The sequence below is a fragment of the Corythoichthys intestinalis genome, chromosome 19 (genome assembly GCF_030265065.1).
Source record: "Corythoichthys intestinalis isolate RoL2023-P3 chromosome 19, ASM3026506v1, whole genome shotgun sequence".
NCBI lineage: Eukaryota > Metazoa > Chordata > Actinopteri > Syngnathiformes > Syngnathidae > Corythoichthys > Corythoichthys intestinalis.
In genome coordinates, this window is record NC_080413.1 from 31,587,988 (window position 1) to 31,710,715 (window position 122,728).

A 122,728-nucleotide genomic window follows, 5' to 3' on the forward strand; every position below is an offset into this window, starting at 1 on the left:
ACTCCTTTGCGCATTGCGCGAGACGGCAACAGTCACCGGTCATATGCTGATGTTGTGCAGTAATGTGCAGAAGTGACTTTTGCGGCACACGTTAACTTTTTTAATGCTCCAACAACACTCGCACACTTCACACAGGATATCATCAAATAGTAACCTAGATGTGCTACGTTAGATCTCCCCCAAGTCCCATGCCATTGGCTGCGTGAGCCCAGGGTGATCATGGGACACATAGTCCATTTACTACGGACCCGAGTCTGTTCAGCCTCGCGCACCAGCTCCCCACAGACTAACATACAGTCAGTGAGTTTTCCCATTGGCAGTGTATCAAAATACTTGTTCTCCCCACTGTATATCCCTGATTTCCTAAGACCTTCTCTCTCCTCAGCTCAACGTGAGCAGCATGTCGTGTCATACCGCAGCTTAACGGGCTACAAGCGGCCAGTGACAGATGCGAATCGGGCTTTGGTCACTGTGATCGCGAATGTAAACGTTCAGTGTTAGCGGCTGTTGTTCATTTATTTGCAGAAAAAGAAAAAATATACATATATATTTGAAATATTTAATATGTTAAAGTTTTTAAGTATATATCGAGTAGAACATAATATTTAATGAGACAATGATTTGAATAAAAAAGAAATGTGGAATGTAAAGTAAAATAAATTAAGGGGGATTCAGGGGCCCCTATGGTCCTGAGTTGCCCCCCGCTGTTGACGGGCTTGGTTGTGTACACACTTGCCACATGGGTAATTCAAAACCCCTGCAAATGGTTCCTGAGCCTTTATAAAGTCTAATATATAAAATAAAATTATAGATAGTACCCCAAAATGGTTACCCCACACAGAACCACTCTTCTTCCGTGCCTCCGTTTTTAAGTTATTTGGGGAAAATTCATGTTTAATTCATCTTTACAAGTGTGAAGTTGCCCAACTCGTTTCTAATGAGGCTTAAATTTGAATTATGTAAGGCAAGCACATTAGTTAACTCCTATGCTAATAGGTGGATATAAAAATTAAAATATATATTTTTTGCATTTAAAAAGAAATGCCACCTACCTCAAGTTTACTATTGACAGCATGCGATTAAAAATTCATCGTTTGACCCCCTAAATTAGAGTGTGTTGAAACTGACTGACGCTTTGCACATAATACTACGGTACAGTGCTGCCTGTGACGTGTTCCGTGGGAGCCTGCCCAGTTTTTAAGACTTTTATTATGATCAATGCGTATATAATAAAATGCTCATGTACCCAAAAGATTAATTAACTCGAAAACACCTTTATTCTACCCTGGATACTAATTTGCACATGTGTGCGTAGTCACAGACTTGCTTTATCATTACCTGTCATTTCTCATTCACAAACAAAGCTTCATCCTGACAGGTGCTCACAGGCTAACGGTATATACTCTTGGTAAACTTACTTTACGGCAACTTTTGGCTTCTGTCGGAGCTTTGCGCCGGTGTGTTCTGTAAAATCCCGTTTGGTGTCGCATCGTTGCGCTGCCGATAATTGTAAATTTTTATAGCAATGTTTGTTTTTGCCTCGGCTACCGATGCTCGGGTAGCTGTCAGTGAGAGTTAAGCCGCGCTAGGCGTTATGGGAAATGTAGTTTTGAACAGCTGTGTTTGGAAACATGCTGGTTGAATTGTTTGTCAGTGTATTTTGGTTGTTTGCGTGCAATCTAGAACATTCAATGAGAATAACAATTGAGTGGGAATAACAATTTGTAAACGACAATTGGCGTGATAGTAATTTATAAAAATGTTAGAGTTTGCACGTAGCCTACTGTGTCTGTTTATTGACTGGACTACATGTCCATGGGTCTGCATTATATTATTAATATTTGTCAATATTTAATTCGTTTTTGTTTTGTTTTTTTTGTTTGTTTGTTTGTTTGTTTTTTGCGTTTTTATTGTTTATTTTTAAGGAATAATAAAGCCAATTGAGTGACCTCTGAAAATTTGAATTTTGTCTTTGGGAATATACCATATGGCTACATACATATTTTATAGGGCTGTCAAACAATTAAATTTTTTAATCAAGTTAATCACAGCTTAAAAATTAATCGTAATTAATCGCAATTCAAACCCTCTCTAAAATGTGCCATATTTTTCTGTAAATTATTATTGGAATGGAAATATAAGACACAAGATGGATATATACATACAACATACTGTACATAAGTATAATTTATTATAACAATAAATCCACAAGATGGCATTAACATTATTAACATTATTTCTGTTGAAGGGATCCACGGCTAGAAACTCTTGTAGTTCTTAAAAGATAAATGTTATAGTTACAAGTTATAGTAATTTTATATTAAAACCCCTCGTAACGTTTTCGTTTTATTAAAATTTGTAAAAATTTCAATCAAAACTAGGGTTAATATAATAATAATAAGAATAAAAATAACAATAATAAGAATAGAGTGACCAATGTCTGAGTAAGTTTTATGTGTATTTTGCAACGCTATTTTGATTGGGAATGCCAGTTCTCTTTGCATAGTTGTTTAACTGTGTGAGAATAGGGCCTCATTAATACAGATTGAACTGCTTTTCTTTTTGTGAACATTTTTTTTTTTTTTTGAGAGAGAGAGATAGGAATATTATTTTTGTTGTGCTTTCACTAAATGATACTTATGTTTGTTGCGAAGGAGTTGCCAAAGCTTATGCCAATAAACAGCGCGGTCCAATGAACGCCTGTGTCCACTCGCCTTTATAACATATATATATATCTGTACATATCTTACTCAAAATACAACAAGAGGCACATATATGCACTAAAAGAAAGTAAACTTACAGAAATATGTGTGGAGCACAATGCAACAGCATAAATGTCTCACAACTACTAATTCTCCCACTATTAGGAGGAATAACATTAGTATGGAAGGGCGCTGCCCCTAAGCGGCCGGTGGCATTCTCTTCACTCTCAATGTGCATAAACGGCGTCATTGTAATCTGTTCGAGGCAATGCGTGAGCAGGTCACTGCGTCCATGCGTTAATTGCGTCAAATATTTTAACGTGATCAATTTTAAAAATTCATTACCGCCCGTTAACACGATAAATTTGACAGCCCTAATATTTTTTTTTTATTTTTATGAATATATATATATATTTAAATTATTATTTAAAAATACGGCAAAGGTATGTTAATTTTTTTTCTGTTATTAATTTCCAATAAAGTTAACTTCTTTTTTCAAGCTCTATCAGTTTAATTCTGTTTAAAATGTGTCCTATAATGGACCCTGGTTGTCCGCGTCGCAGCCGTATACCTGCGACAATTCTGCATATGTTTTAATTATATACCTCCCTCAATGAGTATTGGAGACACATATGTACAGGTAGTCCCTGGATTATGAACGAGTTCCGTTCTTAAACTGGTGACGTAACCCGAATTTCAGCATAAATCGGAATTAACCCTTTAAATATCCCCCAAATTTCAAAATAACTGTCCAAAAACATGTACAGTGCTACCTCCATCGCTTCGACACACGATCTTTTCGACATCCGACGTAAAATTTAACTCGCCATTTGTTTCTACATCCGACGACATGCTCGAAATACAATGATTTATGACAGCACCGCAGGTTCTTCTGTTTTCCCGCAAGACGGACCCATAGCGGATTTTCTTGTGAGAGAAATCAACGTGGGTTCCAAGAAGGTTAGTGCATGTGGTGAAAAAAGGAAAAAGGTGACTTACCATTGAAATGAAGATGGAAATAATAGGAAAATATGAGCGCGGTGTGCGCATCCGTGAACTGGCTCGACAATATGGCCATAGAATGTCTACGATCTTGACGGTGCTCCTTCAACCTCCGTTCGCCAGTCTTTATAAGTTGAGGTGACAATTATTATTGTGGTAACATCGCCAGCTTTGTCAGGTTTTAAATCATTTGTTTCAGAACTTGTGCAACACAACACGCCTACTGTCCACCGCAGTTGACGCCAACAACAAAACACGGTCCTGGAACGAATTAACTTCGTATGTAGAGGTACCACTGTGGATTTTAGGTGGCATAAATACAATATGGTCGTGCTTTACAGTCCCAGAAAATATGGACAGACAACCAAATTGTTTGTAACTATCTACCCATGCATCAATACTTGGCAATGACAACATAAAACCAAAAAATGCATATTTAAAAATACAGCAATATTAAGCATTACAGAACATTCACTTGGCCTGGGCTGACTCTCTTTACCGATCTGATGATATGGTTCCATGCCAAGTGTTCATTTCTATTTACACTGCCATGCAAGATGTTTAAACTTGCATTTGATAGCCAAAATATTGAACTCTGCCACCAAAAAATGAAATGTAAATCCATCAAAGTGTGCATGTTAAACTAAACTCAAAAGACATTGTGACTACATTCTTTTTTTTTCTGATGTTGGCCTCATTCGGAGGCGCTACAAGTTGATTTCTGATGAGGCAGGCCAACCAGCGCTTTGGTGAAGTGTTGCTCTCTTTGCTCTGAGTGGGTGGCACCGAAAGTCTATCGATCTCTGGGGATGAGCTTTTGACCTGTGGGCTGAGCTCCAAGCAAACAATGGCAGTCTGCTTTTTTAGTTTTGTAGAAAAGTAACCTAGCAATGTGCATGTATGCGTGTCTGTGCAAGGGTGTGTCGGCGTTCATTTAAAACATTTAAACATGGATTTGAATGTCTTATGCAAAAAAAGCATGCAGAACAATGCCTTCTTCGGTAAATAGGTGCTTTCACTATAAGTATAGTATGTAACCGCACGTGTGCTGTGCCCTAGAAGATTAATCATTGATTTTTATTTTTGAAGAGGCACAAAAGTCATTTTCCAATATTTTAAACTGTGTCATGCATGCATGCTGAAATGGAAGTATACACTGGTTGAAAAGTTTTATGTGTGTTGGTTTTTTTTTGACTGGAATTGTGTTTGCAGGTTAAATCGTTCTGCACACGGTATGTTTTGTAATTGGTCACGGTGTGATGTCACTTATTATGAAAGTACCTTTTCGCTCTTCCTCTATGCCCACTAATTTTAGGAGCGCTGAACACTGAGAAATCTGTCTGGAGATTATTACTTCCTGGTTCTAAAATGTACTGCGCTAAGCATACAATATATAAATAAAGCAATATGTAAATCCATACATGTGCATTTCCTGTGATTTAGTGCAAAATTTTGCTACACGAGCAGTTCTTCTGTCACTTTTTTCCGTCCTTTTCTAGGCTTGTGCTCCAGCAAGTTTGGCCTCCTCGCCTGGTCCATGGACATCAACATTATTGATGGGTCAGCTCGGCCATGGACTGCACAACTCCTTTAAGCAGGGGGCCGCCCACATCAGGATGAGCTATTCACAAACACGCCCGCAGCGAACTAACGCTCGATTTCAGTTCAAAAACTACGAAAGCTGTACCAAATACAAACAGGAAGGATTGCCTCAGGAGTGATTTGTTCGAGGATTCAAGGAAATATTTTTTAATACATTTTATAAAATAATATAATATAATATAGAGGTGTGCATCGGCACTGCCCTCACGATTCGATTCGATTATGATTCGGAGGGCCACGATTCGATTCGATTCAGAGGGTCATGATTCGATTCGGTTCGATTCAGCAATGCATCGCGATGCCTTAAAGCATGGGATGCATTAAAATTCTAAAGCAAAGCATATTTTTCGTGAATCAAGAGGCAACACAAGCGGTCAGACATTAAACAACTTTTTATTGGCTCTTGTGTCACTCCTGGTTGAAGTCAAATAAAAATACTTTCAGATATACAGTATGTATTAAAAAAAAAAAAAAAAAAAGATCACAGCATTTAATTTGTGCTTTGAAAGAGACCAGGGCTTTCTCTTTTTTTTTTTACACACAGTAGCAGCCTTTCACACAGTGCAACATCTGAACTCCCGTGCAAAATCAGTAATCACAGTCACTGTATTTTAGTCACAATGACCCATCAATAAAAATATTCAAGTAAATATTAAAACGACAAAGAAAATATTGTAGTGCAGCAGCATCTTTATAGCAGTATCAATCCAGGGATCAGTTCAGTTGCAAACAAAACATCAACTAAATTGCAATGTAGAACAAAAGTAAAATGTAGGCCTAGCCCACTATATATGTGCAATCAACTTTGAAATGCAATCAGTAACTACCACATAACAATAAAAAATAATGAATTAAAATGAAGTGCAGCAGCATTTTAGCAGCCATAACAATCTGTTTCAACATGAGGAAATATCAGTTTTTTGCAATCGAGAGAGCAGAGAGATAGTAGAGGTTAGATCGGGCCTAAAAAATCCAGCCCGACCCGAAAAAAAGCTCTTTGTTGTGGACTTGTGGTAAGGCGGCGCCACAGTGAACTTAAAGACGAGCCGCACATTAAACATATTTTCTTATAATAAATGCTATCTGCATGTTTTTTTGTTTTTTTTTTGCTTTTCAGCAAGAATAGAGACTTTTACATCCATATCTATAAAGAATTCAGGGATCTAAGCATTTATTCACAAGATTTTCAACGTAAAAAGCTCCACTCGGTCACCTTTGACGCCCTCGCCAACAATGCAGGCCCCCTATTTATCGGCCCCGTGTCCCGTCAATTACATTATGATGTTCATGCCTGGTCCTTGAAGGACTTTTTTTCCCTTCTATCTCCTGTTCTTTGCCTCCAGACAACTACAAGACGATGATGACTTGTAGCCTTGACACACCGCGTGAGTGTGTTGGCGTCAAGTGAATGAATATTTTTAAATTAATAAAGAAATATCTAAGCATTTTGGAATAAGGAAGTCGATAGGGGAAAAAAAAAAAAAACTGGTCTTGCGAGCAGAGGTGGGTAGAGTAGCCAAAATTTTACTCAAGTAAGAGTAGCGTCACTTCAAAATAATATTACTCAAGTAGAAGTAAAAATAATCGTACAAAAAATGTACTTAAGTACAAGTAAAAAAGTATTTGGTGAAAAGAATACTCCAGTAATAAGTAACATTGTGAGTAACCGCTTATATTTTTGTTGGATTTTTATTCTTTTTTTAAACAATGGTATTTTTTTTCCTGAGCTCAAAGTTATCTATATGGACTAATGTTATAATGATATAGTTGAATAACCTATTACATAACCATATTTAGCCAAAGAAATACAAAAAAAAAAAACATTGAATTGCAGTTGATGTGGCAGTCTAGTGCACTGGGGTTCTTTTTATACACACCTGAGAGTTAATTGATCCATTATTGGTCATAGGTGAAGCTCTAATCTAGGATTATTTGCATCATTTGACAAGGCGACAAGAGTTGTGGTCAAAAGTTTACATACACTTGTGAAGAACATAATGTCATGGCTCTGACAGCGGTGATAGCTTGCGTTTTCTTCCTGATCGTGGCAGTGACAAAACAGTGCCATGCACGTTATACTTAAAAAAAATTGTTTGCACTGTTGCTCTTGAGACCTGGAGCTGCTTTGAAATGGCTCCAAGTGACTTTCCTGACTTGTTCAAGTCAATGATTCGCTTTTTCAGATCCATGTATGTATATTTTTGACCCAGCAGATTTGATCACTTTTTCTGTTAACCCATAATAAAGTCATAAAAGAACCAAACTTCATGAATGTTTTTTGTGACAAAGAAATATCTGTTCCAATCACTCTATCGGAGAAAAATCTGAATTGTAGAAATAACTGAAAACTCAAGAGAGCCATGACATTATGTTCTTCACAAGTGTATGTAAACTTTTTACCACAACTGTATGTCTTTGCAAAAAATGACTCAATGGGCTTTACCAAGCTGTAAACATCAGAACACTTTTCAGCAGTTTTGTTTGGCACCGAAATGTTATTCCAAAACCTGTTAGGATTGAAATGATCCATTTCTTGTAAGAAAATATTGATTAAAAATATATTACAGGGACACTTCAGGTCCATGTGTATGCAAGCGACAAGTGACTTTTGTCAGGTACTGTAGAGCGCTGCCTTCAACATGACTCGAAAGCCCGGATTTTAACCTCTTGACCAAGGAAACCCAGAGATATGATTCTTTTAGTTTCATAATAGGAAATACGTTTTCTCCACTAGAGGGCACTCATAATCATTGGATGAATAATGCTTCATTTCTGTAGATGTTTTTCTCTCGCCAGAATTCAATGATGATTTTGTACTTCTTCGGCTTAATATGGTTAAGTTATACGTAGAGATGTCCCAATTGATCGGTCCGATCGCGTCATTTTCAAAGTATCGGAATCAGCAAAAAAAATATCGGCCATGACTTCTTTTAATTTTTATTTATTTATTTATTTTTATTAAATCATTTTCTAATTGCATTTAACGTTACAGACATAATATGTTACACTCATCCAGAGTCTTTAGTTTAGGCTTAAGTTAGGGTTATCAAATTTATCCCGATAACGACGGTAATTTTTTTTTTTTTTAATGCATCACGTTAAAATATTTAAGGCAATTAATGCATGCGTTGCACGACCCACGCATTGTCGCGCTAAATCTGTAATGGCGCCGTTTTACCTATATAGAGAGATAAAAGGCAGCATAAAATGAGTAGAGTGAATTTTGGCTGCCTTTGGAGCCTTTTTTTAATTGGCTAAAGCCTTACAATCCCTCTCCCTACGATTAGAAATATCATGGGAAGCAATGTGGGGAAGCAAGGTAGCAATTGATCTTTTTCTTAACATCTTATGTTATTTCCCAACGCAGAGAAGATATATCAATTGGTAGCACTACGCACAGTCATGGTTCCACTTCCCATCATGCATTTGGGCATGGCTACAGTATCATTTACTGAAAGCTCAACAAATACACTAGATGGCAATATTTAGTCACAATGGACAAAGTCACAAGTCTTTCTATCCATGGATCCCTCTCACAGAAAGAATGTTAATAATGTAAATGCCATCTTGAGGATTTATTGTCATGATAAACAAATACAGTACTTATGTACTGTATGTTGAATGTATATATTCGTCCGAGTTTTATTCATTTTTTTCTTGATGCATTGCCAAAATGTATATGATCGGGAAAAATTATCAGGAATGATTGGAATTGAATCGGGAGCAAAAAAAAAGCAATCGGATCGGGAAATATCGGGATCGGCAGATACTCAAACTAAAACGATCGGGATCGGATCGGGAGCAAAAAAACATGATCGGAACAACCCTAGTTGTAGGTTATACTACAGTATAATAATAACAGTTCATATAGATAACTTATGAGAAAAAAATTGACATTGTCTGAAAAAATAAATAAAATCTAACATCATAAGCAGTTACTCATAATGTTACTCATTACTTGAGTATTCTTTTCACCAAATACTTTTTTACTTATACTCCAGTACATTTTCTGGATGACTACTTTTACATATACTTGAGTAATATCATTTTGAAGTAACGCTACTCTTGAGTAAAATTTTTGGTTACTCTACCAACCTCTGCTAGTACTACTCGTGACAAATTCTACGGCTTAACATCCAAAAGGATGAGTCGCACATGATGTGAATTTCTGCACAGTTTTACTAGTAAGTTCCTCTACTAGTGTGCCTTGCTTATTCTGCTAATGCCAACTAGTCTGTTACCTTAACCTGCCAAATGTCATGCGGGCAGTAGTGAAGAAACATCACTTGGACATTCGCTTTATTAGGGCACCCTGGTCTTGTGAGCACCCTACTCAATCTACTAGTGCGCTAAATTGTCTTACTTGTAGGACAAAGAGCGTAATAGTACAATGAAAATTCTTCACATGCAATTGGGATATTGGATAAATCATTCATCGTCTTCCCGTATCAGTATACGGTTATTTGTGATACTAATTATGTACGGCAAGTACTAAAACAATTTGGATCAATTACATTTTAAAGACTTAAATCATACTTATATCATAAAAAGCCTATCATTTATCATATGGTATTTTAAGAGGAGAGGTGGTGAGCCAGAGAATGAAATATCACAGTGTTCATTAAGTTTGATCAGATTAATCTCATCAAGTCTGTGCAGTTCATAGTTAGACATCAGGTAAAATGGAATTCTCAGCCGTCCATGAGCGTGACTGGGGTAGCTGTTTGTTTGATGGTGCAGTGTCACCATGTGGGGAAACTGAAAACAACAAGCATTCGACCTAAATTAGAATAGTAAAAAATCACAGGTAGGTATGCGTTGATTAAAAAGCTTGATCCTTTTTGTACCGTGTATAGTATCTAGTTCAGGAGAAGTAAAAACCTCAAAATCTACAGATACAGTTGATAGTGCAATTGCTAATTATTAGAGCAAGCAAATCTGTGTAATTATCAGGATAACTGTGATGATAAACATCTGTTGGCAGTGAGACAGCCAAACAGTCATTAAATGTTATCTTGAGGGAAAATGTGTGACACAGATACAGAAGAGTCATCCCCAATCCCCCGTGCCTGATTTGGCCTGTCGAAATGGTACATTTTAATAAGGAGGGTGTACCGCTGGGTAATTCAAAGGCTCATTTGAGGCACAATGAGGCAGCAGTAGAGCAGGATCCACAGCAACAGGAGCATTTCCAACTCTAATGGGTTTATGTCACAAGAGAAAGCCGAAAATTGAAGAAAGAATCCTCCTTTTCTGTTGGAGAAACACACACGTGTTGGTTTCAGGCTGAGAAATAGAAAATGCAAAAAGTCAATAATAGCAAGTATGGAATAAAAACGAAGATACAGTCCCTAACAAAAGTCTTGACGCTTATCCATTTTATAGAAACAATTGCTAATACCCTGAGTTTTAATTATTCAATTGGTTTCAGAAATGGCTCACATGAAAGCTAAGACCTTCCCAAATGATGTTGAATGTACAAAAATATATTTGTTTCACTGAAAAAAGATTTATCATTTAATGAAGACATTAAGGTCAAATTTGGGCAAGACAAAAGTTTTGTCACCTACAGAAAGTAGTGTGAAAACTGAACAAAAAATGTACTTCAAATACAAAAATATGTTACATAAGCGAATTAAGTAGTGGTGCTGAGAGATCCAAATTTAATAGTTTGTATGACTTCCATGGGCTTGAAGGACTGCATCCATGCGGTTTGGCAAGGATTCATACAATTTTTTGATCAAGTCATAACGAACATCAAAGAAAGCAGTCTTGCATGCCTCCCAGAGTTCATCAACATTCTTGGGTTTCGTCTTCCATGCTTCCTCTTTCATCCTACCCCAGACATGCTCAATGATGTTCATGTCTGATGATGACTGGGCTGGCCAGTCCGGGAGGACCTTGATCGTCTTTGCCTTGAGGAACTTTGAGGTAGAGATTGAAGTATGCGATGAGGCACCATCCTGCTGCAGAGTTTGTCCCTTTTTATGGTTAGGAATGTAAGAGGCAGCTAAGATTTGTTAATATTTCAGACTATATATGTTGCTTTCCACCCTGCAGATCTCTCGCACACCCCCATACTGCATACATGCAGGCTCCAGTAGGTGCCCTGCAATATTTGCGGCGACTGTGGTGTAATTCAATGGAAGATCAATCTGAAAAATCCACCTTTTGCCACTTTTCCAGCGTCCATCCTTTTGACTGGCTGTGGGCCTTGGCAAATGCCACACTGTTTTTTTAATTGTCAGCACCTGAGAGATCTGCAGGGTGGAAGGCAACATAAATAGTCCTAAATATCAACTAATCTTGCTGCCTTTTACATTCCTAACCATAAAAAGGGACAAATTCTGCAGCAGTGTGGTGCTCCATCGCATACTTCAATCTCTACGTCAAAGTTCCTCAAGGCAAAGAAGATCAAGATCCTCCAGGACTGGCCAACCCAGTCAACAGACATGAACATCATTGAGCATGTCTGGGGTAGGATGAGAGGAAGCATGGAAGACGAAACCCAAGAATGTTGATGAACTCTGGGAGGTTTTTGTGCGTTTACTATTGTTTTGACTATTTAATCATCATATAACACCGCCCTAAAATTAATGCTATGCTAACTCTGATGCAGGTCTGACTTTTAGTAACAAAATTAGTGGTGTTTCCCCCACCTCCTCAACAATGACGTATTTTTACCTTACTTACAGTGGCTTGTGCTGGCCCATAAAAACTTATATCTCTCCTCTTCGAAGGGGCTGGAGGAGGTGGCACGTTGTATTTCTGTTGTGTAAATGTGCGTGTGCATCTGTGTTGCGGGAGGAGGAGGCGGTCATCAACCAATGAAACATGGGTTTGGGGGGGGGGGGGGGCGGCACATTCAGCAATTGAAAAGGGATAAATGTAAGTCTGAACATAATAAAAATATTTAACTTAATAATGATAGGGTCTATTCTATCCTTACAACATCAGGGAAGACAGTCTACATTACCCATATAACTGAAGTCATTATATAATGCAAACGAGGTGCCTCAAAAGTTGGTGGGGACAATTTGAGCATCCTGAAAAGTTGGTAGTGTTACTGTTACTGTACCCCTATCCAGCTTGTTTTCCATGTCTCCCTCCTTTAACACACCTGAATCAAATGATCAGATTATCAGCAAGTTCTGCAAGAGCCTGATAACAATCCTGATTATTTAATTCAGGTTTGTTGGAGGACGTGGAAAAGAAGTTGGATAGGGGCTCTCAAGGACCAGACTGGGGCACCCCAAGTGTACACCCTTGAACTCCTATTCAGTGAACCTAATGTTCATAATTTTAGATGATATTAGGGAAGATCAGAATGTCTCACTATGTTTATTCTAAAATAATTACGTACCTGAAACATGAGCTTTTAAGGCCTCCACTGTTGTCATCTTTTAATTTAGCGGTTTCCATTTTATGTTTCTCTTTTGCTTCTTCACTGTAATTGGTCACTTCATTATTTAGTCCTATAAGTCTTTCCAATTCACTATCATGAGCTAAAGACACCAGGAAATCAGAAGCTTTCAGATGTTTGCACTTCTCTCCATCCGGGATTATTATTGTTTCCTCTTCAACTCTTGGCTCTCCTTTTCTGAGCTCTGTGTATGGAAGAAAAACGTCAATGCTCAAGTCTATCATGTAACTGTAGTCATCCTCCTCTTCTGAGTCCGGTGCTGACAAGCTATAAATCCCTTCCTCAGAGCTCATGGAGAAATGACTCTCTTCTACCCGGGTTTTGCTGCATCCATGATCCTTGGAGCCTTTTTCCATCCATGATCGGATCTCCTGATTGATGCCTCCTGCTTCCAGCAAATACTGGGGCTGTAAATTCAGTCGGACTTTCTTTCCGATTAATTGCGAGGCTTCCTGTGGTGGGCGTTTGTCGACATTACAGCCGTGACATGATGAGACTGCGGAGATGTCAGAAGCCGCTCTGTTGGAAGAGTGATTACAAATGGCTTCCTGAAGATTTCCGGGCCCAACGTCTCCAAAGTTCCTGCTCACTGTTCTTTTCGAGACATTCAAACAAACTTTGGGCTGCAGGATCCATGGTCCTGCCAAAGGTGGATGACTTAAATGATCCAAAATTTGGGATCTGAGGAACACTTTCATCAATTGGTGAAATTTGATCCTGTCAAAAATAAATAAATATGGAACGCTATGCAGCACTGAATTTAGACAGATTTTGGTTTGTAATATAGCCAAAGGTGCCTTAACTCTTGTGTGGTTTCATTATTTTTTTTAAATAGAAAATACGCACAGGTAGTCCCCACTCCCCAGGTTACGAATGAGTTCGACAACATAACCCGAATTTCCGCGTAAATCAGAATTAACCTTTTAAATACCCCCTAAATCTCTATCCAAAAACATGTATTATACGTCCTTGTACTGTCCTCGCCAAAACGTTGGTGCTTAGTCCAAGCTAGCGAGCTAAACTGTTATTTTTCCCCATTTCTCGCTCACTCCGCTGCGCGACTTCTTCGTGGGAGCTAATGCGCTCTTCCTGATGTGTAGTGTTGTCACAGATTACTTGAAAAAGTAACTTAATTACTGATTACGACTCAAAAAAGTAAACTAGTTACTTTACTGATCATTTTATTGCCAAAGTAACTAAGTTACTTTAAAATTAATTTATCTGTTACTTTTTACCAATTTTTCTCCCGTTGCCACCTGAAATTAAGAATGACGACAGAAAAATGTCATCTCATGTAATTGACTTTCTGATAATTGAATTTAATGGGGTAGATCAGAATTTTTCACGAGTTAGCAGAGGTTTAATTAGTCAATGGAGTTGATTTCAACCACCATTGACTCACGCTAGCTTAGCCACTCCGGAGCCCTGAAACCAACAAATAACTGACAAACCGCATGGAATTGGTTGAAATCTACTCCACCGACTAATTAAACCCCTTAACTTGAAGATTAAGCCTAATGTCAAAAATTCTGAACTTCGGAGTAGGGTTTAGGGGTTAACAGCATATCAGTAATGTAAAACAATGCAAATTGACGACACAATAATCAACAACACACAAATGAATTGCACAGTGCAATAAACACAAAGGTGGGGGCGGGCACAGATGCGCGTGCACATCCCGAAAGCACACCGTACACACACGCAGTCAATTTGGCCACAAAACGTGGTGGAGATGCTAGAGGGACACGTGACCTCTCAGCATAAATGTGCAACACGAATATGATGTAAACAATGGTCGCTGAGCAAAGCTATGAAACGGCCATGCATGTAGCGGCTCCAACCTATCCCTGGAACCCTCCAGCATGAATGAAAAACACTCACATTCATTCATGTACGCACACAGACCAACATTCTCTCACACATCCCAACCGGTAGCCCATAGACTTCACTATCAGTTGACGGGACACAGCGCTCGGGGCCGATTCGTAGGGGGCCTATTTTCAAAAACATAAAAGTCAAATATTTTCAAAACCAAAGCCGCTAGCGACCTAAAACCAAAACAGGCACCTCCCTAAGGCATATCTGAGTCTCCATGAGCAGCGACATAAAAAAAGAGATCATAGTAAAATCTAATAAAATCCCGATTATCTTTCTCTATAAGTATAACAAATAATAAAATGGCTAAAAAAATCTCAAATTTTATGCTAGAGGCACACAAATCCCCAAATGCAGAGATAATCACCTATATTTTCAGGATCAATAGCAATATTAAACATAAAAGGTTTTGCATAAAATAGCAACTTAATTTTTTTTTTCAAATACTTATTTTCCACTCTAATTTGGAAAGAAATTCTTTAAAGGGTATTACAACACCTAGGGAAATGCTAATATTCCATCATTTATCCATAAACACATGCCTTTTGGATTCATATCATGCCACTTCGTGTAATTACACACATCACAACACCAAGAAAATGATAGAAATTTGGATCGATTGTCAAGCTAAAACGACCGGCGCCCGAGATCCCGGAAATCAACATATTGTGTGCTTGACGTCACAGCAAGGAAACAACCAGCTCAGTGGTTAGTATTGAATGGCGGCGATGATGGCGGACAATTTTGTTTCTAGTTGCAGCGACGAATCCGACGTAATGAACGTTCTTCTAGCGGTGACGAGGAGAGTTATGAACCTTTCTTTGGTGTTTTGGGTTATCAATTTGAGCCCAAACGAAAGCCAATACAGCCTAATGAAAGGATCATTGAGGGGAGCAATCACACTGATGAAACACCGGCAACAGATCGTGTGGGAAACACCGAATGGTTTGTTTTGCATTTCTTTTTGTGAAGCTGATACACCGTGACCGCAAAATAATGTATAGAATAATTAGCATTTATTGTGCTATCATGGGTTTTCGCTCTGCCAACAGACACAAATATGAATGGGATTAGAGGATTTGTTCTATATATTTTACGAGCGATAGTTTATACATGTGTCCAGTCCTATATCTAATGCGTGATATGTTTTTTTATTATAAAAGAGGACTCACTCTGGCCATTTCGAGCTTGCCTGCTCCGCTCCTTTGGTTAGCCTGGGGTGGTGGGGTGGTCTCATCAGAGCCAATCATCGTCCTCTTTCTTGATATCTCAGGACATTTAGGTGGCTGCGCGTGTATGGTGGGCACCGCATCTGCTTTCAGCAGCAATTTCTGAGCAAAACCTGATTTCATTTGTCTATAGTTCGAATAGCTTTCAGGTATAAAATGCGCACCACACAAAACCGTGCCGGAGGCTGGGTCTGCAAAATTAGCCCTCTTAGCACGGACAAACTTTACTCATTGTCTGCGTAGTACAGCTGTTTTGCTCAATTTCTCGTGTTCGGGAACTCATGGATACTACATTGCGACAAATGGCTATTTGTACACCACATAGCATGACAGGTTTAAACCGTTTTAACGATTTTTTGACAAAACACGAACGCAACTCTCTCGTCGATAAACAACGATGGCACCTGCCTCGACCTTTTGTTTCCTTGTTGTGACGTCTCCGCCCCATTCGGCAGTTTCCGGAATACTTTCGGAAATGTTCGTAATTTTCGATCTATTTTCGATAATTGCTCATGAATGTGATTTATTTTTTTGTTAACTTTATTAATATTTGTTATCTTACCACATAACGGTTCTATTGATATCTCACAGCCCCTTAGTATTATAATACCCTTTAAGAATCAAACAATGTGATTTTCTGTTTTTTTTTCCCACATTCTGTCTCTCATGGTTGAGGTTTACCCATGTTGACAATTACAGGCCTCTAATCTTTTCAAGTAGGAGAACTTGCACAATTGGTGGTTGACTAAATACTTATTTGCCCCACTAATAAGTACAATGTGTTAATATTGAGTTACAGGTGGTACCAGGTTAGCTGAACCCTCATTTTCCCTGACTTTTTGGCCCTGTGCTTTACCGAAATGGACAGTTATACTTGTAATAGTTCCATCTATATTTGATATATTTTGCACAAATACAAACCTTAACTATGTCTGAATAATGACCCATGAACATGGACACATAGGTGATAATGGACTGCTCATCTGGGGATATGCATGCCAGATCAATAGGAGAAAGGACATTTGATGTTAATCCAATGCTGGCTTCTGAGAAGTAAACAATGCCTAAACAAGAAATTATGACAAATAACTGGTGCTGTATACAATTGAGATGACAAGCATAAAGGATGTCACATTATCTGATGCTGTCGCTCATGCTGAACACAAAAATTGACAAATGCATGCAGATTTATTGTGCTAGAGAAATTACCAGTCTCCATTTAATGATTGAGTGGTTGACTGGACAATTTTAGTAGGAACAGTGACAGTCTCACAAAATACTAATACTGGACCATATTGGACTATTCTCTGTTTTTCAGCTCAGGTTTAAGTGTTTAAAGTATTGTTTTAGCGCCATCTAGCGGAATTTTTATTTTGGTATTAGGTTCAATTTATTAAAATCGGTTTTTTCTGCCTTCAGGCTGTCCTGTTTTGTTGTTGGTCCTTGAATACACCTTGTTTGCCATCAAAAAGAGAAATTTGTTCATTCCCCAACATGTATTCTTGTTTGTGAATGCCAAAAGTTGAGTTTAATGACTTTCTATTGTTTGTGTGGTGGGCTTTTGTATTTTTCTTATAGAATAGAATAGAAGAGAATAGAATAGAATATCTATTGTTTGTGTGGTGGGCTTTTGTATTTTTCTTATACAATAGAATAGAATGGAATAGTTTATTGTCACTATAAACATTGTTGGTTTCATCCATATTTGAGCTATACAGCTTGACTTTTCTAAATATACATTTATTTTCAAGTAGTTTTATCATTTTAATCTGGGCATACCATAATTTTCAGACTATAAACTGCTACTTTTGAATTTTCAATCCTGCGGGTTGTAGTCCAGTGCTGCTTATTTGTTGATTTATTTCGGTTGACAGGTAACACTTTGACAGCGGTGTCATAAAACTGTCATAATTATGACATGACACTGTCATGGGCATTAATGAATGCTTATGTCAAATGTCATTAAGTGTCATCCGGCAAATTATGTAACTCCATTTGTGTCCAGCTCGGACCTTTTACATCCATTCAAAAGTGAGATCATTTGGCACAAAATGACATCTATCATACGCATTCATTAATGCTCATGGCAGTTGAAGAGGATAGTTCCCTTTCTCGCAGACACCGTATAACTGTTTACATTTGTCCAACACATTCATTATAGTAAAGTATTAAGGAGACGTTACTCCATGCCATTTGACACAGTAAAGTTGACCGGCTTATCAGCCCTCGCCTGATAAGCAAAGGAAAGGACGTCAGCATCTTTTCGGTGGGGTCGGAGAGCCCTTGCCCTGCCAGGGCAACAATTTGATAGCGCGGCGCCTTAGATGTCAAGACATGCCTCAGTTGCCGTGGCAACCACATCCCAGCCACGAAAGATGACACACGAACTTGACCGCTCAAACCTGCCACAGAAGGATTATCCCAAGACAACACCCAGGCACGCCTTCCGCCCAGCCACTCAGTGACGCCACCACGGGGTGGCCAGGGGTGGCCACAGCCACCCCTATAAATTGCTTGGCCACCCCACTGGCCACCCCGCTTGCCAGTATATCGTTAGATTGTTGTAGCATCAGTTATGCATTTCATCCCAAATGAATGCATTTATTTTGTTTTGTTAAATGTATGGCTGTCAAATTTATCGCGTTAATGGGCGGTAATGAAATTTTTTTAATTAATCACGTGAAAATATTTATCACAATTAACGCATTCGCAGTACGACTCATTCACGCATTGCCGCAAACAGCCTACAACGGCGCCATTTTACTTATATACAGAAATAAGAGGCAGAGTGGAGTAGATACAAGCATTCATTGGGGCCATGCTTTTAATTGGCAAAATCTTTGTCATCTCTCCTACAGCAATTATAAATATTGTGGGAAGCGACGTGGGGAAGAATGACAGTTGATCTTTTTCTTATCACCCTGTAGTGTACCCAACGCAGAGAAGATATAGCATTTGAAGCCACCACACACAGTAATGCACCACTTCCCATCATGCATTTGGGCAGAACCGTTAAGTCGCTACAGTATCATTTACTGAAAACTCAACAAATACACTACATGGCAATATTTAGTCACAATATACAAACTCACATTTATCCTTTAAGAATTACAAGCCTTTCTATCCGTGGATCCCTTTCATCGAAAGAATGTTAATAATGTTGATGCCATCTTGTAGATTTATTGTTATAAAAAACAAATACAGTACTTATGTACAGTATGTTGAATGTATATATCCGTCTTGTCTTATCTTTCCATTCCAACAATAATTTACAGAAAAATATGGCATATTTTAGAGATGGTTTGAATTGCGATTAATTACGATTAATTCATTTATAAGCTGTGATTAACTCGATTAAAAATTTTAATCGTTTGACAGCCCTAGTTAAATGTACGCCTTGTGCTAAATATATACATAGCACAATAAAAGAGAATTGTTGTGCAACTCAAAATGTTGACTGGACAGTTATGGACCATGCACATTAAATCATTAGTAACATCAAATATTACACAATACACCAAAGTATATCAGTAGCCGTGTCCTTAAGTCTTTCTGATAGTTTACCCCTGACCTTTTTACTGCAATAATATAATGAAAACCTGAAATTATGGCTTTTAGTTTTGGCCACCCCAAGATTTTAAGTGGCCCCTCCTATGAAAAATTTCTGGAGGCGCCAATGAGCCCACTCCACCGCAGCTTTCAAAAGACTGAACATTTTAGCTAACAACGGTTGCTTCTCGGGAACAGTCCGATGTATCCGTTGTTTGGCGGACCACGGATCTAGCATTGCCTCTCCGTCGTCTGTTTTTGCCTCATTTTTGATCACTGTCGACGAATAAATTGTCAACTTGTTCCAGGTGTGCTTTCTTTAAACCGATCAAAATGGAGTCAGTACAAAGGGTTAGCGCCGGAGTGAACGCGCAGGATTTGGTCTTCGCGGCCGACTTGCTGGAGCTGCGCCAGCGGGACGCCTACGTGTTCGGCTGTCGCTGTTCTGGCGGCTTGGCCGGGAGGCCGAATTCCTTCACAGTGTCATGTCATGATCATAATGGTCTTATCACAGTCCTATGGTGCCTCTGTCAAATAAAGTGTTACCAAATAGCATAACTAATAAATAATGAAACAACTGGAACAGTAACTGAATAATTAGAGCAGAACATCAATTTTGATTGTTATTTACATCTGTAGCGCTACAATGCATGCTAGGAGGCATATTGGACGACAACAGTGTTTAAAGCAGGTGGCAGCAGAGGTTGGCTATCTCCCCCAAGGGAGTAGTGATGGTCAAATGAAGTTTTTTGAAGCAATGAAGCTTTGCAGCCATGATGGTTCATTTGGTTTTATGACAGTTTTATTATGCCGATGTCAAATAAAGTGTTGCCGGTTCATATCTTTTTGTGTAAAAATATCCCATAACACAATGAGCACCGCTGCGGCGTATACTCTGGTGCAGTTAATCTATGAACAAATGCCAGTTTGGTGTCAAATTTGGTGGGTGGCGGCTTATAGTAAGGGGCACCTTAAAGACTGAAAATTACGATAATTTATTTGATTCCGTGTACACTGTCAGCATTCATTTTTTTATAAACTCAAACACATGGTAAAAGTTTGGGGTTGGTGCCTTTTAGATGTACATACTTTTCTACCATTTATGCCTTGTGCCATTTACAGACAATTTCAACAGACCTTTTTGGGGATGGGATGTTGCCCCTTGGTCAGAATTCCCCACAGGTATGACATTTAGACTGATGACCATTGTGTTAATGCTGCCTGTTGATTGAAATGTCACCTCCCCAATGATTGCAGTAACACTGATAAGAAATCACTGTACAGTCTGATCATGCATTAAAGCAATACAGAGTAGTGGAAAAATATGACAGACTGAACCGGAAGATTTTAAAATGTCAGCAGAAGCTTTTGTTTGGTTACCCTGTTGAAGATTAGCTATTTTACATAAGGATTAGAGACACTCTTTACCTTGAGGGTCAAGTAAAGATGGTATATTTAAATGGTCAGATGCTAATGAAAAAGCCTGCTGAAGGCACTCAAATGGCTGCATGGATAGACTCTCCTTCAGGTTAAGCAAAGTTGGGTTTATGGACTTTATTAAAAGCTAAGAAGTCCACTTCTCCAACTCTTCCCAAAATTCTGCACCTCGACCCCATATCTGTCAGTGTACAAAAGCATATCAGAAAAGTTCCAATTGGGTGTTTTGCACGTGGATGAATTATCATGATACATATTGGAAATCTGACTCACTTTGAGGTGCATCTTTGTACCCAAAGCAAGACTGATTTGATTGCTTTTCTCTTGTACTTTGGGTCTTCAAAAGTGGTTCCATATTTTCCTGGAAGAGTGTCGCTAGATGTCATCGTCATTTAAACAGGGTGAAAGGGGTAATTGCTAGCAGATATTGAAGATCGGTTCAGGGACAAATCCCTCTGGAGTCCTGCCGACAACTGTTTAACCTACAGTGAAGAAAATTAAGTATTTAAACATCTTGCTATTTTGTAAGTTCTCCCACTTAGAAATCATGGAGAAGTTAGAATACACAATATTCTAATTTCCTGACTGTCTCAGGAAATTAGAATATTGTGTATTCTAATTTCCTGAGACAGTCCTGTATATATACACAGGACTGTCTCAAAAAATGAGAATATTGTGTATTCTAATTTCCTGAGACAGTCCAGTATATGTAATTTTTATTTATTTTTTTTTTTTTTTTCAAACTGCATTTTTCCATCCAGAGTGAGGGGCACACTTTAAATATATTAAAGTGATATAGGCATCTTTGAGTGAACTTGAGTAAAATTCAAGTATCTTGAGGCCGGGCTGAGTGTCCTCTTTTTTGGAAATCAAAATATGGTCACCCTAAGTTAGGCAATACTGTATAAATCGACTCTTACATCACAACTCAGCAAAATTCAAAGAACCTGGTTAAGGCACATTTCCCGAAAAAGAAAGCAAACAGATGTGCTTGTTTGTGTGATTTAATTTCACAGTTGATTGGTCAGCAGCACTCCAGAGACCAAACAGTTTATTGACAAGCAATTAAACTCACCTTCAAATTGCGCAGTTTAGTTGTTAACTGCAAGGCAGTATACCACAATAAACCAGCAGACTCACATCAAATGAGACATTACACATCTATCTTGACCTATAGATATGACAATTTACAGCTACAATATCATTCACTTAGTAAGTTGTTGACAAAGAATTGAGTCAGTCATGCACAATACATCTGTATGCTGAAATGTTAAAAACACATGGAGACAGAGTGCCGCATGTCATGCGTACCTTGAAGATGATGCACATCTTTAATCCCACAAGGCTGGTTTCCTGTTGTCCTTGTCCTGCATTCTCATTAAATGAAGGTTCAGCAGTACAACGGGATCCATCGTGATGATAAGAATAAAGAACCCTTCAAATACTAGGCGCAAGTTGGAGAAAGGTGTGTTTGAAAAGTTGATGAAGACAAAGAAGAGGCAGGAAATCTTGCCCGTGCTTGCCTTCAGAAATATTTATCAAATATTGCACCACACTTTCAAAACTACACAATACAAATCATGTAGCCGGTCGGTTGGTGATAACCTTCTTGATGTTTGTGTGGTTGAATGATTTAAAAAATAAAAAAAATTTTTTTAAAAAGGTTATGATGATTGATTGAAATGTTTTGATTGAAATGATTATAAGTATGATTAATAACAAATATATTTTTTTAAAACTATTAAAAATAGGGGTGTCAAACGATTAAAATTTTTAATCGAGTTAATTACAGCTTAAAAATTAATTAATCGTACTTAATCACAATTAATCGCAATTCAAACCATCTGTAAAATATGCCATATTTTTCTGTAAATTATTGTTGGAATGGAAAGATAAGACACAATATGGATATATACATTCAACATATGGTACATAAGTACTGTATTTCTTTATTATAACAATAAATCAACAAGATGGCATTACCATTATTAACATTCTGTTAAAGCGATCCATGGATAGAAAGACTTGTAGTCCTTAAAAGACAAGTTATAGAAATTTTATATCAAAACCCCTCTTCATGTTTTCGTTTTAATAAAATTTGTAAAATTTTCAATCAAAAAATAAACTAGTAGCCCGCCATTGTTGATGTCAATAATTACTTACACACTGCTCATGGGTGCTGAAGCCTATAAAATCAGTCGCACCCAAGCGTCAGCAGAGGGCGGCAAAACTCAGAAAAACACAACAAGTACACCTCTCACTGTGGTCTCATTTTAATCTGTTTGAGCGGGCCTTAATTGCGTCAAATATTTTAACAGGATTAATTAAAAAAATTAATTACTGCTCGTTAACGCGATAGTTTTGACAGCAGCCCTAATTAAAAAGTGAACCAATGGTCATTCCAAGACTAATTGTAACATTAGTTTAGTGAGCTTGATATGGACTTTAAAAAATAATAATTAGCATTACCTTGGGTTGGTCAACAAACAAAACTCAATGTTGATTAACATTTAGCACTGTGACTACATTTCAAACTTACAAGTTGAGCCCTAGAGAAGGATAAAGCACTTTCAACTGTTATAGCCATACTGTTACGAAGTCATATGTTGTTGTTTAGCCACAACTCGAGTCATTACTTTATTACTATTCATCCTTCATACAGCCGCTGGAAATAGAAATGTCGTTCAATCCATTTGCCGGTGACCGGGAGACTGATTTTTGATTGGTCATTTTACGACACTGTGTGGGTAAGCGCTGATCCTCATGGGAAACACAGTCTTCCTTAAGGCAAAAGACTACCGCTTTTGTCCACCAGGGTTGCTAAAATCGACCAAAACTGAAAAGTTACATAATGTTGCTTTAAGACAGGGGTCGGGAACCTATGGCTCACGAGCCAGATGTGGCTCTTTTGACGGCTGCACCTGGCTTGCAGAAAAATCTTTAATTATTTACCAAAAAAAATGTTTCATTAGACATCATTGCGCATGCGCGAACCGACGACAGTCACCAGTGACTAGAAAGCCGGTTCGCAGCAATTTTGGTGTGAAACTGGCAAACATACATGTCGTTGTGCCTATCTATCTATCGCATAGGTGACACAGATGAGGCAGTGACACTGTTCAAGTGGGGTTGCCGTATTTTTCTGTCGAAAATAGCGGCCGATGTGCGCATGTGTGTGAGATCAGGACGTAACTTCCCTCGTTTTAATCACGTTGTCAGCTAATTTTAGAAACCGTTTTGAGAAGATGGCTAAAAGAAAAAAAAAGACAAGGCGTATCAAACTTTTCAGCAGGAATGGACAGAGGAATTCGCCTTTGTGTAGACAGCAGGTTCTGCAGTGTGTCTAATATGCAGTGATAAAGTTGCATCTATGAAAAGTTCAAATATAAAGCAGCACTTCGATACCTGCCATACTACATTTGCATCGAAATATCCAGCAAGGGACAGCAACTACGTGTTTGGACCCAACAAGGTGACTGGAATTCAGCTTGCTTTGCTGGCGCTTTAGAAATTGTGAGAAATGGAAAGCCATTCACAGATGGGGAGTATGCCAAAGCATTCATACTTGATCGTGCCAACTTTGTGACGACCTTTCGGATAAAGACAAGATAATTAAACGGATAAAAGACATGCCTCTGTCGGCAAGAACTGTTCACGATTGTCCCATCATGATGTCAAATCAAATTGAGGCAACGCAAGTGAAGGAAATAAATGCGGCACCGTTGTTTGCTCTCGATTTGGATGAGTCAACAGACATAAGCAATTTATCCCAGTTCAGCGTGATTGCAAGGTATGTTGTCCGTGACACACTACATGAGGAAAGTCTTGCAGTTTTGAATATGAAAGGGACAACAATAAGGGAGGATTTATTCAAGTCTCCGTGCATGATAGGGGAAAAACAGTGGTTTAACGGATGGAAGTCTCAACACCAGCATGAAGCTTAACTTCACCAAGTATCAACCAGACTACAAGCCATCAGCAAAACCATGCAACACCAGGAGTCGCATTAATGTTAAAAAAAAATACTCATCATTGATTAGCAACAGCATAACAATGATATTAAAAAGAATTCAGACTTATTGTACTTTAAAAGTGTTAAAATTACATAAAATGCACATATTACTTGTATTTTTAGTTTCAAACATATTGTGTGGCTCTTATAGAATTACATTTAAAAATATGTGGTGTTTATGGCTCTCTCAGCCAAGAAGGTTCCCGACCTCTGCTTTACCTTTTCTGTTTACCTGCTCAAGGTCTTGCAGTGAGGCCACTTGCTCATGTCCACACTTCAAAAATTCCCGTTTTTTTCAACAGCGGTCATCAGCACAGTTCAAGAATGCATTTGTACAGTAGTACCCCTTCTAAAGCACGATTTTGAGGGAAAAAAAAAAGAAAATCCCATAATTGTATTTTTTTAAATAGCATTTTTAAGGTTTCATTTACTGGGAATTAATGTTTTTCTTCCATCAGTCTTTGTGTTTTATTGGAGTGCTTACTTTAAAAAAAAATTAAATGAGGTTAAATGAAGACACTAACTTGCCCATAGGTGTGTGTGAAAATGTGTAGTATGCCATGTCTCCCCTCCCTTTTTTCCTAACACCCCATTTCAATGTCACATACTGCGAATAAAACCAGATGTTCCATTATTCATGAGTTGGATAGAAAAAAAAAATTCCACCGCAATAGCGCAACATTAATTTATTTTCATAAGAAGCACGTTCCCATTTCATCTGCCGCCAATACCTTTTGGGATAATTCTGCTCAAAGGCACAGCTGTGAAGAACTCAATGAACAATTCAGATGGTCTTCTTCCGACTGCATTTGCTTCAACTGCATTCATATCTGTGACAACCAGTAGTGTCAAACAGGTAGTGCTTCACCTGATTTTGACAATATCTGGCTGCCAATGTTTTTTTCTCTACCTGCCTCAAGAAAGGTGATGTGCACAGAATAGCAATCACCGCCGTGGGAAGCAGGAGTTTTGTGCAAAGAACATCGCACGTGATGCTTCTGAGCCTCCAGAAGTCACGCCTTTTTACTCTTTGAGTTGCTGTTTGCAACCTTGTTGTGTTCCACTAGCAACAGACATATGCAAGGGACTATGTCACAAGGCTGCTGAAGGTCACACTGTGACTGGAAAGCAGTCTGAGCATTTGACATCATGTCAAGGTCATGTACTACTCTTTGTCCTCAAAAATAAGACAATCAAGGAAAGATTTTCCATAGCTGTGTTGAGAGGAGACTTTTGGATTTTCGCTGACAATTTGCATTTGTTAAGACACTAATGAGGCAAAACTGTGCACTACTTGACTACTTGCTGCATGATACTAGTACTAGATGCCAACATTTTAGGGCTGCAGCTATCAATTATTTTAGAAGAACCTTGCAAAAGTATTCGGCCCCCTTGAATCTTGCAACCTTTCGCCACATTTCAGGCTTCAAACACAAAGATATGAAATTTAATTTTTTTGTCAAGAATCAACAACAAGTGGGACACAATCGTGAAGTGGAACAACATTTATTGGATAATTTAAACTTTTCTAACAAATAGAAAACTGAAAAGTGGGGCGTGCAATATTATTCAGCCCCTTTACTTTCAGTGCAGCAAACTCACTCCAGAAGTTCAGTGAGGATCTCTGAATGATCCAATGTTGTCCTAAATGACCGATGATAAATAGAATCCACCTGTGTGTAATCAAGTCTCCGTATAAATTCACCTGCTCTGTGATAGTCTCAGGGTTCTGTTTAAAGTGCAGAGAGCATTATGAAAACCAAGGAACACACCAGGCAGGTCCGAGATACTGTTGTGGAGAAGTTTAAAGCCGGATTTGGATACAAAAAGATTTCCCAAGCTTTAAACATCTCAAGGAGCACTGTGCAAGCCATCATATTGAAATGGAAGGAGCATCAGACCACTGCAAATCTACCAAGACCCGGCCGTCCTTCCAAACTTTCTTCTCAAACAAGGAGAAAACTGATCAGAGATGCAGCCAAGAGGCCCATGATTACTCTGGATGAACTGCAGAGATCTACAGCTGAGGTGGGAGAGTCTGTCCATAGGACAACAATCAGTCGTACACTGCACAAATCTGGCCTTTATGGAAGAGTGGCAAGAAGAAAGCCATTTCTCAAAGATATCCATAAAAAGTCTCGTTTAAAGTTTGCCACAAGCCACCTGGGAGACACACCAAACATGTGGAAGAAGGTGCTCTGGTCAGATGAAACCAAAATTGAACTTTTTGGCCGCAATGCAAAACGATATGTTTGGCGTAAAAGCAACACAGCTCATCACCCTGAACACACCATCCCCACTGTCAAACATGGTGGTGGCAGCATCATGGTTTGGGCCTGCTTTTCTTCAGCAGGGACAGGGAAGATGGTTAAAATTGACGGGAAGATGGATGCAGCCAAATACAGGAACATTCTGGAAGAAAACCTGTTGGTATCTGCACAAGACCTGAGACTTGGGACGGAGATTTATCTTCCAACAGGACAGTGATCCAAAACATAAAGCCAAATCTACAATGGAATGGTTAAAAAATAAACGTATCCAGGTGTTAGAATGGCCAAGTCAAAGTCCAGACCTGAATCCAATCGAAAATCTGTGGAAAGAGCTGAAGACTGCTGTTCACAAACACTCTCCATCCAACCTCACTGAGCTCGAGCTGTTTTGCAAGGAAGAATGGGCAAGAATGTCAGTCTCTTGATGTGCAAAACTGATAGAAACATACCCCAAGCGACTTGCAGCTGTAATTGGAGCAAAAGGTGGCGCTACAAAGTATTAACGCAAGGGGCCCGAATAATATTGCACGCCCCACTTTTCAGTTTTTTGTTAAAAAAGTTTAAATTATCCAATAAATTTTGTTCCACTTCACGATTGTGTCCCACTTGTTGTTGATTCTTGACATAAAAATTAAAATTTTATATCTTTATGTTTGAAGCCTGAAATGTGGCGAAAGGTTGCAAGGTTCAAGGGGGTCGAATACTTTTGCAAGGCACTGTAGTTAGTTCGAATAATCAAGTAATCGGAACATTAATAATTAAAACACTTTAGTTAAGCCTCAAACGGTATTTAAAAAATGAGGATCGAAGTACGACAAAAGAACAATTAGCTAACTTACATTGCAATAGTCCACTATCTTAAATGCTATAAAATGCAAAAAAAAAAAAAAATATTTACAATGTTCTTAATAAATGTTCAAACACATATTCCCACAATAAAACTAAAACTAAATTACGAATGCATTAAAAAAAAAAAAAACTGGCTCAAACAAAAACTTATCTTAAGTTGGTCTTAACAGGGAGCAGCTGAATTCAACCATACGCAATGTGTGATGTCATATTAACTGCTGCCACTAGAAGGCAGTGTATCCACTCAAATCAATAAAACTAAATGCAAACAATTTCAAAACAAACCATTACAACGCCATTTTAATTAAACGAATACCCGAAGCGGCAAAATTGAATTGGAATCTTATTTTCTAATCGACTTACTCGAGTTAATCGATTAATTGGTGCAGCACTACAACATTTGGATTTTCTAAGTAATATAAGGCATGCAGTTGCCAAGATTTACTTTATAAGTAATTAGTAATAGTTGTCCTGCGGTAGTTTACAAGTTACTACGATTGAAGACCAAAAGCGTACATGAACATGAAAACTCGATGTCAAGGATATTGTTTCAAACTGCTTTTAAAGGGGATTTGGGGAAAAAAACTACTTAACACTGTGAATTACCTTTTTTTTCTTCTTTTTTTTTTTTTTTTATTAACAAAATTTACAAATGAGAGTGAAACTGATTATTTTCATAACTCAAGAGTGCATATGAGATTTCTTGACACAATGCAAAGCTAACGTCTGCACTATGAAAAGGGTCATCACTAGCTTTATGGCTAGTTAATCACGCAGAGTAGTCAAAACTTGCTTTTTAAAAAATATGTGACCAGTCATATTTTCTAGAGGTCCATATCCACTCCTTCGTTAGCCAAAAACGGCAACGAATAGTTTCCAATAAGTGTCCGTTGCAAAAGGGACTACTTTTTCCCCATAATGAAGCTAGGAACCTCAGCATCATCTTCAGCTTCTTTTTCCACCTCCTCGTTCTTCTTTTCGTCCTCACTGCTGTCTGTGCTTTTCTCTGCATCACTATTTTTTTGGTCTTGTTTGGATTTCTTTGCCAAAAGTTTCTTCTGCTTGAGTTTTTCCCGCTTCTTCCTCCGCTTTGCCGTCCTCTCTTCTGCCTCGCGTTGGTTTTGTTCCACTTTATCCAAATAGGCCTGCTCCTTGGTTTGCTTTACAGCCATTTTGTCCAGAAAGTCTTGTCTCTGGTATTCTCGGCGTCGAAGGTGCCGATAGACGTGGAACTCACCGCTGCCTGCGCCAGCGCTGGAACCCATCACGTCTCGGACGAACTCCGGCGGAGCCCGGGGGTTCCACTCTTTTGGTCGATCCGGGATTGCAGCGGGTTTATCGGGGTTCCGCATCAGTCTCTCCAATTTAAGGCGTTGTTCTTCCGCGGGAGACTTGGCAATTACCAGCGGCTGGTCGCCTTTTCGTCCTGGTTTCGCCGCTTTGTTGTTTTTTGTGTCGTGCGCCGCCATCTTGGTCAACAACATGCGCGGGTTAAAATGCTTCCGCTATGCTAAGGGCGACCCGGAAGTTGTTTATATTTCTGTGTGGGAGGGTTGAGTCTTTAGACAGTTTTCATTAGTAGTTTTTGTTTAATTTATTGTCCAGTGAATTTTCTATTCAAGATTCAACATAAGTGTAGGCTCTGTAAAATAATATGTTTAAAAGTAACGCCTTGGCTGTTGTTGTTAGTCGATGGTTTTCAGCCTCACTGGAGAGCTCGTAAACTTGAGGGGTTTTTTGTTTTTTTTGCATGTTTGTAATTTTATTTTATTTATTTATTTACATAATTTCATTTGTCGTATTACACATGCAATATGTTATGTGGTTAAATAAAATAACGACTTCGATCGATAAATATCGCGTATACAATATGATGCTAGATGTACAAAGCGCGCTGTTGGCCAACGGTGACCAGCGTCGTCCCTTGTCGGCCATTTTAAATTGGTCCCGTTGATATCATTTACTGTATTCAATGATGCGTGTACTTTGAAATAGATATCGATTGCTCAATTTTTAACCGTTTTTTGAAATGGTTTGGTTTGTCATAAACGTCAGAAATGCAATAATTATATTGCATACTTAAAATTTTTTATATAAATTTCTCAAAATCCAGCATATATCAATGTCATATTAATTCGGTTAGTTATAAATTAAGCACTAGGTAAATCAATCAAGAATTCAAGCGAGTTAAGAATATTTTGGTGGAGAAAATCACTAACCTTACTTCCGCGACATTGGAGCCTGTCAGAAGATAATGACACCCCCGTCACGATCGGGTAATGACAATCTTTCTCACTTTCACAATGAAACGGTGTGCCACATAAATCTGTTGGAAAAAAAAAAAAAAAAAATCAAAGAATAGGAAAGCAGAAAAAAAAAAGATATTTGTGCACTTTTTTGTGCTATTTTGTTGCTTGTTCATTCTTTTTTTCTTCTCTAATGTGCAATGTTTGGTATGTTTATACTCCCTGGCATATTTGTGTTGGTATTCTTTTGTTTTTTTGGTTTGTATAATTATTTTTTTGTTTATTTTTGTGTTTGTATTGTTTATTCTGTCGTGTTGTTGTTGTTAATAATAAAAAAAATAAAAAATCGGGTAATGACACGCAAGATGGCGGTTAGTTACGTTTAGACACCCACCCTTTTGTATGTGATATCTACTCTTCCGTCGTGTGCTTCCGCTTTACCGGGATGAACCGGAAATTTTTATTTCTTTTTTTAGTCACTGTAGTTTAACGCGATTGGATTTTCTATCTAACTTAAATCACGTATATTTTTAACTATTATTTCCAACTGAATATTTTGTCAACGCTGTAAACATCGATATTGTAGTAAGGTCTTATGTATTGTGTCATAAATACGATTGACGTATCTCTCAACCAATAACATACTCGATTACATTTTAGTTAGGTGCCGCTGACCAATGGGCATTAGGTTCCGCCTATCCGTAACATGCTTGAGGTTTCAGTTTTTTTTTTTAGAGTGGCTAAACTCTACTGTAGTGTAGAAGCTAGGTGCGCACACAGGAAGTTTTCGTCTAAAGAACTAAGCAGCATGAATAGCTTAATAAGAAACACTTCTAGGTGTCTGAGGCTAGGAGCGGCTTGCTCTCTACCCCGACAAGCCGAAGGACGCGTGTGGGTCGCCTCTACCCGGCGTTTCTGCGCTGCGTCGGACCTCCAAAAAGACCTTGGCGACATGGTGAAGAAGGACAAGGTGGTGGTTTTTATGAAAGGGACACCGGCTCAGCCCATGTGTGGTTTTAGTAACGCCGTGGTCCAGATTCTACGAATGCACGGGGTGGACGATTACGCAGCGTACAACGTCTTGGCGGACGAGGCGCTCAGAGAAGGTCAGCAAATTAAGACAACAGGAGCAACAAGTTGTCACCTGATGTAAAATTGATTACTTTGCCACGAATCAATCAGCTAATGACTCAGCGTTATTTTATAGTGTTGTTTCCTGTTCCACTGTAGTGTAAAAACGACGCGTCGACATCATAAACGTTCCAGGCTAGCTTAACCCAGTGTCACTTTATCAGTTTTTTGCAGATGCACAGTAGGGTGTGGTGCTTCGAACCAGCCTTTCCAGAGGATTTAGTAAAGTCCACATTCTAGTATTTGCTTACGTACATCTGGCCTGGCGTTACGTGTAGAAATGATTAGAACATTCAGAACTCATGATGATGATCATGGTCTCAGCAACAGCTATTTGACCAGAGCAGCATGACTCAGGTGGCAAGAGTGTTTACCCATACACTTCGAGGGGTTTTAGGTCAAGATAAATTTAGCATTTATCTTTATTTTTAAAATATTTATGTATCATTATTAGGTATGTGCCAGTATGATAACCTTAAGCCAAAATATCACGGTTTCACAGCATTGCAATTACAGCTCTAAATGTGTTAGAGATAGTATCTGGGTTAAAAAAAAAAAATCCATTGAACAGGATTTTCATTTTTCAAACCTTATTATCAAATTGGAACATAAGTATAATGTTAAGTTAAAATAAATTACAATACATTAGGGTTGTGACAAAATATCGAAATGGTGATATATCGTGATACGTTGTATCCCAAAAGGTTATCGATATGCTCCTGTCCAGAATCGAGATATCGTTTTAAAAAGGTGTCAATTTTTTAGCTGCCATTGACGGTGCTCGACGCCCAATCCATTTAGACTGGGACAATTCGTTCATTCAAAACCAGAGCATTCACAGTCATTCGGTCCGATTTTCAGGGCATTTACAGGTCACTTTCTGTTGAGTTTGAGTCATTCCCTATTCATTTGGGGGATTCCCAGGTCACTTCCTGTTCTGTAACGCAAAATAAACAGGAAGTGACCCATAAAATACCCCAAAATCAACAGGAAGTAACTGAAATTCAACAGATAATGACCTTAAATGGCCCAGAATTACCTCATTGTCTGGCATTGGCTGCCACTCACGGCCATAGACGTTCAATCCGTTTGAACTGGGAGGGAGGCAGCGAATGAACGTGTTCATTCGCTGCCTCCCTCCCAGTTCAAATGGATTGGACGTCTACTAGTGATAAACTCATTCCAATTCACAGCAGAGGCTTGTTTTCCTGTTTATCAATTTATTGTAGAATATCCTAGAATGATTTCTTGACCAATGTATCAATAATCGTTGTATCGTCAGATCATCGTTATCGTGAGCTTTGTATCGCAAATCGTATTGTATCGTGAGGTACCAAGAGGTTTCCACCTCTAATATATTTATATATATATATATATATATATATATATATATATATATATATATATATATATGTTAGCCCACGGTTCGGTTTGAACCTCAGTTTTGGGATAACTGTTTCAGTTCGGTTTCGATTTGTGTTTTGCTTTTTTTTTTTTTTTAAACTGCCTTTATTTTCCTTTTTAAAAAAAAAAATGAAATAAACACTTAAAATGTAAACATTTTCGACTGTTAAAATGCCTCTTAGCTCTTTGGCTAGTGTAGTGACTGACTACTGAAATACACACACAGTAGTAAAAAAGTTACTTGGAAAAGGGGTGATACCTTTCATGTTTTTTGTTTTTCATTAAAAAAAAAAAAAAAATAGTAACCTATGCTATGTTTGGAGGTCATTTAATGTTGTGAATCAACCATTAAAGTTGATAAAATTGCTCCCGTTTTTGCATTAGTTCCCTTGTCTACTTTCGACATGTGAAAATTTTATAACTGTTTCATCCTTTAAAGATAGACTCAAGTCAAGATTTTGCCGATTTAGGAGTATTTTAGATAAAAAGTTGCTTAGGTTTGCTCGTAAGGTTTACTACAACAGAGCCTTTCTGAGAAGTTTACTGCTCTAAAATGGCGGCTGTTTACTAACGCTACTGAGTGTCATTTCAAAAGCATGTAGTTCCATATGCATGAGACATCTAGGCGTAGATTGTATGTTGTCGGCTAAGTCAGGTAATATTGGAGCCACCTAGCCTAGCATCGCGTTTGCTACAGCGTCTCAACAAACACTCTTCCCTCTCCGAGTCTCTGACTTTTCTCGCGTCATTCAAGCAACTCATTGTCTCGTTGCAGAAACGGTGACCGAATCCGAACGGATTAAAAAAAAGCGTAATGCACGAAAAACGTGCAGATTTTGAACGTAATGTACGGCGTACACATTCAAAAATGAGTGCTCACTTGTACAAATTACGACGAGACCGTACAATTTGACAGGTATGAATTATAGTGGACTGTCACAGTTAGGTAGTAGCACTCTGTAGCACGGGACGTCCAACTTCCAACTATCAGTGGTCAGGGCGAAACTATGTGCTTTAGCGAAATCATCTTCAATGGCTTTGCGTGCCATTTCATAAATGTCGGGGATTATGTTGTTGGAGAAATATGTCCGCGAGGGAACAAAGTAACGCGGGTCAAGCGTTGATCTGTGGGTGATGCTGGCTGAGGTGCCGGAGTCATGTTATAAAAGTGTTGCCATTAGCATGGGGAACAAGCGCTGAGCAATGCTTGCAATTTTTTTTTCTATATTTTCTCTCCCTCCGTATTGTAATCCACGGGGAAACCAAAATGTTGCCACACGGCAGATTTGAAAGAAGCCGGTGCTTCCTCAAAATTCTGTCTCTCCAATCCTCCGCTCGCCATAGCTATTTGTTTTCTTTCTTGTTTCACTTTCACTTCGCTCGTAAGCGAGAGAGGGCGTTACTCGGCTTCTGTTACACAGGTGCTTGACAGCGATCCGACATTTACTTGCGGGGCGGGAATTTCTCCACAGCGATGCTTCACGTCACACACAGGCACACAGAGCTCGATGAATTCATTCCATAAGCGTTCGGAATACATTAATTGCAAAACCGAAAAGGCGCGGTTCATAAAGGCGTATTGAACCGTGCAGGGCGAACCGAACGGTTCGGCTTTGAACCGCAAACCGTTGCACCGCTAATATATACACATAGTATATATATTATGCAGTCCTTTAGGTGAGCCTAAACCCACAGTCACAGCCCAACATTATTACCCTCAGAACAAAAATTATTATTTTCCATAAAAAGCATGCGTGTATGACTCGTATCATGTTTACATTGTACACACTCTTTCTCAACACAGACAGTTGCCATAGAGGGAAAAAATGTTTTACCACCGCTAGACACACTAAACACACTGGAGTTAACTCTCGTAGCTGGTGGGAAAATTTCTTGAGTGTTTACTAACCTTTAATTTTGTATAAATGCGAAATCATCTAGGCCTGCACAATATATCATTTGAACATCACCATCGCAATGTGCACATGCGCAATAGTCCTATTGCAAGACATGCAATTGTTTTCAGTTGTTTTTTTTTTTGTGCTTCATAAAAGCAGCAAGTGTGCAAAGACGTGGCCTCCTGGAGCTGGGTAGAGTAGCAAAACAATTGTACTGAAGCAGGAGTAGTGTTACTTCAAAACCTAAACCTTCAAACCTTCAAAAAACCTATTTCTCAAGTAGTCGTCATCATCCAAAAAATGTACTCAAGTACAAGTAAAAAAAAAAAAAAAAAGTATTTGATGAAAATATTACTTAAGTAATGAGTAACATTGGGAATAACTGCTTACAATGTTTGATTTATTTATTTATTATTATTATTATTTTTTTTTTTGTTAGTATGGTATTTTTTTTTCTCAGCACATTCAGCAAATAATTTTTTACGGTGCTTTAAAGACGTGATTGAACAGGCTGGCGTGGAAGAAGTACAGCAAGCTTGAGTCTGATTGGTAAAACGGGGTCATGTGATTATTGTTGCGACATCTCATTGGTGAAACTGGTGGAGCTACTGTTGTTATCGCTGAAAAAAAAAAAGTCAATTTAGAATGAAGAGGAAAAATGTAATGACTAGTGTAGCTCTAAGTAGCAGAGTAAGAGTAGTGTTTATTCTTCACGAATCTACTCAAGTAAAAAGTACATTTTTCTCAAAAAGTTACTCAAGTAAATGTAACGGAGTAAATATAACGCGTTACACCCTACCTCTGCCTTTTGTATACAGCAATCTTTATCATTAAAAAATTAACCCCCTTAGCCTGGAATAAACAATATTATATGAATACAATGTGGTCATGGTGAGTCAACCAAAATACATACTTAGCCAAATTCTTCTAGTTTTAATATCGCAGTATATATTGCACCATATCGCAAACCCCAAAAAAGTCGCAATGTCAGTTTTTTCCAGTATTGTTCAGCCTTAATTGGAGGTATTGCCTCCTCGCCAGCCACCCTCCACCAACATGTTTTACATGTCGGTTGGCCCCCCTACTTTAAGCTAGGGCCATCTAACTTTTGTGTAGCAGGAGTAGTTCCGTACCAGCAATTTCGTTTTCTTCGATGGGGGGGAAAAGTTCAGGAGTTTCATCTCCTCCAGCCATCGTGTAGCACAGCTAACTCACTGAGACTGAGCAACAACTGGTGAGGGAGGGTTGAGCCTTGCAGCTGCAAGCGATGGATTTCTCCATGCATTTTTGGGACACAAAAAAATAGCTAATACCTTTGGGACCGAATGACAGAAAATTTTTGCAGTTTTGAAACCTTAACGTTTTCTTAGCACAGTATACCTTGAAACCGGTAATCGGCACATGTCTAATCATTTATTGACAACTTATTTATTTAATATTTTAATCAGTGTTGTTTTTGGCAGCCCTATTAATTTTCATCTTAGTCTTTTGGACGATAATGCTTATTAGTCTTAGTCATATATTAGCCATCTCAAAATCTGTCTTAGTCTAGTTTTTGTTGACGAAAACTCTAGACTGATTTCGTCTAGTTTTAGTCGACGTTCACTAAAAATGTTTTGGTCAAAAAAAAAACAAATAAAGCTTTCCAACTAAGTCTGTGGCTATTGATTATTTAAGTAATCAACCAATCAATTGATCAGTTAGTTGGAATAATCGAGTAATCAGACTATGTACATTTAATGCGTTGCAGAATAAATTTTAGGAAATGTAAAACAAGTGTTTATGCTTGCAATAATATTTTGGCTTGCTAAGATTACTTTCAAACGAGCATTAAATGCAAATACAAAATGAACAAACTATGCAGAATTTCACTTCATTTCACAAGAGCAATAAAAGAATTTAAAACTCAATTAAAATACCTTAGCCTAGCCTCAAATGGTATAAAAAAGGAAATTAAAATCTAAGTACAACAAAAGAACAATTGGCTAACTTGCATAGCAAAAGTCCGCTAGCTTAAAAAAAGTTAGCACTTTATAGCATTTAACAAAGCTCTTAGAAAATAGATCATTTTCCCACAAAAAAAAAACAAAACTGCTAAATGTACTCCTAAATAAAGAATGCATAAAAAAAAAAAAAAACATTAAATCAAACAAAAACTTACCTTAAGTTGGTCTTAACAGGGAGCAGCTGGACTCAGCCATGTAAAATGATTTAGGTCATATTCACTGTTGCCACTAGAGGGCAGTATATCCAGCCAAATCAATAAAACTAAATGCCAACGCTTTCCAAACAAGCCATTACAACGCCACTAATTAAACAAACCCTCAAAGCAGCAAAATTTGATTTGAAGCTTTTTCCCCAATCGAATTACTTGAGTTAATTAATAGTTTGCAGCACTATTTCGAATGAACATTGACAGACAAGCTCATATATTAGCGTCTACAAGCAAAACGCCAACTAGGTGCTGAGACACACTCAACAGAAAAACGGTACATTATTTTCCAATTAATTACACCCACAATGTCAATATTGTGGCCTACATGTTGCAAAATTTCATGTCCAAGTATGTTGACGCCAGGTAATAATAATAATAATAAGTGATTTATTTTTTATTTTTTAATATCGTTTATTTTACCAATTTTATACATAAAAAAAACAAACTTGGTTATGGCTCCCAATAAGGCTAAAGTTAATAACTAAGAACATTTTCAAATTCCTTTTTAAAAAAAAAAAAAAAAAAAAAGGTACGAATTTGATTTTTTTTCCCCTTTCAGTTTAAGCTAGTTTAAAGAATACTTGTCCCCATTTTTTTAATGTTAAAAATGTAAAAACAAAGCTTAAAATAAAAATAAGATATTTACAATTTTGAGTGCCTTATTAAGTGTTAGAAATGCAAATACTAATTTAAACCCTCAATAGTAAAATACCTTAATCTCAACCAGCATCTTTTGCTTGTCACAGGAGTGAAGGTGTTCTCCAACTGGCCGACGATCCCTCAGGTGTACTTCAACGGAGAGTTTGTGGGCGGCTGCGACATCCTCCTCCAGATGCACCAGAATGGGGATCTTGTGGAGGAGTTAAAGAAGCTGGGTGTCCAGTCTGCACTACTGGACGATGAGAAAGACTCCAAGTAGACAGGATGAAGATGAACTTCAATATGCTTAAAAAAAAAAAACAGGACACATTTACTCGGTTGCATTTTACACGTTGCACTCTCTAGACAAAATTGACTCTTCTGCCAATGTAGATGTGATCAAGGGCCGCAAGTACGAGCAGTTTAGGAGACAGCGCAATGCACTAACGTCTGAGCTTTCCTGACGTCAGACCTGGATTTATATTTTTTTTCCAAAAGAAAAGAGCACATGACATCAGTTTCCTGAGAGTCATCTACACTGTGCGATTCTCCTCTGCCATTGTAGCTGTAATACTTAAATGACTCCTCAGGATGACTTCACACTTTTCAAGTTGGACCAGAATGCAATGTTATTGCAGTAAACAACATCCATATACACCTGTAGAAGGCTCAATTCTGTCTTGAATTGTTGTATTAAATAAAGTCCATATGGCTAAGTAGGTTTTACAATGTCAGTGCTTGGGACAATGTTGATGTGACCTAAGTCTTGTGTTTTTTTTCTTGTTTTTTTATACACATGAAATGGGCAGTTTTTAAAGTGGGGGCGCTGAAATGCATTTTTTAAAAATACAATCCATAGTATAATCTTTGAACACATTCAGTGCCATTGACGGCAATAGACGTCCATTTTAACTGAGGGAGTAGCAGCAATCCAGATCGGACATCTATTGCCTTTAATAGAAGCCATTGAGTTAATAATTTGGGGTATTTTCAAACATTGATGTTTGTCAGCTAAATGCTTAGAATTTGTCGACTGTCAATCACTGTAGCTTATTTTCTGCCCAACACCTGTATTATCACAGCAAATGTACATTGTAATATATTGTACATTCATAAAAATGAATAAATGTATTTTAGTTGCATGCTCACTGAGTGACAAATAAAATATCAAGTGACAAAATTGGATCTTTTTTTTTTTACAAGAATTGCATAACAGAACACAAGCTTATAAAAAAAGCTACCTTTAATACAAAATACTATTTTACAAAATGGTCTTTCTTTTACTGCAAATTTCCAGTGTCACATCAAAGAGCAACAGTTCAGATTTTCTGCAAAAAGCGCAGCACCAGATCTCGCAATGTCGTGCGCAGTGGCTCATTGTTGTCACACACGATATGTGTGCCGTCCTCCTCCAGCTGAATTAGCGTGTCCTCCGCTTGCAGGTGTAGGATGTGTCCGTCTGCAGTCTCCTCCACTTTTACTTCTGTGATTCCATGCTGTAAATTACAAGTGCCCAAATCATTTTATATCTGTACATAGAGTAACACCATTAAACTCTAGCATTCCTACGGCAAATAAGGTAAATCAAAAATTAAAATCTGACCTTCTGTAGAGTGATAAGAAAAGCTTCTAGGGGTACGGCTCCACTGAGCAGGGGTTTGGGCGCTTGACCTGCTGGGGGCTCCTCCATCACTCGTTTTCTTTTCTTGGTCGGAGGGGCTGGAGGAGGCTTGGGAACAGACTGGTAGTACAAATGAGGAAAATATTCCCCTTAAACATAATGCTCACACAAGGGCGTAGGTTTGGTCTCAAAATTGGTAGGGACAATATAACAGCAAAACCTGCATATACACTTTTTACTGGGGACGGGACATAAGACCAAACATTGGGTGAACGGGGGTCAGGGCTACATTTCTCACGAATATAAATCTAATTCATTTATAGGCTAAATGATCAATGCAAAATAAATGTATTTACTTTTACACAATGAAAATTTATTATGTTACGGCAATCTGATCATTTTTCTTAAAAGTAGTCGAATAATTTTTGTCCATCTTGTTTTGAGTGTTAAACAGATCAATACATCAGATTATTACACTTAAGTAAATAATATTATTTGTTCTTATTAAGCCCATACATCTAAAAAGTTGTCATTTTTCACCAAAATCCAGAAAAAAAAATGCTTTCAAATAGTGTTTTGAACAATATCTATCTTGAATTAAGAACATTTCAGACAAACAACCTTTTTTTTTTTTTTTTTAGATTAAATATACTAACTTTTTGCTTAAAATAAGTCAAACTTATTTTCAGCTAGCCATTTTTTTATTTCAAGAGATCTGACAAAATTTACTTGAAGCACTGGCAGATCATGTCACTTATTTCTAGATTTACACTGAAAACAAAGGAATTTAACAAGTTTTAAGGCGGTGTGTTTTTTGCAGTGCATACAGTATGTGTTGGTTCAGGTGATACACCGTTCGATTCAAACCTTTGTTTTCAAAAACTACTAAAACATTTTGAAAACTTCCAGAATAAATGTCTGGATTTTATGAGCAAATTTAAATATTAATATCAATATTTGAACATAAATTTCATTAACATACACAATAAATACAAGCCTGTTAATAATCTCTGAACTATCCAGGAATGCAAAAAAAACCAAAAAACATTTGTCTTATGACCACTCAACATTGTCTAAATAAATAAAGTAAACATACTGGTAACTGAAAAAACATCTTAGCGTATAACAAAAATAAAAATGGGGCCTTCCATCAGGTAAAAACATTACTGCTTTTGTCCACAAGCACAGCCAAACTTAACAAAAAACATGAAAGCTTCTTTAGTCTGCTAAGACCACATAAATAAAATAAAAATGAAAATATAGGAGAAGGGGGTAAACCTCAGTTCACTACATTTCTCACAGTTTAATTAACGCTAACAGTAGAAAACACATACAGGAGGATATTTGTCTCAAAGCAGCTTCCTACTTGAGTTCAGGAAATTCAGACAGATTAATGTTATGCTAACCCTGTTGCTGGTCGGACTTGCAGCAGCAATATAGTGGTGGTCTCCAGCTCAACAAAAACATCAACAGTCTTTTTACATTACTTACAGTAGCTGGTGCTAGCAGAAAAAAACTTCTAATATTCCTCATTTTCGAAGGGGGCAGCATGTTGTATTTGTGTTTTTTGGACTAGCACATTCAGCAAGTGAAAAGGGGTCAGTGTAAGTCCAAACATAATTAAAGTAATTCACTTAATAGTCGGGTCAATTCTATCCTTACAACATGGGAAGACAATCTAAATTACCTATATAACTGAAGTCATTATATAATGCAAATAAGGTTGCTTAAAAGTTGGTGGGGACAATTTGAGCATCCTGAAAAGTTGGGAGTGTTATGCCCCTACAGTCCCTATGCCCTTGTGCTTACATATTTTATTAAATATGGCTTTATTAGTTTTTCTAACTAAACAACATAAAATGGTCAACATATTAGTATTTGGACATCATAGCATTGCTAGAACATCAAATTTAGTAGTATACTCACCGACAGTGTGTGCTTGTTGTCTTTGGATTGCAAAATGGCGGAGACAGTCGCCACGGAGATGCCAGGTTTGACCTCAGAAGGCACCAGGGAGTTGGCCAGCTGACATGATGTTAAAATATTAAAACTTCCCACTTGTATATTGACAGGACTTTTAATACAGTGAATCTATAATGGTATGTTGACTTTTACCAGAACTAAAAGGTAATGACTAAGAAATTTGTAATCACATTCTACACCTGAATAAAAGGTTCAGTTGGAGAAGTAGCCTTGCTCACCTCAGGCATAATATAGACACGCTCGAAACGTCTTCTGAAGGGAAGGCTGAGCACGGAGCACCGTCTGTATGGCATGGGAGGAGGCTGCAGCTCCAACATCAGGTCAGAGCGATGAGACTGGGTCATTGGAGGCTGGGTGTACTGCTCGGGACATACCACATGGACAGGCTGCGGGGAGATTGGGATGTATAGTTATTAACCAGCAGGCCAGTAAAGAAGAAAGGATTTTTCCTGCATACAAAATTTGGAGGGAGTCATGTTTGGGCTCTTGGGTCAAGAAAACATTATCCAACCTGTATTTTCAACAGCAATTGCAGTCCAGTGTTAAATGTACTACCGGCTATATTGAATTTATAGTGCTTCCTGCCCATAATTAGCCAGGATAGGCTCCAGCACCCCACAAACCTCATGAAGATAAGCAGGTTCTTGTCTTTCATTTCAAGATATAGTTTCCATATAGAGTGTAGGAATACATTTTCGATCAATAAAAAGACACAACTGAACCGTCAAATGTCCGTTTGACTGTCAGCCACTTTACCCATACGTTTGTAAAATATTGTGTATAGCATTATTTGCACGTGTCCATACATTTGAAATAACATATCCACATTACCAGTTGATTTGCACTGTAAATACTACACATATTGCTGCAAGTTATGTTTGAACTGCAATGTGTCATTTTTATATCACTCTGAACTGTAAGAATTTTTTTTTTTTTTTTTTTTTTAAACATTGCTGAACTAAACTTCTGTTGAAAGCATCTTAAAACAAAATTGTCATTTTCAGTAAATCTTTATTTATTTATTTTTAAATAGTGCAGTACTAGCAAAGTCTGTTTACAATTTGCATTATGTTACCTGGACCTCCTTGAGCAGCTTTGACACTTGGTGGAAGTTAAGACGTGTGTCAATAGGACAGTAAACACACTTCATGGCCAGCGGCTGATAGGGAGCCAAAGCATCCAAGTAGGAGAAGTCTGGTTCTGTCAGCACAAAAGAATGAAAATTTGAATGACTTTTTTCTGCTTACACTAATGGCTTTTGTATTTTCAAGCTTTAACTAGTTTCGGACCAGTGAAGATGATGGTGTTCAGGCTGGATTTGCCCCACAGCTCCATGAAGTGGACGACGTCCCCAAAACGTAGTGAGGGGTGGCCTGTGAACACCACACACGGTTGGCGGAAGTCACTGCTGAAGTCACCGTGAATGCTGGGGTAGTGCTTCAGCTTATTGCTTTGGATCAACTGAAACAATAGAGCAGGACGTACACATCAGCCAACAACCAACTGTTAGAGACCAGTTTTGTCCATTTTGACTCATGGTCAATCCCCACATGAGTCTGTCATTTTAATTGTTTTTGTTGATTGGTTCATACATAACATAAGTCAAAATGCTTTTGAGACCTAATTGATGTTTGTCACTTGATATTTGATTGCAATCGCTTTTATAAGTCAAACCGCTCTGCAAACGAGCAGATTTCAAATCGGTCACTGTGTAACATTGCACCACGTCTTATTATGTATGTTTCCTAAGCATCCACTCGCCCGTTGCCATGTGAGGTCTTAATATACTGGTAAAGAACTTGCTTGAGTTTAAATGTAAATATCAAATATTACAATTCAAGTCATTCAGCTACATAAGTAAAGCAGAAAGGGATAACTGAAATAGCTGGAAAAGGACATTTGGCATTTTTTCAATTTAAGTTATCCAGCAAACCTGATAAAATGAGATCAAAGATTATAAATAAATATATATGGGATGTCCCAATCACATATTTTTGCACCCGAGTCCGTTTCAACTGATTTTGAGACTCTGCAGAGTCCCGATCCGCTACCGACAAAAAAGTTTGGGTATATTTATATTCTTTTTTTTAACAAAAGTGAGAGAGAGCGAGAACGAAAAGTGGTATTTGGTTGGTATATGTCAAAATGGCTTTTGACATGTGGCATTTGTTTGTTTGGTATGTGGCAAAATGGCTTTTGGAATATGGCATTTTTATTTGGTATGTGGCATTTTTTTATTGGTATCTGGCTAAATGGATTTTGGTATGTGGCATTTATTTTTAGGTATGTGGTAAAATGGATTTTGGATTTTTGGCTTTTTGGTATATGGCTTTTTTATGTGTATAGCAATTTTTTGGGACGTGCATCGCTGTCAATGGCAGAGACGTGCATGGCTCGCAAAATATGCCATATACCAAAAAAATGGTATATAAAAAAATGCTATATACCGAAATCAATTTTGCCACATATCAAATAAAAATGCCATATATCAAAATCCATTTGGCCACACACCCCAAAAAAATGCCACATACCAAATCATAATGCCATATACCAAAATCCATTTTGCCACATACCAAATACCACTTTTCATTCTCGGCCCTGCTGACAATAGTTCCAATCATGTTACTGTTGTAACGTTCATAATGTGAAATATTTTTAAACAAAAATAACATAGAAAAATGCTTGTCTTTATAAAATATTCATCGAGTGAGTCCACTCAAATCCACTCATGGTTTGACGCTCATGCTGCTGAGAACAGCCTCTCACTTACACAATGAGTTGCCACAGCAGACTTATGCAAGTTGAACAATGATTGACATATCTGTGCCTTTGATCGTAGCGCTACAAAGCTTCTCTGGCAAGAGCAAAGCTACAAACCTGTCAACCATCATTAACTTTAAGTACCAAACACAAGCTGCGCTGCTTAGAAGGAGGTAGGGTGAGAGGCTTTACGATCATGAAGCAGAAAAACACATATTTTTTAAATTAAAAACCCTATCCTTTTCACCTAATTCCGATCCTTCGAAAAATGGCACAATCGGCACGATTTCCGATCACGTGATCAGATCAGGACATCCCTTACATATAAACGTATGGTCACATTTCACCAATTTAAAGTGGTGAAAAAAGCTTGAAACCTTACAAAAGAATGTTTAAAAACTTAAATCGTTAATTTCACTTCTTTTTTTAAAATTTCTTAAATTGTCATCATTTTTACGAGCTGTGAAGGTTTAACTCAACGGTAACAAAATAAAACAGATGCATTTTATTTATGGTCTAATGCAGGGGTCCCCAAACTATTCCAGATCGAGCCACAGTGGGTGCTGGATTTCTTTCCAACAATACAGGACAACATCTTTGCACCAATCTTTTGTCATACAAGCGTAATCAGTTGACTGTCGTCAGGTGCTGCTTGTTTTAGCAGAAGCCTCACTGGTTAAATGGTCTGTGCTCGATCGGTAGGAACAAAAGCCGGGACCCGCAGCTGCCCTTGGGGACCGGTTTGGACACGCCTGGTCTACGGTATGGTAATTTTGTGCCTGTTCAGAGTAGATATTTGACTGGTGTTTTGGAAAAGTGAACATCTTGGCAAGATCTTTATTGTTCCTCTCAAAAAGGTATCTAAAAGTGTCCCCTTTCTACAGAACATACATTATTGTGTTGCATGAACCATACCTCTGCATGGGGGAATGGAGGTTCTGGAAGATACACCTTTGACTGCTTGTTGTGACAGAGCCTTAAATTATAATTACAATGAAAGTGAGCTTATTTGACGTCCAGTAAATGTATCAACAGAATAACCACCTCCTCACCATTCAGCAAAGATCTGTGAGAACTCCAAGGAACTGTTGGCCACAGGGGAGATGAAGTAGAAGGGGGTAGTACCCAGGTTGGCACTATCAATGAACTGGTATAGACATTCCAGTAGGTCATAAATCACACCGGAAGAGTAGCATGGGACAAGCACGTTGCCTCCAGCACGAATTGTCATAGCTACAAGAGACATGTGACGAACATTTACAAGATACATCATTGGTTGCTTACGCTCATTACGTAGCCAGTCTCCACATTTTAGCCTACCTAGATTGCTACAGAATTCTCCCAGCATGCCATCTGGGTTGGCAGTAGGCATCTGGGTGAGGCCTGTGAGGATGAGAACATCACTGTTCTTCAGAGAGCTTTGATCCATAGGCTGGAAAAAACAGAAAACTTCAAATGTGAAACTTGAAGTGAAAAATTAACCCTGTATAACTTTTGACCACTCTGAGACATTCAATACCTGTGGATGGGTGGTGAGGAGTGATGACCCTGAAACATAGGAAACTTTCTCATGATGAGACTGGATGATCCAGTTGGAGCTACCTAATGAGTAGCCGGAGCTTAATGGAGAGATTTGTACAGCTCCAAACAACTCCTACAGAAAAAGAAACGGGAAAATAAAAACATTGCTTTAGCAATTTTTGTCATTTCCAGAAGATGTGTATGTCTGTGAAAAATTGACTGTTCATTTAGTTTACCATACTGCCTCAACTTCTAGAAAAAAAAAAAGACTAATTTTCGTACTATAAGGGTCACCTGACTCTATGCCACACCCACCAAATTTTATACAAGAAAACTGTACTTCGTGTATCAGCCGCGGGTGCCCACATTGTATAATGGGATATTTACAACACATTAGCCACATTAGCACTATCTCTTCAATACCAAGCTTGCATATCACGCCAGCACGGCGGCCATGAATGAACATGTAAAGCGTCGTTAGTGACTCGTTACCCAGTTGTAATTTTGGAAGACGACAAGAGACAACAAGCTGGCAGATTGTAAGTCCATATAAATAACTCACGATATTTTTTATTCAAGTTGCTAAGCCTGTCGCGATATGCAATAAGTCCATACATCGCACGGTAAATAAAAATGAGGGCGGTAATTTTCACGACTGCGTTTTATCGCCGCGTGCATGCGTGCATACATTTGTGCGTGCGTGTACACGCGCCTGTTGATGGCATAGGAGACTCCAGTTCCTTTCACAGATGTTTATTGGTCATCAAAACGGCATAGAATTAAAGTTCAGGAAACACATCTATATTAAACAATGTAAAACGTTAGCATTGCTACATTTGGGCTAATGGGGAAAAAGGACTACGTACTAACCACTTTAGAAAATATTAATAATAATAATAAATATTGGCAGTCTTCTCCAAAACGCAAACTTGCAGTTAAAAGGTGACACTTCAAATATGAAAAATCCCTGGTTAACAGCATTTGCAAACGAAAAAAAAAAAATGTATTATTGACACAACATGCAATGACTAGAAGAGAAGTTTACTTTTTTGCGGAGTGTAAAGCTTACGGTTAGCGGTTTAGCGAGCACACTTCCGGTGAACATTTCAAAATAAAAGCACATGTGTTCAACATGTACTGTAAATAACGATTTCTGGAGTTAATCTCACATACTTCAGGATTCAGATTCTACTCTATGTAAAGCTTTAAAATGACAACCTTTATGAAAAATCTAATTGGCAATGAATAATTATATAGTCATAATTATTATAATTATTATATATAGTAGTATACTATAATATTAATGGTATCTCATTGTCTTTTTTTTAATCATGTTGGAAAGGCGAAGTCAGTGTTCTGAGTCTGTTTACATTCCATTCTTTTGGACTAGTTAATGCCATCAGCATTTGACCTCATTGTTTATTTGTGATTTATTATTGCTACTTACATGTTTATTTGTACTTTTGTAAAGAATTTAAATGTTCCAAAATGTTTTTGTAAATTAATAAGTGTCAACAAAAACTAAATTGCTAGGTTAGTTATATATTACCGTAGATCAGTCAACTAATCATTAAAAAAGTCTGCTGACTAATCGAGAGAAAAATTGTCGTTTGGGACAGCCCTACTGACATTCATAAATGTTGTTTTTGTTTTTTTCAATATATCTATTTGTCAAATCATTAATGACTTGATTTTATAGAGTCCAATCACCAAGTGTGTGTACAGACTATCCACGTCTTTCTACCATCATTAAATCATTGTAAAAATATATCGCAGGGTTTTGCATTCATGAAAAACACACGAAAATGAGGAAAACGTCTTACCACTTTCTGTGAATAACCCACAAGCTGCACTTTGCTGAGGGCAGAGTTGACCTCTTGCATACCATAACATCTTTTCCAAGTCCAAACATCAACTGCATCCTTCAGTGGTCCAGGAAGCAACCTTGTGAATAAAAAAATGAATCAAATTTCAACATGCATCCATATTCAGCTAAATTAATACGCCACACTTAGTTTTGTTTGTTATAATAAATTATTTTTTATAATTGAAAAAAAAAAAAAAAAAAATCAGGTAAGAAGGAAGTCCAAAGTAATCCATTTTTGTACTACTTGTCAATAGGTTCAAGGGTGTCCCTCCTGATTGATTAGAATTAGAAACATGACACACAAGAAGCAGCACAGTGGAAGACCGTCACATAGGCAGCTGTGCTTATACAGGGGTTGGACAAAATAATGGAAACACCTTAAAAATCACCAAAAATTAATTTAATACGGTGTAGGTCCGCCTTTTGCGGCAATTGCAGCCTCAATTGTCTGAGGGATTGATTCATATAACTTGTGAATTGTTTCAAAAGGAATTTTAAGCCATTCTTCAGTTAGCATACCCTTAACTCTTTTAGAGACTGTGGCGGTGGAAATCGACATCTTAATTGAATCTCTAAAACTGACCATAAATGTTCAATAATGTTGAGGTCTGGGGATTGTGTCGGCCCTACGAGACACTCAAATTCCTCAAGCCATTCTTAAACAATTATGTTCAATGATTATGATGCCAAAAGGTTAGGTGTTTCCAATATTTTGTCCAACCCATAAAGCTTTTCTATCCACAGTATCCACCCATCCATCTTCAGTATGTTGTCTCAACCAGTTTGGATACCTTTGTATTTCATTCTTCTTCCAGATGGTGGCAGTCTGAGCCTTGGGAACTCTCTCCATGAAATTCACTAGTTCCTCCATCAGCAGCCTTAACCGGAAAACAAGAAATTATTTTTACGTCCAGACAACCACAAAGGAATTTCACAGGGTTAACCTGAGGCACATTTTTCACACTTGTACAAATACTCCAATTAAATTTCGATTTGCTAAAATTGAAAAAATCCCAATCTCTATACCTTCCAATCTGCAGAGTGGGCTCTGTGGCGTACACTGTGCCAGTGAAGCCTGTGTTTTCTGTGATGTAGGGCAGGGCCATCATACAGTGGTAGTTGGAGATTAGGATGACATCGATGGTTGAAAGATCCAGCAGTTCCCGCTGTCGTAAATGTACATTGTATTTTTTATAAAGAAATAAACTTAAAATTTACATGCAGTTCCGGAACGTTACCTCAGGGAGACAGAACTCTGGCTGTGAGTCCACAAATACTCTGCCTGCACATTCTTTCAGCTCCTGGAAATATTAATGAGTACAAGAACTATTTCACAATTGACAGTCACCTACACACACACAAAAAAAAAATCCACCAAAATAAGCATCTTGTACCTTTTCCAAGTTTAACGTTCCATCTTTAGCACTCCAACCAGGTAGCTTTGAGAGTCTTGAGCTGGAAAAGAAAAAATATATCTAGTGTATGCATGACCTTAAAGGGTACCAAGGATAGAAAGACATGTAGTTCTTAAAAGATAAATGTTAGTTATAACTTGATATTAAAACCCCTCTTAATGTTTTCGTTTTGATAAAATTTGTTAACATTTTTTTTTTTAAACAGCAAAACCCTATCTGGAGGTGAGAGCCCACGAGAGCAGAATTACAGACGCCATGACTTTAATGAGATATTATCACAGTCTAACATTGTTTCTATCAAAAAAAAATCCATGTTGCACGTATCACTGAGTGTCAAGACACAGCTGTGAATGGCCACAGCTAGATTTTTTTGGGATTTTATGGGTGAAACATGGTAATATAACAAGGGTTGCGATGCAGAAATCACAGACATCGAGGAGTCAAGATTTTCTTTTTTATATATTTACACTTTTAAAGGTTTTTTTTTTTTTTCTGGATTGAATACCATCTAACATATCGAAGAAAATGTGACAGTAACAAAAAAATGTAATTAAGCGATAGTTATGAGGTAGATTTCCGTAACTTTTTTACAGACACCATTTTTTTCATTGTGACCTCATTTGTTTAAAAGTTTAAAATATGCGAGTGAATAATTTTTTAAAGTCGTTCTTTTTTTTTTTTTTTTTTTTTTTTTTAAACGAAATATTAGACATCAATTAATGATTCTAAGCTAAAAATGACAGACATTTTGAATAATAAATATAAGTACCTTCATTTTATGGCTGGGTTGAAACAAAAGTGGTTGCGCGACGTCTGTAAACGGGGGTTTTCAGGGTAAAACGGACACATTAAAAATAGTTCGGGGGCTTAATGTGCCATGAATCTGCTATGGCAGCATATAGACATATTGTTCTATCAAACACAACAGTTGTTTTGGCTTAAAATACAGCAGTTTCTTTTAAAGAGGAGTGCAAGAGCAGAAACTGCTTTTTCAGTCTTGTCTGTGTTTTCCGCCATATGCAAAATACACATACAACTTACTCAGACTTTGGTCAAACTCTAAACATTGTGACAACTCGTTTAGCTCAACAAATACACTGGATGGCAATATTCAGTCACAATATACAAACTATAATGATGGAGCCATTATCAGGAGTCTATGTTGTGAAGACAACATACAAAATTAACACAAGGCAAAACGGACCTACCGTAAAAAGGCAACTATGGCGTCGGTGAAAGGACAAAACGCACTGATTGGCTGGAGCTCCTAATCAATTTCAAACTTTCCATTGACACCTTGTGGTGTATTTAAATCACTACCTTATTTTGTTAAAGAGTTACACTGTGGAAGTACGGCAGGGTACCCATGTGACGTCACTGCCTGCTACTCATCTCATCCAGTCTTTCCTGTTCATTTTGCTTTTGCTGCCCTTCTCATTAATGTTTAAATTGGAAGGGCAGACCCGATGACATGTTTATGCCGTTAAAGAGTGACACTGTGAAGTCCGGCATTGTACCCATGTGACGTCGCCAAGCCCGTTGACGGGGGAAGAGGGTCAAATGGGATATGCTGTCCTGGGCCTCTGGACCATAGGGGCCACTGAATGACGCTTAAATTATTTTACTTTCTTTTTTTATTTCTTTTTTATTTAAATCATTGTCTAATTAAACATTATGTTCTACTCAATATGTACTTGAAAAAAACCTTAGCATATTAAATATTTCAAACATATATTTTTCCTTTTTGAGCACAACACCTCACAACCTCCATCTTAGCAGAGAATGGTTTGACCGCACTCTGGTGCACTCAAGGCTACACTACGTACATGCCCTGAAGCGGGAACATGGCAAGTCGTCATAAATCGGGTGCGCAGAAAAGAAAAAAAAGGAAAAGAGATGAAGAACACATGGGTAAACAAGAAAAAATGATGAAGTCTTTAAAAGGGGGAAATCTAGGCGAATCACTGAGGCTTTGATAACCCCAGGGGTGTGGGTGGGAAGACACAGGATATAAAGTTATACTGTTTTGTTGCTTAGCATGCAGGCATAGCACTCTCAGTTGTATTGTATTGGAGCCTATATGTGACAATAAATGGAAATTGTTTGTTTACATTGTGTCACATCACATTGCGGTCTGTTAAATTTAACTGTCCATCTCAAATTAAATAATTTGAAATTTTACACTGTCATTGCTTGGAAAGCGTTAAAAGTACTGCGTATGTTGTCGTGACAAGTCGGTGGCAGGGGTGGGGTGGACCTATAGTGGTCTCTTGTCCCCGGGCCCTTGCAAGACTGTTGACAGCCCTGGACGTCACCGCCCTGCGATGTCAACAACAATGGCGACCAACTAGTTAAAATAATTAAAACATTAAGAAGGGTTTAATATCAAATTAGAAACTGCAATTTCAGGAGAAATTACTTCTGGTCTTTGCCATGTGGAGATACAGATCTTAGCCCCAGCCTAGGTTGGTTTGGGGACAAAAATTATGATAACTCGTACTAACCTTTATCTTTTGAGAACTACATATCTATCTATCCGTGATTTAAAAGGAGTGTAGAACGATCGTATGAAACTCAGTGGACAATATAATCAACAATGACATTATAGCCTGACATCATCACTTACCTGTGCACGAGAGGAAGGGGTAAGAAGTTAAGGACAGAAGTCGTGTCCAGTCCACAATCCAGCATGATAGTGGTCGATTTAAATTTGAGGACATTGCAAGGTAATGTGGGATGGCCAGATAGGCAGTACTAACGGAGAGCAACCAGTAGAAACATATCATCAGTTGTCAAAAAAAAAACAAAACAATGAAAATAGACATTAAACATCAACAATGGATCAAAACATATGTGAATGCTAACACGTTGACTCCATGACAGACGAGAATGCCAATTGCCAACATAACAACTGAGATGATATTCCACAATCTCGAGTCGTCAAGTCATCGAATAAGCACAGATAACACGCACTTACCAATTTCATTTTTCTTTTACAAATGTATCCAAAAAGAACGTCAGAGTGAAACTTGTATTGCTAATGTTTCATCCTATCATTTTCTTCTTCGCTGGCTTATTCGGTAGGTTTACCGTTACACAAACGCTATAAACCTACAGCGCTATCTGTCGAGTGCATGTTCATATAACAAAATAGATTTCCGGTGGCTCATGGTTACGTGACGTTGGCATAACCGTTTACGTACTCGGACAAACTAAAGCGTACAAGGAAACACTGAAAGTCATGCTAAATGCCCGAAACTGTAGTGGGCGTGCCGCGTAGAATTCGAAACGTATGCCATATTTATAACGATACTCCGCTGTACGGCCGATATTAGTTCCAAAACGTTGAGTTCCTAACTTTGTAGGAAGGACTGCGATGCTAGGTAACTGGAAGTGTCACCTTTCGAACCTGAAAAACCCCTACCAATTTGACATTTTTGTTGGAGTTAGAGAAAGTGAGTCACTTGAATGTTTCGCAATGCGTTGCGGAAACTTTGCCCGGTGCTAGACTTCGAGCAGTATCCACCTACCCAGGTAAGCAGTAGTTTTTGTTTTAAGATCGTTGTTCTCTTTGCCTTTTCCCTTCACTAACATCTAATCAAACTAAGCTTAAACCCAGGAACATACACATAATTATCGATTGTTTAATATTATTAAATTGTTATTCCCTGAGTTTACATAAGCGCCTCACCATGGGCACTAATAGTCGATCAAGTGGATTCTACTGTATGTAATGGTAGCTACAGCTCAAAACTGTACATCTTTTTTCTTAATTTAGATTTGACAGTTGACACAACCTATGTTCCCCTTTTGTCCACAGATTAGAGGTGTTAAGTGTAGTTTCTCCGCTATGGGAAACGTGTCCTGTAACAACCTTCACATCCCTTCACCCAAGGGCCCACATGCTGCAGGATGCACTGACTTTATGATGGATCACACAGTACAGGTGAAGCTCAGGATGAGTACTAACAAGTGTGATTGCTTTAAGTGACAGTTGACTACATTTGTGTCTCCAACAGGGCAGCTTTTTCCGCCTTTACTATCCTTGCGAAAAGATGGCCAACGAAGAGATGCCAGACTGGATCCCGAGCAGAGAGTACTTTAACGGGCTGGCAGACTTTATGAAAATCAACAGGACTTTTAGTGAACGAATCTTCAACTGCCTTTTTGGTAATTCAATTTGGCATACTCGTAAATGTGGACCTCTATACTGTACACCATTATCCTCCTAATTTTCTTGTTAGTGTTTTCTTTTAAAAATTTGGTCATAAATACCGTAATTTTCAGACTACAAGCCACACCTGACTATAAGCCGCACCCCACAAATTTGACACAAAAACGGCATTTGGTCATAGACAAGCAGGGTCGCTGCCAGGGATTTTGGGCCCTACCACCAGTGCTGGGACACAGACACACATTTAGAGTATCAACTACGTAATTTCCTGCATTCTTGTGAATCTTTACACACTAATTTGTGCATTTTCTGCATTAATTTAAGATGAAAATATATAAACATACAGGGTATATAGCAATAATGAATAGACTGATATCATCTATAAGAAATGTACTGAAGGCCATCTTTTACAATCTAAATATATTTTTAATAGAAATATTCTCAAAGCAAATACCATAATGAATGACTTAGAATAAATGTGTTGTTTTAACTATATTACAGTATACATTACAATATACAGTATACAACTGTTTTAGTATGAAGAGCTTGCTAAGGGTTTGCCTGCTGTACTGATTAAATGTAAGCTAAAAGTGGAGCAAACCCTAGCTAGCAAACAATTACAGTATTTCATTATGGAGTAGGCTTAGCCTCATCTGGAAACTCGCGATCTCCACTATAGGCTACAGCTCCGAAGCGAGGTCCCTTGTTAACAAACTAAATTCAATTGATGACAAACTAAATTCAATAAATTCTTGACAAACTGGATTCAAGCCGATTTTAAAAAAGAAAATTTCCACACCAACTTTCAACATCTGTGGAATCCCAAAAAATGCTGTCATTATTTGGAATCCATGTTTTTGAATAGGTGAATATCGCTCATTGAGGCCGGGAAAATCCCGTATTTCTTACGGCGTGAGCTGGGACCTCGCTTCGGAGCTTTAAAATAGACATTCGCGTTTTTTTAAAACACATTTTTGAAAACACTTCAAGGAGCCTCTAGGGCAATGCTAAAGAGCCACATGCAGCTCTAGAGCCACGGGTTGCTGATCCCCTGCACTAGACAATGTTAGCCGTCCAGTCTTGTGGCTCATGAAAAATTAAAATACTTTAAAAGATTTTATGACTACTAGATGCCCAATCCATGGGTGGCAGTGAATGAATGTTTGTTCCCTAGCAACCCTCCCACTTCAAATAGATTGGACGTCAAGCGCAGTCAATGAGTTAACAAGAAAAATGCAAAAATATCCTCCCTTACGATCAGGAGTTGTGCAGAATCAAATTTAACCCATGACAACAAAATTCTCTTAACCTTTGGTAGCACAAAAACCAATAGAAAACTAAGTAATCGCCCAGCAAAATCCCTATATACTGTAGGATGCACTGGACTATAAGCCGCAGGGTTCAAAGCGTAGGGAAAAAGTAACAGTTTATAATCCAAAAATTACAGTAAGATTTTATGTTCCCCAAAATCCTTAAAGCTTATTGTGATTAGACATAGTATCCAGAGCAGGGGTTTCAACTATCCGAAAACTCATGCTTTCACAGGGGAAAGAATGTAGTAGCCCCTTTAGCATATAACCCACATTCCATGGCATCTAGCTTTTATTGACATTCATGACTGGGGTCCGATCTAATTTTTGAACGAGTCATAACAAGGGCTGTCCCGAGCCGATCACCTGAACGAAAATCGAGCTGATTGCTAGTTAAAGTTAACAATGATTGACAGGTTTGTAGCTTTGATCTAGCAAGTGAAGGCTCGGTAGCGCTACGATCAAAGGCAAAAATATGTCAATCATCGTTTAGTCTAGAGCAGTGGTTCTTAACCTTGCTAAATGTACCAAACCCCACAGGTTTCACACGAGCAGTCACCGAACCTTTCGGAATTTCATAATAAGGCCATCCTTCCTAAAAAAAAAAAAAAAAAAAAAAAAAAACGTAGCAAGCTAACATCTTGGTGAATTCCTGTTCAAATTTCTCCCGGATTTCAAATTTACTACAAATAATTTTGCCTTTTTTTTTTCATCCTTACGTTCTCATTTTATTGTCGCATCCTTGAATCACATACTATTTTCACAGCGTAAAATGATGCCTTTTTTTTTTTATTTTTTTTATTATTATCCACACAGTTCATTATGTCTGTCTGTCTGTTATACATCCTCATACCAAGTGCCTGTCAATCTTCCACTGAGCAAACAGATTTCTCCTCCCATTAGATAGAGGGCGAGCAGTTGAAACAGATGGAATAAAGCCTGCAAATCGAGGGCAAACCACTCCGAAGCCTGGTCTAAAAAGCCACTTTGCCTAGATTTAATCAGTGTACGAAAATATGGCTCTGCGTTTAATTATCTTCGCCGAACCCCTGAGACTTACTCACCGAACCCAGGTTAACAACCACTAGTCTAGAGGCTGTTCTCAGCAGCGTAAGTGAATTTGAGTGGACTTACTCATATGAATTATATGAATGTTCCTTACGCTAAAGGTGATGCTATGAAACATGTGGGTGTGCCTACATTTTGTGTTGGTGCACCTTAAAAAAAAAAGTAAGCGCACCGGTGCAACCAATGCAAAAAGTGAGTGTGTAGCTTTGGTAATTTATATCGCAATGTTAATTTTCTTTTTTTTTTCTAAATATCCTTAAGGCCTAATTTATTTATTTTTTTACTTTTTAAGGGCTAAAATGGAACAAAATAATCCAGAAATACAATGGCATTGCCAAAAGATACAAAAATATATAGGCGTGCGCGTTTACTCTGCAACACTCCTGGAAAAAGTGGAGGAGGAAGTACTGTAAAAAGTACAGTACTGTAACATGTTGGAACATTTCTTGGAATAAACCCCCCCACCCATTTTTTTTTTTTGTCGGTATCGGATCGGGACTCGGTATTGGCAGATTCTCAAAATCAGGTGACTCGGGTGCAATTCATGTGATTGGGACATCCCTAGTCACAACTAGTGTTACATTTCTTCCCCCAGATGTCATAACATTATGACACTATATACTAAGAGAGAGCTGAGTTTGAGAGGACCAAAAATTGTTAAAGTACACTACACTGTAAAACCATTTAATTGATGCCAACACAATTGTTATAATACTGCAGTATACATTTTTTACCCCACAGGACAGTCAGTGGTACACTCTTTTGAGGTTTAACTTTTGTTTCCTTATTTAGAATATTATGAGACAGGCACTTAAAAAAGTACAATGATCTGACATATTTTATTTTTTAATTTGTCTTTTTAATTTTTTAGGGTCCTTCAAGATCCCAGCCTACTTAGATGCTCCATTTGACTCAACAAAAAAATGCCCAGTTGTTATCTTCTCGCATGGCTTGGGGGCCTTCAGGTACACAGCAATAACCATGTTCATTTTTTATTTTTTTCTAGAATTCGACTGAGCTGTGTTGTTTTTTCCCCTTTAGGACTTTGTATTCAGCAATATGTACAGAACTAGCATCTCAGGGATTCATCGTAGCCTCTATGGAACACAGGTACTGTATGTGTGTGTGTGTACTACAAACTAATATAGTACTGTGATACTGTACAAAAATTGTTTCTAAAACTTTTACTAAATCAAATATTTTCATGTGGTTAAATCAGATGAAACAACATTTGATTTTTTTTTAAATTAAAATACTAACTTGTTCCTTAAGAACCTAAACACTGTCCTTTCCGTATGCTGATATGCCACAGGTATTTACCATACATTGCCTAAGTAATTCTTGCTCTAACAGCATTCATCAAAATATACAGTGCTGTGAGTTCTGTTTGTAGGACACCGTGGGAACTAGCCCAAGTCATTAACTTAGGCTAACACAGTAAGATGGAGCCTAGCTCAATTTGCGCAAGATGTGAGGTCATCCCTTAACTGGAAGACGGACAGTAGAGGGCACATATACTCAAGAAACAAATGTTTTTAAATGTCAATTCGCATACCTGAACAATTTGGTCATCATTCACTTTAAAAACATAATTTTGAAATCCAGGAGAAATTAAATCAACAAACTGTTAATGGATAAACAACCTTGCAAATAAAAATGGATTAATGTCTATAACAGTCAGTGGCAGTGAAAGAGTTACAGGACTGAGAGTGGATTAGAAGGATTGTTCAACTATGGCAGAGGTCAACTGTGATCCGCAAGTTATCAAGGCAGAATTAAAGTTTTTAAATTCAATAATGTATCTTTGGTGTTTCCTGACGCTTTTCTTGGTCAGGCAGTGCACTGCAGTTGCTGATTAAAGTTAACAATGATTGACAGACTGTTAAGGTTTGATCTTGCGCTTACTTCAAAGCACCGCATGCGTCAATCATCTGCTGTGGCAACTCATTGTGTGTAAGTGAGGAGCTTGAACGGATTTGAGTAGACTCAATCAATGAAGCATTTAATAATGAAAAGCATTTTTCTACTTTATCCTTGTTTAAAAAATAATTGGAGGGACAGTAACATGTTTAAAACATATTACATTTGAAGTGCTAAAAAACCATTTAAATATATATGGCGGAAAACACAAACAAGACTGAAAAAGCAGTTTCTGCTCTTGCACACCTCTTTAAAAGAAACTGCTGTATTTCAAGCCAAAACAACTGTTGTGTTTGATAGAACAATGTCTATATGCTGCCATAGCAGATTCATGGCACATTAAGCCCCCGAACTATTTTTAATTTGTCCGTTTTACCCAGAAAACCCATTTACAGACGTCGCACAACCGCTTTTGTTTCAACCCTGCCATAAAACGAAGTAATTAATTATATTTATTATTCAAAATGTCTGTCGTTTTGAGCTTAGAATCATTAATTGATGTCTCATATTTCATTAAAAAAGAAAAAAACGACTTAAAAAAATTGTTCACTCACATATTTTAACTTTAAACTTTTAAACAAATTATGTCACAATGAAAAAAATGGCGTCTGTAAAAAAGTCACGGATATCTACCTCATACCTATCGCTTAATTGTATTTTTTTTTGTTACCGTAGCATTTTCTCCGATATGTTAGATGGTAAATAATTGATTCAAACAAAGAAAAATTGGAAAAAAAGTTTAAAAGCTTAAATTTATGCAAAAGAACATTTCTACCACTCCTTGATGTCTGTGATTTCTGTATCGCGCCCCTTGTTATATCACATGCATATCGGACAGTTTTGAAAGTTGGCCAAATTGGGGGTCTCAGAGCGGAACTTCAAATCACCTGAGTGTTTTCCACCATATATGAATGAATAGTTTTTAATTATTATACTTGGGGGGGGGGTTGAAAAAACATGTCTTATGTGTATCTCTTTCCAGTGCCAATTCTGAATAAATACATTGAACATTGAGTGGGGGGCTGGGGGGCGCTACTTTGCGTTTTTTCTCATCGCGGCAGGTTCTGGTCCCCAATTAACCGCGAAAAACGAGGGATCACTGTACTTGAGTGCAAATCATGCCATGTGTTGAACTCGACAAATTAACACAGCGGCGTATACAGTATATTGTACAGAATATGTGTAATCGTCTTAGTTCAGTTAAAGAAAGCCAGAAAAGCCTTCCACATTATTTCTTCTGAAATATTGTGTAGAAGGTTGATCTGGTGTCTACTCCCAAATATGATATGATCTCTACACAGGACATTCATAGACCAACCACGTGCATAATAACTTCAGACACATGACCTAAATCAGCAATATGACCACTGTTGTCGTAATGTTGTGTAATATAACTGTTTAGAAAACCTATTTTTAGGAGCACATTTGCAGACATAGCCCACACTTGTTCTGTCACATGCATACTGAGCATGTGCCCTAGTTATCCTGTCTGTATGTAGTTGACAAAATTTCACTGGGTTACTCATTTGGCTTGTGCTCATGAACAAAATGGCAAATACACATTTTCTTAATGAACATAATTTGATTGGCAGCAATATAATCGAGGCAAGGTGTTAAGAGAGAACATATCGAAACTGGTTCCCCTTGAAACAGGAATACCTTCATTCACAGTACATCAGGAAGTATCTCACTAAGACGACAAGTCATTGTCTAACCATTTGAATTGTGACCATTCATGCTCCTGATGGGGCATATGAAGTCACTCGCATTAAACATGCAACTCTTTGATAAAGATGCAGTCTATCCTCATTCCAAGGTTATCAGCCTTGAACGTTGGCACAGTGCTTTCTGCCAAAGTTGAAGAAGCCAGTCATTCTCCGAACAGTACTTTGTTGGCTTTGACAACACTGATATCTCAATGTAGATATTTTGTTTTTTACATGGACTGAAGATACATATGGCTAAAATTAGAACTATTTGAACTATGAAACTGATTACAGAACATTTGCAGTAGAAATTAATACAGAAGTACCAGTTACCACAAAATTCATAAAACTACAACAAATTTTATATGTATCACCTTGGATAAACAGTTTTGAATCTCGCCTTCAACTTTCCTTCGTGCATTTCTCCATGTGTTACAGCTTCCTTCTGCATTCCAAAAAATATGCATGTTAACATGATTACAAACTCACGCAATAGACAATGACCTTCATGTAAGACACATGCACAAAGCAAGCACGCAAACCACACATTTCTTAGACCTCTGGTAATGGAGAAAATTTTTAACAAAGACACTTTATGAGCATCAGTCACGCCACGTGCTTAGAACACATAAATGCTAAAAAGAAAAGACAACAACAACAACCTCAAAACAGGTAAAAAGTCGTTAAGAAAATAGGCACACGCCTTATTGTTTCTGTACCTGTTTAATCTGTCGCTGTCTTTCTCCATCTGAGACTCAGACGAATCCCACTTCTCTTCCTGGGTCCATTAATACTTATTTCTCCAAGAGCCACGCGTGACACAGTGGGCAGCCAATGTGTGACGAGCAGGTGGGATAATTTAAGATACTCGCATTGATTGGCTGAAATATTATTAGCAATTAAAAATGTTTCACAATGGCTATTTTGCCAACTTCTGGGAAATATACAGTGCCTTGCAAAAGTATTGAATCTTGCAACCTTTCGCCACATTTCAGGCTTCAAACATAAAGATATGAAATTTAATTTTTTTGTCAAGAATCAACAACAAGTGGGACACAATCGTGAAGTGGAACAACATTTATTGGATAATTTAAACTTTTTTAACAAATAAAAAACTGAAAAGTGGGGCGTGCAATATTATTCGGCCCCTTTACTTTCAGTGCAGCAAACTCACTCCAGAAGTTCAGTGAGGATCTCTGAATGATCCAATGTTGTCCTAAATGACCGATGATGATAAATAGAATCCACCTGTGTGTAATCAAGTCTCCGTATAAATGCACCTGCTCTGTGATAGTCTCAGGGTTCTGTTTAAAGTGCAGAGAGCATTATGAAAACCAAGGAACACACCAGGCAGGTCCGAGATACTATTGTGGAGAAGTTTAAAAACGGATTTGGATACAAAAAGATTTCCCAAGCTTTAAACATCTCAAGGACCACTGTGCAAGCCATCATATTGAAATGGAAGGAGTATCAGACCACTGCAAATCTACCAAGACCCGGCCGTCCTTCCAAACTTTCTTCTCAAACAAGGAGAAAACTGATCAGAGATGCAGCCAAGAGGCCCATGATCACTCTGGATGAACTGCAGAGATCTACAGCTGAGGTGGGAGAGTCTGTCCATAGGACAACAATCAGTCGTCCACTGCACAAATCTGGCCTTTATGGAAGAGTGGCAAGAAGAAAGCCATTTCTCAAAGATATCCATAAAAAGTCTCGTTTAAAGTTTGCCACAAGCCACCTGGGAGACACACCAAACATGTGGAAGAAGGTGCTCTGGTCAGATGAAACCAAAATTGAACTTTTTGCCCACAATGCAAAACGATATGTTTGGCGTTAAAGCAACACAGCTCATCACCCTGAACACACCATCCCCACTGTCAAACATGGTGGTGGCAGCATCATGGTTTGGGCCTGCTTTTCTTCAGCAGGGACAGGGTAGATGGTTAAAATTGACGGGAAGATGGATGCAGCCAAATACAGGAACATTCTGGAAGAAAACCTGTTGGTATCTGCACAAGACCTGAGACTGGGACGGAGATTTATCTTCCAACGGGACAATGTTCCAAAACATAAAGCCAAATCTACAATGGAATGGTTCAAAAATAAACGTATCCAGGTGTTAGAATGGCCAAGTCAAAGTCCAGACCTGAATCCAATCGAGAATCTGTGGAAAGAGCTGAAGACTGCTGTTCACAAACACTCTCCATCCAACCTCACTGAGCTCGAGCTGTTTTGCAAGGAAGAATGGGCAAGAATGTCAGTCTCTCGATGTGCAAAACTGATAGAAACATACCCCAAGCGACTTGCAGCTGTAATTGGAGCAAAAGGTGGCGCTACAAAGTATTAACGCAAGGGGGCCGAATAATATTGCACGCCCCACTTTTCAGTTTTTTATTTGTTAAAAAAGTTTAAATTATCCAATAAATTTTGTTCCACTTCACGATTGTGTCCCACTTGTTGTTGATTCTTGACAAAAAATTAAAATTTTATATCTTTGTTTGAAGCCTGAAATGTGGCGAAAGGTTGCAAGGTTCAAGGGGGCCGAATACTTTTGCAAGGCACTGTATATATAACGGTAAACACTCAGACTTGAAGTTCCGCTCTGAGACCCCCAATTGGCCAACTTTCAAAATTGTCCGATATGCATGTGTGATACATCATTGGGAACCTAAAACCTCAATTTTCTGGGGGAAGAAAAGTTTTGAAAAGGAGGGCATTTTTAAAAATAAATGTTTTTTAAACAGCAAAACCCTATCTGGAGGTGAGAGCATGCGATAGCAGAATTACAGACGTCATGACTTTAACGAGATATTATCGCGTACTTACCTTGTTTTGATCCAAAAACTCCATGTAGCATGTGTGTCAAGACACAGATGTGAAGGACTACAGCTGGATTTTGGGGGGATTTTATGGGTGAAACATGGTAATATAACAAGGGTCGCGATGCAGAAATCGCAGATGTCAAGGAGTGGTCGAGATTTTCTTTTTCATATATATTCCCTTTTAAACATTTTTTTTTTTCAATTTTTCTTTGTTTTGATCGATTATCATCTAACATCTCGGAGAAAATGTGACAGTAACAAAAAAATAAATAAATACAATTAAGCGATAATTATGAGGTAGATATCGGACTTTTTTACAGACACCATTTTGTTCATTGTGACGTCATTTGTTTAAAAGTTTAAAATATGTGAATAATTTCTTAAAGTCGTTTTGCTTTTTAAAACGAAATATGAGACATCAATTAAAGATTCTAAGCTAAAAACGACATTTTGAATAATAAATGTAATTAATAACCTTCGTTTTATGGCAGGGTTGAAACAAAAGCGGTTGCGCGACGTCTGTAAACTGGGGTTTTCAAGGTAAATGGACAAATTAAAAATAGTTCGGGGGCTTAATGCGCCATGAATCTGCTAATGCAGCATATAGACATACTGCTCCGTCAAACACAACAGTTGTTTTGGCTTAAAATACTGCAGTTTCTTTTAAAGAAGGGTGCAAGAGCAGAAACTGCTTTTTCAGTCTTGTTTGTGTTTTCCGCCATATATATATATTTTTTTGCATTTTCATCATAAAAACAAAAGTCTGTATGTTCACTTTATTAAAGAGGATTATTTCCGCTGGGATGTAAACTCTCAGGGTGTTTTCTATCCCTTTAAGTTATTCACTGGCGTGAATATGAATTTGAATGTTTGTTCTCTGTGCTTGACCATCTTTAGAACAAAGTCAGCAGAGATAAGTTTGAGATCTGCAACACCATGAGAGCGTGCTGTAAAACTGAGAATAACTCTTACCCGTAAGACCCAAGTTATACCATTCTTGAATGGTTCAACTTCGGTTTTAAGTGTATTTCGCTAATAAAAATTGGAAATATGAAGTTGGGCCTTTTATGTTTCAATTAGGACATTTCAGACCTCAGAACACTCTCAAATGTAGTATCAAAGTGCATTTTGCCCTAAAACATGCACTTCTGACTCTTGCAGAGACCTGTCTGCATCAGCCACGTATCATTTTCGACTGAAGAGTGAATTGGACACAGCCAACAAGAATTCCTCACAAAATTCACTAAAAGACACCCTAGTGAGGGAATGGATGTACTACAGGAGACTGCAACAAGGGGAGAAAGAATTCCCCCTCAGAAACCAGCAAGTATGAGTAGCATTGTTTCACTATACTACTAGTACTATAACGGGAGATAACTTAAGGTATGTCAGGCAATCCTAAATCTCAGACCTTTAGAGTTCTGATATACAGTATTATACAAAGTTGTCTTTACATTAAAAAAAAAAAAAAAAAAAAGATTGAGAATGTGTCCAGTTTTGAAGCAAAATCTTCTATCATTTTTTCCAGGTGCAACAGAGGGCAGAAGAATGCATCCATGCACTTCATAAACTAATGGACATAAACTCGGGGGTGCCAGTTCAAAATGTTTTAAATACGAAATTTGACTGGAAGACTTTGAAGGTAATGCAATTAATTTTGAGCATTGTTTTTTATGTATTTTCAGTAGCGTCCAGATTACATTAAGTTCTTGAATATTTGATTGCATATAAATTTCCTTAGTATGAATTAAAAGTACCATATCTGCCGCGTTTTAAGGCGCCCCTAAAAGCCTTCCATTTTTTTCAAAAGCCGACAGTGCGCCTTTTAATCTGACTCGCCTTATATACGGATCAATATTCAATATTAGTTAATCATGACATGACATTCCTTTAGCGTAGCTCTATCTGGTGGATGCATAAAGCTACTACAACTACAACACAGTGACCCAAAACAAGTTAACAATCCAATAACATCAAGAGTGATGAATGTTTATTCATAGAAATTGGAACCTGAAAACATGCCATTTAATAATTATGGAATTTTCATTCAAAAATTGAATTTAAAAAAACATATTAGCAAATTGTAATATAAGTATAATAAGTGAAAATTAAATAACTGAAATATTCTAAATAAAATTAAAATAAATTCAGTCCTTAAGGTGAGCCTAAACCCACAGCCAAGGCTCAACATTTTTACCATCAGAAAAAAAATAATGAATTATTTTCCGTAGAAAGCACAACACAGTTGCCAGAGAGAAAAAAACACGTTTTACCACCGTTAGACACGCTAAACACGCTGGTTAACTCTCGTAGTAGGGAAACGTTCTTGACAGTGTTTACTAGCCTTTAATTTTGTATAAATGCGAAATCATATTGGAGGTATTTCCTCCTCAGCAGCCACCCTCCGCACACATTTTACATTTCGGTTGGCCCTCCTCTAAGCTGCGGACGTCTAACTTTTCTGTGGCCGAAGTATTCCCATACCATCTATTTCATTTTCTTTGATGAGGGGAAAAAGTTCAGGAGTTTCACCTCTTCCAGCCATTATGTAGCATATCTGACTCACTGACACTGAGCAACAACCGGTGGGGGAGGATTGAGCCTTGCAGCTGCAAGCGAGGGATTTCTCCCTGCATTTTTGGGATGTAAAAATGGCTAATACCGTAGGGACGGTATGACAGAATTTTTTTGCGGTGTTAAGACAATAACATTTTCAGACCACAGTATACCTTGAAACCGGTAATCGGCACGTCTAGTGGAATCTCAACAGATTTCAAGAATGCAGTAGTACAGGGGGACGCTATTTAAAGCACTTTAAAAAAAAAAAAAAAAAAAAAAAAAAGGGAAAAATTCCATCATAGTTTTTAAATTGGTATGTTTTAAGGTTTTAATTCCTACATTTTTTTTCTTAAATCACTCTTGGTTTGATTGGATTGTTAAAAAGTTGCTTTTTGAGGGTGGGAGGATATGTTCAGTGGGGCAAATAAGTATTTAGTCAACCACTAATTGTGCAAGTTCTCCCACTTGAAAATATTAGAGAGGCCTGTAATTGCCAACATGGGTAAACCTCAACCATGAGAGACAGAATACGGGGGGAAAAAAACAGAATTGAAAAGAATTTATTTGCAAATCATGCTGGAAAATAAGTATTTGGTCAATACCAAAAGTTCATCTCAATACTTTGTTATGTACCCTTTGTTTGCGATAAAGGAGGCCAAACGTTTTCTGTAACTCTTCACAAGCTTTTCACACACTGTTGCTGGTATTTTGGCCCATTCCTCCATGCAGATCTCCTCTAGAGCAGTGATGTTTTGGGGCTGTCGTTGGGCAACAAACTTTCAACTCCCTCCACAGATTTTCTATGTGGTTGAGATCTGGAGACTGGCTAGGCCACTCCAGGACATTGAAATGCTTCTTACGAAGCCACTCCTTTGTTGCCCTGGCTGTGTGTTTGGGATCATTGTCATGCTGAAAGACCCAGCCACGTCTCATCTTCAATGCCCTTGCTGATGGAAGGAGATTTTTACTCAATCTCTCGATACATGTCCCCATTCATTCTTTCCTTTACACAGATCAGTTGTTCTGGTCCCTTTGCAGAAAAACAGCCCCAAAGCATGATGTTTCCACCCCCATGCGTCACAGTGGGTATGGTGTTCTTCAGATGCAATTCAGTATTCTTTCTCCTCCAAACATGAGAACCTGTGTTTCTACCAAAAAGTTCCATTTTGGTTTCATGTGACCATAACACATTCTCCCAGTCCTCTTCTGGATCATCCAAATGCTCTCTAGCGAACCGCTGACGGGCCTGGACGTGTACTTTCTTCAGCAGGGGGACACGTCTGGCAGTGCAGTATTGGAATCCCTGGCGGCGCATTGTGTTACTGATAGTAGCCTTTGTTACTGTGGTCCCAGCTCTCTGTAGGTCATTCACTAGGTTCCACCCATGTGGTTCTGGGATTTTTGCTAACCGTTCTTGTTACCATTTTCACACCAAGGGGTGAGATCTTGCATGGAGCCCCAGATCGAGGGAGATTATCAGTGGTCTTGTATGTCTTCCACTTTCTAATAATTGCTCCCACAGTTGATTTCTTTACATTTTACCTATTGCAGATTGAGTCTTCCCAGCCTGGTGCAGGTCTACAATTTTGTCTCTGGTGTCCTTCGACAGCTCTTTGGTCTTGGCCATAGTGGAGTTTGGAGTGTGACTGACTGAGGTTGTGGACAGGTGTCTTTTATACCGATAGTTAAAACAGGTGGCATTAATACAGGTAACGAGTGGAGCCTCGTTAGACCTCGTTAGAAGAAGTTAGACCTCTTTGACAGCCAGAAATCTTGTTTGTAGGTGACCAAATACTTATTTTCCACTCTAATTGGGAAATAAATTCTTTAAAAATGAAACAATGTGATTTTCAGGTTTTTTCCCCCACATTCTGTCTCTCATGGTTGAGGTTTACCCATGTTGACAATTACAGGCCTCTATAATCTTTTCAAGTATGAGAACTTGCACAATTGGTGATTGACTAAATACTTATTAGCCCCACTGTATATGGATCAATATTGGTTACTCATGGCATGCGCCATCTAGTGGATGCATCACGCAACCACTACTACTACTACTACTGCTCCTTTATATTGCTGTTTCCCCCTATGAGAAAGTTTTAAAATAGGCCATTCGTTGAAGGTGCGTCTTATACTGCGATGCGCCTTATAGTGCAGGAAATACGGTGTCGAAAAACTGCAATTTCTGATGTTTTAAAGGAAACAAATTTTTATTTTCTACAACCACTGCCCTTTAAATACCTTCTATGTTCAATTCATGTTGGTGGTTCATACACTACACTGTGGATGTGGCCCATCGATATCAGTTGGAATAAAATTCAACAGTATTCCTCCTTTATAACTGCTATGTATTTTTAATTTTCAAGCCTTGTATACATACCCTTTCTTTTTTAAGAACGTGGTTTACAGTTGTGTATTGGTAATGGAACCTCTTATCAAAAGTATTTCTTGATATAGGACTCCATAGATCTTGACCAAGTAGCTGTGATGGGTCATTCCTTTGGGGGAGCAACAGCAATAGAAGTGCTAGCCAAAGAGGTGAAATTTAAGTAAGTGCACATTTTCATATCGCTCCTCTATATCACCTTTCCTTGCTAAGGTCAAAGGTGACACCCTGCACTGATTGCTATGGAATCACATGACACACAGTACAAACAACCCTTTAGGTGTAAACCCTTCTATTAACACTTATTGGACACAATTTGTTTACAATCTAAAAATAATCCAACAAACATAGAAGCAGTAATCCCCCCAAAAATCTTGTGTTGTACAGTGGTGTGTCTACTTACGAACGTCTCTACATTAGGAATTTTCAGGTTAAGACATGTCTCAACAGGAAAATACTGCCTCATTACATAAGAAATTTCAGGATAGGAAAGGTAGAAATACAGTATGAACTGTGACTCGCGGCACCCAGTTTACTGAATGTAACATACTTCTAGCTGCTCTGCCATTGGCTATTGCCTAGCTGAGCATCTTCCTGGCATCCAATTGGCTAAGAGGGACCTCTCCTGTATGGGTGTATCCCAGCAGCCTTTTCATTTGCCCCTCGTGTTCCGACAGCTTTACGTGAATGTATACTTTGATTCTTTATTACATTATGCACAACTCTCATTGTATTGTTATTGTGCAATAATCTAATAGTAACATGTATTTGTTACATGTTTTGTGCCTTTTTTTTTTTCCTTTGGAGGGGTTGGAACAGATTATTAGGACATTTACATGGAAAACGTGTCTCTACCTCAATTGAATTTTCAGTTTACGAAACTACTTCCAGAACCAAGTAATTTTGTAAGTAGAGGTACCACTGTATTTATGATAGAGATGGATCTCACAAACTCTGTAGGAGGTCATTGTGTTGTCCTCATATAGAAAGTACAGTGATCCCTCGTTTTTCGCAGTTAATGGGGACGAGAACCCGCCACGATAAGTGAAAAACCGCGAACAAGCCCCCCCCACCCCAATAAACATGAAAAATTGTGAGTTCAATTTATTCATTCAGATAGGTTTCTCTTTCCAATGCTATAAGACATTTTTTTCCACTTTTTTCCCCAAAACAAATTTTAAAAACTTATGAATATACCATATTGTCCCGAATATAAGACGGCCCTGATTACAAGACGACCCCCTCTTTTTCGAGACTCAAGTTTGAAAAAAAGACTTTTTGAACACCAAATTAATTTTTACAGAAAATAATTACAGTACATCTGAAACAAATGATTATAACAATATATTTGAGAGAAAAAGCATGTTATTTTGCCTCATTCTAATCTTAATATCTGGACATTTAAATATGTAAACTAAAGTGCAATCACATTCGTAAATGAATGGCTTCTGGTTTTTGAATTGTAAATAAACCAATCTATTGTGATAAAACAGCAAAATTGCAATAACTGCATTAACCATCAAAGTGAGGTTTAACTGTAACTGTAGTCTTGAAACAAATCTGAATAAGGAAAAATATTGCAATAAAATAATGCAAACTGGTTAGACCTGAGAGTAGCCGAGATCTATCATGACAGAACATTACTCAAGCATTTGCTTGATATATATCTGGAGCCATCTAGCGTCTTGAATGAGTATAATGTCTAGACCCCGAATATAAGAAGACTCCCACTTTTTCAGTCTTATTTCAATGCAAAAAACACAGTCTTATATTCGGGCCAATATGGTCCATATATTTTAATAAATGATTTTAAGCACTTCAAGTGTAATAATTATGTTAAGTTTTAAACATGTTAAGTGTCCCACCGGCTTTATTAAATGCTTCGAGTCACTCAAATCCGCTCACTTACACACAATGAGTTGCCACAGCAACTGTTTAACAAGTTAAACCTTGATTGACGCATGCAGGCGCTTTGAAGTTCGCGTCACTGGCAAGATTAAACCCAATCCTCTGACAATCATCGTTAACTTTAATAAGCAACTCCAGTGCGCTGCCTGACCAACAAAGAGCAGGGAGAGTGAGACTACGCAATCGGCTCGGGACAGCTTATCTGTATTTTTTTTTTTTTTTTTAATTGAAAAACATCTGCGGTGGACTGAGGGCTTGAAGTTTGAAGCGAAGTAGCGAAGGATCACTGTAGATCCAAAAGGAGACACTTACTGTACTTATCCATTGGTGTAAGCTTGGATATTTTCTGCCTCAGGTGTGCTGTCGCACTCGACGCATGGATGTTCCCATTAAAAGATGAAACATTTCCTCAAGTGAGTCAACCCATCTTCTTTGTCAACTCGGAAAGGTTCCAGTGGCCGGAGAACATAAAACGCATCAAAATGTTGGACTCGTCGGACATAGAGAGGAAAATGATTACAATCAGGTATGATCAATACTGATCTACATTTAGTGTTGACTTTCTCTCTTGATGAATTTTGTTCCCTCGGCTCTCCTAGAGGAACCGTGCATCAGTCTTTCCCAGACTTCACCTTTTTGACAGGAGACTTTATTGGAAAGTTGATGAAGCTGAAAGGTGACCTTGACCCAGAAGTTGGGATAGACCTCTCAAACAAAGCATCGCTTGCATTTCTGCAACGACATCTTGGTAAAGCGAATCTTAACTCGAACCATTGTATTTTTAAATGCATTTTTAAGTCTTTTTTTGTTTGTTTTTTAGGTTTGGAAAATAACTTCGACCAGTGGGACCCTCTGATTGAAGGGAATGATGAAAACCTCATTCCAGGAACTAATGTCACATTACTTCAGTCAGCCATCTGAACTGAAATTAAGCAAGAGGAATACAGGGTTTCTCCCAGTGCTTTATTGCCTTGCAGGCTACCTCACGAGGCTAAAACAGTGCTACAAAACAATGTATAAAAAGTATATTGCACTCGCATTTTAATCCCACCAGATGATAGCTGGCAACATCTTCTGGTCCATCTGCCAGTGCATTGTATTTTTGTTTGTTAAAACTGCCTTTGTGTAACTTTGCGTTTAAGTGTTGCTAATGAATGATTTATAAATGGCACAATAATCATTATCTCAAAATTCCTGTCTACATTTTTTTTTCTACAAAAACACGCTGGTGTTCTCTACCACCGGGCTTTGCAAGTTTCCTTGCGAGAAACCCTGTCCCTCTGCAACCTCGCACCATACACTTGAGATGACACAATGTTGTTTTTACAACATTTTTAGTTCAGCTAGTTTTATTTGAACATTTGTTTTTAGCACATAACTGACCAATTTAAAGTAATTCAATACTGTTCCTATTCATCAGTATTTGTTTTTAATCAAAATATGTCCTGCATGATTGTTTGTTTGTTACCAAAACCTTTGTAAAGTTAATGTGCTCTATTAATTTAGCATCATGAGCCAAATTAGTACGCTAACATTACGAGCTATAATGGTTGGATCAAAAGTAAAGAAATATAAGTACAGGATTATTCAAAAAGAATGGCTACTATTATGCATCTTTAATGTGAAAAATATCAGCCATATCATAAGTATTATACCTCGAATCGACTTTTTCCCGCCTTACAAGTGTTCATTTTGGCCATAACTTTCAGCACACTCCTCCCAAACGCCTATCAACATTTCACCATCCATTATCCATCCAAGATCATTACTATGAGCCAATCTGTTATTCAATGTTAAATATGCTTAGGCTTGATAGGTAGAAATGGAATATTAATAAATTCCTTGCCTATCCCCACCAGAAAAACAACATGGTGAGGTCCAACAATCTCACAAGCAAACCAAGCAGCACTGAGTGCCCTGATGCAGCCACCCAAAACCTTTGCAAATGGTCAAACATATTCCATGATGCTTGAAAACAGAGGAGTCGTGAAATTAGTTCATTCTTTTTGTATAACCCTGTACATGTGAACACATATACATGTGGGATACTGTGTGTGCCTTCATTATCAATATGTCAGTAAAGTGTTATGTACGTATACAGTGTAATGTTTAAATCTTGGCATATAGTGTACATTATGAACTTGTTTATTTTTTCATGCATTTTGCAATAAATCAGGTCTGTTCCTTAAGTGAAAAGGAAAAATACAAACAGTACTGAACACTTGTGCCTTTGTAACTCAAAAGTACACACTCGGAACAGGACAAGCTAACACCACTTAACCAAATCTAACTGTGGGCGCTGTCACTTCTCTGTTGATCCATCATCATCTAAAAAGAAAAAATAGATATGATCACTGGAAATAACAATATGTCAGAGGGTCTCCTCCAAATCCTTTAAATAAGTTGAAAACATTTTTCCCCAAAACATTACAAATGATCCATCTTTGTTACCGTTTAACCAGTTCAGAGAGAACATTAGGGAATCCCAGCTAGCTGTGGGCAAAAGATAATCTTAACCTGAACTAGTCATTCAGTTTGAACTGAACCCACTTTGCCAGTATGAAAGTTAATGAACATGTTAATGACCCATCTTAAAAGGTGACATTTTTTTTTTTTTACAATTCAAAGATCCCTTATGCTTGTAATATGGCGGAAAACACAGACAAGACTGAAAAAGCCGTTTCTGCTCTTGCACTCCTCTTTAAAAGAAACTGCTGTAATTTAAGACAAAACAGTTGTTGTGTTTGATAGAACTATATGTCTATATGCTGTCATAGCAGATTCATGGCCTATTAAGCCCCCGAACTATTTTTAATTTGCCCGTTTTACCCTGAAAACCCAAATTTACAGACGTCGCGATACCGCTTTTGTTTCAACCCAGCCATAAAACGAAGGTAATTATATTTATTATTCAAAATGTATGTCATTTTTAGCTTAGAAGCATTAATTGATGTCTAATACTTCGTTTAAAAAAAAAAAAAAAGACTTTAAAAAATTACTCACATACATACAGTAATTTAAACTTTTAAACAAATTACGTCACAATGAAAAAAATGGTGTTTGTAAAAAAGTTACGGATATTTACCTCATAACTATCGCTTAATTGTATTTTTTTTGGTTTGTTTGTCGCATTTTTCAAATATGTTAAATGATAAATAATCGATCCAAACAAAGAAAAATTGGGGGGAAAAAAACGTTCAAAAAGGCAAACATTAGGGCTGTCAAAATTATCGCGTTAACAGGCGGTAATTAATTTTCTAAATTAATCACGTTAAAATATTTGACGCAATTAACGCACATGCCCCGCTCAAACAGACTAAAACGAGAGTACAGTGTAATGTCCGCTTGTTACTTTTTTGGTGTTTGGCGCCATCTGATGGCTTTTGGGTCCAACTGATTTTATGGGTTAGTACCATGAGTGAGCATGGTGTAATTATTGACATCAACAATGGCGAGCTACTAGTTTATTTTTTGATTGAAAATTTTACAAATTTTAATAAAACGAAAACACTAAGAGGGGTTTTAATATAAAATTCAAAATGTTTCTTCCCCCAGAAAATTGAGATTTTAAGCTTTCCAATGATGTATCACACGTGCATATCGGACAATTTTGAAAGTTGGCTAAACTGAGGGACTCAGAGCAGAACTTTCAGTCACCTGAGTTTTTTTCCGCCATATGCTTTCATCAAGATATTCCATTCATCAATAATGACATCACACTTTAGAAAAAAAAAAAAATCTTAACATTTACCAAGGCAGACGTTGTCAGAGGGAAAAAAATCTGCACGCACCAAATCGTTGTCATCCTTTGGAACATGAGGAAAAGCAAGCATAGAAGACGTTTTTACCAAAATAATTACAATATGATCATTAAAAATACAAAATACATGCTCACTTCATTAAATTGTGGTGTCAAATAGGCAGTGAATATATCATTGAATTAAACAAGGTTTCTACGATTATCAGAAAATCTCATTTAATGGCACTTTAAATGCCACTTTTAGCTAATTCAATGCTCATTCCCAACTGCAGATTGTTTTCAATTTGTGTGTGTGAAACCGAATTGGCCCATAATGGCTTTTTAACGAATAACCGATATTGTCCAACTCCAAAAATCCGATACCGATATCAAACTGATACTAATATATGCGGACGTGGACTTAACATATTATGGCTATTGTATTGAGATGCCCCACTGGATACTTTAATAATGATAAAAGTAACAACTTCAAGGTTTTCCAATAAACATTCTGTTAAAAATAAGACAGCAACTTCAATAGAAGTTATGGGGGGAAAGTGCCTATATCGCACTATATGTTGAAACCAAAATAGTGCAAACCTCAGTCTTTTGGATGAAGTGCAAAGTGCCAATGTGGCACTGCCATACCACGTACGGCTCACACAGTGCTTCTGGCTCAATAACAACTAAGGTATACCGCTTCAGGACAGTGAATGAGGTATGTAATGAATTTACTATTCATTAGTTTTCAATAATTTATTGTTTATTCAAATTTTGCACCATGCATGCAATTGGTCTGCTCATGTTTAAAATTCAAAGCATCTTAGTTTGGAGACATCTAATGGTCAATAAGCATAACTGCTGTGTCAAGCTGTGAGCAGCCCTTGTAAAAAGGCAGAACGCTTCCGCATTCACTTTTTAAGGCATCACTCAAATGGGCCCAAAACCGATCGTGAAAAATCAATGTCAATATTATCTGATATCATTTTAAAATGCCTTTACTAGTCGATATTATCGGTTACCCGATAATATCAGAAAATTAAGAAATTATGTAAAGGTTTTTTTTTTTTTTAAACCGTCAAGTAAGTTTAAATAATTTTTAATGCCTTGAACATTAATGCTTTTTAACCCCTGAATTTTGACAAAATCCATTTAATGACTTTTAATGCTTTTTAACGACCTGCATAAACCCTGTTAAAGGGGCAGTTTACATGGTGACTCTGCAACACAAAGACGCAATGACTGAGTAGCGGAATGGCCTCGTGTGCATACGGTGTCGGCGAAGACGACAAATTTTGACTCCTGCCTCCAAAGTGGAAGAATTCGATTGCGGGGGATTGAGGGGGGCTTGCTCCGCATGCATATCAAAGGCTCCCGCGGCGCGAGACCGCTGATGTCAGCACTCGTACACATCACATTGGGCGTGCACAGCGGTGCTATTAAACATTATAAACAGCAAATATGGCGGAATGTCGGCTTTAATTTACTGTTTTAATAATATTATCATATTAAATGTGTTGAATGTTTTCATTTTTGTGCCTTTTTGAATAAAAGAAAAATGCCATTGCTTCGAGTGGGCGGGTATATTTTTTTCCGGGTTAAGGACCTTGGTGGGGTCAATGTATATCATTCGCTGTCACCTTGTAAATCTGCACTGCCCCCTAGGGCTTGGCATGAATACTACATCGTTTTCATGCGGCATTGCGACACTGTTCGAATGGAGATGGGCCCATATAAATGCAAATTTGAAATTTTTCGTATTCTCGGAAAGTCACCATGTAAATGGCCTCATAATTAGTGTCTGATTTTACCTTGGCGTAATCCCCTCTGTCAGTCTCCTCGTCCTCCTTTTGGTCTACAAAAGGAACTGCAAGTCAGCCTCACAAACTAGTACCATGTAAATCTTGTCAATCTTCAAACCACAAAGTTAAACTTTTAAATAGAGAATAAGAATTTTTTTTTTACCATGCATTGCAGCCTCCTTTTCTTGATCTATGTCATCTTTGTCTGTCAAAGACAATGCTCTGACAAGACCGATCACTTCTTCAACACGACACTGTAAAGGAGTAACGTCAGCATGAACTAGACTAGTATAACCCCTGGCAAAAATTACGGAATCACCAGTCTTCGAGGATGTTCATACAGTTTAATTTTGGAGAAGAAAAGCAGATCGCAGACATGACACAAAACTAGTCATTTTAAATGGTAACTTTCTGGCTTAAAAAAAAAAAAACACTAAGAGAAATCAAGAAGATGTAGTACTTCGTAACAGTTGGTAAATTATGGAATCACTCAGTTTTGAGGAAAAAATTAGGGAATCTCCTTGCAAATTTTTATTATTAAACTTTTAAAAGAAAGTAAAACATTACGCCGTATTGCAAAAGATGTTACAGACAGCTGTCGTTAAAATGTAGCGCTGCAACGATTAATCGATTAACTGAAGTAACTCGAGGAAAAAGCTTTGAATCAAATTTTGCTGCTTTTTTCCATTTAGTTTAATTGCCTTGGTTGGATACACTGCCCTCTAGTGTCAAAAGAGAATACGGCATAACTCATTTAACATAGCTGGATGCAGCTGCTCCTTGTTAAGACCAACATAAGTTTGTAAGTTTTTAAGTTATTATTTGGCAAAAAACAATTAAGTTTATCAGTTTTAACATTAAATATGTTGTCTTTGTAGTGTATTCAATTGAATATAGGTTGAGAAGGATTTTCAAATGTTGTATTTTGTTTTTATTTACATCTTACACAATTTCCCAACTTAAAACCGAATCCGGTTTTCTTTTTTGGTGCCAATATGTGTTGGTACGATTTGTCAAGAGCATTGTTAAAAAAAAAAAAATAATAAAAAAGTTAGCATTTTATAGCATTTAAGCTAGCAGATATTTGCTATGCAAGTTAGCCAAATGTTAGTTTGTAGTACTTCGATCCCCATTTATTGTTTTTTAAGATCAAGTATTCTAATATATTATTAAATGCATTTATTGCTCTTGGGAAATGAAAGTTCTGCATTAGTTTGGAAAAAACACCCCAGGACCTTTAGTTTGAAGTCATATTTAATGCTCTTTTGAAAGTGCAATCTTAGCAAGTCTTTGTTTTACATCTCCTGAGATTGATTCTGCAACGCTTTAAATGTTCCTAATCTGATTTTAACCCTTTAACACCTAAGCCTATTTTGGCCGACTTTGCATGCATTTGATGTTGCCTTTATATTTCAAAGAAAAAAATTCTCCACAATGGCCAAATTGGGTCCCTTTTTTAAGGACACCTTGAACTTCATGTCCAAACTGTTGTTTTCTTCACTGACCAATTATAATCCACATTTTGGACCCAAAAAGACAAAAAAATCCCAAAATATTTTTTCAAAATTTGTAATGTTGACGTCCCATTGACAACCAAACATGCTCGACCAACTGTTTTGAAGCTTGATAATATTTATTCTACTTGTTAGGATAAACATTCAGTAGAAAAAAAATAAGATTGAATAGTTTTATGTTTGGCAACTCAACACAAACAGCAAGTATGGTCATAGGCGTTTTTGGCCTTTACACATACTATGGTCAAAACGGGTTAAATACAGTGCAAAATAGTTAGAAAAAACAATAATATATATCATCTAACACAAAAAGGGTTTGGAGGATATCTCTTTGTGAAGTTAGGTATTATACCCATCACCTTATCTAAAGTATATACGTACATGCAATCAAGCTTCTCGGACACTCATCTTTATAAAAATTGAAGAGATTATAGTGAAGAAAAAATATATATAACATTGAAAAATAGTATTTTCAAAAATATTGACAAGTAGTTCAGTTCAATCAAAACTTTTCTGGCATACGACCCAATAGTTTTTTTTTTTTTGCGAACTCAATAAAGCTTCTGCATGAACAGGTCACGGAGCTGCGTCACACACAACGTCACACAGCCTACTCTTTGGCCGTTTGCGTGCTGCTGTCTGTCAGCCTGTCACTTCTACTCGCCGAGACGCCGACTCATCCCAGGAAAACAACGACAAAAACGGCTCATCTTCTTCCTTGAGTGAATGAAATAATGCATTAGCTTGCGCTAAATTTAGTCTTAGATTCATTCTGCATGTTTCAAAGTCGCTGGCTCAAACCAACCAGCCGTTGCTTGCTTCGCATGCCTCCTTTTCCTTAGTTGGCGCCTCGCTCGGAAATGTATTAAAAATGTCCAAATTCGGGCCGTCCTTTTTGACATCACAACGGCTCTTGGTATATGTAATCTTTTGTGCTGCTTTCGGTTTTGTAAAAGGACAAGAAATGATGGAAATATGGAGATAGATACATGGTCCATGCATCGTTTTAATGCATATATATGAGTGCAATAAAACTATAAAACTCAAATGACATTATCTCCCGTTTTTCTTGGTCGATTGACTTAAAATAAAAACTGGTGTGGACATCAACTTCCGTACGTTCAAATGAAACCAACCAGCGGCATGTGGGTGACGTAATTTCAGCGTGACGAAGCTTCAAAGACGACATGCGTAAACGTGTCGCTGCCGACACGTTCGGTGTTAAAGGGTTAATATTCGATAGCTGCAGCCTTATTAGAATCAGGACCAAATACAAACTACATGGAAAGGTTGTCAAAGGTAAGCATACTGGTGAAGCGTCAAGACAGAAAACTCAAAGCAATATGTCTTGAAAACAGGAAAAGCACAACAACAACAAAAATCAACAAATGGGCGGAAACTGGAGTCGAGATTGATGGAGATGTGAAATCCATGCCTCTGAGACCGCAAGCTGTTATAAAAGTACTAGTGGTGTGTTTAGTGTTCTGTTGTTGTGGTTTTTACGTGATTTCTTATTTTTCTCCCCTCAGAATTGAGTGATTACATAACCTGTTACCTTTGGCTTGGTTTAAAAAGGTAACTTAAACAACCACAACTTTTTTCTTGATTTCTTTTCGTGTTTCTTAAAGCCAGAAAGTTGCCATTCAAAATGACTTTAGTTTTGTTTCTTATGTATGATCAGATCTTTTTTTCGACAAAATTAAACTACTTCATGAACATCTGGTGATTCCAAAATTTTCGCCAGGGGTTTTAGAGGATGGTTTTGTTAATCGAATTATATTACCTACCTCATCTGGACTGAGGGGTATGAGAGATCTTGCCTCTGTGTCACACAGCACTGAATCCTCACTTTCAGGAAAATCTGACTTCTCATCTTCTGCCATAGTGTAACACTATAAACACACAAAACATCATTGACTGCTTATAACTATACATGGCGGTAAAAAATAATAATGGAAAAAAAACTTAGGGGTCTGTGAGATCTTACCTCTGTGTCACAAGGCACAGAATCCTCACTTTCAGGAAAATATGAATTCTCGTCTTCTGCCATAGTGTTACACTATAAACCCAAAAAAAAACACTCTTGACTGCTTGAAACTATACTTGGCGGTAAAACAAAAACAAATAAATATATATATATATATATATATATATATATATATATATATATATTAGAGGTGTGCATCGGCACTGCCCTCACGATTCGATTCGATTACGATTCGGAGGGCCACGATTCGATTCGATTCGATTCGATTCAGAGGGCCACGATTCGATTCGGTTCGATTCGGCCATGCATCACGATGCATTAAAGCCTGGGATGCATTAAAATGCTAAACCAAAGCATATTTTTCGTGAATCATGAGGCAACACAAGCGGTCAGACATTAAACAACTTTTTATAGGCTCTTGTGTCATTCCTGGTTGTAGTCAAATGAAAATAGTAATATATATATAAAAAAAAAATTTTTTTTTTAAAACATCACAGCATTTAATTGGTGCTTTGAATGAGACCAGGGCTTTCTTTTTTTTTTTACACACACCGCATAAGTTTGGTCAAGTTTCCCACCAAGCTGCGTCACCAGTAGGTGGATGGCGAGATAGTGTAAAGCGCTTTGAGCGCCTTGAAAGGTGGAAAAGCGCTATATAAGTATAACACCAACACCAACCTCATAGAAGCCAAAATGTCTCCATATGCTTGCTTTCAATGTCTTTGGTGCGTCAATAATCTTTCGCACTCCCTCTTCTCTCTTGCTTCTCTCTGCTTTCTCGATTGGCACTGCGCAATTGCGCATGTCTGTGACGTTACTCCCGTGAGGAAGCAAAATTGGGTTGCTCGTCCCCCCTGCATTTCTTGTACAATAGCTCCCTCTACAGGTAAACATGAGAATAATAATACAAATGGGGAAACCAAATCCATTGCATCACTGCATCACTGGAAGATTTTTGAACGGACTTATATATTTTAATATGTGCTGAATCGATTCGGCTTGTTACCCGCATCGAATCGCATCGTCCATGGCCCGCATCGGGATGCATCGCCGAATCGATTATTGTTGACACCAGTAATATATATATATATATATATATTTTTTTTATTTTTTTTTTTTTTTAACTGATGGAAAGAGGAAAAAAAACAACTTGTCTGCTTGTGTACATTATAATGTATTTACTAGACGCCACTACACACCACCACCACCAATTTGAACCCTGAGCGTTTTGGTATTTTTTAATGTGATATCATCATGCTTCCTTGTGGTAAGGTATACGTTTCATTCATTAACAGTGTTCTCAACATATGAAGATTCTTTAGAGTTACTGTGTGTGTTTATAGTGTTTCCTACAGGGCAGAAGCATCAAATGGGCAGCCCCCAAGGGGGTCTAATCCGGACCACAGTATTTTTTGCCTCACAAGTAGCTAATTTAGGCTTCATCTACACTAGGCCTTATACTGTATAATGGCCTTAACCCTTTAACACCTAAGCCTATTTTGGCCGAATTTGCATGCATTTGATGTTGCCTTTATATTTCATAGAAAAAATTGTTCACAATGGCCAAGTTGGGTCCCTTTTTTCAGGACACCTTGAACTTCATGTCCAAACTGTTGTTTTCTTCACTGAGCAATTATAATCCACATTTCGGACCCAAAAACAAAAAAAAAAGCCGAAAATATTTTTTCAAAATTTGTAATGTTGGTGTCCCATTGACAACCAAACTTGCTCGACCAATCGTTTTGAAGCTTGATAATATTTATTCAACTTGTTATGATAAACATTTAATAGAAAAAAATTGAATAGTTTAATGTTTGACTATTCGACACAAACAGCGGGTATGGTCATTGGCGTTTTTGGCCTTTACACATACTATGGTCAAAACAGGTTATATACAGTGCAAAATAGTGAGAGAAAAAAATTATATATATCATCTAACACAAAAAGGGTTTGAAGAATATCTCTTTGTGAAGTTAGGTATTATACCCATCTCCTTATCGAAAGTATACGCACATGCAATCAAGCTTTTCGAACACACATCTATATAAAAATTGAAAAGATTCATAGTGAAGAAAAAATATATATAACATTGGAAAAACTTTTTTCAAAAATATTGACAAGTAGTTCAGTTCAATTCAATTTTTTCAGGCATGCGACTCGATAAAGTTTTTTTTTTTTGCGCACTCAATAAAGTTTGTTTTTGAACAGGTCACTGAGCTGCGTCACATAGAACGTCACACAGCCTACTCTTCTGCCGTTTGAGCTGTCACTTCTACTCGCCGAGACGCCGACTAATCCGAGGAAAACGACAAATACAGCTCATCCTATTCCTTGAGTTGATGAAAAAATGCATTAGCTTGCGCTAAATTTAGTTTTCGATTCATTCTGCACGTTTCAAAGTCGCTCGCGCAATCCAACCGGTGTTCATGCCTCCTTTTCCTTAGTTGGCGCCTAGCTCGGCAATTTATTAAAAATGTTCACATTCGGTTCATCCTTCTTGACATCACAATGGATCTTGGGATATGTAGTCTTTTGTGCTGCTTTCGGTTTTGAAAAAGGACAAGAAATGATGGAAATATGGAGATTGATACATGGTACATGCAGCGTTTTAATGCATATTTATGAGTACAATAAAACTATAAAACTCAAATGACATTATCTCCCGTTTTTCTTGGTCGATTGACTTCAAATAAAAACTGGTGTGGACATCAACTTCCGCACTTTCAAATGAGACCAACCAGCGGCACGTGGGTGACCTAATTACAGCGTGACGAAGCTTCAAAGACGACATGCATAAACGCGTCGCTCCCGACACGTTCGGTGTTAAAGGGTTAAACTTGTAATTAGATAGACTATACGGCATGTCGGCCACACTAGTAGACCACAAGTCCGGATCAGTTGTTACATGGATAATGTAGGCGAGTAATATTACCAGCCACTTAATATAGACTCGTGTGTCTGCACAACAATCTGATACTAAGGAAGTGACGTCATTCCATCGCCATTTTTAGTGCTGCGTGACGGCATCGTAAACAATGGAGGCGGACTATCACGACGTGGCATTCCTACTCATTTACTTTACTTTTCTTTTCCACACATTTTTCTTGAACCTTCAAACTTCGTTGCAAAAATATGCTTCAATTCAGCGCCAATTTGTGGTCCTCCCATCGCAGATGATGCAGAGATAAGCGTTTCTCCCGCGTTAAGTCTCCGATCAGCCAGCTACTCCAAACTCAATGCTGACCGAACATGAGTATATAAAAATATAAAATATACAATATAAAAACGCGTAGAGGAAAATTAAACCCCGAAAAGTGACCTGTATGGTACCCCCAGTCAAAGAGGCGGGCGATCAGTTTTTTTCATGACATTTCCGCCTGTCAAAACTGTCGCCACTTCCAGGATCACCACTGTTATGCACAAGCACTCCTGGTTGCGGCTTCCAGGAAATATACGCAGCGCCACACCATATGTTTCTATTTGTTATTTTCCAAGTGGAGAGAGCTCAACTGAGCATCGATTGTAACATCCCAAGTAACGATGTCAGGCTTTTATTGTTTTTTTTAAAGATTTATTTCAATCACAACTCGGCGACTGCTCGTAAAAGCTGCGCGTTCTCTTCCTTCACTGTCGCTCCCACATGATGCGTTCAATTGCGTTCACGAAAAAAAAACAGTGGTCACAAAACAGAGTTCCCAACTCCTGGTCTAAAAGGTGTAGTAATTTCGAAATTTCCCACTGGCGAGTAATGAGTTTCCAGTTCAGAGGTAAACCCCGCGGGTGATGACGTAACACGTAACATATGAGGCTTCTCCTTTCTACGCATGCAAGAAACCCTAACCCTTGTAGAAGTGGGGGGGGGGGGGCTTTAACACACCTTAAACAAAGTGCAGACAGGTATAAAAATAGTCAGCAAAATACCCTGGGGAAAATTATCTGTCCTCGTGTAGATGTAGCCACAAAATCACATGCTATTATTTTGATATTGATGCACTTGGCTCACTTTCATGTCCGCAGTTACATTCGTTCATTCGTCCCTTTCAAGTCAAAATGGATTGGACGTCAAGCACCGTCAATGGCACCTAATACAGACATGATATATACCATATTTTAACCCAATACCAGTTTAACTTTTTTAGTCCTTCGCATAGTTCAATATATTTTTGTGACATTAGCTTGTTATACTTGCCTGATTTTCAAATCTTGGAGCACTTTGGCAGAAGTGCAGTACAGCAAATGTCACCGTTTCCGTATTGTTGGCGTTCAATGTCCCCAAATTTAATGTTTCATTACTTTCGGGTTCGCTATCCATGCTCCAGAAAGGAGCTGGATAATAAATTTCACTACAAGTGATCTTTATAAAACAGCAAATGATCTAAAGACCTTGTGTGTCACGCCTACTCAAGCACAGTATAGGAAAAAACAGCCAACATGTACACAAGTTTAGTGTGTTGCAAAATACCATTTCCTCTCCTGTCGCGCTGATGCTACAATGGTGGCTCGTGGCAATTACGCCATCACTCTCCTCATTTAGATCTGCAATGAAAATGTTGTGTAAGCTATTCTATTTTTAAAGCAGAAATGATTATTACATCTCTTTATGTTAAGGCATTTGATAGTATTGTTAGATAATTTTTAATTCCAAAGTTCGAAACACTTAGAAAAATAATTCTCTCTGGTATATGGATTTGCTCAACACTAACAACTTGATAATGATTTTAGGTAGTCTATCATTACAGTGTATTACAATACATGAGAACTGGAGTAGATACCTTCTGACACGTCAACAGAGTGAATCATCCCCTCAGCCATTGCTCCCTAGAAAACAACAAAATATGAATACTTTCTCATCACTAAAGACAATTTTGTGTATTACGCTCTTACCACAGTTGTAGAAGAAACTGTATGTGACCCGCTGGATACGGTTCCAATTTCAGACGGACGATCTAGGTGGGCAGTAAATTAAACATCTTAAGGATACTAATAAACCAGGAGTTTTCATTATCACATATTAATATCCAAGATCCCAAAAAAAAAAAAAAAAACCTAAACAGTCGTTTGTTGTCAAAGACTCAGTCTCATCCTCAGTCACTGTATCGTTCTATAAGAGAAGAGATTCCTGCATAAGCAATCAACATTTACAAGACAATATATAAAAGCACATTATAAAGTAATTATGGATAAAACACTGTACAGGTGGTCTTACAGCTGCGACATAACCCTAATTTTTGTGTCAAAATCAGAATGCATCAGAACACACCATTGCACAGCAGTAATTTGATGTCATTATGTACAGTTGGTATTTGATGTACAGTTGTATCATTACGGTACAGTATACTGTAGGAAAATACACAAAACTATAGTAACAATTGACCTTTTGCAAACTCCACCTCCTTAAAGTCTATCAACCAATCATATGTCCTTCAGACCGTTGTTAAAAAGCAAGCTCCATCAAGCTTTCGGATGCCCTATTGCCTAATCGATTGATTTGGTGGTTTTGTGTTCGCCAACTTTTATAAAACAAGGTGCGGACGTCCAAAATGGAAAGCGATGCACCTATGGAATATTGAAATCGGACATGAGAGACTCTAGGAGTATATCAGTATAAATGTGGTTCTTTCCCTTCCCCAAACCGAAAAAAATGGAGACCAATGGTTTAAGAAGTCAGGACGTACAGCGTCACTCCCAGCAAAATGTCTAAAATAAACACGCATACAGGCATGTTCTTTTAACATTAAGCTAACGGCACAGCCTAACTAGCAAGCGGTCTTCTCAAAATGCTTTAGTAGAGGCAAGAATATTCATAAAACGATATCAATGTGAGTTGTCGTTACTGTTATCACATATTGTCTTTCAAGCTATGTTGTTAAGAACGGCGTGAGTATAACGGTGTTTCTAACTGCGTTATTTTTTTTCAACAGTGAGTAACCTAATTAATTAATTAATAAGTGAATGAGGTGCGAGTTGTCTGATTGGGGGGGGGGGGCGTTTGTGAAAGGTCAACTGTCTGTGTCATGCTCAGTTTGTGACCTAGAGATGTCATTTTAGGACCGTCATACACACGGGATGCCCTGAATTGTATTTAGGTACAAATTCTTTTACATGTATTTTCTCAAGCTGTGAGATGACATCTTCAGCTTCATTTTGCTGCTCTGTGGGATCTGGACAATCCATTGCGAGGTCACCTGGAATTATATTTTGCATTTTAGAATCCAGCCACAGTTCATGTCAAGAATTAAGAATATATTAAGAGTATGCGAACTCTAATGATGATATTGTAATTTATAAGGGTGTAACGGTACATGTGTTTGTATTGAACAGTTTCGGTACGTGGTGCTCGGTTCGGAACGGAGGCGTACCGAACGAGTTTCTGACATAATGTAACCCTTACTTTTCGAGGCTGTGAGTCGATCGGATTACAGTTTCTTTGTGTAGATTATATTTACTCAGTCTTCTCTACTATAATGAGGACCAACACGGTAAAACACAGAAACGTCAACAGCGTGACAATGTGGCCGCCGCGAGAACTCAGTGACACGCGGGCGTTAAAGTCAATCAGCCAATGCACACCAGTCACAGTGCGGCCGCGTGTTAGACACGTCCCAGAAGCGGCTCAACACAACGAAATGAACGGCAGAGTTTATTTGACGCGAGACGCGACCCTCCTGCGTCAATGCTACTACCGGTAGCTAGGATCGGGCAGACCGGAAGTCACTCGTGTAAAAATACGGTGGATCCGGTCTATTTTCAAACTAATATGCAATCGTAACCCACTTTTTGAGTCCATCATCTCTTGAGTGGTAGATCGGGGCACAGTTGACTTGTCTTTGTTTACTGCTGTCTTCTCTGCTATAATAATAATAAGCAAGTAGGAACAAGGAGGAACTAATATTCACATAGGAACTAAAGTTATATATATGTACATAAAATACACAATATAAATGAATACTACGTCACATTTGTAAAACACATAATAAAATAATAGCCCATTTAAATATAATAAATTGAAATGAGCTAAAACATCTGTAATTAAATAATAAGAATAATACACAAATCCTGCTTACACAATTAAATGTATTAATTTCTGTGTGGCGCTTTAGCTTGAGAAAATCCACCAATAAAGCTTTTGAAAACCGTTGATAAGAAAAAAAATGATTCATTGAGGCATTTCACTTGTAAAATACATGTTAACATCTTTGTCATTGGGCTTGCTTTTCTCTTAAAGCACAGTACTTCTTTTTTCGTCTTTCTTTCAGAGAGAAAGCTGACCAATATGCAGGGTCTGAAAGGCAAATTGTTGCTGGATTATTAAATACCCACTACTTTTTGAGCAGAATTCTAGCTTTGTATAGGCTAATGTTCCTATTGTTGAAAGCACAAATGTGTGTAATAAACAACTAGCGCATTTATGTTTTGCATTTTGTTTTCTTACTGTACCAAAAATGAACCAACAGTGACCTCAAAACCGAGGTACGTACCGAACCGAGATTTTTGTGTACCGTTACACCCCTAGTAATTTACATACTCTATATATTTAGGAAAAAAGCTCACCATGTAACTGCTGTTCAACAGGCACAAGAGAAGGCAGCACTGATTCTTCTGGAATCTACAAGACAATATAAATATGTAGGAGCGGCTGTGGCGCAGTTGGGAGCTCGAGTTGTCCTTGGACCGAAAGGTCAGCGGATCGATTTCCGGCTACGACTATCCACTGTTGAAGTGCCCTTGGGCAAGGTGTTGAACCCTAATTTGCCCCTAATACATTGGCAGCGCCTGGCATGACAGCAGCACCATCGGTGTGTGAATGTGTGCATGAAAGGGTAAATGTGTGCTAATGTAAAGTGCTTTGGGCATAGTAAACATGTAGATACAGGGGTATGAAAAATATCAACCTTTTGGAATTTCTCACATTTCTGCATAAAATCATCATCAAATGTGTTCCGATTTTTTTCTCAAAATCACACAGATGAAAATATAGTGCTTTAACTAAAACCACCCAAACATTTATAGGTTTTCATATTTTAATGAGGATAGCTTGCAAACAATGACAGAAGGGGGAAAATAAGTACCGTAATTTCGGAATATAACGCGCACTTTTTTTCCCCAATATCAACTTGTGAAATCATGGTGCGCATTATAAACGGGTACATGGATGGAGACAGGAATATTAATGTATTATATATATAAACCGATTTTTTTTCATTGACACGGCCACGTTGTGTTGAAGAAATGTATGAGGCAATTCGTTGCCGACCATTACGGTACGTGACGTCACCATTTTGTTTCGGTAATACTTCACTCTTATCGGCCGAATGATTTCGTCCACGTTAAATTCTGCTTTTTTCACTCTTCATAAAGCACAGAATTTAGTTTGAGTCAAGTCATTTGAGTCAACGTTATTGCATCTCCGCAACTCGGACCATAACAAACGTAAGCACACAGACTTCCTGTGTCCGTCAACTATATCTGTCCCTCGGGAAACTCAAACCCAAATAACAATAGTTCCTATTGTTACTGTCGTGTCGACAGCGGTGAGCTCTCACGGATTTCCGACTTAACGTTCTCACTTTCATTTTACCGCATCAATCCATGGAAGAAACATTTATTCATCATGATGAAACGAGCAAGTTATACAGCAGCCTTTAAAAGAAAAGTCACATCTGTTTTGTTTTCTCATAGATTCTGGTAAGTTGGAGAAGTTGTCAAATCATATTATTACCGTAAATATTGTCAGTTTATGGTAATGTTTTGAACTACCAATGCGCTATGCTTGTGCTGAGTTTCACCAGTCAGTAAAATGACATTTCTGTATCCGTACACGAGCTCTGTTTTCTTGTATTCTTCTATTTATTGGTGCTAAAATTAGGGTGCGCGTTATAAACGGGTACAATAATTTCCCCAAGATTTTACAAGTAAATTTGGGGTGCGCATTATACACGGGTGTCCCTTATATTCGGGAAATTACGGTAAGTGAACTCTCTGCTGAAGGAAAGAGCAATTAAACTAATTTTTACCAAACATTTGAAGTCAGGTGTGTGTGCAATCACTGATGAGTGGTTTAAAGCTGCCCTGCCCACTATAAAACACACACCTGGGAAGAAATGTCTTGATCAGAAGCATTGTCTGATGTGCATCATGGATCGGTCAAAAGAGCTGTCTGAAGACCTGCGATCAAGGATTGTTGATTTCTATAAAACTGGGAAAGGATACAAAACCATCTCTAATGGATGTTCATCAATCGACTGTCAGAGTTGTCGTCTATAAATGGATAGTTTGGCACTTTTGCTTCTCTCTCAAGGAGTGGCCGTCCACCAAAGATGACGCCAAGAGTTCAGCGCAGAATACTCAGAGAGGTAAAATAGAATCCTAAAATATCTGCTAAAGACTTACAGAAATCACTGGCACAGTCCAATATCTCACACATCAACTATATGTAAAACTATGGCCAAGAATGGTGTTCATGGGAGGACTCCATGGAAGAAGCCACTACTGTCTAAAATAAACATTGATGCCCATTTAATGTTCGGAAAAAGGCACTTGGACACTCCAAAGAAGTTTTGCAAAATATTTTGTGGACTGATCAAACCAAAGTTGAATTTTCTGGGAGTAACACACAACGTCATGTGTGGAGGAAAAATGGAAAACCTCACCGACATCAACACCTCAACCCCATCATGAATCATGGTGGAGGGAGCCTCGTGATTTGGGAATGTTTTGCTACCTCAGGGCCTGGACAACTTGCAGTCATTAATGGAAGAATGAATTTAAAAGTTTGTCAGGATGTTTTGCAGGAAAACCTGTCTGTCAGACAGTTGAAGCTAAAAAGAGGATGGATGCTGCAACAGACAATGATCCAAACACAGAAGTAAATCAAATTCAGAATGGTTTCAGATGAACACAATACACGTTCTGGAGTGGCAAGTCAAAGTCCAGACTTGAACCCCATTGAGATGCTGTGACATGACATAAAGACAGTGATTTATGCCAGACATCCCAGGAATCTGACTGAACTACAGCAGTTGTGTAGAGAAGAATGGCCCAAGATTAGTCCTGATCGATGTGCCAGACTGATCGGCAGCTACAGGAAGCGTCTGTTTGGAGTTATTGCTGCCATAGGGGAGGGGGGGGCACAAAATATTAAATGTAATGGTTCACTTATTTTCATACCATCCTCATTAAAATATGAAAACTTAAAAATGTTTGGGTTGTTTTAGTTAAACTAGACACTTTCTACATCTGTGTGATTTTGACAAAGATCAGATCACATTTGATGGGGATTTTATAAAGAAATTTCAAAAGGTTCAGATACTTTTTCATACAAGTGTAAATGCACTATATCAGTACTCTACCACTTACCACAAATATGCGGCAGTGCAAAAGATGAATGAGTGCCTATCTCAATAATGTGGCCTGGGATATACGACAACTGACTTTTAAGAAAATTATTTGTTTTCATGAGGGAAAAAAAGTTGCAAATCTTTAAAAGTGTGTAAGGAATAATAAGATAATGGAAGGACACTCATATTTTCTTTGTACTGGAAAAAAAAAAAAAAAACTAAACAACAAATCGCAATATGCCCATATTTGATGAAGAGAATTCTGTAAAATGCCATCAACGAGTTTTGGTTTGAAACCAATCACTGAAATTAACCTGTTTGAACTAAGTCGTGTAAATAACACTGATAGTTAATCAGAGCAAATGTCAGCAATCTCTAGCTGTCCATGTGTTTTTCAATACTTCTTAAAGACTGTCAGCATTTATTTAAAAAGTAGATAGAATTACCATTTTCACTTTTGTCCCATTCATATCTGCAGCCAAATCTGCATCCTTGTCGTCATCAGAAGCAACATTTGGATCTAGAAAGAGAATATAACACTTCATGAACTGTAATAATGACAGGCATTCCAAACCTGAAAAACTTACCAGGGAAATAACTCTGGACTTGAAAGCAATCTTCAATGGTACAGGTATCCAGCACTTCAAATGGGGTCAACTGGATCCCGGACTTTTCCATGGTCTTTTCTGGTGGAGAGTTGTTCTCATCGGACAAAGATGCATCTGTTATGTACACCTCTTCATCGTCAAGGATTTTACTATTCTTGGCCACATTTTGAAAAGGCAACACATTTACTTCTATTCCACTATCAATCTGTGAAACACTAGTTTCCATGTGAGGAATCAAAACTGCAGGGACAGTGCTTATCACTTCACTTGGGCTGTGGCTCTCTTCTTGTAAGTTTTCGGTAGGACTTGAAATTTGAAGAAAATCCAAAAGGCTCTCAATGTTCTTTGGTGTGCTTGCTACTATATTGTGAAATTCCGCATCATTCCATTGGCTTTCAGTGTCTGCACCAGGAAAGTGTCTTGCATCTTCAGTGTCAGTAGGTTCATTTTCTGGCTTTCTTTCGGATTCATCAATTGGGTCTTGGTGTTTATCCAGTACGAGCTGTGTGACGTCGGGACTTGTTTTCAGTGTTGAAGTCACCCACCAGCTTTTCATAGTCTCATTTAAGAGCTGCCCTTCACATTCCAGCTGTACAAGATGCATGTTCTGTTTATTATCTCGAGATGGCTTGGTGACAGTCATCTGTAATAATTTGTCCTCAGTAACTGAAGCCAGTGCATCAAAAGCACCTTCACACCATGATCCATTTGGGTCATCAAACCCTTCAAGCTTACACAGAAATGCTTGTTTTGGAGTTTCTAACAGGTCACTTGATATCTCCCTCACATCTGTAATGGTAATTTCAGATGTGTTTCCATAGTCCACAAAGACAACTGACAGCACATCTCCATTTTTATTCAGTACTTCAGCACGGCACCAAAGCTGATCATCTGCAAAAAATGCAATGCAAGGCATGCCAGGCGACTGAGCGCTTATGCTGACATTTGTATTATGAGCTGCCTTTCCGATTTCTGAGAGACTTTCAGATAAGTTATCAAGAGCAACTGAATCAGCAGGCTGACACCAAAAGGTATGCGCATCACATACAGCTGAGATGTAAACATCTAGCCGTTGTCCCTCTGTAAAATCTATTTGGTGGTAAGAGCGCGAACACACATTTGGTGAAGGTTTTGTGTTCTGTTCACTTCTTCCCTCTTCTGTGTCAGATGGGATTTCAGGACATGCTGCAGGTGTTTCACATGTGATCTGAACACCATTATCCTCAAGAGTGACTTGCCACACTCCTTCTGCTTCCTGTACAAAATGGCATTTCAGTTTTTTCTCAGGATTTGAGCCAATATCTTTCTTCAGAGTCGACACCACTTCTGCATCAAGAACTTCAAGAGATTCAGCTTCGCTTAGCATGCAGTGTGTGCTGTACCTAGGCAACAGCTCAAAAGCCTGATGGAGTTTTGCTAGTTTGGAAAGTGGCAATTGTGCTGTGTTGCCAAAATCAACAAACTCAACAAGAACCATCGAGTCAGAGAACACTTCTTTTACACCTGCCCGGTACCATAAGGAATCGTCAGCGAATTCTGCTACAACTAGGTCACCTACATCTACTTCAGGGATGCTGATTTTGGGAGTGGCGTCATTAAGCTTGTCACCTAGGGAGAATATTTTATCCTCCTCGCTGACAAGCTGCACATAGAAACTTGCTGGACTGTTGTAATGTGAAACATAGACATCTGCTGCCATACCCATTGTGATTACATTTTTGTGCAAGTCTTCGAGTGTGGATCGTTTTGGATGTTTAGTTTGGTGAAGCACATTGCCAGAATCTTTAATAGGTGATTTGGAATCGTTTGTGATTGTGACATTTTCTTCTTTTTCAATTTCCTTGGGCTTGATCTCATGCTGCCTTCGGTATGGTGGTTGGTACAGCTCTCCTAATGGGGTTTTAGCCCTCAGATTGGTGTCCAAATTCCATCTTGAATATTGTGTCGCTTGTCTTACTTGAAATTCAGGTTTTCCGTTAAGCTGTTTATTGGTATGGGGGCCAACAGACATTGCCTCCTTTTCCTTCTTGAACTCGGGTGCTTTCCGATGCTGGTAGAGAACCTGACCTTCAGTATGCCCTTTAAGATGAAAGATGTTTTTTATCTGGGAATTGATTTGAATGTTTTTGTGATAAAGTTCAACCTGCAGACTCCCACTGGGTTCTTTGGCTACAACAAGTGCTTGGTATTTGCCATCTGTCACAGATGTTTGAAACCAGTCATTCACTTCACGGGGAACATCTGTTGGGACATCGGAGAGACAACAGACGACTGCTTGCACAGGGACAGACATTATGTTGGTGGCTTCTTTGGGGACTGGAAGTAAGTCTGACTCATCCACTTGAGCTGTATCACCATAATCAACAAAATGAACAAGGATTTTTGGCTTAATGGCCTTGATTTGACCCCTGTACCACAGCCCATCAACGTACTTTGCAAAGCACAATGTTCCAAATACTTTTGGAGGTTTCACATTGCCAAGCTGAAGACAGAGCCTGTTGACATTCACATTCAGGTCCTTGAGCATATCACCATTCCTCTCAAGTTGGCAGTAGAACTGACTGACACTGTTCACGCATGTGACTTTGACTTGTTCTTCATTTCCGATTTTGATGTTGTATGCTGAGTAGTAGTATGCATTCAAGTGAAAAGAGGGTTTCTGGACTGTGCTGTGGGGCATACTATGAACACATTTTGCCATAGTAGTGCAGATACTCTCAAATGGAGTTTCTAGATCCACAATGTTGAAGACAATTTTTTGTTCATTGTACATGACTGCATAAACAGTGCACTTCAATTCACCAAAGTCAGAAGAAGCAGTTTCCACAAAGTTGACAAACTTTTCTTTTTCGTCGTCATTCCAGTCATTTGAAGCTGACATGACCTCGGAAGGGTTGAACAGACTGCACCGAAACGCTTGACTGTGCAGCTCAAGAAATTCATGGGAGATGGCCCTCAGGTCGTAGAGAGAGACTGTTTTTGTTTGGCCGTAGTCAACAAACAGAACTGTTACTCGAGTTTGTTCATGTTTCTGAACTACAAGACCCCTATACCACTTTCCATTGTCAGGGTGGCGGACAACACAAGCACTTTCTGTAAAAGGTTCATAAATGCTGCCTGCGTAGTGTGCTTGTATGTTATGCATCATCAAATTCAGCTGCCGTGAGTTTGTATTTAGTTGACACCAAAAATCATTTGGGCTTGTGATGTATGACACATTGACATCCAGGACACTACCAATGGGAAACATAGTTTCCGGGAACTTCCCAGGTTTTGATTCTTTGGTAAAAGGATTGATCAGGGCCTGAGGAGGAACATTTTTGAAATCACACAAGATTCCAGCTTTCGATTGCTCAGTGGAGATTTGGGAGGCTTTTTTAATATCATTCCGTTCAGCAAGGCCAGAAGAGCACAGCAGTGAACCAATATCCCTTTGTTCACGTGACTTGGGATCCATCAGTGTCACAACATGGGTAAGGTCATGTTTTTTCATCACCTCTACATTTAGCAGTTTGTTTGTGGTAACTTTGATGAAAAAGTCGGTCGCACAGCGACTCCATCTGGAATCTTTTGGCCCGATGCCCGCTAATGAACATTTCAGAGCAAGTTTTGGTGTTTCTTGTAACCTATCAGGAAGAGTCCTGATGTCACTCCTGTCAACTTCCTCAGTGCCTCCATAATCCACAAAGAACACCTTGATTTTATCTTCACCAATTCCTGACACAACACCTCTGTAGAAATCCCCATCAGCTGCTTTAGCTGCACAGTTGGCACCAAGTGTTGGCGTTTCCATCACATATTTGTTGTCTGTATATTTGTACAAGTGGGAAATATTCCCCATTAATTCATCAAGCTCATTTGTATGGTTTTGTGTTTGGATCCAAAACTCGTGAGGGTTGGTTACGTGAGAGACACGTGCCACATATAAAGTGCCAGGAAAGACATTCTCCACTGGAAATCTGTCCGTTTGCTCCACTTTTTCTTCAACTACCGCCGTCTGCCCGAAAGGTAAGATCGTACCTTGGTTTTGAAACTGGGACGGGTGCTGGATCCTGGACACCATGTTTCCAGTTGCATAATCAGCAGGTGTTTGTTCACTCTCCAGCAAGCGGTTGTCTTTGGAACAAAACATGTTGTTGAGGTTTTTATTTTCATCACCATAGAGAGTAACATAATAAACACCCTCTGTGACACTTTGGTACTGGAATTTGGCAATGAGGGTCTTGTGCAAGAGTAAGGACTTTAGATAGTTAATCTGTGTGCTTGTCCATCCAACCCCTTTGTCAATAACTCCATGGAGTGAGCACACATAGGTCACAACAGGCATTCTGAAGAACTCCGGAGCCAGTGGTCTAACATTTTCCATTTGAACCAATTGTTTTGTGCCATAGTCAACGTTAAGTACTTCCAGCAGTTTGTTTGATGGAAATACCTGTTGCAGAACAGAGCGGTACCAATTGCCGTCATTTCCTCTTGCAGCACAAGGAAATCCTATCATTTCGGGATCGACACTGCATCTGACCATTCTTCCCTGACAGCACTTTGTGATTTGCTGGGAGATTTTATTCAACTCTTGAGAAAAAATCTTCAACTGACAGAAAATGCGCTGTGGATTGGTTACTTCTGTGACTACAACAGTCTCCACAGCTCCTTTTGTCAGCTCTGGATACATGTACAAGTCCTTCTTGTTTAGTTGTTCAACTTCACCCACTGAGTTTTGATCAAACTTCTCAGCTTCAGTTCTAGGCTCTTGTGCCTTGAGAACAACATCCAGGAACATGCTTGGCTCCAGTTTCTTTGTTAACCCCATTTGTTGCATGCACTTGGTTATGCAAGGGATGTCCAAAATAAGCTTTCTTTGATGTACTAGTACATCTTGCACATATGCTCTAACTGTCTTCCCTTGAAAAGACTTCACAAATTCAAGTGCACTAGGAGACCATATATTTTCAGGAGAGAGCGGCACTACATTGGCAAGCAAACAAAACTCCACTTCAGGTGGCAAGTGGAAGTATTCCCTGTTACCCCAAGCCAATAACTTTGTGGTAGTGATGCATGTGATCCCTTTATCAATGAGGAAGACTTTGCAGTTACATCCACTTCTTGTCACAATGCGGGACCTATACCATCTACCATCAATCTCGTTCTGAACTAAGCACAAGTCACCAGGATTTCCTTCAAATTCCTGAAATAAATTTGCAGGGGACTGAATATTTTTGGTCAGGGATTCATAATCCACTGCCCTCGCTTGTCCAAAATTTGCCCAGAATTCAATGAACAGACAACGGGGATGTACATCAACCCAGGTAATCAAAATTGTTACATTTGAGCCTTGTGTCGGAAGTCCAAAGATTGATGACATTGTGCCAGGTTCAGTTGCTCAAACTCTCCATGTCTGTCCACTTCAAATGTGAAGGAACTGCAAGACACAAATGCAAAAAATATTACAGCCAGCGATAGAGCAATGATTTTTTTTTAGGGCTGATTTTTAGGGCCAATGGGATTAGCTTGATCGTAACGTTCATTATAGTTTCACTTAATCCTGACCTAATTTACAAGTTCCTAGTGGGTCAATCAGGATATTGGTGACGACAGGGTTTCCCCTACTCATTAAAGATCGTGGCGCACCGCCACACCGAAATATAAGCCGCCATCGATTGCCTATTAGATTGTTGTTTTCTTTTTAAGATTGAAGGATCCATTGTAATTTATAATTTGTATAATTTAACATGTCTAAATGAATAAATGTCACTCATTTTTACGCACTATTTGCCATAACTCGTCTGAAATAGCACGTCGAATACAAATTTTTCCTTTACACGCTTTATTTTGAAAAGCGCATCAGGCGAAGTGAGTACGTCGGTTGTCGGCACAGAGATGGGATATCGGGAGAAAAATCCACAGAAAGACATTTGAAGTTAATGAATGTACTTCTGGTTTAAGATCTTTTTTTTTCTTATTCCTGTGTAGATGAAGACAGACTTAAGGAATAGGGGGATCATCTTGCAGCATGCCCAACATTGACTATAAATGGACCAACTATTGCTTATTTCCCTTATTTATTTATTTTTTTAGTCCAGGAAAATCAAGTATTCCCAGACAGGATGCGAACTTTGCAAATATATCTTTGTTATGGTTCTTGGGAAAATAATGTTGTTTAAAAAAAAATGCTATTTGTCATTTAATGAAACAAATTCGCCGTGGCACAACATGATGGGGTTGTCCGACTCCGACGCAGCCCACCACCACCACAACTTCAAAAAATCCGAATGGAAACCCTGGACGAAATACCACACCAAACTTAAAATTTAGTCCAATAATGTTTGCTAAGTGCTGAGACATTTGACGTTTTCATTGAGTGGAAATCAGATCACAAAATGTTTCCCTTTGTCCATAGTTGTCAACGGACCACTGAATGCACCAGAAAATTTGATCAACTCTAAAGCGGATTGATCTATTTGTACAAAGGTGGTACAATTTTCTTCGGAAATTTCATCTCCTTTGCGCTTTGCACTGCGCACTTACAGCCACGCATACTGTTTTGTACTGGTATTGTATTGTACAGGGTGACCCAAAAAAAAGTTTACACTCAGTTGACTGCTTGTTTAAAAGCCATTGAAACATATCTAAATAGGTTGTCATGCTTAAGTGATTCATTAAGGTCACTCAATGCAGCTGGTAATCTCTCGTCTCTACAATTCCTGTGCTTCTGCTGAAAATGAAGAAAACTTTAGCTGTACCTGAATTGCTGTGTGCCGGTCTGACACCTACTGAGATTGCAGCAAATCTGAGAATATCCAGATGTGCAGTCTACAAAGTTAAAAAGAAGCTGAAAGATACTGGAACAGCCTCACGAAAACCTGGGTCTGGAAGTGCCCGATCTGTGGGGACCAAAAAGTTGATTGACAAGGTGATATGTGGCCACCCAGAGTCCAGATCTCAATCCCCTGGATTATAGCATATGGGCAACTGTGGAGGACAGTGCCTGTAAGAAGCCATAAACTTCTGTGGCAGCCTTGGAGAGGTCCATTGTTAGATCTTGGGAAAAGATGACAGCATCCTACATATAGAAGCGTTCTGCAGGCACCTGGAGGCTGCTGTGACACTTTGGAGGACACATTGAAAAATAGAGTGTACTGTACATGTTCTTTACAATAATGTATAATTTGTGATTAAATTCTAATTCTAAACTGAATAAACATGGCATTTAAGTTGTGTTATGGCAGTGTAAACTTTTTTTTGGGTCACCCTGTATTGTTTTGTTCCACTTTATGATTTCAACTCTGATTGCCCTCTTGTGGCATGTTTTGGAACTATCCACACAGGAAGTTGGTTGTCAAAGGGCCAGAGCTTTTGTTTTAAAGCTAACGACAACATAATGGTGCCACCACTGCTAAATTCAAGGCCACTTTGGTTAGATCAGTTCACTTGTTGATGATTTTCAAAATGGAGACTTTTCAAAGTCACGATGATTGATGAATAGATTTTGAGCTTTACCCGTTAGGTTTTTGCTGACATCTTGTATTACTTGTATGTGAAATTTGGAGTTGCTCTAATAATGCCATATAGTGCCACACCTTGCCATATTGGCTAGTATTAATACAATTAATTAAAACAAAAATGCAGATACATATTGACACACTCATGCAAGGACTGTGCCCATATTTTGTCAAAGGTTAAGTTGTCGGGTGAAATATCAAGTGGATGAAGTACTAGAGCCTAGTTCGGGCCTAAAAAATCCAGCCCAACCCGACCCGGCCCGTGTGTATTAAAGCCCGACCCGGCCCGAGCCCAAGCAATTAACTTAACTTGCAGGCCCAAACCCGAAAAACCCCAAAATTTTATTTTTTATTTGCATGCCCCAGCCCGAACCCCCCCCCGAAATTTCACGTTGTATTTGTAGGCCCGAGCCCGAAACCCCCCCGAAAATGTACGTTTTATTTGTAGGCCCAAGCCCGTTTTATTTGTGATTACTCAGGAGGAGGAGGGAATGCGGGATGCGATGCGTGGTTGCGTTTTGTGTGATCACATTTTTGACGATGCCTATGTTCATAATGATAACAAATTAAAGCCTGTCTTTTGTAACAAATTCTCCCAGTTAAACAAGACTGTAAGATGCATATTCAATAAACATTTATATCTTTTATTTCTGTGTGTCCGTTCAATCAGTTGGATAGTTCACGCGTCATTTCCTTGGCAAAATGCAATAGACATTTATTTTAATTTCTTCAAGTTGGCAGAAAAAAAACACTTTTCTTAATGTTTAAATAGTCTACATATTTTTAAGATCATTATAAATGCATTTACACAACGCTGGAAAGGTTTGTTAAATATATTTCTGTGTGGGATATTGTGCTCACTATGCACCTCTCTGACAAGGAGAGGAACAGCAGCATATACAAAAATAAACTAAAATACTTTTAAATAACATTAAATAACAATTTAGTATTTTAATGACTCGCATCAGAACACACACAAGAACAACCTGCCTTAAGGAGCACTGAAACTAAATAATAACCTTTTAAAGTGATCCTCTAGTTTTAAGACAAGTAATTCTTAAAAGATACATCTTAGTATGAGTTATAATAATTTGATAGTAAATCCCTCTTAATGTTTTCGTTTTAATAACATTTGTCAAATTATTTTAACTGATTGTTCGCCATGGTTGTTGACGTCGCAGTGCTGTGACGTTAAGCTGTGAAGTCCCGCTGCCGGACTTCAGCGTGTCATTCATTAGCAACATGTCGTCGGTTCGTCCCTTCCAATTTGAACCAGAGCGGAAAAGTGAAGAGCAGGACAGCACTCTCGGTCGTTCACAAGACGAGCAGCAAAGGCGAAATGCAGAGCAAGAAATACCTGATGAGGCAAGAGTTGGGCTAAACTTCTGGTGTACTTGTGGCAGGTGCATCTCGATGACAACGGAGCGAGAGAGCGTATGTTGTCGAGAACTCAGGTTTTTGTCAGCAGATCTTCAAGGTGAGTTATTGCGTCATCAAACTCATTCCAATATAATTGTGTAGATTGTTAGCATCCAGAGCTGTCGTATGCTTTACATACAGTACAGGCCAAAACACCTTGGCATTCGTGCCTTTTTATTTTCTTGACCATTGACATTATAAACTCTCACTGAAGGCAATAAAACTATGAATGTGTGGCGAGCTAGGGAAGGAGGCGGAGTATCAAACCACGGAGCTAATCCGCGTTGTTTTATTGACATTTAGGCTGCAAGAAATAGCAATGTCTGTCTGGCATGCGACCCGCGGAAGGTAACGTTATTTCCAGCTGTTCCCTTCACAAAGTACCCCCCCACCAACCACACAACATGCCAACATAATTTCCGCCGGTGAATTCTGTTATAACTTGCTACAAATGCACACGTGTGTATTGTGTACTTAGAAAAAAGGTGAAAGAACTAAAAACGTGTAATATTCTAGTATCTTCAAAGTAGCCACCCTTTTCTCTGATAACTGTTTGGCACTCTTGCCATTCTTGCGATGAGCTTTCAGAGGGAGTCCCCTAAAATGGATTTTGACTTCACATGTATGCCATTCCGGCGATGAGAATTTATTGCTTTATCAATGGGGTTGGGACATTTGTGTTGCATTGAATGAATTGCATTGGACGTGCTTTGATCAGTTTGAGTGGCAGCATCACTCATATTAGCTGAATACTGAACACACACACTTACTGCCTGATGAACTGACAGTAGAGGTGAATTATTAGCTTCCTCTGTGACTAGCAGTACGCCCGAAGGTTCGCCTCCCGCTGTAGCGACAGGAGCGGCTTGGGTGCTTAAGAGGGCGGCCAGAGTGAGTCTTCACTGTCTCGCTTCATTGCGCGCATTTCACTCGATATCCGAGCAGGCTGAGGCTTCTTGTGCGGGAAAATAGTTGGAACAGCATTTGGTTTTAGTCTGCGCTTATATCTAGCCGCTCCGGTGAGATCTTTCATTAGTTGTCATCTAAAATCTAAAATCCTCAAACGCGGTAGGAGAAAAATGGCGACAACAAAGCCTTGGTTGTTTGGGAAGATTTGCTTGTCTACAGGCATTTTCCCAAACCTTTCTCCTCTTCTTGTCAACAGGAAATTTGTGGAGACTCGCATCACTCTCCTTGTTTCCATTTGACTCGAAATTGCATCCATAAGCACCACATCGTGGCATTTTACTTCGCGAGTTAAGCCAGTAATACACAGTTGTTGTACACACGCTACACGATTGGAAAAATATCATCTAGGTCATCACTCCGCGCCCGCAGAACATGGCGCCAACTATCGGTCAAAATATGCACTAAATATTGTAAAATATTTCCATTGATTTAACATTTTATGTGTTTCTAACGACATATTTTAATACAAGAGAACAATTGTGGTTTATTAGAGCCTACATGTCTTTAAAATCGAGGATCACTTTAAGGAACACCGCGAACGTCACGATGTCCTGCTTAGCACGAAGAGGTGCAGCCCTCGAAACAAATGATAATAACGATGTTTGACTAATATCTTTTAGGCCAGTACAGTTTTTAAAATGCCTGCTCAGCGTCAATGTGCCAGTCTTTCTGCTCTCGTACGTGAGCAAAGCGCCACATTTGTTGCATTCGGCAAGGCCGACCGTTTTCTGTAGCATCTTCCACTATCAATTTAAATCCTCCACCACTCGTGGATTCTTGCCTTTTCAATCCCTCCGTCTTTAGTTTGCTTTTCACCTCTTGCTGCTCTATATCGAAATTCGAAAAGGAAATACCAGATACCGTTGCAGACTCGCGGAGAGCGCTAGAGCTCGTGGGGAAGATTAAAAGGAGAGCGGGGCCACAACGTTCATGTGCGCAAACAATGCACTGGCTCATGTTTGTGATTATCAAAGCGCCTTCTCTCTTTTTTAACCAATTTATTTATTTTATAACAATTATTCCTTAGTTTAACATCCATACATTGTTTTAGTATAGAAATATATATTTATTTTTAAAAAATTAGCGAGAGAGAAGTCCGACCCGGCCCAAAATTCGGGTCGGGTCGGGTCCGGGCTCAAGATCTAGGCTCTATGAAGTACATGTATTTAACAGTTCATTTAAAAAGGAAATAAAATTGATTTAGATGTATGGAACCCCAAAAGGGTCGAAATTAAATAAAAAACATTATGAAATTAATACCATTTTGTTAAATAACAGACAAGTTGTGTAATATGGCCCTTAAATTGTAATATAAGGTAAGGGTTCCCCCAACATACAAGAGATTGTGGCACACCGCCACACCAAAATAAAAGCCACCTTGCCTTGCAAATGAGATGGGGTTTTTTTGTTTTTATTTTTTTAAGGTCGTTTCAAACCTGCAGCAGCAGAGCTTGAAGGGTTCAGCGGCAACCTATTCATTGTGTATTGTAATGTCCATAAGCACGGCCTCCTTAAGAGACGATCGGACTGGGGAGGTGAGATGCAGGGGGAAGCGAGCGGGAAGAATGGGAGAACAGGCGAGATAGCGATAGATAGCGGTCACATGTCGCGGCACAATAAAGTGGGTAAGCCAATACCTCCTCTCCTTCTTCCCCATATCCGGGAAATTACATTAGTTTGGATCAGACTATTCGGCAAAAGTGAGCGGTGGACGGCCGTCTTGGATGGAAAGCCAAGTTTGAATGAATTTGCTCCGAGAGGCGGGGCCCAAAATAGAGCCTTGCTTTATTTTCAGAGCGCCGCCACGCTAACGTCAACAATGAGGGGGCAGACATACTTATATCTGTGCTATCAGACAGTTTCAGTAGACGGATATACACAATCACGAGTCACGACTGACGAAACCTTCATAGACGCACTTTTTTTCTAAGTTTCCCGAGCTCTGGGACACTTGAAAAATGACTTTCATACCTCTCCTTGCTCAGTTAATAGTACCTCGATGTGCATTTGTGTGGAAATGTAGTTCACAAACAACAACAACAAAAAATATTCACCGAAACTAGTAAAACTCTTTACACGGCTATTAGAATTTCCCCCTACTCCTTGAAGTGGGTCAGTTAACAGAAGGACGATTATTGTTGTGGTAAGGTAGCACGTATTAGGGCCAAATAAAAGGAAAAAGAAAAACTACAACGGAGGTCTGCAACCCGCGGCTTGAGTGCGCTGCCCTACTGGCTCCCTGGAGCTTATTCAAAGATTTTTGAAAATTGAAAAAGATGAGGGAAATATATGTTTTGTTTTAATATGGTTTCTGTAGGAGGACAAACATGACACAAATATTATTTCAATTCATTAATATTGTAATGAAGTTAAACTTGAGGGGGCATCGTACAACAGAGTAGTCACGTGGTGCGTTATTCTCTATAGGATCCCCTGCAGGGAAAATACTGCAAACATTTAATCATGAAGGCTAATTATGTATTTGTAGCCAACTTGGTCATTTTGATAGTAGGCTAATAGGCCTATAGCTAATATCGATACATACAGCCGGTGTTTCTTTCATTATAAGTAGGGATGGGAATTGATAGGATTTTTACGATTCCGATTCCATTATCGATATTGCTGAACGATTCTTTATCGATTCTCTTATCGATTCTAATTTGGGGAAAAAGAAGAACAAACGTTTTGATTGGCATCGAGTTTGTTTAATCAGAAGTCACAACCTTACAAACTCACAACGAGATCAAAAGAGGCCCAAAGCCTCAATGTTAACTGTGACAATAAGTGGCAAATACACAAGAATGTGTAACATTTTATTGAAACATTTATCTAATAGAAATAAAAAATATTGGTATATATTGGCAGATAGGTTGTTGTTCTGCCTTTGGCAATATGTGTTAAAGCAGGGGCCCCCAAACTTTTTCCTATGAGGGCCACATAACTTTTCCCTTCTCTGATGAGGGGCCGGGGTCAGTTTGTAACAGAAAAAGTGTGACAATTGCAGAACTGCATAAATATAAAAAATTATTGTTTTTCAGAAAGCCACAATCAAATAACCCTTTCTGGATTCTTCACGGAATGAAAGTACATAAAATAAAAATAATAATATAATATAATAATAATAATTAATAATAAAAACACTATTAATTAAATAGATGATAACCAAATAACCCTCTCTAAATTCTTCAAGAAAACGGCCAGGAAATAAATAACACGATTGAGAAAAAAAACAATTTAAAAATGGCCGGACCAAATGTGGAGGCGGGCCGTATTTGGGCCGTGGGCCGCAGTTTGGGGACTACTGGGTTAACGTGTATTATTTATTGAAATGCATGCCTTTTAGTTTTTGTGGCGCTTACATGCTCAAGTGGGGGCGCCCCTGCGCTTCCTCACACGAAGAAGAACGCGCTCACGTGAAGAAGAGCGCGCTTACACCCGAAGAAGAAATGCCGCATCCAAGCGAGTGAGCGAGTTAGTGAGGGGGGAACACTTATACGAGCCTACGTTCTTTGTTAATGTTAATATCTACAGAGGCGACGCCTGTATGTATCATTTTTTGTGTTGTTGTTGTTGTGTTTCCACTCGCGATCGGACACTTAAATCCAGTTGTGTTGTGGTTTGAACGATGTGCTAATGCTAGCGAACGAATGCTAACCATTTGTTATTACTGTTATTAGCAGCTAATCATCGCTGATTTACGTTGATGCAAACCTGTTTGTTATTGGGGACAAAATTGATTTGTTTCATTTCTATTCTTAGTTTCACTCTTCAAGTGATGGCTGAATAAAGTCAGCAAATTATACTAACGTCTTCTGCATCGTCATTTGGGAGTTTAGCTAGCTGTATAGCCAGGACTGAGCCTTAGCCTCTCTGTGAGGATAGCGTAGTCGTATTCCCTCCCGATGCAGTTATCTCCACCTTGCAATGACTGCAAGTCGCTTTGTTGTAATTTTTCCTCGTGAAGTGAAGACACACTTTCGAGCGTTTGAACCTACGTGCTGTCATTGTTATTTTTATGGCTGCAATGCTCTTGCTTACCCGTCGTAACCTTTCATTTTCACACTCTTTCCTGGTGAAGTGTAGTCAAACTTTGGAGTGAGTGGTTCTTGGCGCCATGCTAGTTTGATGCGTCTGGACAACAAGACACGTCACGACGCATTACGCGTCTTTAGGAATCGTTAAAGGGATCGTTAAGGCTTTTTCATTGTGATGTCTAGGCCTCGAAACACTCGGAACCGGTTCCGAATTGGAATCGGATTTCGATTCCCATCCCTAATTATAAGCCGTATGCAAAGCTTTTAATTTTTTGGGGCTCCAGACATACTGTATCAGTTTGTTTTTTTGGACAAGTATAGCTCTTTCAACATTTTGGATTGCCAACCACCGTCTTAGGGGAAACCCTGGAATTATAATGTATTCTTATTGGAAAAACCTGCTCGACATACATCCATTTCGACTTACAAACAAGGTCCTGGAACGAATAGACTTAGAGGTACCACTGTACTGCATCCATCTGCCATCACTGGGGACACAACAAAACTCCATAACAACCATTTACTAGAAGTAAATTAAATTGATAGTAGGGGGTGTAACAAAATATAAAACAAAATAAAATAGTGATGTCGTGATACTTTGTATCCTGAAAGGTTATCGAAATGCTCCTGCCAAGAATCGAGATATTGTTCTAAAAAGGTGTCAATGTCTAAAAAAAATAAATAAAAAGGAACCAACAAGTTGCTACCAAAATCTTCCACCATAATAGTGTCTCAGTTAACTCTAAGGCTGCATTGACGGCGCATGACGCCCAATCCTTTTAGATTGGGAGTTTTCAGGGCATTTACAGGTCACTTGCGGTTCATCTTCGGTAATTTATAGTTCATTTCCTGTTGAGTTTGAGTCGCTGCCTATTCATTTGGGTGATTCCCAGTTCACTTCCTGTTCTGTAACTTAAAATCGACAGGAAGTGACCCATAAAATACCCCAAAATCAACAGGAAGTAACTGAAGATCAACAGGTAAATGACCTTAACCCTTTAACACCGAAGCCTATTTTGGCCGAATTTGCATGCATTTGATGTTGCCTTTATATTTCAAAGAAAAAAATTGTTTACAATGGCCGAGTTGGGTCTCTTTTTTCAGGACACCTTGAACTTAATGTCCAAACTGTTGTTTTCTTCACTGACCAATTATAATCCACATTTTTGACCAAAAAGACAAAAAAATCCCAAAATCTTTTTTCAAAATTTGTAATGTTGATGTCCCATTGACAACCAAACATGCTCGAACAACCATTTTGAAGCTTGATAATATTTATTCAACTTGTTAGGATAAACATTCAATAGAAAAAAATAAGATTGAATAGTTTTATGTTTGACAATTCAACACAAACAGCAGGTATGGTCATAGGCGTTTTTGGTCTTTACACATACTATTGTCAAAACAGGTTATATACAGCGCAAAATAGTGACCAAAAAAAATTATATACAGTATATCATCAACAAAAAGGGTTTGGAGGATATCTCTTTGTGAAGTTAGGTGTTGTACCCATCACCTTATCAAAAGTATATACGTACATGCAATCAAGCTTCTCGAACACACATCTACATAAAAACTGAAAAGATTATAGTGAAGAAAAAATATATATAACATTGAGAAAAAGAATTTTAAAAAATATTGACAAGTAGTTCAGTTCAAATTTTTCAGCCACGCTACCCAATAAAGTTTTTTGGGGTTTTTTTGCACACTCAATAAAGCTTCTTCTTGAACAGGTCACGGAGCTGCGTGTCTCAAACGTCACACAGCCTACTCTTTCGCCGTTTGCGTGCTGCTGTCACTTCTACTCGCCGAGACGCCGACTCATCCAAAGAAAACAACGACAAATACGGCTCATCTTCAACCTTGAGTTAATGGAATAATGCATTAGCTTGCGCTAAATGCAGTTTTGGATTGATTCTCCAAGTTTCAAAGTCGCTCGCTCAAACCAACCGGCCGTTGCTTGCTTCGCATGCCTCCCTTTCATTAGTTGGCGCTAGAGGTTAGATCTTGTGCCCGAACCCGAACCAGACCCGACCCCCAAAATGTTAAGCATTCACGTTCGGGTTGGGTCGGGCTGCCGTGCCGGACTAATGAATTATTCTCTGTATTGCGCTTTTACTTGTGCGCGCACGCACATGAATGCTGTGGCGCCGCCCGCTTTTTCTTCTTGTCCTCCTGCTGTAGCGCTTGCGCACAGCCGAGGCACTGCCCTCTTTTTCATTTTCTCCTGCTCTGGCGCCTTCCGCGTGTACACAACTCCACAACTCCTCATCTTCGTGGTACTTCTTTTTCAACATGGAGCAGCGAGAAGTTGAAAACAAACTGAAGATGGGGAAATGGAAGAGGCAAGAATGCACCAGTAGGAGTGAGGTGTGGAAAGAATTTCAATTGATCGTGGAAGATGCAACAAAAAACTGTGTCGACTTTGTCGAATGCAACAAATATATACCCAAAACTTTCCAAATTGGCAAGAAAAAGTGTTGTGCATCCCTGCAAGCAGCAGCAGCAGCAGCAGTGAGAGAGTTTTCAGCGCTGCAGGCACAATAGATCAGCGGAGAACGCCACTGAAACCTGCCAGTGGACGCAATCTTATTCCTGCACGGCGACGACCAAAAAATATAAACACTGTAAGTAAGCCTTAATATCCTGCTGTTCAAATCGCCATTTTTAGTCAGAGCCGGTCTAATTATTTCCCTTATTTCACAGGAATAAAGAGCAGGACATGATGCCGCAAGTTGCAGACTGCAGTCAAGGCCAGCCCGCAGTTTAAAAGCTTTTATGGAAAATGAATGAATGAATGAATGAATAATTTATTTTTGGTATTGTTGTCATTACAATAAAGAATGTTATTTCAAAGCTTTTTATTATTATTTTTTTTTTTTTTTTCAAAGTTTTTTTTTCCTGCTGCTGTTCCCTCTCCTTGTCAGAGAGGCACGTCCATGTGAAAACAATATCACACAATCAGCAATATATTTAACAAACTTTCCCAGCGTTATTTCGTTGTGTAAATGCTTTTATAATTCTCATAAAAATATGTAGACTATTTAAACATTGAGTAAACTTGCATTTTTTTTCTGACAACTGTGAATTCGTTACGAAAGACACTTTTATTTATGCACACAAAGGCAACACAAATGTGATCCTTTTGAATCTTCTCCTCTGTGTGTCTGCAAAACCGCATATTTTTCTTTAATATTAAACTTTCCCAGCGTTATTTCGTTGTGTAAATGTTTTTATAATGATCATAAAAATATGTAGACTATTTAAACATTAAGAAAAAATTTTTCTGCCAACTCGAAGAAATGAAAATAACTTGCTGCTGGGTTTTTTTTTTCTTTTTTTTTTCGCGTCACTCCAACAAATAAAAAAATTTTGGGGTTTTTCGGGCTCGGGCCTGCAAATCTAGTAAAGATACACGATAATATCGGTCACCGATAATTATCGGCCGATAATGGCAATTATGACGTCACACAGATAATCCAGATAATAAAAAAATTCAACCGATAATGCAATCCGATAATTATACACTTGATTTTGCCTCCAAATGTGCGCAACCAAAGAATTCAGCACACCGCCTCCTCAACCCCTCCCCTCTCTGAAGCCCCTGAGGGAGGAGGGGTTGAGGAGGCGGAGTTACAAGACAAGAAGTAGTTGAATATTATGGCGGCTGTTACTAAAAAAACGACGCTCTCGCCATCTGCGAAACATGTACCGTATAAGTTCCACGAGGCAGAAAGAACGCGTCCTCATTCAAAACCACTAACCCAGCAGCCATTTAAAAATGCATCATAAAGAATTTTGGAACAAATACGAGGCTGCTGCTAGCAGGAATGCTAAAGCTATTGTAAACACTAAGTTAAACTACAGGGCTTGTGACGATACAGAGTCGGGCTGTTTGGGAATGCAGCCCAAGGCGGGTGGTAAATTCGCATCTAAGGCTAAACACCGGCATTACTGGAGACCGATAGTCGGCAAGTAGCCGTCTTCCGACGGAGCCCGCCGCTCTGGCCAGTCCGGCAGGCCGCCGCCGCCTCGCCATAGGCGGGGCGGGCCGAGCCCGGTTCCCCGGCCTCTGGACCTCCGGCGAACACCCCGGTTTCTCGAGCGTTCCCCCACGGCGTGCGAGCAGAGCCAGGACCCGAATACGCCGCGGCGAACCGGCCGGAGCGGGCGGATTATCCGGTACGAATGTAGCTGCCGCCGCCGCCGAGACAAAACACGTTTTTTTTTTTTTTTTACCTTAATGACCCGAGAACCAAAGCCCTGGATAAAAGAAATAATGCAGTTTATACGACCACCATTCTTCATGGAAAAGTGATGTCCGGTAAGCAAGCTTATCATGACGGCACAGTGGTTATAAGATCATTTAAACATGGAGAAAACGAAGTCAGCCAGTCTATAATGCATTCAGAATGTGAAATGACGAGCGTTCAGATGACTTTGTAACGCTGCCTTTATTTTCAGCTTAATAAAACTCAGGCACAAAACAACACGCACGCGGATGCGAGCTCCAACTCCGTCCAAATAGTACTGCCGTGTAGCAGTTTAGCTGCTGTAACGCAAATGTCGTGAAAGCCGCAAATGTAAACAAAGCGCTGCAGAATGGGTACATGATATCTTGCGCTTTTGAGGTAATCATTTTCACAGTGTGCAACAAAGCATATAGCATTAGCAATCACTTTTCAAATTATTTAACTTATTTGTCTGCTCAATTACAGTCACAGTAGATAATCAAATTCTTAGATCAATATTCTGTAGCCACAAATATTATTCAAAATCTTTCCTTCTTCAAGTTTTTTTTTTTAGGATTAAGTATAATAATGTATTGCTTAAAATAAGGCTGTTAAGATTATTTTCAGCTAGCTATTTTTCTTCCAAGAAATCTGAGAGAAATACACTTGAAGCGATCGCAGATAATTTCACTTATTGCCAATAGATTTACACTTAAAACTGACTAGTTTTAAGGAGGTGTGTTTTGCAGCGGATTAATGTTATATATGTTAGGAATGGCTTACTTTTAAACGCATTTTTGTGTAACTTAGGTATTTACTCTGTAATTGTTGCCAAAGGTTTACCATTACACAATGTCAGACGATCTGTCATTATTTAGATGTTTGAATTGACGACTTGTTCATACTTTATGTTGAAAAAAAGAGCAATAAATTATATTTTTGCACAGTAATATTTTCTTTTGTGTATACTTTAAAATTTTACATAAATCTTTTAATAGAATTATCGGCTTGACATTATCGGTTATCGGTTGCAATGAGGAGGAAATTATCGGTTATCGGTATCGGTTGAAAAATGCATTATCGTGCATCACTAAAATCTAGTTAATTGATCGGGCTCAGGCCGGGTCGGGCCTCAATACCAGCGGGCTGTGTCGGGTCGGGCTGGATTTTTTAGGCCCGAACTAGGCTCTAGTTGGCACCTCGCTCTGAAATTTATTAAATATGATCACAATCGGTTCGTCCTTCTTGACAACACAACAGCTCTTGGGATATGTAGTCTTTTGTGCTGCTTTCGGTTTTGAAAAAGGACAAGAAATGATGGAAATATGGAGATAGATACATGGTCCATGCAGCGTTTGAATGCATATATATGAGTGCAATAAAACTATAAACCTCAAATTACATTATCTCCCATTTTTCTTGGTCGATTGATTTCAAATAAAAACTGGTGTGGACATCAACTTCCGCATTTTCAAATTAGACCAACCAGCGGCACGTGGGTGACGTAATTACAGCGTGATGAAGCTTCAAAGACGATAAGCGTAAACGCGGCGCTGCCGACACGTTCGGTGTTAAAGGGTTAAATGGCTCAAAATTACCTCATTGCCTGGCATTGGCTGCCACTGACGGCCATAGACGTTCAATCCGTTTGAAGTGGGAGGGATGGCAGCGAATGAACATTCGTTCATTCGCTGCCACCCTCCCAGTTCAAAAGGATTGGACGTCTATTAGTGAGTAACTCATTCCAATTCACAGCAGAAGCTTGCTTTTCTGTTTATTAGTTGTTGGTCAGAAAATCATTCTAGGATATTCTACAAATCTATCGATAATGGTTGTATCGCCATATTGTCAGATAATCATATCGTATTGTGAGGTGCCAAGAGGTTCCCAGTCCTAACTGATGAAGGATAATTTTGGAGCCTTTCCCCTGGAATTTACAACATTCGTCCATTAACACCAAAAAAGAGTATTTGTTCAGATTTTGTGGAAATACAGCTGAATTTAGACTTTGGACACAAATGGCACCCTATTAAAAAATGAAATTGAAATGGCTAACTTCGAGCTAGATTCTCCTTTGCAAAACAAAGTTTCTTCAAATATTAACGCTGTACAGTGAAACAAATCTCTCGGTCATTTGTATTAGTCTCGAAATTTCTCGAGCACCTACACAATAAATGAGGTTGTTTTTCTTCAAGTGCACGGTTTGATGAGGCCTAAAATGATGTGTTAAAAACACTTTGAACTCGCCTCAAACCGCAATACAATCACAATTTTTCCACATTACGGCTGAAAGGGTACTTAAAACATGAGCGACAAGGTTTTCAAGTGCTTAAAACACGTTTAGTTGTCGTTCAAATCGGAGAAGCTTACTTCTTGTTTCTGGCGCTGTTGCTTGCCTTCGTGCAGATGATGGCGTCAATCCGCCCAAAAAAATCCGCGCAGGTGAAGAGGCCCAAAATGGTATGCAGACGTCCAAAACGTCGCGGAATAATGTTTCTCTCAAAACGATTTTACTTTTTGTTTCAATTTTAGCAATTTTGTTGTGTCTGGTAACAACAAAACGAAATTTCCAAATAAATTTTCGCGTAAGGAAAAATTTTTACAAACGCTGTAACTCGGTGTCGGGTTGTTACTAAGACACGCCCACGAATTGCTTCTGGACCCCGGAACTTGGAAAGCACACTCATTTTTTTATGTTTTTTTTTTTTTTTTTTTTAATATTCTGATTTTTCATTTTCAAATGATCAGAAATTAGTCACATAGCTATTTTCCTGAACAAAAAAAAAGCCCACATATTTAGTTCAAAAGTAAGAACAGACGAAAAACAGTTGATATTAACCCTCTGATGCATGAATTATGAAATGAAAGGTCAAAATTTTTTCCTGATGTGTTTTTATTCTTTTTAGGACATGAAAATAATGTTCTTTTTTTTTTTTATACACACATGTCCAATCTTGTGGACTCCATGCGCCTGCACACGCAACAACAACAACAAAAAAACAATGTAAATTTACGATCATAAATGGATGAATGAATGAAGCTTTTTTATTTCGAGCATGCACAAGGAAACAGAAATACAGTATAACTTAGAATAATTATTTGCACATCGAAAGAGAGTGGAAAGAAGAAAATTTTATTAAATCCCACCACTGATCTCATCGTCCAGCAATCTTATTTTGTGGGATACTCCTGTCCAAGGGCGTAGGCATAGGCGGATCTACTATTCAGGCGAAGTAGACGACCGCCTTAGGCCCCCAACCAGTAGGGGGCCCCCAACCAGCTGCCCTTGCCCCAATGAGCAACGGCTTGGGCCACGGAAGCCAGCAGCACCCCCAACTATTCGTCATGTATAATTATGTCAGCATACCAAACAAACAAATAACAAAACAAAAAAGAAAGCCATTTGAATGCTGCATTTATATTATCTCCCCAGGGGTCGCGTTAACCGAATATTTTCCGTCGTTGACCGGTTTTTTAAAACGGTGACGGAAAAAACTGAAGTCCATCCGTCATTTTGACAAGTTGCAATTCACACCCCAGACCACAGGGTGGCGAGTGAGCATATTAATAAGCTATTGTCTCTCTTGATGCATGACATTGTTGGCCTTACTCGGAAAAATGTCAAGGCAACTGAGCGTCCGAACTAAGGCTACGTTCATACTACAGGTCTTGCACGAATCCGATTTTTTCGTGTTTTTCCGACTCGAGTGAGGCATTAACTTGACAGTCTGAACGTGACAAGTCGCATAGAATGGGACCATTTCAAATCCGATCTGGGTCACTTTCGTATGTGGTCTAAATCCGATCTGGGCCACATTTTTCCAGACTGTCGCGGCGGTCTGTACTGTCCAGTCCCGCAAATCGGATTTAATGCAGCAATTACGTCATCAAAACGCAAGAGACGGTACGGTAGCTACGGTAGCGATACAGCAGTGCGTTATTAGCGCCTAGCTTGCCTTGAACACGGCTTTTTAGGAAGGGTCGGACTTGACAACAGTCATAAAAAAATAAAAATAGGTTTGAGGATAAGCCTGAGAATGATCGGTTTTCTCTCTGCTCCATATAAGCAATATTTCAACATTGCTTACACGGCCGAGAGTCGGGGCAAACTGCCCGTATGTGTGTGTGACATGCACAAACAGTGCGTGCATGCTATCGATTCATTTACTTTGAATATAAGCCTAAACGGGGATATATATGCCTGTTATTTGTGTCCTCTTTTTAACAGCAACAAGCCTATGGCTACGTTCATACTACAGGTCTTAATGCACGAATCCGATTTTTTGTCATATCTGCGCACTAATTCACAGTCCGACATGCGCTGAGCAAGACGACCCGCATGCGCAGAAGCATCAAAACAAATGACCATACAATCACACATGCTGGCTGTCATCCGTCATTCCAGGGATATCATATTTTGCTTATTAAAAAGAGGACACAAATAACAGGCATAAATAATCCCTGTACAGGTTTATATTCAAAGTATATGGATCGATAGCATGCACGCACTGTTCGTGCATGTCACACACACATACGAGCAGTTTGCCCCGACTCTCGGCCGTGTAAGCAATGTTGAAATATTGCTTATATGGAGCAGAGAGAAAACCGATCATTCTCAGGCTCATCCTCAAATCCTTTTTTTTTTTTTTTTTTAATGACTTGTCAAGTCCGACCCTTCCTAAAAAGCCGTGTTCAAGGCAAGCTAGGCGCTAATAACGCACAGCTGCTTGATGTGTGATGGCGCGGTGTGGATTCTCTGTTAACCTTGTTCGGACAGAATATTAACGATGAATGAAAACTAAATACTATTGAATATGTCATTATTAACATTTTAAAAATTTAAGTGACGGGTAAAAATAGATTATGACCGGATTTTTATGACCCTGTCAGTCAAAATGACAGACAACGAAAAAGTCTAGCGCAACCTCTGTCTCCCCCCACACACACGCACTACAATGGACTGTTCCACGACGACGGATTGAGTATCAGTCGCTTAGCTTCATTTAGCGCCATTTAGCATCGCATAGCTTTTTGTTAGCTTCACTTAGCTCTCCCGCGGTTTTCACGCCACTAAGCTCGCTATTTTTACAGCTCACTTGCTACTTTGCACGTCGGCTATCGTTTATTTCGAACACATGAGCGAACGTGCTCTCCATGAGAGCCAAAGTGCAGTGAGGGAGAAGTTGAGAACAGGCCTCTAATGCCTCTTTTAACTTTCTTCTTCTTCACACCGAACATAAAATACACAACAGCACACCCTATGGCGAAACAATGTAGTGCAGTTCCAATCAGTCATACAATAACACTCAACAGCTGGTTAACAGCAAAAGCACGTCATGTTTGTCATATAAAAAATTATTTCTGGAGTTAATCCCACATACTTCATAATTAATATTATAATATGTTGAGTAAATACTACATAATACAGATTCTACACTTAGAATAGCTTTCAAATAACACTCTTCATGACAAATATGATTGGCAATGAATAATTATTATAATTATTACACTATGATTATATATAGTAGTATACTATAATAATATTGCTAGAATTTTTTTAAAGAATTGTTACAGAACGACACTTCTCTCTAATCCGCTTCCTACTCGGGTTTTGCAGGTTAGCAAGTTCACACAGTTTAATGTTATGCTAACTAATGCAGGTCGACCTTTCAGTGGCAAAATTAGTGGTGTTTTTCTCACCGCCACAACATTGGCGTATTTTTAAATTACTAACAGTGGCTGCTGCTGGCCGGAAAAAAACTTGTCACATCCTTTTCTTCGAAAGGGCGGAGGCGGCAGTATGTTGTCGACATGTATTTCTGTCGGGGCTGTGTGCATGTGTGTGGGGGTGTCGGGGGTGGGTCAAGTCATCAGCCAATCAAACGTGCGTTTGGGAGGGGGTGGATCGGCAATTTCAGCAAGTGAAATGGGGTAGATGTAAGTTTGAACATAATGAAAAAAAAATCACTTAATAATTGTAGGGTCAGTTCTATCCTTACAACATATGGGAAGACAATCTAAATGACCTATATAACTAAACTCATTATATAATACATATAAGGTTGATTAAAAGTTGGTGGGGATAATTTCAGCATCCTAAAAAGTTGTGTTATGTCCCTACTGTCCCTATGCAAACCTACGCCCTTGCTCCTGTCCTTGGACTTTAAAGTGCGTATGACACCAAAAAGCATGTTTATTTCATATTTCACTCGTTGTTTTATGTTCCTGAATGAAATGGACCGCTTGGATGTGTGTGGAAACGATCGATTTATATATTCAATTTTTGAATAACGCGCCATGAAAATGAGTGACTTCCGGCTTCCGTCTCGGGTTTAGGACGAATGCAAATGTGACGTCAATATCTCGCAATACAGCATTGTTTAATAGCATGCAGATGGACCGCGTATTCAGCTGATTTTGCGGATTAATATGTTTATTTTTTGCATCATGCCAGCCAAACAGCTGCAGAAAATTGTTGCTGCACCAGGGAGAGGCGTGTGAGCCTTTTTGGGTTTCAAAAGGTTCCCGTTCACCACGGATATATTAGCCAAAACAAGCCCTACTACTGTGGGACCATTGGACTTATGAGGAAGTGACTAGACATTGTATTTTGTATTATATCAAATACTGGGATCATGGCACACATTTTAATACAGAGGTAGCTTGCATTTTGTGGCTGATTTTCCACTGAAAATGCCACTCGGCCGACGACCGGCGGCTTGTCGCACACACTCCCGCCGGGAGAGCGCTATACTCGGCTTATTGCCCTCTTCGTGTGCCCGGTGTTATGTTAGATTTTCAACCCCATCAGAAATTGCAACTTTGTGTTAAAAATGGCCGTGAATTGAGCGATTGGAAAGTAAACACTGCAAACCTTCTTTAAATAAAGGACTATTTACTTACGTTTGATAATGGACAGACAAATAGAAAAGTTCTCCTCAGACAGATCCTGCCATGTTAGCTGCACAACAACTGCACGCCGCTCTCTGTTTACATTGTCGCCGTGTAGTAAAGCATAATTTTACACCATATTGTATTTGTGTTGACCATGTGGCAGCTACGCGTTCCTCAAACGTCGGCCCGTTTGTCCGGCGGTACTCTCCAACTGCTTCCTCGGCGAGCTCTCCTGTCCGTAGCATGGGAAGGAGCTGTAACTTCGACTCAAAAGAAATCTAGACATTCTTTGGAAAAACAGTAGTTGTGAAAAAAGAAAAACCTAAATCTTCTTGCATTTCAATCTAAAAGTCGATTTCCCGTGCTCATGCTAGCAGAAACATGATACGTTCACTCCACAACATGAATGGGAAAGTTACTGTTTGTAAAGTGAGGCGGGGCACACTGTTGATTGCTACAGCTCTCTTAGCAACTAGGTTTACTACATGAGCAAGACATCCTATTTGTGGTCTGAATTCATCTGTGTCACTAACTGAATTAACAATATATGCAATATTATCTATAGTCACTGGTATGGATTGATTTGGCCTTCTTAACTTCCATTCAGTCATGACAGTTTAGAATTCCTCGATGTAGTATATGGACTATGTGTCCCATAATCACTCTGGGCTCACATAGCCAATGGCATGGGACGTAGCACATCTAGTTTGCCATTTCATGATATCTAGTGTGTGCGCGCATTAAAAAAAGTTAGCAAGCCCCGCTGAAGTCACGTCTGCTCATTACTACACAACACCAGCATATGACAATCGACTTTCATAAACAGGACGAGTTTGAAGCACAGCGCTCTTAATTTCATTCAGCTGGTCGTTGTCAAAGCGAGGATGTTCGTAGCAGCCAAGACGGTAAAAATATTTTGGCGGATTTCGTTGTAAATATCCGGCGTTGTGCCAAAAAATAGTCGCCCCGTGTGAAATGTCACTTCTGACGGGACGGCCCACACATCAACAACACCAGCGCGCCGTAGATGGTCCACAGTCACTCCTGAGCACTGATGCGGCCGGTATACGTTGAACAATAGGATATAATGGGAATGATTGGCTCCAGCGCTAGTTTTTGCCGGACCTGCAACGAAGATGCATTTTGCGCAGTTGGGAACGACAAATCTGAACTTTTAACAGCATGTCTGCCGCACGCACGCACGCACGTGCACGCGAGGCGATAAATCGTAGTGGGAAAATTACCGCCTTCATTTTTATTTATCGCGCGATAAATGGAATTTTTGCATATCGCGACAGGCTTATGGGAAAGTTCCCTTATGCGTTAGTTTACATAGTTTTCAGTTGTCGCCTGACCACTCCAAATGTAAAACTAGCACTTACATATACTGTATGTCATAATGCAACGACATAATCAAACAAATACTTAGATACGTGATTTTATCCATTTTTCCCACAAATGTCGCAATTACTTGTGACGCCCTACATTGGGTTGCCACTTTTCAGAAATAGAAATAAGGGACACCCCCCTCACGCCCAAAGCCTTACCGGCGAAAAATAGGGGCATCCCCAAAACTCCTAAAATGCATAGAAATCTATCTATTTTTAAATGCGAAAACTGTATTGTGCACTATGCGGACATGGCAGTTCCCTTGCAGCAGATGGTTTTGTTTTTTTCTGCAGGTTAGTGAAAACGATGTTATGAATATCGTAATTAACATTTGTGTTGTTGGCACTGAATACGGTCTCGTGATCCATTGACAAGCCAAATTTCTGAAGGGAATGTTGCAGGAGAGCTACAACTCCAGCAGCTGACTCGTCTGCATTCTCTATGAAGTCCAGCATTTTGTTGGTGATTCTGGACTGAAGTACCGGACAGCAAGGGGAAACATCTTCCTGCTCAATTTATTCGAGGCATCGGTCTGTATGGAGAATGGGATGGGTGACGTTAAGACAGTGCTTCTCAATTATTTTCTGCTACGCCCCCCCAAGCAAGACGTAAATGTTTCGCGCCCCCCCCAAACTCTCTGCCGCCACTGTAAATAGTATTATTTGTCTATAAAATTACTATTATAAATACGCATCTGCCTAATATTGTGTCCTTTTTTTCTAATAAAGAAAAAAAGTAACAGATCAACTTATAATAAAGTATAACTTTATTAACATTGTTTTGTTTGTAACAGAGAAGACTTGACGTGCATCAATTTGCCTGAATTAAAAAAAAAAAAAAGTCACATTCAAACTGTAAAAATACACTCAAGGTACATTTTTGACCATTTGATACAGAAAAATAAAATGTAATAAAATCAGTAAATAATAACAAATTCAAATTGATTAGAAACATTCACTCATGAGGACAATATGCCAAAAAATTTGACCGAAAAAACAAAAATGAATAAAGGAAAAAAAGAGTGTCCTTGGACAGAAGGACAGTTTTTATTTTTGCTGCTCACACTCAGTATTACCTCCTTTGCAATGGTGTGGAGTCATTTTGCAATGAACATGCTAACAATGCTCACTGGTTTACTGATATAACACTGACAAAGCAGGACAATTGTTGGCAATATTCGGCAGGTTTTCGCTGAAAAACAATCAAGCGGCTTATCAATGAGATTGGGGTCGAATGTCTTTAAGTGGCGTCTTAATTGATTTGGCTTCTGGCGGTCCGCTATAATTATTTTTAGACACAGTAAACAGTCTTTCCTCATCACCCACAGTATTAAAAGTCAAAGCTAAAAGGCAAACGGCATGAACAAAGCGCATTCTCGGCGGCCGAGGTAGAACCGTAGGTGAGGGCGGTCGTCGTGACGATCCCAAGCCGAAAATGGCACTTATCGGGCGGCGGCGTGAGAACCGGACAAGACAGTGGGTCGCTGCGTGAGTGAGTCCGGTCGGAAAACAGCTTTCGAAAATGGCGGCGGCGCACTGCTCTTCATATTTGTTTTCTGTGTGATGAGTGCTCTTCCTTAGTTCAAAAATACTGCACGCACTCTGAAAATGAGAGCGCCACTGCCACCCACTGAGTGGATGCGCAAGTACACTTTATTCCAGTACGGCAGAAAAAAAAAAAAAAAAGCATGTTCCCCGAGGTCACACGCGCCCCCCCTGGCATCGCTCTGCGCCCCCCCAGGGGGGCGCGCCCCACTATTTGAGAAGTACTGTGTTAAGATCTTGAGCACATCACCCACTGCCGTTGAAACCAGGACTTGTTTCAACAATGCCTCTTGCTTTGTTCTCCCCAAAGTCATTTTCTTCACCATTTTAGAATCACATAAAAATTTTCTGATTGAGCCTGTGTCCACAGTCAGCACTATTGTAGCTCTGGCCACGTTTTACTGTGTAGTATACCTGTGTCACCTCAGCTGCAGTAATTTAGAAGGCAGGCGTGCGATGATGTCAAATTATTGCTTTAATTTGGGTATCACTATTAATCGATCAATAGATAGTATATATTCGCAGTACGACTATTTATTCAGTGTTTATTTGCTGTTAATCTATTAGGAATAATTCCAAATGAGGAGCATTAGTTAGCATAACAAAATAAGATGTTCTTTATGGGTACATAAATCCATTCCATGTTGACTGATAATAAATGCATGTTTAAAAAAAAAAAAAAAAATCAACATTCCTGAAAATAATCAACCATAGTGGCAACTGAAATAGCCGAGGTATGCTCCTATCAATGCAAGATGTATGAAGGTAAATATAAATATAGCCTATATGTTATCCATATACAAGAGCATGATAACATACCAAATCAAGCTCAGGGGATGTTTCAGGTACAAAGAATTGTGACGAAGGCTCTTCTGGGATCTTATATTCTGTTTGTGGAGGTCCCCTGCAGCATGCTGTTTTACACGTCCGTGAGACACTGCAAACACTTTCCTGCCTGCCTCGCAGTTCGGTTTATAAACATCATCAGTGACTCTATCGAGCCACGGGTTACCCTCTTCCCAATCCAGTCTATTTTTTGGAGACGTTTCCTCTTTGAGGATGAGGTGGGGTGTCCTGACTCCTGAGCGTCTGCTTTTGAAGACATCTTTGTTTTGAAAACGCATGGGGCGGTGCATTGAGCAGAGCGAGCGAGGTAACTAGGCAACGAACCCGGAAGTGGAGCGCAGTGCTAGGCAGACAGCAGCGGGCAGGCAGATAACCATCTTGCTGTCTTTGATATCTCCTGCCCTTTTTTCATTATTGTTGGCTCGGTGTTCACTCATGAGCGCAGGTATGTATTTGTGTGTGACAGACGTGCATAGGCCGGGCGCACCGCCGCCCAACCCCTCCCCGCCGCCGGAGCCGCGGGTTGCACAGGGTCGCCCCATGGGACAATTGTGAAATACGGAATAAACTGCGTTCCGTATTGGTTCGATACGGAACGCAAATTTTAATTCCCAATTATGGAACGATTCCGTATTTCAAGGGACGGGTGGCAAGCCTAGCCCTACGTGAACCACATGACCACCCGCGGCGAGAACAAAGAGTGTCGTAACTCTCTTTATTCGGCTCTGCTGTACGCCATTGGATTGAACATTTTTTTGTCCTCAATTGTTTATTGTTTTATTCGATATGTAACACATTTATGAGAAATGAAAACAACAAAAATAGTATTACAGCCTTGCATTGAAAATAGGATTTCTTTATTTTAGGACTGGAACCCTAAAAGAGTCATAATTGCATAAATAAAAGTAACATTTTGAAATATATCCCATTTTGATGAATAACAGACATATTATGCAATATGGCACATAACGGTATACTGCAGTCATTCTATCTGATGGGATTTTTTTTCTTCGTCCTGATACCGGAAGTGCGTCACCGACAGGCGACCGTGCCATTTTGACGCGCTTCACATCTTTCTTCCTAGTCTTCTTATTTGTATTTAACTTAATCCATTAAAGGAAAATAAAACTAATTCATCATGGCTATGCAAGCAGCTAAACGCGCGAACGTAAGTGTTTTCTTACTTTTTTGGTATGTGTTTGCACTATTTATGGTAAATGTAACTCACGCATTTATTAGCATTGTTTAGCACGCAGCTAGCTAGCTAGCTAGCTAGTACACCAGCAGTGTTATGTATGTATGTAGCACGCCTGCGAAGTGAACTGGTAAATTTAATGGACGTTATGAATTCCACGCCACTAATTTGACAAATCGTGAGTCATTGGTACTATATTTTTGTCTTAATTCAACAAAGTGAGTTAGGCTAGACGACATCCTACCTCAACTGACATGCCAGGACACATGAGGAACAGAGATAGCTTTGTATATATGTTTTGTGGGTTATCTAGTTATATCGATCAAAAGTTTCAGAGTTAATGAAATTAAAATTAAACTGCACAGATGGAAAGAGCCAATTAAAACGATACCAAGAATGATACCAAGATCATTAACCCTTAAAGACCTAAGCCTATTTTGGCCGAATTTGCTTGTCTTTAGCTTTAAAAAAAAATGTTCACAATGCAATTTCTTGACTCTTGACACCTTGTCTAATTCAGATTCTTGACTCTTGACAAGGTGATGAGGTGACGATACGATAAGATTTGCGATGCAAAGCTCACGATAACGATGGTCTGACGATATGGCCATACAACGATTACTGATAAATTGGTCAGGAAATCATTGTAGGATATTCTACAAACAACTAATAAACAGAAAAACAAGCTTCTGCTGTGAATAGGAATGAGTTTATCACTTGTAGATGTCCAATCCATTTGAACTGGGAGGGTGGCAGCGAATGAACATTTGTTCATTCACTGCCATCCCCCCCACTTCAAACGGATTGAACGTCTATGGCCGTCAGTGGCAGCCAATTAGTTAATTTTGGGCCATTTAAGGTCATTTTCCTGTTGATTTTCAGTGACTTACTGTTGATTTTGGGGTATTTTATGGGTCTCTTACTGTTTATTTTGAGTAACAAAACAGGAAGTGAACTGGGAATCACCCAAATGAAAAGGCAGTGACTCAAACTCAACAGAAAATGACCTGTGAATGCCCTGAAATGAACAGCAAGTGACCTGTAAATGCCCTGAAAATCGGACAGAATGACTGTGAATGCTCTGGTTTCGAATGAACGAATGTTCCCTGTCTAAATGGATTGGGCGTCGAGCACAGTCAATGTAGCCTGAGAGTTAACTGAGACACTATTATGGTGGAAGATTTTGGTCGCAACTTGTTGGTTCATTTTTACTTCTATTTTAGACATTGACACCTTTTTAAAACGATATCTCGATCCTTGGCAGGTGCATATCGATAACCTTTTGGGATACAAAGTATCACAATATATCACCATTTCGATATTTTGTCACACCCCTAGTGATGATGCTGGAACTTTTGTTTGGTGCTGTTCCAGCATAAATGTGCCAGCACGTCAGAGAATAAAGTAGCTGATTCGCTGGTTTCCTGGCAGTAGGTGAGTGAGATCACAGCAATGATCCCCGTTTGGCTATCAAGGGCTATCAATTTTTTCAACAGCACAAACCGTTTAGGAGTTACGGTAGTTCAAAGTATGAATGCAGATATCTGTCGCCGGCGACACATCTGTTGTTAAAGGGTTAATCAATTGGGCAACTCCCCAGTTGCAGTCATATTTACACTAGGTATAAACATAAAATCTTTTTTGTTTTAAATAATTTCTGTATGTGGGTGACGTTGAAAGCACAAGATTTCAGCCAGAAAATTTAACTTCTATAAATTTGTGCAGAAAAAACTTTTTTTGTGGCCTTGTGAACTAAGTTATAAATATTTGAGCTTCGTTTTTCCTTATTTCGAGAGCCGGCTAAACACAGTTTAACGACGATCATCGAAACGTGAAAATGGGGTCTTCGATAACAAAACTGATCCGCATTCCTAGTGTCGAGTCTTGTTCAACTGTCTTTTTTTTTTTTGCAGATACGACTCCCCCCAGAGGTCAACAGAATCCTCTACATTAGGAACCTTCCCTACAAAATCACAGCAGAGGAAATGTATGATATCTTTGGGAAATATGGACCAATACGTCAAATCAGAACGTAAGTAGATCAACTATTTAACAACTATTTGCTCGCACCTAAAAGCACACATTAGATAGCATTGTAATAGATTCAAATTGACTCATTGCACCTTCCGGGGTATCAAAAACTGAATGAAATTTCCAATTTCAATTGTAGGCGTCCTCTTTGTGATCTAACGACTATTTTTTTAAGCTTAGTTCTTGCTGTTATTTTCTTGGAAGAATATTGCTAGGCTTTTATTCATTTTGTCTTTTCAGAGGCAACACACCTGAAACAAGAGGAACGGCCTATGTGGTTTACGAAGATATTTTTGATGCCAAAAATGCTTGCGATCACCTCTCAGGCTTCAACGTCTGCAACCGGTACCTGGTGGTGCTCTACTACAATGCAAACAGGGTATGTGCAAGCCTTCTGTTGGTATGACTTGTTTTGTAATTCATTTGTTTTTTCAAATTTATAATCCTGACAGCGGTTTTGATATTGGCTGCTTTACAATTTTACACTATGTTATTGAATCTTATTATAGGTCTCACTATGTAAAGTGTGTAATACTATCATTTATTATTTTAAGTCGTTTATTTTTCTTTTCTTGTGTTGTTTTTAAAGGCATTCCAGAAAATGGACACCAAAAAGAAGGAAGAACAGTTGAAGCTCCTAAAAGAGAAATATGGCATCAATACAGACCCTCCAAAGTAGCCTTCAACAAACATTTTTCCCCATTTTGTTGTCTTTTTTGCTTTTTCTTTTGGTGGTCAATTTCCTCTATATTTTTCAAAATGGGCCCCTATCCCCCCCATTCTTTTTTGTTAATATGAAAATTATGTGTTCTAATAATTGAATATTTGTAAATGTGAAGGCGCAACATTGTTTCATGTGACAGTGTTGTGTTTATCTTGATTTTTCATCATTAAACTCTGATCTTAATGTTTTCTCTTTTTTTCATCAATCTTAGACCTGAAAATAGCTTAGACAAGAATAATGAGCTCTTTGTAAAATAAATATGCTTTCCATGGATGCCCTTTTCTTCCTCATTTACACATTTTTTACATGCGCGCAGGTTTGCATAGGGACGGTAGGGACATAACACTAGTACCTTTTCAGGATGCTCAGATTGTCCCCACCAACTTTTAAGCAACCTTATTCGCATTATATAATGTGTTCAGTTATCGAGGTCATTTAGATTTTCTACCCATATTTTGTAAGGATAGAATTGAACCTACCATAATTAAGTGAATTACTTTCATTATGTTCAGACTTATATTGACCCAATTTTTTTCCAGCCACAGCCACACGTTTTTCTGCTATTTAAATTGAATGGGAAATTTGGACGTGCATAGCGGTCAATGGCATGGACATGCATGGCCTGCAAAAATGCCATATACCAAAAAAAACAACCCATATACCAAAATCTATTTTACCACATACCAAAAAAGTCACATACCAAAACCCATTTTGCCACATGCTAAAAAAAAAAAGCCACATACCCCCCCCCCCCCAAAAAAATAAAAATAAATAAAGGCATGCCAAAATATTTTAACACACAAAAATGCCACATGGCAAAATCAGATTTGCCACATACCAAAAAAATGACACATGCCAAAATCCATTTTGCCACATGACAAAAAAAATGCCACACGGCAAAATCAATTTGGCCACATACCAAATACCTCTTTTCATTTTCGGCCCTGCTGTGTTTGATTGGCTGATGACTAGTTAAATTCCCTTGTTTTCAGTGTAAATCTACTAGAAATAAGTTAAATTATCTGCCAGTGCTTTGAGTCAATTTTACTCAGATTTCTTGAAATAAGAAAAATAGCTACAACCCCTAACAAAAAATATGAAAGCAACAGTCTTGGACGAGCACTAACTCACCAATTTTATCATGTAGAACAAACTCTGATAAAAAGTCTGAAAAAAATAATTAGTTCAAAAGTGCAACTCGTTAGCATTCAGAAACGCTAAAATGAATTAAAAACATAGTCAGTAAATGTTACTTTTGTAGAGTAAGTGCAGGGCTATATATATGGAATCCCTCCATTCTGAGGAAAAAAATATGGAATCATGAGAAACAAATAACAAAACACATCTCGAGTATTTATTAGCACCACCTCTGGCTTTTATGACAGCTTGCAGTCTCTGAGGAATGGACTCGATGGGTATTCTTCATCAATTTGGTGCCAACTCTCTTTGATTGCAGTTGCCA

The 122,728-nt window shown here is 38.6% G+C and overlaps 7 protein-coding genes and 1 non-coding gene across 9 annotated transcripts in view; 3 read left to right on the forward strand and 5 right to left on the reverse strand.

The window, feature by feature from the left end:
* The window catches only part of LOC130907315 (alpha-1-antitrypsin homolog), a 24,779-nt gene extending 23,217 nt beyond the window's left edge, over window positions 1-1,562 (reverse strand). Inside the window, exon 1 of the mRNA XM_057822233.1 lies at window positions 1,419-1,562. Coding sequence (XP_057678216.1) covers window positions 1,419-1,490 — 72 coding nt within the window. The 5' untranslated portion in view covers window positions 1,491-1,562. The remainder of the gene's footprint in view (window positions 1-1,418) is intronic.
* Window positions 1,563-25,659: 24,097 nt separating this feature from the next.
* Window positions 25,660-25,937, reverse strand: LOC130908085 (small Cajal body-specific RNA 13). Its single transcript, XR_009061571.1, has one exon. It is a non-coding gene; the product is annotated as a small Cajal body-specific RNA 13 (non-coding RNA).
* Window positions 25,938-27,452: 1,515 nt separating this feature from the next.
* On the reverse strand, window positions 27,453-29,664 carry prkrip1 (PRKR interacting protein 1). Its single transcript, XM_057822237.1, has one exon. It carries the CDS (start codon window positions 29,432-29,434, stop codon window positions 28,853-28,855), a length of 582 nt encoding a protein of 193 aa, XP_057678220.1. The 5' UTR covers window positions 29,435-29,664; the 3' UTR covers window positions 27,453-28,852.
* A 1,233-nt stretch (window positions 29,665-30,897) lies between these two features.
* On the forward strand, window positions 30,898-38,663 carry glrx5 (glutaredoxin 5 homolog (S. cerevisiae)). The gene is made up of 2 exons (XM_057822238.1): window positions 30,898-31,302; window positions 37,591-38,663. The coding sequence occupies exons 1-2, from the start codon at window positions 30,903-30,905 to the stop codon at window positions 37,761-37,763; spliced, it is 573 nt and encodes a 190-aa protein (XP_057678221.1). The 5' UTR covers window positions 30,898-30,902; the 3' UTR covers window positions 37,764-38,663.
* Window positions 38,664-38,708: 45 nt separating this feature from the next.
* ints9 (integrator complex subunit 9) lies at window positions 38,709-51,866 on the reverse strand. The gene is made up of 17 exons (XM_057822230.1): window positions 51,628-51,866; window positions 51,277-51,404; window positions 48,630-48,690; window positions 48,474-48,536; window positions 48,262-48,401; window positions 48,027-48,113; window positions 47,192-47,312; window positions 45,367-45,501; window positions 45,168-45,279; window positions 44,900-45,080; window positions 44,763-44,823; window positions 42,377-42,548; window positions 42,163-42,287; window positions 41,306-41,473; window positions 41,031-41,129; window positions 39,087-39,224; window positions 38,709-38,979 (listed from the first exon to the last, which is right to left on the reverse strand). Exons 1-17 carry the CDS (start codon window positions 51,634-51,636, stop codon window positions 38,803-38,805), a joined length of 1,977 nt encoding a protein of 658 aa, XP_057678213.1. The 5' UTR covers window positions 51,637-51,866; the 3' UTR covers window positions 38,709-38,802.
* On the forward strand, window positions 51,797-71,113 carry pla2g7 (phospholipase A2, group VII (platelet-activating factor acetylhydrolase, plasma)). Of its 2 annotated transcripts, XM_057822231.1 has the most exons (12): window positions 51,797-52,184; window positions 52,471-52,596; window positions 52,670-52,820; window positions 56,074-56,167; window positions 56,244-56,312; window positions 59,582-59,677; window positions 62,812-62,977; window positions 63,179-63,292; window positions 66,667-66,758; window positions 68,859-69,029; window positions 69,103-69,251; window positions 69,324-71,113. In XM_057822231.1, the coding sequence occupies exons 1-12, from the start codon at window positions 52,119-52,121 to the stop codon at window positions 69,422-69,424; spliced, it is 1,395 nt and encodes a 464-aa protein (XP_057678214.1). In that variant the 5' UTR covers window positions 51,797-52,118; the 3' UTR covers window positions 69,425-71,113. The 2 variants fall into 2 exon arrangements, with proteins under 2 accessions (XP_057678214.1, XP_057678215.1); XM_057822232.1 differs by lacking the exon at window positions 59,582-59,677 and having other exon boundaries at window positions 51,799-52,184; window positions 69,324-71,105.
* On the reverse strand, window positions 69,821-109,294 carry tdrd6 (tudor domain containing 6). The gene is made up of 15 exons (XM_057822229.1): window positions 109,014-109,294; window positions 88,470-93,909; window positions 88,329-88,402; window positions 85,097-85,151; window positions 83,648-83,730; window positions 82,592-82,646; window positions 82,430-82,491; window positions 82,318-82,363; window positions 82,008-82,081; window positions 77,546-77,617; window positions 77,346-77,450; window positions 74,208-74,298; window positions 74,054-74,097; window positions 72,255-72,309; window positions 69,821-70,831 (listed from the first exon to the last, which is right to left on the reverse strand). Exons 2-15 carry the CDS (start codon window positions 93,850-93,852, stop codon window positions 70,806-70,808), a joined length of 6,225 nt encoding a protein of 2,074 aa, XP_057678212.1. The 5' UTR covers window positions 93,853-93,909; window positions 109,014-109,294; the 3' UTR covers window positions 69,821-70,805.
* Window positions 109,295-118,323: 9,029 nt separating this feature from the next.
* Window positions 118,324-121,449, forward strand: sf3b6 (splicing factor 3b, subunit 6). Its single transcript, XM_057823176.1, has 4 exons — window positions 118,324-118,484; window positions 120,425-120,543; window positions 120,783-120,921; window positions 121,132-121,449. Exons 1-4 carry the CDS (start codon window positions 118,455-118,457, stop codon window positions 121,219-121,221), a joined length of 378 nt encoding a protein of 125 aa, XP_057679159.1. The 5' UTR covers window positions 118,324-118,454; the 3' UTR covers window positions 121,222-121,449.
* The last annotated feature ends 1,279 nt before the right edge of the window (window positions 121,450-122,728 follow it).

What these genes read in the sequence shown, in the direction of transcription:
- prkrip1 (XM_057822237.1), bottom strand. Translation starts at nt 29,434, where the DNA reads ATGTTGTTGACCAAGATGGCGGCGCACGACACAAAAAACAACAAAGCG.
- tdrd6 (XM_057822229.1), bottom strand. Translation starts at nt 93,852, where the DNA reads ATGTCATCAATCTTTGGACTTCCGACACAAGGCTCAAATGTAACAATT. An exon ending in CAGTTTCTTCTACAACTGTG is followed by an intron (nt 82,364 to 82,429) that starts GTAAGAGCGTAA and finishes GTTGTTTTCTAG; the next exon opens with GGAGCAATGGCTGAGGGGAT. An exon ending in AAAGGAGGCTGCAATGCATG is followed by an intron (nt 74,098 to 74,207) that starts GTAAAAAAAAAA and finishes TTCCTTTTGTAG; the next exon opens with ACCAAAAGGAGGACGAGGAG.
- glrx5 (XM_057822238.1), top strand. Translation starts at nt 30,903, where the DNA reads ATGCTTGAGGTTTCAGTTTTTTTTTTTAGAGTGGCTAAACTCTACTGT. An exon ending in GGACGAGGCGCTCAGAGAAG is followed by an intron (nt 31,303 to 37,590) that starts GTCAGCAAATTA and finishes TGCTTGTCACAG; the next exon opens with GAGTGAAGGTGTTCTCCAAC.
- ints9 (XM_057822230.1), bottom strand. An exon ending in CCCACTCTGCAGATTGGAAG is followed by an intron (nt 48,114 to 48,261) that starts GTATAGAGATTG and finishes TTTCCGGTTAAG; the next exon opens with GCTGCTGATGGAGGAACTAG. An exon ending in AGAATTCTGTAGCAATCTAG is followed by an intron (nt 45,081 to 45,167) that starts GTAGGCTAAAAT and finishes TGTCTCTTGTAG; the next exon opens with CTATGACAATTCGTGCTGGA.
- sf3b6 (XM_057823176.1), top strand. Translation starts at nt 118,455, where the DNA reads ATGGCTATGCAAGCAGCTAAACGCGCGAAC. An exon ending in CCAATACGTCAAATCAGAAC is followed by an intron (nt 120,544 to 120,782) that starts GTAAGTAGATCA and finishes TTGTCTTTTCAG; the next exon opens with AGGCAACACACCTGAAACAA. An exon ending in TCTACTACAATGCAAACAGG is followed by an intron (nt 120,922 to 121,131) that starts GTATGTGCAAGC and finishes TTGTTTTTAAAG; the next exon opens with GCATTCCAGAAAATGGACAC.
- pla2g7 (XM_057822231.1), top strand. Translation starts at nt 52,119, where the DNA reads ATGTTTCGCAATGCGTTGCGGAAACTTTGCCCGGTGCTAGACTTCGAG. An exon ending in AGCAGTATCCACCTACCCAG is followed by an intron (nt 52,185 to 52,470) that starts GTAAGCAGTAGT and finishes TTTTGTCCACAG; the next exon opens with ATTAGAGGTGTTAAGTGTAG. An exon ending in TTGACTGGAAGACTTTGAAG is followed by an intron (nt 63,293 to 66,666) that starts GTAATGCAATTA and finishes TTCTTGATATAG; the next exon opens with GACTCCATAGATCTTGACCA.